This window comes from Heterodontus francisci, chromosome 30, assembly GCF_036365525.1.
Source record: "Heterodontus francisci isolate sHetFra1 chromosome 30, sHetFra1.hap1, whole genome shotgun sequence".
Classification (NCBI taxonomy): Eukaryota; Metazoa; Chordata; class Chondrichthyes; order Heterodontiformes; family Heterodontidae; genus Heterodontus; species Heterodontus francisci.
Window position 1 is genome coordinate 60,049,967 of NC_090400.1, and position 126,289 is coordinate 60,176,255.

General features: G+C 48.7%; 1 protein-coding gene across 3 annotated transcripts; it reads left to right on the forward strand.

Moving 5' to 3' along the window:
- Window positions 1-25,649: 25,649 nt before the first annotated feature.
- Window positions 25,650-111,224, forward strand: lrrc75a (leucine rich repeat containing 75A). Of its 3 annotated transcripts, XR_010968807.1 has the most exons (5): window positions 25,650-26,583; window positions 51,893-52,021; window positions 62,790-62,902; window positions 95,917-96,688; window positions 110,863-111,224. XR_010968807.1 is itself a non-coding variant. In XM_068010812.1 (4 exons), the coding sequence occupies exons 1-4, from the start codon at window positions 26,326-26,328 to the stop codon at window positions 96,518-96,520; spliced, it is 1,104 nt and encodes a 367-aa protein (XP_067866913.1). In that variant the 5' UTR covers window positions 25,650-26,325; the 3' UTR covers window positions 96,521-100,046. The 3 variants fall into 3 exon arrangements, 2 of the variants coding, with proteins under 2 accessions (XP_067866913.1, XP_067866914.1); XM_068010812.1 differs by lacking the exon at window positions 110,863-111,224 and having other exon boundaries at window positions 95,917-100,046; XM_068010813.1 differs by lacking the exons at window positions 51,893-52,021; window positions 110,863-111,224 and having other exon boundaries at window positions 95,917-100,047.
- The last annotated feature ends 15,065 nt before the right edge of the window (window positions 111,225-126,289 follow it).

Sequence of the window (126,289 nt, forward strand, 5' to 3'; positions counted from 1 at the left end):
AACTGTACAGAGTCACTGTTTAATCAGGGTGAGGATCACTCACTGTGTAACTGTACAGAGTCACTGTTTAATCAGGGTGAGGGTCACTCACTGTGTAACTGTACAGAGTCACTGTTTATTCAGGGTGAGGGTCACTCACTGTGTAACTGTACAGAGTCACTGTTTATTCAGGGTGAGGATCGCTCACTGTGTAACTGTACGGAGTCACTGTTTATTCAGGGTGAGGGTCATTCACTGTGTAACTGTACAGAGTCACTGTTTATTCAGGGTGAGGATCACTCGCTGTGTAACTGTACAGAGTCACTGTTTATTCAGGGTGAGGATCACTCGCTGTGTAACTGTACAGAGTCACTGTTTATTCAGGGTGAGGATCACTCGCTGTGTAACTGTACAGAGTCACTGTTTATTCAGGGTGAGGGTCCATCACTCTGTAACTGTACAGAGTCACTGTTTATTCAGGGTGAGGGTCACTCACTGTGTAACTGTACAGAGTCACTGTTTATTCAGGGTGAGGATCACTCACTGTGTCACTGTACAGAGTCACTGTTTATTCAGGGTGAGGATCACTCACTGTGTAACTGTACAGAGTCACTGTTTATTCAGGGTGAGGGTCAATCACTGTGTAACTGTACAGAGTCACTGTTTATTCAGGGTGAGGATCACTCACTGTAACTGTACAGAGTCACTGTTTATTCAGGGCGAGGATCACTCGCTGTGTAACTGTACAGAGTCACTGTTTATTCAGGGCGAGGATCACTCACTGTAACTGTACAGAGTCACTGTTTATTCAGGGTGAGGATCACTCGCTGTGTAACTGTACAGAGTCACTGTTTATTCAGGGTGAGGGTCGCTCGCTGTGTAACTGTACAGAGTCACTGTTTATTCTGGGTGAGGATCACTCACTGTGTAACTGTACAGAGTCACTGTTTATTCAGGGTGAGGGTCCATCACTCTGTAACTGTACAGAGTCACTGTTTATTCAGGGTGAGGGTCACTCACTGTGTAACTGTACAGAGTCACTGTTTATTCAGGGTGGTGATCACTCACTGTGTAACTGTACAGAGTCACTGTTTATTCAGGGTGAGGATCACTCACTGGGTAACTGTACAGAGTCACTGTTTATTCAGGGTGAGGGTCCATCACTCTGTAACTGTACAGAGTCACTGTTTATTCAGGGTGAGGGTCACTCACTGTGTAACTGGACAGAGTCACTGTTTATTCAGGGTGAGGATCACTCACTGTGTAACTGTACAGAGTCACTGTTTATTCAGGGTGAGGATCGCTCACTGTGTAACTGTACAGAGTCACTGTTTATTCAGGGTGAGGATCACTCGCTGTGTAACTGTACAGAGTCACTGTTTATTCAGGGTGAGGGTCCATCACTCTGTAACTGTACAGAGTCACTGTTTATTCAGGGTGAGGGTCACTCACTGTGTAACTGGACAGAGTCACTGTTTATTCAGGGTGAGGGTCACTCACTGTGTAACTGTACAGAGTCACTGTTTATTCAGGGTGGTGATCACTCACTGTGTAACTGTACAGAGTCACTGTTTATTCAGGGTGAGGATCACTCACCGTGTAACTGTGCAGAGTCACTGTTTATTCAGGGTGAGGGTCGCTCACTGTGTAACTGTGCAGAGTCACTGTTTATTCAGGGTGAGGGTCACTCACTGTGTAACTGTACAGAGTCACTGTTTATTCAGGGTGAGGGTCACTCACTGTGTAACTGTCCAGAGTCACTGTTTATTCAGGGCGAGGATCACTCACTGTGTCACTGTACAGAGTCACTGTTTATTCAGGGTGAGGATCACTCGCTGTGTAACTGTACAGAGTCACTGTTTATTCAAGGTGAGGGTCACTCACTCTGTAACTGTACAGAGTCACTGTTTATTCAGGGTGAGGGTCACTCACTGTGTAACTGTACAGAGTCACTGTTAATTCAGGGTGAGGATCACTCACTGTGTAACTGTACAGAGTCACTGTTTATTCAAGGTGAGGATCACTCACTGTGTAACTGTACAGAGTCACTGTATATTCAGGGCGAAGGTCACTCACTGTGTAACTGTACAGAGTCACTGTTTATTCAGGGCGAGGGTCACTCACTGTGTAACTGTACAGAGTCACTGTTAATTCAGGGTGAGGATCACTCACTGTGTAACTGTACAGAGTCACTGTTTATTCAAGGTGAGGATCACTCACTGTGTAACTGTACAGAGTCACTGTTTATTCAGGGCGAAGGTCACTCACTGTGTAAATGTACAGAGTCACTGTTTATTCAGGGTGAGGGTCACTCACTGTGTAACTGTGCAGAGTCACTGTTTATTCAGGGTGAGGGTCACTCACTGTGTAACTGTACAGAGTCACTGTTTATTCAGGGTGTCGGTCACTCACTATGTAACTGTACAGAATCACTGTTTATTCAGGGTGTCGGTCACTCACTGTGTAACTGTACAGAATCACTGTTTATTCAGGGTGTCGGTCACTCACTGTGTAACTGTACAGAGTCACTGTTTATTCAGGGTGAGGGTCACTCACTGTGTAACTGTACAGAGTCACTGTTTATTCAAGGCGAGGGTCACTCACTGTGTAACTGTACAGAATCATTGTTTATTCAGGGTGAGGGTCACTCACTGTGTAACTGTACAGAGTCACTGTTTATTCAGGGTGAGGGTCACTCATTGTGTAACTGTACAGAGTCACTGTTTATTCAGGGTGAGGGTCACTCACTGTGTAACTGTACAGAGTCACTGTTTATTCAGGGCGAGGGTCACTCACTGTGTAACTGTACAGAATCATTGTTTATTCAGGGTGAGGGTCACTCACTGTGTAACTGTACAGAGTCACTGTTTATTCAGGGTGAGGGTCACTCACTGTGTAACTGTACAGAATCACTGTTTATTCAGGGTGAGGATCACTCACTGTGTAACTGTACAGAATCATTGTTTATTCAGGGTGAGGGTCACTCACTGTGTAACTGTACAGAGTTACTGTTTATTCAGGGTGAGGGTCACTCACTGTGTAACTGTACAGAGTCACTGTTTATTCAGGGTGAGGGTCACTCACTGTGTAACTGTACAGAGTCACTGTTTATTCAGGGCGAGGGTCACTCACTGTGTATCTGTACAGAGTCTGTTTATTCAGGGTGAGGGTCACTCACTGTGTAACTGTACAGAATCACTGTTTATTCAGGGTGTCGGTCACTCACTGTGTAACTGTACAGAATCACTGTTTATTCAGGGTGTCGGTCACTCACTGTGTAACTGTACAGAGTCACTGTTTATTCAGGGTGAGGATCACTCACTGTGTAACTGTACAGAGTCACTGTTTATTCAAGGCGAGGGTCACTCACTGTGTAACTGTACAGAATCATTGTTTATTCAGGGTGAGGGTCACTCACTGTGTAACAGTACAGAGTCACTGTTTATTCAGGGTGAGGGTCACTCACTGTGTAACTGTACAGAGTCACTGTTTATTCAGGGTGAGGGTCACTCACTGTGTAACTGTACAGAGTCACTGTTTATTCAGGGCGAGGGTCACTCACTGTGTAACTGTACAGAATCATTGTTTATTCAGGGTGAGGGTCACTCACTGTGTAACTGTACAGAGTCACTGTTTATTCAGGGTGAGGGTCACTCACTGTGTAACTGTACAGAATCACTGTTTATTCAGGGTGAGGATCACTCACTGTGTAACTGTACAGAGTCACTGTTTATTCAGGGTGAAGGTCACTCACTGTGTAACTGTACAGAGTCACTGTTTATTCAGGGCGAGGGTCACTCACTGTGTAACTGTACAGAATCATTGTTTATTCTGGGTGAGGGTCACTCACTGTGTAACTGTACAGAGTTACTGTTTATTCAGGGTGAGGGTCACTAACTGTGTAACTGTACAGAGTCACTGTTTATTCAGGGTGAGGGTCACTCACTGTGTAACTGTACAGAGTCACTGTTTATTCAGGGTGAGGGTCACTCACTGTGTAACTGTACAGAGTCACTGTTTATTCAGGGTGAGGGTCACTCACTGTGTAACTGTACAGAGTCACTGTTTATTCAGGGTGTCGGTCACTCACTGTGTAACTGTACAGAATCATTGTTTATTCAGGGTGAGGGTCACTCACTGTGTAACTGTACAGAGTCACTGTTTATTCAGGGTGAGGATCACTCACTGTGTAACTGTACAGAGTCACTGTTTATTCAGGGTGAGGGACACTCACTGTGTAACTGTACAGAGTCACTGTTTATTCAGGGTGAGGGTCACTCACTGTGTAACTGTGCAGAGTCACTGTTTATTCAGGGTGTCGGTCACTCACTGTGTAACTGTACAGAATCATTGTTTATTCAGGGTGAGGGTCACTCACTGTGTAACTGTGCAGAGTCACTGTTTATTCAGGGTGAGGATCACTCACTGTGTAACTGTACAGAGTCACTGTTTATTCAGGGTGAGGGTCACTCACTGTGTAACTGTACTGAGTCACTGTTTATTCAGGGTGAGGGTCACTCACTGTGTAACTGTACAGAGTCACTGTTTATTCAGGGTGAGGGTCACTCACTGTGTAACTGTACTGAGTCACTGTTTATTCAGGGTGAGGGTCACTCACTGTGTAACTGTACAGAGTCACTGTTTATTCAGGGTGAGGGACACTCACTGTGTAACTGTACAGAGTCACTGTTTATTCAGGGTGTCGGTCACTCACTGTGTAACTGTACAGAGTCACTGTTTATTCAGGGTGTCGGTCACTCACTGTGTAACTGTACAGAGTCACTGTTTATTCAGGGTGAGGATCACTCACTGTGTAACTGTACAGAGTCACTGTTTATTCAGGGCGAGGGTCACTCACTGTGTAACTGTACAGAGTCACTGTTTATTCAGGGTGTCGGTCACTCACTGTGTAACTGTACAGAGTCACTGTTTATTCAGGGTGAGGATCGCTCACTGTGTAACTGTACAGAGTCACTGTTTATTCAGGGTGTCGGTCTCTCACTGTGTAACTGTACAGAGTCACTGTTTATTCAGGGTGAGGATCGCTCACTGTGTAACTGTACAGAGTCACTGTTTATTCAGGGTGAGGGTCACTCACTGTGTAACTGTACAGAGTCACTGTTTATTCAGGGTGTCGGTCTCTCACTGTGTAACTGTACAGAGTCACTGTTTATTCAGGGTGAGGGTCACTCACTGTGTAACTGTACAGAGTAACTGTTTATTCAGGGTGAGGATCACTCACTGTAACTGTACAGAGTCACTGTTTATTCAGGGTGAGGATCACTCACTGTGTAACTGTACAGAGTCACTGTTTATTCAGGGTGAGGATCACTCACTGTGTAACTGTACAGCGTCACTGTTTATTCAGGGTGAGGATCACTCACTGTGTAACTGTACAGAATCACTGTTTATTCAGGGTGAGGATCACTCACTGTGTAACTGTACAGCGTCACTGTTTATTCAGGGTGTCGGTCACTCACTGTGTAACTGTACAGAATCACTGTTTATTCAGGGTGTCGGTCACTCACTGTGTAACTGTACAGAATCACTGTTTATTCAGGGTGTCGGTCTCTCACTGTGTAACTGTACAGAATCACTGTTTATTCAGGGTGAGGGTCACTCACTGTGTAACTGTACAGAGTCACTGTTTATTCAGGGTGAGGGTCACTCACTGTGTAACTGTACAGAGTCACTGTTTATTCAGGGTGAGGGTCACTCACTGTGTAACTGTACAGAGTCACTGTTTATTCAGGGTGTCGGTCACTCACTGTGTAACTGTACAGAATCACTGTTTATTCAGGGTGTCGGTCTCTCACTGTGTAACTGTACAGAATCATTGTTTATTCAGGGTGAGGGTCACTCACTGTGTAACTGTACAGAATCATTGTTTATTCAGGGTGAGGGTCACTCACTGTGTAACTGTACAGAATCATTGTTTATTCAGGGTGAGGGTCACTCACTGTGTAACTGTACAGAATCATTGTTTATTCAGGGTGAGGGTCACTCACTGTGTAACTGTACAGAGTCACTGTTTATTCAGGGTGAGGGTCACTCACTGTGTAACTGTACAGAGTCACTGTTTATTCAGGGTGAGGGTCACTCACTGTGTAACTGTACAGAGTCACTGTTTATTCAGGGTGAGGGTCACTCACTGTGTAACTGTACAGAGTCACTGTTTATTCAGGGTGTCGGTCACTCACTGTGTAACTGTACAGAGTCACTGTTTATTCAGGGTGTCGGTCACTCACTGTGTAACTGTACAGAATCACTGTTTATTCAGGGTGTCGGTCACTCACTGTGTAACTGTACAGAATCACTGTTTATTCAGGGTGAGGGTCACTCACTGTGTAACTGTACAGAGTCACTGTTTATTCAGGGTGTCGGTCACTCACTGTGTAACTGTACAGAGTCACTGTTTATTCAGGGTGAGGATCACTCGCTGTGTAACTGTACAGAATCATTGTTTATTCAGGGTGAGGGTCACTCACTGTGTAACTGTACAGAGTCACTGTTTATTCAGGGTGAGGATCACTCGCTGTGTAACTGTACAGAATCATTGTTTATTCAGGGTGAGGGTCACTCACTGTGTAACTGTACAGAGTCACTGTTTATTCAGGGTGAGGATCACTCGCTGTGTAACTGTACAGAATCATTGTTTATTCAGGGTGAGGGTCACTCACTGTGTAACTGTACAGAGTCACTGTTTATTCAGGGTGAGGATCACTCGCTGTGTAACTGTACAGAATCATTGTTTATTCAGGGTGAGGGTCACTCACTGTGTAACTGTACAGAATCATTGTTTATTCAGGGTGAGGGTCACTTGTGGAGATATAGAAAATCTATGGGTCAGAAAGAAGCCATTCACACTGGCTGAAAAAGAGCCATCTGGCCTCATTTCACCTTCCAGCTCTTGGTCTCTAGACCTGCAGCTTATTGCACTGCATGTACATATACAAGTGTTTTTTAGAAATGCGATAAGGGTTTCTGCCTCTACCACCCTTTTAAATTAAATTAAATCTCCCCTAAGCCCCTTCTGTTCCAAAGAAAACAAACTGAGCCTATCCAATTTTTTTCTCATATCTAAAATTCTCCTTCTTGGCAACATCCTTGTAAATCTTCTCTGTACCCTCTCTCATGCAATCACATCCTTCCTGTAATGCGGTGACCAGAACTTCACACCATATTGTAGCTGTGGTCGAACGATTCTTTTATACAGGTCTTGCATAACTCTTTGCTCTTATACTCTAGATCTTGGCTCATAAAGGAAAGTGTCATGTTTGCCTTCTTGACCACCTTATTCACCTGTCCTGTTACCTGCAGGGATCTGTAGACTACACTCTGAAGCCCCTCTGTTCCTCTACACTTCAACAAGAGAGAATCTAACCTTCTCCCCATGACATCGGGCGGCGCAGTGGTTAGCACCGCAGCCTCACAGATCTCGCGACCCGGGTTCAATTCTGGGTACTGCCTGTGTGGAGTTTGCAAGTTCTCCCTGTGTCTGCGTGGGTTTCCTCCGGGTGCTCAGGTTTCCTCCCACATGCCAAAGACTTGCAGGTTGGTAGGTAAATTGGCCATTAGCAATTGCCCCTCGTATAGGTAGGTGGTAGGGAAATATAGGGACAGGTGGGGATGTGGTAGGAATATGGAATTAGTGACGGATTAGTATAAATGGGTGGTTGATGGTCGGCACAGACTCGGTGGGCCGAAGGGCCTGTTTCAGTGCTGTATCTCTAAAACTAAAAACTAAAACATTCAATGTCATTATGATGCTGAATCCACCACTATCAACATCCTGGGGGTTACCACTGACCAGAAACTGAACTGAAGTAGCCATATAAATACTGTGGCTACAAGAGCAGGTCAGAAGCTTGGAATCGTCCTGCAAGTGACTCACTTCCTGACTCACCCCAAAGCCTGTCCACCATCTACAAGGCACAAGTCAGGAGTGTGATGGAATACTCTCCATTTGCCTGGATGGGTGCAGCTCCAACAACACTCAAGAAGCTCGACACCATCCAGGACAAAACAGCCCGCTAGATTGGCACCCCATCTACAAACATTCACTCCCTCCACCACCGACGCACAGTGGCAGCAGTGTGTACCATCTACAAGATGCACTGCCGCAACTCACCAAGGCGCCTTAGACAGCACCTTCCAAACCTGTGACCTCTACCAACTAGAAGGACAAGGGCAGCAGATGCATGGGAACACCATCACCTGCAAGTTCCCCTCCAAGTCACACACCATCCTGACTCGGAACTATATCACCGTTCCTTCACTGTTGCTGGGTCAAAATCCTGGAACTCCCTTCCTATCAGCACTGTGGGTGTAACTACCCCACAGGGACTGCAGCGGTTCAAGAAGGCAGCTCACCATCACCTTCTCAAGGGCAATTAGGGATGGGCAATAAATGCTGGCCTGGCCAGCGACACCCACATCCCACTAATGAATAAAAAAAATCTTCCTGTCGTCTACAGCTTTCTTCCTCATTAGCAACCATGCAGCCAATTTTTGAAATTTCTTTCCCCAGAGAGTGGTGAGAATGTGGAACTCGCTCCCACAGGGAGTGGTTGAGGTGAATAGTATCGATACATTTAAGGGTAAGCTCAGGAAACACACCAGAGAGAAAGGAATAGAAGGGTATTTTGATAGGGTGAGATGAAGTAGGGTGGGAGGAGGCTCATGTTGAGTATAAACACCAGCACGGAACAGATGGGCCAAATGGCCTGTTTACAAAATACTTTTATAATTCTCTGTAATAATTAAGAGGGAAACAACGCGTTTGTGAAAGTCAGTGTGCATTTTAGAAAGTGGACATGAAGCTTTGTGCTGGGGACCTGATGCAATTGAATCTTGGCAGAATCAGATTCCCCTTTAATTTAAATAACACGACTTCCAACATCTGGAATTGTTTTCAGAAACATCAGTTAACCGTTTCAGAATGACCAATCAACTACAATCTGTAACAAACACATGGCATGGGGAATTGTATCCCACTCTGTTCCAACGGGACTGGGATATGCACAGTGAACATCACCTCTGCAAACTTATTCCGCGTTTCTTCTCTCATTCAGACCCTGATGGAATTTTAACCACTTACACCCCTCCTCTCCCTACCCTCGTCCACACCCCATCCTCACCTACCATCCCTCCCCTCCCCTAACCTGTCCCCACTCCTTCCCTCCCCACACTTCCCCCTTTATTCACCTCCTCCCCTCCCTGCCCTCTCCCCCTCTCCATTCACACCTACCGTCCCCCCCATTCCCCAAACTGTCACCTCCCCTCCCCCTCCACTCACCACCCCTCCCAACCCCTCCCTACCCTCTCTCCCTTCCCTGCATAACTTAGTGCCCCTACTCCTCTCCATTCACTATCCCTCTCCTGGCCCTCTCCCCTCCCCATCCTCACCTACCACCCCTCGCCCCACCTGTCCCCTTCCCACCCACCTGCACATGTCTTTCCCTTTGCACTCACTGACCCCCCCAACCCCTCGCTACCCTCTCCCCCTCCTCAACCTACAATCATAGAAATTTACAGCACTGCAGGAAGACATTCAGCCCATCGTGACAAGTAGCGATCCAGCCTAATCCCACTTTCCAGCTCTTGGTCCATATCCTTGTGGGCTCAGGCAGTTGAAGTGCATATCCAAGTACTTTTTAAATGTTATGAGGGTTTCTGCCTCCACCACCCTTTCAGCCGGTGAGTTCCAGGCCCTCACCACCCTCTCAGTGAGAAAATTTCCCCTTGAATCCGCTCTAAACTTCCTACCTCTTACCCTAAATCTATGCCCCCTGGTTATCAACCCCTCAACCAAGGGAAATAGGGTCTACCTATTCTCATAAATCTCCTCTGTACCCTCTCTAGTCCATTCACATCTTTCCTATTGTGCGGAGACCAGAACTGTACGCCGTACTCCAGCTGTGCGTAACGAGTGTTTTATACAGTTCCAGCACAGTTTGGTTGGCATCCTTCCATCTACGAAAGGTAATGGACCCACCCCACCAGCCTCCATATCCAAAGGATCATCCTCCGCCATTTCCTCCACCTCCAGCGTGATGCCACTACCAAAAGCATCTTCCCCTCCCCTCCCCTGTCAGTATTCCAAAGGGATCGTTCCCTCCGTGACACCCTGGTCCACTCCTCCATTACCCCCAACATCTCATCCCCTTCCCACAGCACCTTCCCCTGCAATCGCCGGAGGTGTAATACCTGCCCATTTACCTCCTCTATCCTTAATATCCCAGGCCCCAAACACTCCTTTCAGGTGAAGCAGTGATTTACTTGTACTTCTTTCAATGTAGTATACTGTATTCGCTGCTCACAGTGTGGTCTCCTCTACATTGGGGAGACCAAACGCACACCTCCGCTCAGTCCAAAAGCAGGACCCTGAGCTTCCGGTTGCTGGCCATTTCAACACTACCCCCCTGCTCTCATGCTCACATCTCTGTCCTGGGATTGCTGCAGTGTTCCAGTGAACATTGAGTTCAATCATTTCAGAGCATGATGGGCCCCCCTTTTTATTTTATTTTTAGTTATTTTTTCTTTTTTCTTTTTTATTTGTTTATTTTATTTTAGTTTGTTTCTACTGTGCCTACCCACTTTTTTTATGTTTGTGCTTGGGGCCAGGGCTGTTAATTTTCCTGTCAATTAACACCTTCTCTGCACTAACGCTTTGGCTTTCAACACACTATTAACACACTGTTTGCTTTTGATCCATGACCTTCTGGTCAGTTATTCTCTGTGACCTTCCCTTTTGTTATCTCTTGCCCCACCCCTGCTTTACTTGCTTAAAACCTTTTACATTTCTTATATTTGCCAGTTCTGATGAAGGGTCACTGACCTGAAACATTAACTCTGCTTCTCTCTCCACAGATGCTGCCAGACCTGCATATTTTCAGCATTTCTTGTTTTTATTTAAGGAGATATTAGGACAGGTGACCAAAAACTTATTCAAAGGTAGATTTTAAGGAGCATCTTAAAGGAGGGGAGAGACACGAGGAAAGGTTTAGAGAGGGAATTCCAGAGCTTACGTTCCAGGCAGCAGAAGGCACAGCTCCCAATGGTGGAGTGATTAAACGTTGACGTCCTGCCTATCACACAAATGAGTAATGTGATCTATGAATTTCAATGCCAGTGTGATGCTAGGTATATAGGCTGTACATCTCAAATACTGGCAAATCATATCAAATAACATGTCCCTTCCGCTGTTTGCAACGGGCAAGGTACAGGCCGTACCAAACCAACCCATGCTTGCAAAACTCAAAACACAGTGTCCAACATTGGATGTGATTCTGCAATTGGACAACATTTGCTAAATAATCCTCAGTGTGCTAAGAATTACGCTGACAACCAATTTAAGATCGTCAGTCGGGCTCTCAGTGTGAGTGTGGCACATTTGCGTGTACTGGAAGCTACATATATTAATACACAGAGTTTTGTTCTTTGCAGACACAAAGAACATGTACACACATTGCGCCTGTTTCAGCTAAACAAAATAAGTGAAAGCCATTCGCTGGTTCATTCCTCAGGGCAATGCCTTGACCAATCAGAGTCAAGCTGCCTGTTTTAAATTTCAAACAAAGCTTCGCAGTCAACTATGTTACAACCCGGTGAGAAAGAGGTCTAGGGTTCCCTTTCCACCTTCACCTGGTCTTACTGTAACAAGGTTTAATTTTAAATATACCGTGTTTTTAGCTCCCCCTTGTTGAATCCTTGTTCACCACTTTCCAATTATAAGGCAAAGAAACCAGCACAACAGGCTTTCTGAGATTTAAAGGAAAAAAGTTGAAATTTATTAAACTTAAACTCTAATTCGGTTAACGCCTACGGATACACGACGTGCCCCATGCTAGCATGCATACGCGATACATGCAAATAGAGACAGAAAAGAGCAGCAAAAAAATAAAGTGGAAAAGTTTGAGGCAATATCTGAAGAGTTGTTGTTATGGTTCTTCGAGCTCACTGTAGAGTCCTTTATTGTCGGTAGATCTTGCTTTTTGTTGGGGCTCAATATGCTTCTTAAACCTTGTTCGCTGTGGGAGACTTTTCTCTCTTGGGGTTCATGTGTCTTCAGTGGATTCAGAGGCTTGTGAGAAAGAGATGGGAGCAGACAGGAGAGATCTTCTCAGTCCAGGAGCAAACAGATACTCTGAGTTCAAACTCTCTGTGGCCAGTTCAAAAGAAAATCCTGGAACGGCCAGATGGTCATGTGACCAGCTGGTCTAACCAGTCCTGGCCCTTGTGGATTGTATCCTCCTTAGTAGGCCCTGGAATGTACTTCCTCACCTTTGATGTCTGTTAGTATGTAAAAGTTTTTTTCCAGCCATGGCTGATCTGTTTAACAAGTCATTTCCTCACTCCAACAACAGTTAAAAATCACTGTTCATGACAAAATTGATGTGCCTCAGTCTTGACAGGTAGGGGCCTAGCATGACAACTGTCAGTCACCATAAACTGGTGCATTCGCCATGGCGAAGCCTCTACTAATCAGAGTCCACTTGCCAATCAATCAGCACTGTCTTCTCATATAGTATAAATGTGTTGTTTCCCTTACATTGGTATTCTTGCGAATTGTCCTGATGAGTGCAAGAACCAAAAGCTTCGACAAATGTCTCTGTTTTAAGCAATACTCAAGTTCTGTACTACCAAACGACTATTTAGAGTGATTAATGTTGGGGATATGCAAGAGGCCAGAATTGGAGGAGCGCAGAGACCTCAGAGGGTTGTAGGGCCAGAGGAGGTTGCAGAGAGAGGGCGAGGCCGTGGAGAAATTTGAAAACAATGATGAGAATTTTAAAATTGAGGTGTTGCTAGACCAGGAGCCAAAGTAGGTTAGGTAGCACAGGGGTGAAGGGTGAACAGGACTTAGTGCAAGTTAGGACACAGGGCAGCAGAGTTTTAGATGAGCTCCGGTTTTTGAAAACCTGTAATAGACCAGAGAGATTCAGAAGACACTGGTTCAGGAACCAATAATTCTCAATCTTTCCGACAGTTCAGAAAGAGAGACCAGTCGTTGATGAGTGGCAGCTGGAGCAGCACTCTGTACCAATCTAAGTTTTCCATTGTGTTCAAATATTTTACTTACATCTGTGATGTTGGCAAACAAAGAGTGCTTTTAAATTAAATCAAAATTGAAAAACAAAACCATTTATCATCTCCTCCCACACAGTGCACCCTGCTACATTAATGAGCTGCCATGTCAGCTCAGATCTGTTGGAGAATACTCTGTTTTATATTGTTCCTGCGTGCTTCCGGGTTTTATCCCCACTTTTTAATTAACTGAAAGAAAAATTGTATTTCAACGCGTGGGAGGGAGAGGGAGGAAAGGGTTTGAGCGGAGGGGAGGGGAGCAGTGGTAGGTGAGGACGTAGGGGAGAGGGTGGGGAACGGAAGGCGTGGGAGGGGTTGGGAGGACCAGTGAGTGGATCCAGTGGGGAAGGGTGGTGAGTGGAGGGGGAGGGAGAGGTGGGACATAGCACAGAATTGAGCTCAGTGGAATACTGCTTCGACAGAGCACTTAACTCGGGAAATTTCGGGAGTGAGGGAATTTTAAGGTTTGTTCTCTTTTTAAAATCTAGTCATGTTTTGAATTCAGCATTTAACCTAACTTTAACCTTTACTTGTAGTTTCTTTCACAATGTTAGTCAGTGGTAACCCAGCTGCCTACTAGTGGTAGATGGTGCTGCAGTGGTCATGTTACTGGACTAGTAATCCAGACGCCCCAAACAGCAACTGGTGGAATTTAAATTCAATTAATTTAAAAATCTGGAATTAAAAGCTAATCTTAGTCATAATGACCATGAAACTACCGGATTGTCATAAAAACCCATCTGGTTCACTCATGCCCTTTAGAGAAGGAAATCTGCTGTCCTCACCTGGCCTGGCCTACTTGTGACTCCAGACCCACAGCAATGTGATTGACCTCTAAGTGACCTCTGAAATGGCTTAGCAAGCCATTCAGTTGTACCAAACCGCTACAGAAAAGTCGAATAAGAACAAAACCGGACGAGCCACCCAGCATTGACATAGGAACCAGAAATGACAATGTCACACCCTGCCCTGTCAACCCTGCAAAGTCCTCCTCGCAAACATCTGGGGATTTGTGCCAAAATTTGGAGAGCAACAGCCTGACATAGTCAGACACATTGAATCATACCTTAAAGCCAATGTCCCTGACACCTCCATCACCATCCCTGCCTATGTCCTGTCTCACCAACAGGACTGACCCACCAGAAATTGCAGCACAGTGGTGGACAGTGGGGAGAGAGTTGCCCTGGGAGTCCTCAACATTGACTCTGGACCCCATGAAGTCTCATGACATCAGGTCAAATATGGGCAAGGAAACCTCCTGCTGTTTACCATCTACTGCACCCCCCCCCCCTCCCCCCGGTGATGAATCAGTGCTTCTCCATGTTGAACACCATTTGGAAGAAGCACTGAGGTTAACAAGGGCACAGAAAGTACTCTGGGTGGACTTCAATGCCCATCACCAAGAGTGGTTCGGTAGCACCACTACTGACCGAGCTGGCCGAGTCCAAAAGGAGGATGTGGCTGGGGAGTTAATAGTGGGGAACACAGAAATGGTGGAGACACTAAATCAGTTTTTTGTCTCAGTTTTCACAGTGGAGGACACTAGTACCATCCCAATAGTAACAGGTAATGCAGAGGTTATAGAAAGACAGGAACTTAGAAAAATCATCATCACTAGGGAAAAAATACTGAGCAAACTATTGGGATTGAAGGCAGACATGGCCTACATCCTAGGGTCTTAAAGGAAGTGGCAATGGAGATAGTGGATCCATTGGTTATGATATTCCAAAATTCCCTGGATACGGGAAATGTTCCAGTGGATTGGAAAAATGCTAATATAACGCCCTTATTCAAAAAGGTAGGGAGGCAGAAAGTAGGAAACTATAGACCAGTTAGTTTAACATCTCTCATTGGGAAATTGTTAGAATCCATTATTAAGGAAGTAATAACAGGACATTTAGAAAGTCAGAGTCAGCATGGTTTTATGAAGGGTAAATCATGTTTGACTAATTTGCTAGAGTTCTTCGAAGCTGTAACAAGTAAAGTGGATAATGGGGATCCTGTAGATGTAGTATATCTGGACTTCCAGAAGGCACAAAAGGTTAACACACAAGGTAAGATCACATGGGGTTAGGGGCAATTTATTAGCTTGGATAGAGGATTAGCTAACCAACAGAAAACAGAGAGTCGGGATAAATGGGTCCTTTTCTGGTTGGCAAGATGTGACTAGTGGGGTGCCACAGGGTTCGGTCCCCGGGCCCCGAACTATTTACAATATATATTAATGACTTGGATGCAGGGATAGAAGGTACTATAGCCAAATTTGCAGATGACACTAAAATAGGTGGGACAGTAAGTTGCAATAAGGAAATAAGAAATTTACAAATGGATATGGATAGGTTAGGTGAATGGGCCAAAATTTGGCAGATGGAATTTGCACTGGAGTGCTGACTTGGGTAGCATTAGAGTGCTAAAGTGGGAGTTTTGTGACTGAGGGTAATTAAGGGTTAGTTTTATCTAAAGTCTAGTCTTTCTTTTATTTAGCAAATTAACTTAACAGTTGCTGTTTGGGTTGGAGAAGGTGAGTTTTAGACCAGCTTTAAACAGAGTTCACTCAGGCTCTGCTTGCAGCTGCACCTTGTTAATTAGATAATTGGCTTGAACCAGTTTTCAGGGGCTAGAGTCAGACAGTATAAAAGTGGGCCATCTTACAATGCTGACTTTGTTTGCACTGGAGTGCTAAAGTGGGAGTTTTGTGACTGAGGAAGTTCAGTGAGGAGGGAGCGAGGAGCTCCTTTCATATCCTACCTGTCCTCAAAGAGCGTGAGGGGAGCCGAGAGTTTCCATGGAGCACAGCTGACTGGTGAGTAAGTCCTGGTGGGTATTTTTCAAGCTGGTTTGAATTGTAAGTCATTGTTTTAGCAAGACTTAGTTGATTTATTTTTTACTATAATAGTCTTCTAAAGTTTTAAATTTAAAGGGTTTAGTCATGGCAGGAGAGCTTAAAGCCATGGTTTGCTCCTCTTGCTGCATGTGGGAATCCGGGAACATTTCCAGTCCCCGGGACCAGCATGTGTGCAGGAAGTGTGTCCAGCTGCAGCTCCTGGAAGCTCGGGTTTCAGAGCTGGAACGGCGGCTGGAAGCACTGTGGAGCATCCACGAGTCTGAGAGCATCATGGATAGCACATATAGAGAGGTGGTCACACTGCAGCTGAAGGGACTTGAGGAAGGAAGGGAATGGGTGACCACCAGGCAGTCCAAGAGAATCAGGCAGGTAGTTCAGTAGTTCCCTGGGGTCCCGCTTGCAAATCGGTATTCCATTTTGGAGGTTGATGAGGCTGGTTCCTCCAGGGAATGCGGACAGAACCAAGCTTCTGGCACCGCAAGCAGCCTGTCTGCACAGGAAGGGGGAAAGAGAGGAAGAACAATAGTAATAGGGGATTCTATAGTCAGGGGAACAGATAGGCGCTACTGTGGCCATCAACGTGACTCCAGGATGGTGTGTTGCCTCCCTGGTGCCAGGGTCCAGGATGTCACTGAACGGCTGCAGGGCATCCTGAAGGGGGAGGGTGATAAGGCAGAGGTCATGGTACTTGTTGGTACCAATGACATAGGTAGAAAGAGGGATGAGGTCTTGCATCAAGAATTCAGGGAGTTAGGCAGTAGACTAAAAAGCAGGACCTCTCAGGTTGTAATTTCTGGATTACTCCCAGTGCCATGTGCTAGCGAGTATAGAAATAGGAGAACAGCACAGATGAATGCTTGGCTTAAGAGTTGGTGCAGGAGGGAGGGTTTTAGATTCCTAGACCACTGGGAGCGTTTCTGGGGAAGGTGGGACCTATACAAGCGGGACGGTCTACATCTGAACCAGAGGGGGACTAACATCCTTGCTGGTGGGTTTGCTAGTGCTGTTGGGAGGAGTTTAAACTAATTTGGCAGGGGAGGGGATGCAGACTCCTAGCAGAATAGGGACACAGCTAAACACAGGAAAGCAAACAAGTCAGAGGGACTACAGCGGAAGTAAGTTTCAAGGGAGTAAGACCAGGATGGATGGCCTCTACTTTAATGCCAGGAATATTACAGGTAAAACGGATGAGTTAAGGGCAAGGATTGACATGTGGAATTGTGATATAGTAGCCATCACGGAGACATGGTTGAGGGAGGGGCAGGATTGGCAGCTCAATATCCCGGGATATAGAATCTTCAGGCGAGACAGAGGAGGGGGTAAAAGAGGAGGGGGCATTGCAATATTAGTTAAGGAGTCAGTTACTGCATTAAGGAGAGATGATATCTTGGAGGGGGCATCAAATGAAGCTTTATGGGTAGAGTTTCGGAATAAAAAAGGGACGGCCACATTGCTAGGTGTTTATTATAGACCCCCAGATAGTCAGCAGGAAATTGAGGAGCAAATATGTGTGCAATTCACAGAGGTGTGTAAAAATAATAGGGTAATTATATTAGGTGATTTCAACTTTCCCAACATTAATTGGGATAGTCATCGTGTTAAGGGCTTAGATAGAGTGGAGTTCTTAAAATGGAAACAGGAGAACTTTTTAGCTCAATATGTAGAGGATCCAACAAGGGAGGGTGCAGTGCTGGACCTAATTCTGGGGAATGAAGCCGGACAGGTGGTTGACGTATTGGTGGGGGTGCATTTTGGTGATAGCGACCACAACATGGTACAATTTAAGCTTGTTATGGAGAAAGAAATAGACAAGTTGCAAAAAAAGGTTTTGGATTGGGGGAAAGCGAATTTTAGTAAAATAAGGCAGGATCTGGCCAAGGTAGACTGGAAAGAGTTACTTGTTGGGAAATTTACAGAACAGCAGTGGGGGGCATTCAAAAAGGAAATGGGGAGGGTACAGGCCCAACATGTTCCCTCTAGGGTAACAGTTAGGAGCAACAAGCCCAGAGAACCATGGATGACCAGAAACATTCAGGGTACGATGAGAAGGAAAAGAGAGGCTTTTAGCAAATACAAGGAGAGCAAATCAACGGAAGCATTAGTGGAGTACAGAAAGTGTAGGATGGAGCTTAAGAAAGCAATTAGGAGAGCAAAGAGGGGATATGACAAAGCCCTGGCTGGTAAAAGTAGGGAAAATCCCAAGATATTCTATAAGTATAACAATGGGAAGAGGATAACCAGGGAAAGAGTAGGACCCATTAGGGACCAAGGGGGAAATTTGTGGGTGGAGCCAGAGGACATTGGTAGGGTGTTGAATGAATACTTCACATCTGTCTTCACCCAAGAGAATGAGGATGTAGATATGGAACTCAGAGAGAGAGACTGTGAGGTTCTTGAGCAAATTGTCATAGGGAGTGACAAGGTATTGGAGGTTTTGGCAGGCTTAAAAGTAGACAAATCTCCAGATCTGGACGATTTGTGTCCCAGGATGTTGTGGGAGGCGAGGGTGGAGACTGCAGGGGCTCTGACCCTAATTTTTAATTCCTCTCTCGCCACGGGGGAGGTGCCAGAGGACTGGAGAACAGTTAATGTGGTCCCACTATTTAAGAAAGGTTGTAAAGATAACCAGGGAACTATAGACCAGTGAGTCTCACGTCAGTGGTAGGGAAATTATTGGAGAAAGTTCTGAAGGAGAGAATCTATCTCCACTTGGAGAGGCAAAATTTGATTAGGAATAGTCAGCATGGCTTTGTCAGAGGGAGGTCATGCCAGACAAATTTTATTGAATTTTTTGAGCATGTGACCAGGTGTGTAGATGAGGGTAGAGCAGTTGATGTAGTTTACATGGATTTCAGCAAAGCCTTTGACAAGGTCCCACATGGGAGACTTATCAAGAAAGCAAATGCAGACGGGATACAGGGTAACTTGATAAGGTGGATTCAAAATTGGCTTAGCTGTAGGAGACAGAGAGTGATGACAGACAGCTGTTTTAGTGACTGGAAGCCAGTGTCCAGTGGCGTACCACAGGGATCTGTGCTGGGTCCCCTATTGTTTGTCATTTATATAAACGACATAGATGACTATGTGGGTGTAGGATCAGTAAGCTCGCGGGTGACACAAAGATTGGCCGAGTGGTTAACAGTGAGGTTGAGTGTCTTGGGTTACAGGAAGATATAGACGGGATGGTCAAATGGGCAGAAAAGTGGCAGATGGAATTTAACCCTGAAAAGTGTGAGGTGATACACTTTGGAAGGAGTAATGTGACATGGAAGTATTCAATGAATGGCCTGACACTGGGAAGTTCCGAGGAACAAAGGGACCTTGGCGTGTTTGTCCATAGATCTCTGAAGGCAGAAGGGCAGGTTAATAGGGTGGTGAAAAAGGCATATGGGACACTTGCCTTTATCAATCGAGGCATAGATTACAAAAGCAGGGAGGTCATGTTGGAGTTGTATAGAACTTTGGTAAGGCCACAGCTGGAGTACTGTGTGCAATTCTGGTCGCCACATTATAGGAAGGATGTGATTGCATTGGAGGGGGTGCAGAGACGATTCACCAGGATGTTGCCTGGGATGGAACATTTAAGCTATGAAGAGAGGTTGGATAGGCTTGGGTTGTTTTCGCTGGAGCAGAGAAGACTGAGGGGTGACTTGATCGAGGTGTACAAGATTATGAGGGGCATGGACAGTGTGGATAGGGAGCAGCTGTTCCCCTTAGTTGAAGGGGCAGTTACGAGGGGACACAACTTTAAGGTGAGGGGCAGGAGGTTTAAGGGGGATTTGAGGAGGAACTTTTTTACCCAGAGGGTGGTGACGGTCTGGAATGCCCTGCCTGGGAGGGTGGTGGAGGCGGGTTGCCTCACATCCTTTAAAAAGTACCTGGATGAGCACTTGGCACGTCATAACATTCAAGGCTATGGGCCAAGTGCTGGCAAATGGGATTAGGTAGACAGGTCAGGTGTCTTTAATGCATCGGTGCAGACTCGATGGGCTGAAGGGCCTCTTCTGCACTGTATTATTCTGTGATTCTGTAATTCTGAGTTTAACGTGGATAAGTGTGAGGTTATCCATTTGTTCGGAAGAATAGAAAGGCAAATTATTATCTAAATGGAGAGAAACTTCAGAGTGCTTCGATGCAGAGGGATCTGGGTGTCCTCGTGCATGAATCGCAGAAAACTAGTATGCAGGTGCAGCAGGTAATAAGGAAGGTAAATGGAATTTTGGCATTTATTGCTAAAGGAATAGAATATAAAAGTAGAGATGTGTTGCTGCAACTGTACAAGGCATTAGTGAGACCACACCTGCAGTATTGTGTACAGTTTTGGTCCCCTTACTTGAGGAGGGATGTAAATGCATTGGAGGCAGTTCGGAGGAGGTTCACTAGATTTATTCCAGAGATGAGGGGTTTGTCTTATGAAGAGAGATTGAGCAGTTTAGGTCTTTATTCTCTAGCATTTAGAAGAATGAGAGAAGATCTAATTGAGGTATATAAGATGATTAAGGGGATTGACAAAATAGATGTAGAGAGGATGTTTCCTCTGGTGGGGCAATCTAGAATGAGAGGTCATAGTTTTAGGATAAGGGGTAGCAGATTTAGAACAGAGATGAGGAGAAATTACTTCTCTCAAAGGGTAGTTAGTCTGTGGAATTCACTACCCTAGAGGGCGGTGGATGCCGGGACATTGAGTAAATTTAAGGAGATAGACAGATTTTTAATTAGTAATGGGTTGAAGGGTTATGGAGAACGGGCAGGAAAGTGGAGTTGAGGCCGAGATGAGATCAGCCATGATCGTATTGGATGCGGAGCAGGCTCGAGGGGCTGAATTGCCTACTCCTGCTTCTAGTTCTTATGTTCTTATAGCTGCTAGACTGGGTATGCGGTAGGTGGTGAGGGAACCAACAAGAGGGAAAAACCTACTTGACCTCATCCTCAATAATCTGCCTGTTGTAGGCGTATCTGCCAATGACAGTATTGGTTGGAGTGACTACCACAGTCTTTGTGAAGATGAAGACCCAACTTCACACTGAGGATACCCACCATCATGTTGTGTGGCATTACCACTGTGCTAAATGGGATAGATTCAAAACAGATCTAGCAACTCAAAACGGGGCATCCATGAGGTGCTGTGGGCCATCAGCAGCAGCAGAATTGTATTCAACCACAATCTGTAGCCTCATGGCCCGGCATATTCTTCACTCTACCATTACCATCAAGCCGGGGGGACCAAGCCTGGTTCAATGAGGAGTGCAGGAGGGCATGCCAGGAGCAGCACCAGGCAAATGAGGTGCCAACCTGGTGAAGCTATAGCACAGGACTACATGCATGTTAAACAGCAGAAGCAGCATGTGATAGACAGAGAAAAGCAATCCCACAATCAACTGATCAGATTAAAGCTCTGCAGTCCTGCAACATCCAGTCATAGAATCATAGAAGGTTTAAGGCAAAGAAAGAGGCCACTTGGCCCATCATGTCTGTGCCGGCTGAAAAACAATCTATCTATTCTAATCCCACCTTCCAGCATTTGGTCCGTAACCACACAGTTTACGACACTTGAGGTGCATATCCAGACTCCTTTTGAATGAGTTGAGGGTCTCTGCCTCAACTACCCTTTCAGGCAGTGAGTTCCAGACCATCACCACCTTCTGGGTGAAATAGTTTTTCCTCATCTCCCCTCTAATGTTTCTACCAATCACTTTAAATCTATGCCCCGTCACTGACCTCTCTAAGGTGAATAGACTCTTCAACTCCACTCTATCCAGGCCCCTCAACATTTTGTACATTTCAATCAGATCTCCTCTCAGCCTTCTCTGTTCCAAGGAGAACAACCCCAGACTATCCAATCTTTCCTCATAGCTGCATTTTTCCAGTCCTGGCAATATCCTTGTAAATCTCCTCTGTACCTTCTCCAGTGCAATTACATCCTTTCTGTAATGAGGTGACCAGAACTGCACACAGTACTCAAGTTGTGGCCTAACCAATGAGTTATACAGTTCCAGCATAACCTCCCTGCTCTTATATTCTATACGTCGGCTAATAAAGAAAAGGATTCCATTTGCCTAACCTTCCCAAATGCATCACCTCACACTTCTCCAGGTTGAATTCCATTTGCCACTTTTCTGCCCATCTGACCAGACCATCAATATCTTCCTGCAGCCTACAGCTATCCTCCTCGCTATCTACCACACGGTCAATCTTTGTGTCATCTGCAAACTTCTTGATCATGCCCCCTACATTTACGTCCAAATTGTTAATATACACCACAAAAAGCAGGGGACCCAGTACTGAGCCCTGCAGAACACCACTGGAAACAGCCCTCCAGTCGCTAAAACAGCCGTCAACAATTACCCTTTGTTTCCTGCCACTGAGACAATTTTGTATCCCCTTGCTGCATCTCCCTGGATCCCATGAGATTTTATTTTTTTAACCAGTCTGTCATGTGGGACCTTGTGAAAAGCCTTGCTAAAATCCATGTAGACCACATCAACTGCACTACCCTCATCTATCTTCTTTGTTACTTCTTCAAAAAATTCGATCAAGTTGGTCAAACAAGATCTTCCCTTAACAAATCCATGCTGACTATCCTTGATTAACCTGTGCCTTTCTAAGTGAAAGTTTATCCTGTCTCTCAGAATAGGTTCCAATAATTTACCCACCACTGTGGTTTACTGACTGGCCTTTAAATACTCGGTCGATCCTTCGCTCCCTTTTTAAACAGAGCTACAACGTTAGCAGTCCTCCAATCCTCCGGCACCACACCTGTATCCAGTGAGGCCAGACTCTCTGCTATTTCCTCTCTTGCTTTTTTCAACAACCAAGAATACATTTCATCTGGCCCTGGTGATTTATCAACTTTCAAGGATGCTAATCCCATAACACTTCCTCTCCCTATATTTAGCACATCCAATACTTCACACTCTTCCTCCATAACTACAATATCTGCATCGTCCCTCTCTTTTGTGAAGTCAGGCGCAAAGAATTCATTAAGAACCATCACAATATCTTTCGCTTCTACACATAGGTTACCTTTTTGGTCTTTTATGGGCCCTACTCTCTCCTTAGTTATCCTCTTACTCTTAAATGTATTGATAAAACATCTTTGGGTTCACTTTGATTTTGCTTGCCAATATTGCCAATCATAAATGGTGGTGGATAATTAACTAACTGGAGGAGGAAACTCCACAAACATCCCCATCCTCAATGATGGGGGAGCCCAGCACATCAGTGCGAAAGATAAGGCTGAAGCATTTGCAACAATCTTCAGCCAGAAGTGCCGAGTGGATGATCCATCTCGGTCTCCTCCTGAAGTCCCCAGCATCACAGATGCCAGTCTTCAGCCAATTCAATTCACTCCATGTGATATAAAGAAACAACTGAAGGCACTGGATACTGCAAAGGCTATGGGCCCTGACAACATTCCGACAATAGTACTGAAGACTTGTGCTGCAGAACTTGTCGCACCCCTAGCCAAGCTGTTCCAGTACAGCTACAACACTGGAATGTACCCGGCAATGTGGAAAATTGCCCAAGATGTTCTGTGCACAAAAGGCAGGACAAATCCAATCTGGCCAATTACTAGCCCATCAGTCTACTCTCGATCATCAGTAAAGTGATGGAAGGTGTCATCAACAGTGCTATCAAGCAGCACTTACACAGTGATAATTTGCTCACTGTTGCTCAGTTTGGGGTCTGCCAGGGTCACTCGGCAAAAGAGCTGAATTCCAGAGGTGAGGTGAGAGTGACTGCCCTTGACATTAAGGCAGCATTTGACCGAATATGGCATCAAGGAGCCCTAGCAAAACTGGAGAACTAGGGGGAAAACTCTCCACTGGTTGGAGTCATATCTGGAGTCAGCCCGCTTGATTGGCATCCCTTCCACCACCTTAAACATTCACTCCATCCACCACCAGCACACAGTGGCAGCAGTGTGTACCATCTACAAGATGCACTGCAGCAACGCACCAAGGCTCCTTAGACAGCACCTTCCAAACCCACGACCTCTACCAACTAGAAGGACAAGGGCAGCAAATGCATGGGAACACCACCACCTGCAAGTTCCCCTCCAAGTCACACACCATCCTGATTTGGAACTATATCACCGTTCCTTCACTGTCGCTGGGTCAAAATCCTGGAACCCCCTTCCTAACAGCACTGTGGGTGTACCTACCCCACATGGACTGCAGCAGTTCAAGAAGGCAGCTCACCACCACCTTCTCAAGGGCAATTAGGGATGGGCAATAAATGCTGAGCTTGCCAGCAACACCCAGATCCCAAGAAAGCATAACAAGTACTGGTCAGTTTGCTGAAGACCATCCAGTGAATATCCCTCTCGATTGCTTGGACTCTTTTTGACTGCAAGTTGACATTCCTGGCAATGGAAAATTGGAACCGAATCCAACAATGCCCACATCCTGAGAATGAATATGAAATTAAAGATATTGGATTATTTTCTATCTTTAATAATTTATTGCTGAATGACTATGACATTGCTTATTGGTCCCTGCTGATCATGTGGTTATTATTCATCAATTGGCCAGCATGGACCAATCAGATTTTAAAACCAAAAACACAAGCCTGTCATGACTGATCTCCATTATCTTCACTTCCAGTTTCCACAGGAAGCTCCAGCCAGCTGATTTCTGGGATAAATCTCTGTTACCATATCTGTGTAAATCCCTCCTGTGCCTCTGGACCATTCTACCTGAGTGCCACGACCCTCCCTCCTCTCTTCAGAACCCCGCCTTGCCTTTTATTTGCTCATTCAGTCCCTGAGGATCCACCCTTCCCCCATTGACCCACTTTTCCTGCTGGCTCCTGCTCTCTCCATAGCTCAGCCCCCAATTTGCACCATTTTGAATCCATACAGGTACATCATCCACCGACATCAAAACTGCCAACTCCTGCACTCTGATACTTGGATACTGAGCAACTCCACGGGACATCCACAAACAGAACTTTCATGAACAGAAGATAAATGCAGTGGGTTATTGTGGGTGATTAGCAACCCTGCCACCATTCACAACCCAGAATATCCAGATCCATAAGTCACTGTACAGTTTTGGTCTCCATAGCTACTGAAGGATACACTTGCCTTCAGGGAGTGCAATGAAGTTTTACCAGGCAGATTCCTGGGATGAGGGGATTGTACTATGAGGAGAGATTGAGTAGACTAGGCCTATATTCCCTGGAATTTAGAAGAACAAGCGGTGATCTGACTGAAACATACAGCCAGATCACTCTGAACGTGAATATTTCCTAGGTTCTCGACATGAAAAACATATTGTGCTTTGCTATTTTTTCCTGCTGAAGGGGGTGGGTTTCATGGTCAAGATGAGTTTGGAGAGGGCATGAGGGGAGATGGAGAAACTAGAGGAGGAGTCACCCCCATGTCCCGGCCAATATTTATCCCCAGCATCATTCAGGTCTTTGTCACCTCACTGTTTGTGGGATCTTGCTGTGCGCAAATTGGCTGCCACGTTTCCTACAGCAGTGGCTGCACTTCAAAAGTACTTCATTGGCGGTGATTGTGACAGCCTGGGGTCAGGAAAGGCGCTATAGAAATGCAACTCTTTCTGTGTAACCCATGGCTCTCCTGTAGTGCGGATGTCGGCGTGTTCTTTACTGTCTGGGAATTTCCTCCATGTAAGGAGTTAAACAGAGACACAAACCCCGCCCCAACACAAGGGATTTTTTTTTTGTTGTGGCCGAATTTAAATAGCTGGTGAAATCGGCCACTCGCCTTTAAGGAGCAGGAGGGTTTCAGGTCCGGGAAAGTGACCCGCGGTTCCCCGGCTCAGTCACATCCCGCAGCAGCAACCGATTAGAATCGGCAAGGGATTCGATACATCGCCGGCTCGGCTGGGCTGGGCTTTTGCTTTGTCTCTTGTATCGCTGCAGTTTCCCAGGACTCTGCTGTTTTTTTTGGATTGATTTCCCCCCCCCCTCCCCTCTGTTTGTGCATCCGATTCTAATCGATGTGATTTATCAGGCTGGGGGATTCGTTGCATTTGAGAAGCTGCAAACCGATCTCCCACTGCAGCTTCTGTCCGCTCACTCACTCACTCATTCACTTCTGCTCCAGCCGCCCTGGTATCGATCCTAATCGATATTGGGGCGAAATGCTTCTTTAAAAACAACCGCAACCGCAAAGTGATTAAAATACAAACTTGGAATTTTATGAACAATTTGCTGCCTTTACTTGGTGCGATATCCGATTCTAATCGATATGGATCGATATTGGATGAGTTCCGAAGTAATTGGGCGGTAAGTCTCTCCAACTCGGAGGGATCTTGAGTCCGGGCTGATGTTTGTGTCTAAAATTCCCAATAATGGGGAGTTGCCAAGATCTGGAATGCTGATTTGAAGTTTGCAGCAACTGCGGACTCTACGGTTTACACCACGTTGGCAATTCGGCCATGGGAGGCAAGCAGACCAAGGGGAGGCAGCGTTCAGAGTCGGCAGAGAGTCCCCCGCAAAGCTGCAAGAAGAAGTCCCCGGCACGGGAGAGGGGGGACTTCCTCCCCAGCTTTGTGCTGAGGTCTGGGGACAGATGCTCCCGGAGTCCAGTCCCTCCACCGTACCAGCGAAGGATTGGCATGATTCAGGACATGGTAACCCTGGCCAAGCAGGGGAGGCAGCAGGAGGCAACAAACTTGCTGAGGAGTCTGCGACAGGTGAGTGCCCTCCTTTCTCCCTCGCTCTGTTTGATGCCAAACTCTGCATCACAGCCAAAGGTTGGAGTGTGAACACAGAGTCTCGACCACAACAACCCTCAGGTCCCTCCACCCTCGCCCCCTGTCCTCCACCTCCCTCGCCCCCTGTCCTCCACCTCCCTCGCCCCCCTGTCCTCCACCTCCCTCGCCCCCCTGTCCTCCACCTCCCTCGCCCCCCTGTCCTCCACCTCCCTCGCCCCCCTGTCCTCCACCTCCCTCGCCCCCTGTCCTCCACCTCCCTCGCCCCCCTGTCCTCCACCTCCCTCGCCCCCTGTCCTCCACCTCCCTCGCCCCCTGTCCTCCACCTCCCTCGCCCCCTGTCCTCCTCCTCCCTCGCCTCCCTGTCTCTCCTCCCTCGCTTCCCTCTCCCCTTCTCCCTGACCCCTTTTCCCCCTCCCTGACACCCTGTCCCTCCGTCGCCCACCTCTCTTCTCCTCGGTTCTACCTCATGATGTAAATATGGTCCATCCCAGGCTGGGTTTCAGACTCTGCTATCCCAGGTGACCTCGAGGTGACTGAATGTCATGAGAGGGAGGGAGGATTGCAAAGGGCTGGTGTAAACTGTTTCTCTAAATGCACAGCAAATGTCAACAATTTACCCTGTCCTTACTTTGCATGTCACTGGGTCAGTGAATAAGCGCCAGGTACAGATTCACTGCCTCTGAGCTGACTCACTTTCTCTCTCATAAACCTTTTTTTCTTGTTGATATACAGGCCACTTTGTCAACCCCCCCTTCAAGAACACAAGAAATAGGAGCAAGAGAAGACCATTCGGCCCATCCAGCCTGCTCTGCCATTCAATACGATCAGGGCTGATCTTGGGCTTCAATTTCACTTTCCTGCCCGCTCCCCATATCCCATGATTCCCTGAGAGACCAAAAATCTGTCTAAAAGAGTACAATTCATTCCCCTCCACACAAGTTAACACATCAAATCCTCCCCTATTTCACCCTAGCTACTGCTTTTACTGCTTTTCATGTGCAAGGCTGAACAGTTATTCAACGTCGGAAGACCTCATGGCCAAGGCCAATCCTGTCCTCAACTGGAGTGCACACTCACTCTCTCTGTCTCTTTTGCACACACGCGCATACATACACACACATTTAACTCGCTGGATAGTAAACATGAGCGGCACAGTGGTTAGCACCGCAGCCTCACAGCTCCAGTGACCCGGGTTCAATTCTGGGTACTGCCTGTGCGGAGTTTGCAAGTTCTCCCTGTGTCTGCGTGCGTTTCCTCCGGGCGCTCCGGTTTCTTCCCACATGCCGAAAGACTTGCAGGTTGATAGGTAAATTGGCCATTATAAATTGCCCCTAGTATAGGTAGGTGGTAGGGAAATATAGGGATAGGTGGAGATGTGGTAGGAATTAGTGTAGGATTAGTATAAAATGGGTGGTTGATGGTCGGCACAGACTCGGTGGGCCCAAGGGCCTGTTTCAGTGCTGTATCTCTAAAAAAAAATGAGCAGGAGCCCTTGACTCATTCTTTCCCTAACCTGAGAACTGAGGCTAATGTTAATGCCCCATATAACTGCTTGGCTTAGATCAGTGGCTGAGAATGAATATCCATCAGGTCCCTGCAGACTCCACATGACTCACTCGAACATCAGACAGACCCTTTCAGCCCGAACCACAGCAAAGTGGGACTAATTAGATAGCTCTTTTGAAGAGCCAGGTCAGATGTGATGGGCTGAATGGCCTCCTTCAACACAGTGTGATTTTATGATTCAATGAAACATCTCACCCTTTCCAAAAACAAAGTGTGAAAACACTTGTGATGTTCTTTAACTTTTCTATATTTGTGTTACTTGTTTAGTTTGTGGAAAGTGACTGCTAGGAGTTAGTGAATTAGGAGTGGGGAGGGGGGGTGGGGCTCAATTCTCACTGGAGGTGCAGCAGTTAACTGGGCTGGGGCACCTCAGACATCCTATAATTTCAATTGCTTGGTGCTCAGCGCCATCTCACTCACACTGTCACGTTTGGCACTCACTATTGAACAACGATTCTTATTCAAATCTTTTTTTAAAAAAACTTTACCGAACAGAGAGAAAAGGAAAACATGCAGAATTTCATGATGGTGCCACTAAAAGTTTGTTGATTTAAAAGTTAATTTTCTCACTTATGACCAATTGTTCACTATGGTGTCCTTTCGAGTTGAGGACCTGCAGAGGCTGGACAGGGGCAGATCCCGGATCCAGTAATCAAGCTGACATCCTGTGTGGAGCAGGGGAGAGGGGCTGACAGGCTTTCCCCCAATTCTTCAGGCTGCATCGTTTCACCGCTCTGTAGGCACTGGGGTTACGGGTTTCAATGAGGGGGAGGAGGCACACTCCCAACTTCCTCTCCAAGTAGTCAATCTTCATGTATGAATCGTGACAATGAACTTCAACTGGTTACTTAACTGTGGAGGCGATTGAGTTTAAACCCAATCCAGCCCTTGTCCAATGACCACTCATACAATTTGCAGCTGGGGATAGAAGCCCTGGTGGATTTGCCCTCCCAGCCCCAGCCCCAGCCCCAGCCCAGCAGCCATTCATAGCATTTCAATGGCATAGGTCAGGGATCGAACCTGAGACTTTCCTTTCTGTGTGTGGGTTAGTGTCACACCAGCAGGTGCACTTACTGACAAAGCCACTGGGGGAGCCATTGCTAATCCTTTGAATCTTGTTTCAATGATCAGTTGCTTAATCTGAACACAGTCTATCCCTGTGTTATTTGTTTTATGCCCTAAATGGTTCATTCTAACTGTCTCAGGCCTTGGCTCAGTTTACCACTCCAGAGACTTAAACACATAATCCAAGCCATCAATTCCAATGCAGTACTGAGGGAGCACTGCACTGTTGGAGGTGCTATCTGCCCTCTCAGGTGGATGTAACAGATCCCAAAGCACCATTTGAAGAAGAAGAGGGGAGTTCCACCCCCTGTCTTTACCTATCTCTCAACTAAATTATACCGAAAACAGATTATCTGATTGCTGTCTTAGTGCTGTCTGTGGGATCATGCTGTGCACAAATTGGCTGCCACTTTTCCTATATTACAACAGTGACTACACTTCAAAAGTACTTCATTGGCTTTTAGGAAATCAAACTGACAGGGCTATGGGAGTAGAGTGGGGTGTGGGACTGACTGGAGTGCTCTACAGAGAACCAGCATGGAGTCGATGGGCTGAATGGACTCGATGGGCTGAATGGACTCCTCCTGTGGCACTATGACTCTATGACAAGCTGTCACCTAACCTCTACCTCCTCTTCTGTGGACTATATAGTGGACTGAGTGACCCTTGAGATTGTGTTGTTAAATGTTGGGAGCAGGAGTCTCGCCAGTTTTGACGCCTGGATCTGTGCTGAGTTATCTGATCTTGTTGTGAACTTGCAGTGTTTGCTCCGGGTTCGAGCCTGAGCATTGTCCATTTACTTTGGGAAAGAATCTCCCGTGTGCAGAATAGCAGGACATTCCTCAGGATAGGAATGGCTAGCAACAGGAGCAGTTAACAGCTTCCCTCCTGCTCCCGAGAACATAGTGTCCTGGGGTATAGTTCAGTGGGTTTTGGATGTTTACTGTTGTCCCTGTATGAGCCTCAATGTTAAATTTCAGGTGGTTATTCTATGTCATGAAGCAGCAGCAGAGATTTCACAACCAAACTCAATCCTATCTGCAGTTGAAGTCCAGGTTCCAGCAGACGTAACTGGATGGGGAACAGCAGTGGGGAGTGAAAACAGAGCATATAAAGTGAGTGAGGTACACCTCTTTCCAACCAGTCCAGCTTTCAGGGATGAAAACTTATTTTCTTCTGTTGCATGCTAAGGTTGGTGAAGAGGGAACTTTACTCTAGTCCATCCTGTACCTGCTCTGGGCGTGTGTAATGGGACAGTGTAGAGGGAGCTTTACTCTGTATCTAACCCCGTACTGTAACTGTCCTGGGAGTGTTTGATGGGGACAGTGTAGAGGGAGCTTTACTCTGTATCTAACCCCCGTACTGTACCTGTCCTGGGAGTGTTTGATGGGGATGGTGTAGAGGGAGCTTTACTCTGTATCTAACCCCGTTTTTTTTTTTTTCTTTTTCCTGGGAGTGTTTGATGGGGACAGTGTAGAGGGAGCTTTACTCCGTATCTAACCCCGTGCTGTACCTGTCCTGGGAGTGTTTGATGGGGATGGTGTAGAGGGAGCTTTACTCTGTATCTAACCCCGTGCTGTACCTGTCCTGGGAGTGTTTGATGGGGACAGTGTAGAGGGAGCTTTACTCTGTATCTAACCCCGTGCTGTAACTGTCCTGGGAGTGTTTGATGGGGGACAGTGTAGAGGGAGCTTTACTCTGTATCTAACCCCGTACTGTACCTGTCCTGGGAGTGTTTGATGGGGGACAGTGTAGAGGGAGCTTTACTCTGTATCTAACCCCGTACTGTACCTGTCTTGGGAGTGTTTGATGGGGACAGTGTAGAGGAAGCTTTACTCTGTATCTAACCCCCGTACTGTACCTGTCCTGGGAGTGTTTGATGGAGACAGTTTAGAGGGAGCTTTACTCTGTATCTAACCCCTGTACTGTACCTGTCCTGGGAGTGTTTGATGGGGACAGTGTAGAGGGAGCTTTACTCTGTATCTAACCCCCGTACTGTACCTGTCCTGGGAGTGTTTGATGGAGACTGTGTAGAGGGAGCTTTACTCTGTATCTAACCCCCGTACTGTACCTGTCCTGGGAGTGTTTGATGGAGACTGTGTAGAGGAAGCTTTACTCTGTATCTAACCCCTGTACTGTACTTGTCCTGGGAGTGTTTGATGGGGACAGTGTAGAGGGAGCTTTACTCTGTATCTAATCCCATGCTGTACCTGTCCTGGGGAGTTTTTGATGGGGACAGTGTAGAGGGAGCTTTACTCTGTATCTAACCCCCGTTTTTTCTTTTTTTTTATTCTTTTTTTTTTACAAAGGGAGCTTTACTCTCGATCTAACTCTGTTTTATTTTCTTCTTTTATCTAACCCCGTTTTTTTTTTTTTGTTTTTTTTTTTAGGGAGCTTTACTCTGTATCTAACCCCCCGTACTGTACCTGTCCTGGGGAGTGTTTGATGGGGGACAGTGTAGAGGGAGCTTTACTCTGTATCTAACCCCCCCGTTTTTTCTTTTTTTTTATTCTTTTTTTTTTACAAAGGGAGCTTTACTCTCGATCTAACTCTGTTTTATTTTCTTCTTTTATCTAACCCCGTTTTTTTTTTTTTTTTTTTTTAGGGAGCTTTACTCTGTATCTAACCCCCGTGCTGTACCTGTCCTGGGGAGTTTTTGATGGGGACAGTGTAGAGGGAGCTTTACTGTTTTTCAGATGAGATGTTAAACCAAGGCCCCGTCTGCCCTCTCTGGTGGACAACAAATGATCCCATGGCCGATATTTTCAAGAAGAGTCAGGGAGTTCTCCCCGGTGTCCTGGCCAATATTTATACCTCAATCAACATCGCAAATACAGGTTATCTGGTCATTATCATATTGCTGTTGTGGGATCTTGCTGTGTGAAAATTGGCTGCCGCATTTCCTCCATTACAACAGTGACTATACTTCAAAAGTACTTCATTGGCAGTAAAACACTTTGAGAAGTCTGGTGGTCATGTAAGGCACTATATAAATGCAAGTCTTTTTTTCTTTTTTACTGTATATCTAACCTGTGCTGTCGATGCTCTGGAAGTGCTGGTCTCCTGGATCCCATACAGACCAGGAGATGCTCCCAATGTAAACCTGGACTCGCTAAGTCGGTAGTGGGAAGAGCTGTTTATAAGCAAATGGGGCCTTCCTTGCAGGTTTAGGTTTTAGTTGCTGCTGTTTTGTGCAGGCCTATTGGCTGGAGTGCCAGTGGTACAAACATGTCTCATGACCTCCCCACAGCCTGCATGAAACAACAGACCCGATGACACTACCACATGTCACTGGTGTTCAAACACTGAGAAAGAGAACTAAACCACATCCTGCTGAAGGTTACACATTACACTGCCTCATTTATGTTAGTGTGCTGCCTCGAAGGACAGAGGCCTCTAAACAGGTCTGTGGCTCAATAGTGTTGTTTGTTGTTTAAACAACAAAAAGGAAAGATTCTGGCTTTGAAAACATCTGGATGTGTTTACAGCCTGCGAGTTTGCTCCAGGGCTCCAGGTAGAGCAGCAGATGGAATAGTCTAGAATCTCTCTCCTTGCCTGAATCCATGCCCACTGTGAGACCTTGGCAGCACCTGATCAGCTCTGGACAACTATTTAACCAGTTGGTTAACTGCCTGGCTGGCGTTGTCAGAGAAACAGGCCATTCGGCCCAACTGGTCCATGCTGGTGTTTCTACTCACATGAGCCCCCCTTCCACCCCACTTCATCTCACTTATACGACAGCAGTGGCTCAGTGGGCAGCACGCTCACCTCTGAGTTAGAAGCTGGTGGGTTCAAATCCCACACCAGACCTTTGAGCAAAAAAATCTATAGTGATGCTCCAGTACTGAGGGAGCATTGCACTGTCAGAGGGTCAGTGCTGAGGGAGCATTGCACTGTCAGAGGGTCAGTGCTGAGGGAGTGCTGCAATTTAAGAGGTTCAGTACTGAGGGAGTGCTGCACTGTCAGAGCGGCTGTTTTTCAGTGTGGACCTTAAACTAAGGTCCTAAAAGCAAAGGATCTCATGGCACTCAGCAGCAGGTTGTATTTTTGCCACACCATAACATGGTTAAAACTTCCCAGGACTGTTACCAAACCACATTTGACCCTTGAGCCACGTTCGGAGAGGTGGCTTAATGCTTGCTCAAATGAGTCAGGTTTTAAGGAGTGGTTAAGGGCGGCACAGTGGCGCAGTGGTTAGCACCGCAGCCTCACAGCTCCAGCGACCCGGGTTCAATTCTGGGTACTGCCTGTGCGGAGTTTGCAAGTTCTCCCTGTGACCGCGTGGGTTTCCGCTGGGTGCTCCAGTTTCCTCCCACAGCCAAAGACTTGCAGGTTGATAGGTAAATTGGCCATTGTAAATTGTAGGTAGGTGGTAGGAGAATGGTGGGGATGTGGTAGGGAATATGGGATTAATGTAGGATTAGTATAAATGGGTGGTTGTTGGTCAGCACAGGCCGAAGGGCCTGTTTCAGTGCTGTATCTCTCTATGACTCTATGAGTTCTTTAAAAGAAAGTGGAGAGGTTTATGGAGGGAATTCCAGAGCGTGGGGCCCAAACAACGGAAGACACGGCTAGTAATAGTGGGTCAATTAAAATCGGGGATGCTGAAGAGGTTAGAATTGAAGGAGCACAGATATCTTGTAAGGTTGGGAGGGACGAGGCCTCGGAGGGTTTTGAAAACTTGGATGAGAATTTTAAAATCGAGGCATTGCTTAACTGGAAGCCCAAGTAAATCAGTGATCACAGGGGTGATGTGTGAACAGGACTTGGTGTGAGTTAGACCAGGGGCAGCAGAGGTTACGGATGGTAGAAGCTGGCCAGGAGTGCGTTGGAGTAGTCAAGTTTAGAGCTAACAAAAACATGAATGAGGGTTTCAGCAGCAGATGAACGGAGGCAGGGGTTAATTGCACAATGTTACGGAAGTGGGAATAAGCGGTCACAGTGATGGTGCAAACACGTGGTCTGTGGTTCATCTTGGGGTCAAATATGACATTGAGGTTGCAAACAGTCTGGTTCAGCCTCAAACAGTTGCCAGGGAGAGGGATGGAATTGATAGCTAGGGAGTGGAGTTTGGTGCGGGGTCCGAAGACAATGGCTTCAACCTTCCCAATATTTAATTGGAGGAATTTCTGTGCATCCAGGACTGAATGTCGGATAAACAGTCTGATAATTTAGAGACACTGAGGAGTTGAGAGAGGTGGTGGTGAGGCAGAGCAGGGGGTCTAAAAAACTAACGCTGTGCTTTCAGATGATGTCACCGAGGGGGAGCATGTAAATGAGAACTAGGAGGGAGCTGAGGATCGATCCTTGGGGGACACCAGAGGTAACGGTGTGGGAGCAGGAAGAGAAACCATTGCAGGTGATTCTCTGGCTCCAGTTAGATAGATAAGAATGGAACCGGGTGAGAGCAGTCCCACCCAGCTGGACGACAGTGGAGAGGCCTTGGAGGAGAATGATGTGGTCACTGTGTCAAAGGCTGCAGACAGATCGAGAAAGACGAGGAGGGAAAGTTTACCTTAGTCACAGTCACAGAGGATGTCATTAGTGACTCTGACCAGGAACATTTTAGTTCTGTGGCAGGGGCTGAAACCTGATTGGAGGGATTCAGACATGGAGTTGCAGGAAAGATGGGCACAGATTTGGGATTTGGGGTGATGATGGCAGATTTGAAGAAGAGGAGGACAAGAGTTGCGGAGTGAGAACAGTTAACAATATCAGTTAACATGAGAGCCAGGAAGGGAAGTTGAGTGCTCGGCAGTTTAGGAGAATGCAAGAACATTAGAAGTAGGAGCAGGAGCAGGAGTGGCCATTTTGCCACTCGAACCTGCTCTGCCATTTAGTAAGATTGTGGCAGATTTTCTACCTGCACTCCACTTCCCCGCACTATCCCCATATCCCTGATTCCCTATAGTACCCAAAAACCTATTGATCTCAGTCTTGATTCTCAATGACTGAGCTTCCTCAGTTCTCTGGGGTAGAGAATTCCAAAGATTCACAACCCTCTGAGTAAAGAAAATTTTCCTCATCTCAATTTGAAATGGCCGACCCCTTATCCTGAGACTGTGACCCCTAGTTCTAGACTCTCCAGCCAGGGGGAAACAGTCTCTCAGTATCAACACTGTCTAGCCCCGCAAAGCATTTTATATGTTTCAATGAGATCGCCTCTCATTCTTCTCAACTTCAGGGAATATAGGCCCAGTCTACTCATGGGACAATCCCCTCACCCCAGGATTCAGTTTACTGAACCTTCATTGCATTCTCTCTAAGGCAAGTAGATCCTTCCTCAGGTAAGGAGCCTAAAACTGTACAAGTGCTCCAGGTATGGTCACATCAATGCCTGTATAATTGTAGTAAGATTTCTTTACTCCAATCCCTTTGTAATAAAAGTTAACATACCACTTGCTTTCCTAATTGCTTGCTGTACCCACATGTTCACTTTCTTTGTGTACAAGGACACCCAGATCCCTCTGAATATCCACATTTCCCAGTCTTTCAACATTTAAAAAATATTCTGCTTTTTTATTTTTCCTGCAAAAGGAGGTGGATCTTGGGGATAAGATGAGTTTGGAGAGGGCATGAGGGGAGATAGAAAACTGGAGAAAGATGCAAGTTCAGGGCTAGGGCAGGAGGATCCTTAGAGGGAGGTGGGGGAGGGGGGGGGGGGGGAGTTCTCCCCTGTGTCCTGGGGCCAATATTTATCCCTCAACCAACATCACTCAAAAAAAAATTATCTGGTCATTACCGCTTGTGGGATCTTGCTGTGTGCAAATTGGCTGCCATGTTTCCTACATTACAACAGTGACTACACTTCAAATATATTTCATTGCTTCATTATCCTGAGGTTGTGAAAGGCACTATAGAAATGCAAGTTCAGTCTTTCTCCTATCACCATATCCTTCTATTCCTTTCTCCCTCATGTGTTTATCCTGCTTCCCCTTAAATGTATCGATACTATTCACCTCAACCACTCCCTGTGGTAGTGAGTTCCACATTCTCACCACTCTTTGGGGAAAGAAGTTTCTCCTGAATTCCCGTTTGGATTTATTAGGGATTATCTTATATTTATGGCTCCTAGTTTTGGATTCTCCCACAAGTGGAAACACTTGTGGCAAAAAGTGAGGATGATACAAATCGACTGCAACAGGAGTAACTAACAGAACGGGCAGACAAGTGGCAGATGGAATTTGATACAGATAGGTGTGAGGTGATGCATTGTGGCAGAAGGAATAGGGAGAGGCAATATAGACTTAATGGTGCAGTTGTAAAGAGTGTGCAGGAGCAGAGGAACCTGGGGGTTCATGTGCATCGATCTTTGAAAGTGGCAGGACACATTGAGAGAGTGGTTAGTAAAGCATATGGGATCTTGGGATTCATAAATAGAAGTATTGAGTACAAAAGCAGAGAGGTTATGGTGAACCTTTATAAAGCTCTGGTTAGGCCCCAACTGGAGTATTGTGTCCAGTTCTGGTCACCACACTTCAGGAAGGATGTGAGGGTCCCTGAGAGGGTGCAGAGGAGATTTACCAGAATGGTTCCAGGGATGGGGGATTTTAGCTCCAACAAGGTTAGGTTGGAGAAGCTGGGATTGTTCTCCTTGGAGCAAAGGAGATGAAGGGGAGATTTAATAGAGGTGTACAAGATTATGACAGGTTTAGATAAGTTAGAGAAGGAAACACTGTTCCCATTAGTTGATTGTTAAAGGACTAGGGGACACAGATTGAAAGTTTTGGCTGAGATACAGGGGGGATATGAGGAAGAACTATTTTCTGCAGTGAGTGGTAATGACCTGGAGCTCACTGCCAATGAGGGAGGTGGAAGCGGAGATGATGAATGAATGAAAAGGAAATTGGACGGGCAATTGAAGGAAATGAACTTACAGGGCTACAGGGATAGAGTGGGGGAATGGGACTGACTGGACTGCTCTACAGAGAGCTAGCATGGACTCGATGGGCTGAATGGCCTCCATCTGTGCTGTAATGACATTTAGACTCAATTTCTCCACATCTACCCTTTCAAACCCTTTCATAATTTTAAAGACCTCTATCAGGTCACCCCAGAGTCTCCTCTTTTCTTTTAGTTATAACCCTTCATTTCTGTTATCATCCTTGTTAATCTTTTTCTGCACCTTCTGCAGTGCCTCTGTATCGTTTTATATGACCCGGAGACCAGAACTGTGAACAAGGCTCCTTCTATCGGTCTATAAATGAACCCCAGGGCTTTGCTTTCGGACAAGATGAAGCCTTGCTCTTGGGCACACTGTTTTGCTCTGGATTGTTGCAGTAATATGCCTAGTCATGTTCTTCAGGCACATTGCTAATCACCCCAGCGGATGTTTGTTACTGAGTAATAGAATCCATTTGTCCGAAAGGTTGTCTTCAAACCCCAGCTCCTGTTAAGATGATTTCACTCCTTCCTGAGAAATAGTGAAGTGTCTGAAATTTAAGCTGCCTCTGCTCCCGGTGGTTTGCTGTCCTTCACCTTTCTTCCCCCTCTAGTTTTCTTCTCTTTTCAGATGTGGTGACTGACCAGAGAAGACCCATTACCACCTTAAAAAGAGGCAGCGGGTGGTGTGGGGGTGATGGGCAACACCTTGCCAGCAACTGCCCACAGCCTGAGAACCAGTATCACTGAGATATGGTCCAACTGCTCTCTGGTATCTCACCCAAGTGCACAATTTTCATGTGTGCACTTAGTCATTGATTATTGTACAGCTGTTCTGGTACTGGGGCATCACAGCCTGTCCATTCTTGCCCTGTGCATGTGTATTAGTAGCTGAGGCCTGTGGCTAGCGTCAGAAACCAGGACCCTGTCTGATATATTTATTTTCCTGTGTAAACAGAGGCCCATGGTGGTACCAAATTTTGCCTGAGCCTAGCCAACCCATCGGCACCTTGAAAGGCCCCTGCATGTGTCATTGATGGAATGATGGTGTAAAGAGAGAGGCTTGCCGAGTTGGGGTAAACAGTGTAAGATCCTCAAGCTTAATTACGCCAGAACCTGTAACTATACCACAAATAAACTTCATCTATATAGTGCCTAGCCAGACCACAAACCCTGTCACATACAATCAACTACTATGAAGTTCAGTGAATGTTGTATATGGCAACCACACAGCAAGATCGCAAAAACAGCATTGAAATGAATGACCAGTTAATCTGTTTTCTGTTGGTTTTGGTTGAGGAATGTTGGTCAGGAGAACTCTCTGCTCTTCTTCCGAAAGTGATCTTTTGCATCCCCCTGAGCCGACAGATTTCACACATATTTTGAAGGGCTGCTTCTCTGACAGTGCAGCACTCCCTCAGTACTGACCCTCCGACAGTGCAACACTCCCTCAGTACTGACCCTCCGACAGTGCAACACTCCCTCAGTACTGACCCTCCGACAGTGCAACACTCCCTCAGTACTGACCCTCCGACAGTGCAACACTCCCTCAGTACTGACCCTCCGACAGTGCAGCACTCCCTCAGTACTGACCATCCGACAGTGCAGCACTCCCTCAGTACTGACCCTCTGACAGTGCAGCACTCCCTCAGTACTGACCCTCCGACAGTGCAGCACTCCCTCAGTACTGACCCTCTGACAGTGCAGCACTCCCTCAGTACTGACCCTCTGACAGTGCAGCACTCCCTCAGTACTGACCCTCTGACAGTGCGATAGTCCTGTTGTACTACTCCAACCGACAGTCTCTGGACATCCTGATTCAGAAGTGGGAATGCTCCCACTTGCCTGGCAGTAATAATGGCACTGTTTGAATATGTGGCAATTTTAAAATATGTCAGTATATTTTGGCTTTAATTTTGAAATTAATAGTAATATATGAAGTAGTTCAATGATGGATTGATTCACTGAATTACTGGTGCATTCACTGCAGAGCTGCTGAGTGACTGGGGACTGTCAAACTGACACACCAAGCCCTGAGCTCCCTTAATCACAGCTGTTGTTTTATTGCTGAACCATTAATGCTGCATTAAATCAGCCTGATGGAAGCTGAGAGTACATCAGCGCATTATTCAGAGTTTATCTGAAAGCAAAGGGGCCCCTCGACTGATTTCAAGCACTCAACAGGATTGAATAGAACGAGCACACCTCTGCATTATCATAGAAATACTCACGGGGCCTCAATCCTGTTGCTAATAAATGTTTCACATCACTCACCCCTTTAGTTATCATGTATTTATCTATTTTTCTCACATGCTTTATGATATACATTGATTCTGTGTACCACATCATATGCACACTGTCTGTTTTCAATATACAGGCTTCAATTCCATACAGTATACACAGGGGCTGCGATGCTCAATCATCCAAACAGGGTCTGCTATTCTCTATAATATACACAGGAACTGTTATTCTCTGTAATATACACAGGGGCTGTTATTCTCTATAATATACACAGGGGCTGCGATGCTCTATCATCCAAACAGGGTCTGCTATTCTCTATAATATACACAGGAACTGTTATTCTCTGTAATATACACAGGGGCTGTTATTCTCTGTAATATACACAGGGGCTGTTATTCTCTATAATATACACAGGGGCTGCTATTCTCTATCATACAAACAGGGTCTGTTATTCTCTATAATATACACAGGGGCTGCTATTCTCTATCATACAAACAGGGTCTGTTATTCTCTGTAATATACACAGGGGCTGTTATTCTCCATAATACAAACAGGGGCTGTTATTCTCTATAATATACACAGGGGCTGTTATTCTCTGTAATATACACAGGGGCTGTTATTCTCCATAATACAAACAGGGTCTGTTATTCTCTATAATATACACAGGGGCTGTTATTCTCCATAATACAAACAGGGGCTGTTATTCTCTATAATATACACAGGGGCTGTTATTCTCTATAATATACACAGGAACTGTTATTCTCTATAATACAAACAGGGTCTGTTATTCTCTATAATATACACAGGGGCTGTTATTCTCTGTAATATACACAGGGGCTGTTATTCTCTAATATACACAGGAACTGTTATTCTCCATAATACAAACAGGGGCTGTTATTCTCTATAATATACACAGGGGCTGTTATTCTCTGTAATATACACAGGGGCTGTTATTCTCTAATATACACAGGAACTGTTATTCTCCATAATACAAACAGGGGCTGTTATTCTCTATAATATACACAGGGGCTGTTATTCTCTATAATATACACAGGGGCTGTTATTCTCTAATATACACAGGAACTGTTATTCTCCATAATACAAACAGGGGCTGTTATTCTCTATAATATACACAGGGGCTGTTATTCTCTAATATACACAGGAACTGTTATTCTCCATAATACAAACAGGAACTGTTATTCTCCATAATACAAACAGGGGCTGTTATTCTCTATAATATACACAGGGGCTGTTATTCTCTATAATATACACAGTGGCTGTTATTCTCTGTAATATACACAGGGGCTGTTATTCTCTAATATACACAGGAACTGTTATTCTCCATAATACAAACAGGGGCTGTTATTCTCTATAATATACACAGGGGCTGTTATTCTCTATAATATACACAGGGGCTGTTATTCTCTAATATACACAGGAACTGTTATTCTCCATAATACAAACAGGGGCTGTTATTCACTATAATATACACAGGGGCTGTTATTCTCGATAATATACACAGGGGCTGTTATTCTCCATAATATACACAGGGGCTGTTATTCTCTAATATACACAGGAACTGTTATTCTCCATAATACAAACAGGGGCTGTTATTCCCTATAATATACACAGGGGCTGTTATTCTCTGTAATATACACAGGGGCTGTTATTCTCTAATATACACAGGAACTGTTATTCTCCATAATACAAACAGGGGCTGTTATTCTCTATAATATACACAGGGGCTGTTATTCTCTAATATACACAGGAACTGTTATTCTCCATAATACAAACAGGGGCTGTTATTCTCTATAATATACACAGGGGCTGTTATTCTCTAATATACACAGGAACTGTTATTCTCCATAATACAAACAGGGGCTGTTATTCTCTATAATATACACAGGGGCTGTTATTCTCTGTAATATACACAGGGGCTGTTATTCTCTGTAATATACACAGGGGCTGTTATTCTCTAATATACACAGGAACTGTTATTCTCCATAATACAAACAGGGGCTGTTATTCTCTATAATATACACAGGGGCTGTTATTCTCTAATATACACAGGAACTGTTATTCTCCATAATACAAACAGGGGCTGTTATTCTCTATAATATACACAGGGTCTGTTATTCTCTATAATATAAACAGGGTCTGTTATTCTCTATAATATACACAGGGGCTGTTATTCTCTATAATATAAACAGGGTCTGTTATTCTCTATAATATAAACAGGGTCTGTTATTCTCTATAATATACACAGGGGCTGTTATTCTCTATAATATAAACAGGGTCTGTTATTCTCTATAATATAAACAGGGTCTGTTATTCTCTATAATAAACACAGGGGCTGTTATTCTCTGTAATATACACAGGGGCTGTTATTCTCTATAATATACACAGGGGCTGTTATTCTCTGTAATATACACAGGAACTGTTATTCTCTATAATACAAACAGGGGCTGTTATTCTCTGTAATATACACAGGGGCTGTTATTCTCTGTAATATACACAGGAACTGTTATTCTCTATAATACAAACAGGGGCTGTTATTCTCTATAATATACACAGGAACTGTTATTCTCTATAATACAAACAGGGGCTGTTATTCTCTATAATATACACAGGGGCTGTTATTCTCTGTAATATACACAGGGGCTGTTATTCTCTATAATATACACAGGGGCTGTTATTCTCTATAATATAAACAGGGGCTGTTATTCTCTATAATATACACAGGGGCTGCGATTCTCTATAATACAAACAGGGGCTGTTATTCTCTATAATATACACAGGAACTGTTATTCTGTATAATACAAACAGGGGCTGTTATTCTCTGTAATATACACAGGGGCTGTTATTCTCTGTAATATACACAGGGGCTGTTATTCTCTATAATATACACAAGGGCTGCGATTCTCTATAATACAAACAGGGGCTGTTATTCTCTATAATATACACAGGGGCTGTTATTCTCTATAATATAAACAGGGGCTGTTATTCTCTATAATATACACAGGGGCTGCGATTCTCTATAATACAAACAGGGGCTGTTATTCTCTGTAATATAAACAGGGTCTGCTATTCTCTATAATATACACAGGTGCTGCGATTCTCTATAATACAAACAGGGGCTGTTATTCTCTATAATATACACAGAGGCTGTTATTCTCTATAATATAAACAGGGGCTGTTATTCTCTGTAATATATACAGGGGCTGTTATTCTCTATAATATACACAGGGGCTGTTATTCTCTATAATATACACAGGGGCTGTTATTCTCTATAATATAAACAGGGTCTGTTATTCTCTATAATATACACAGGGGCTGTTATTCTCTGTAATATACACAGGGGCTGTTATTCTCTGTAATCTACACAGGAACTGTTATTCTCTATAATACAAACAGGGGCTGTTATTCTCTATAATATACACAGGGGCTGTTATTCTCTATAATATAAACAGGGGCTGTTATTCTCTATAATATACACAGGGGCTGCGATTCTTTATAATACAAACAGGGGCTGTTATTCTCTGTAATATAAACAGGGTCTGCTATTCTCTATAATATACACAGGGGCTGCGATTCTCTATAATACAAACAGGGGCTGTTATTCTCTATAATATACACAGGTGCTGTTATTCTCTATAATATAAACAGGGGCTGTTATTCTCTGTAATATATACAGGGGCTGTTATTCTCTATAATATACACAGGGGCTGTTATTCTCTATAATATAAACAGGGTCTGTTATTCTCTATAATATACACAGGGGCTGTTATTCTCTGTAATCTACACAGGAACTGTTATTCTCTATAATACAAACAGGGGCTGTTATTCTCTATAATATACACAGGGTCTGTTATTCTCTGTAATATACACAGGAACTGTTATTCTCTGTAATATACACAGGAACTGTTATTCTCTATAATACAAACAGGGTCTGTTATTCTCTATAATATACACAGGGTCTGTTATTCTCTGTAATATACACAGGAACTGTTATTCTCTGTAATATACACAGGAACTGTTATTCTCTATAATATACACAGGGGCTGTGATTCTCTATAATATACACAGGGGCTTTGATTCTCTGATGTCCACAGGAACTGTTATTCTCTGTAATATACACAGGAACTGTTATTCTCTGTAATATACACAGGAACTGTTATTCTCTATAATACAAACAGGGGCTGTTATTCTCTATAATACAAACAGGAACTGTTATTCTCTGTAATATACACAGGAACTGTTATTCTCTATAATACAAACAGGGGCTGTTATTCTCTATAATACCCACAGGAACTGTTATTCTCTGTAATAAACACAGGAACTGTTATTCTCTAGAATACAAACAGGGGCTGTTATTCTCTGTAATATACACAGGAACTGTTATTCTCTGTAATATACACAGGAACTGTTATTCTCTATAATATACACAGGGGCTGTGATTCTCTATAATATACACAGGGGCTTTGATTCTCTGATGTCCACAGGAACTGTTATTCTCTGTAATATACACAGGAACTGTTATTCTCTGTAATATACACAGGAACTGTTATTCTCTATAATACAAACAGGGGCTGTTATTCTCTATAATACAAACAGGAACTGTTATTCTCTGTAATATACACAGGAACTGTTATTCTCTATAATACAAACAGGGGCTGTTATTCTCTATAATACCCACAGGAACTGTTATTCTCTGTAATAAACACAGGAACTGTTATTCTCTAGAATACAAACAGGGGCTGTTATTCTCTATAATACAAACAGGAACTGTTATTCTCTGTAATATACACAGGAACTGTTATTCTCTATAATACAAACAGGGGCTGTTATTCTCTATAATACCTACAGGAACTGTTATTCTCTGTAATATACACAGGAACTGTTATTCTCTATAATATACACAGGAACTGTTATTCCCTTTAATATACACAGGGGCTGTTATTCTCTATAATACAAACAGGGGCTGTTATTCTCTATAATACCTACAGGAACTGTTATTCTCTATAATATACACAGGAACTGTTATTCCCTTTAATATACACAGGGGCTGTTATTCTCTTTAATATACACAGGAACTGTTATTCTCTATAATATACACAGGAACTGTTATTCCCTTTAATATACACAGGGGCTGTTATTCTCTTTAATATACACAGGAACTGTTATTCTCTATAATACATACAGGGGCTGTTATTCTCTATAATATACACAGGGTCTGTTATTCTCTGTAATATACACAGGAACTGTTATTCTCTATAATACAAACAGGAACTGTTATTCTCTATAATATACACAGGGGCTGTTATTCTCTATAATATACACAGGGGCTGTTATTCTCTATAATACCTACAGGAACTGTTATTCTCTGTAATATACACAGGAACTGTTATTCTCTATAATATACACAGGGGCTGTTATTCTCTATAATATACACAGGGGCTGTTATTCTCTATAATACCTACAGGAACTGTTATTCTCTATAATATACACAGGGTCTGTTATTCTCTGTAATATACACAGGAACTGTTATTCTCTATAATACAAACAGGAACTGTTATTCTCTATAATATACACAGGGGCTGTTATTCTCTATAATATACACAGGGGCTGTTATTCTCTATAATACCTACAGGAACTGTTATTCTCTGTAATATACACAGGAACTGTTATTCTCTATAATATACACAGGGGCTGTTATTCTCTATAATACCTACAGGAACTGTTATTCTCTATAATATACACAGGGTCTGTTATTCTCTGTAATATACACAGGAACTGTTATTCTCTATAATACAAACAGGAACTGTTATTCTCTATAATATACACAGGGGCTGTTATTCTCTATAATACCTACAGGAACTGTTATTCTCTGTAATATACACAGGAACTGTTATTCTCTATAATATACACAGGGGCTGTTATTCTCTATAATATACACAGGGGCTGTTATTCTCTATAATACCTACAGGAACTGTTATTCTCTATAATATACACAGGGGCTGTTATTCTCTATAATACCTACAGGAACTGTTATTCTCTATAATATACACAGGAACTGTTATTCCCTTTAATATACACAGGGGCTGTTATTCTCTATAATATACACAGGGGCTGTTATTCTCTATAATACCTACAGGAACTGTTATTCTCTGTAATATACACAGGAACTGTTATTCTCTATAATATACACAGGAACTGTTATTCCCTTTAATATACACAGGAACTGTTATTCCCTTTAATATACACAGGGGCTGTTATTCTCTATAATACCTACAGGAACTGTTATTCTCTGTAATATACACAGGAACTGTTATTCTCTATAATATACACAGGAACTGTTATTCCCTTTAATATACACAGGAACTGTTATTCCCTTTAATATACACAGGAACTGTTATTCTCTGTAATATACACAGGAACTGTTATTCCCTATAATATACACAGGGGCTGTTATTCTCTATAATACCTACAGGAACTGTTATTCTCTGTAATATACACAGGAACTGTTATTCTCTATAATATACACAGGGGCTGTTATTCTCTATAATATACACAGGGGCTGTTATTCTCTATAATACCTACAGGAACTGTTATTCTCTATAATATACACAGGGGCTGTTATTCTCTATAATACCTACAGGAACTGTTATTCTCTATAATATACACAGGAACTGTTATTCCCTTTAATATACACAGGGGCTGTTATTCTCTTTAATATACACAGGAACTGTTATTCTCTATAATATACACAGGAACTGTTATTCCCTTTAATATACACAGGGGCTGTTATTCTCTTTAATATACACAGGAACTGTTATTCTCTATAATACATACAGGGGCTGTTATTCTCTATAATATACACAGGGTCTGTTATTCTCTGTAATATACACAGGAACTGTTATTCTCTATAATACAAACAGGAACTGTTATTCTCTATAATATACACAGGGGCTGTTATTCTCTATAATATACACAGGGGCTGTTATTCTCTATAATACCTACAGGAACTGTTATTCTCTGTAATATACACAGGAACTGTTATTCTCTATAATATACACAGGGGCTGTTATTCTCTATAATATACACAGGGGCTGTTATTCTCTATAATACCTACAGGAACTGTTATTCTCTATAATATACACAGGGTCTGTTATTCTCTGTAATATACACAGGAACTGTTATTCTCTATAATACAAACAGGAACTGTTATTCTCTATAATATACACAGGGGCTGTTATTCTCTATAATATACACAGGGGCTGTTATTCTCTATAATACCTACAGGAACTGTTATTCTCTGTAATATACACAGGAACTGTTATTCTCTATAATATACACAGGGGCTGTTATTCTCTATAATACCTACAGGAACTGTTATTCTCTATAATATACACAGGGTCTGTTATTCTCTGTAATATACACAGGAACTGTTATTCTCTATAATACAAACAGGAACTGTTATTCTCTATAATATACACAGGGGCTGTTATTCTCTATAATACCTACAGGAACTGTTATTCTCTGTAATATACACAGGGACTGTTATTCTCTATAATATACACAGGGGCTGTTATTCTCTATAATATACACAGGGGCTGTTATTCTCTATAATACCTACAGGAACTGTTATTCTCTGTAATATACACAGGAACTGTTATTCTCTATAATATACACAGGGGCTGTTATTCTCTATAATATACACAGGGGCTGTTATTCTCTATAATACCTACAGGAACTGTTATTCTCTATAATATACACAGGGTCTGTTATTCTCTGTAATATACACAGGAACTGTTATTCTCTATAATACAAACAGGAACTGTTATTCTCTATAATATACACAGGGGCTGTTATTCTCTATAATATACACAGGGGCTGTTATTCTCTATAATACCTACAGGAACTGTTATTCTCTGTAATATACACAGGAACTGTTATTCTCTATAATATACACAGGGGCTGTTATTCTCTATAATATACACAGGGGCTGTTATTCTCTATAATACCTACAGGAACTGTTATTCTCTGTAATATACACAGGAACTGTTATTCTCTATAATATACACAGGGGCTGTTATTCTCTATAATATACACAGGGGCTGTTATTCTCTATAATATACACAGGGGCTGTTATTCTCTATAATACCTACAGGAACTGTTATTCTCTGTAATATACACAGGAACTGTTATTCTCTATAATATACACAGGGGCTGTTATTCTCTATAATATACACAGGGGCTGTTATTCTCTATAATACCTACAGGAACTGTTATTCTCTGTAATATACACAGGAACTGTTATTCTCTATAATATACACAGGGGCTGTTATTCTCTATAATATACACAGGGGCTGTTATTCTCTATAATACCTACAGGAACTGTTATTCTCTGTAATATACACAGGAACTGTTATTCTCTATAATATACACAGGAACTGTTATTCTCTGTAATATACACAGGAACTGTTATTCTCTATAATACATACAGGGGCTGTGATTCCCTGTAATGTATATTGGGTTGTGTTTGCTATAATTCACATTGGCCACCAATGTTTCATTAAATGTCACAGGTTCAGTGGTTTTTTTTTGTATCTTGCCCCCATACATTGATGAACCTGCCATGGGCACAATGAACTCCCGTGGCTGCTGGATCAGGGTCGGGACACATCTGGGTGTTTGTGCTGTACTGTGAAACCATTGCAGCCTTCATCCTGCTTTCTCCTGACGTGGTGTGTGGTCCCTGAGGTGCTCCAGCCCGCAGATCCAGCTGCAATACGCTCCAGGATCTTTGTCTATTAGTGGAACCCTGCATGCAGCTTCTGCACTGTCACTGTCACTGGGCACCTTGCCCTCGGTTCTTTCCATCACTGTCTTTGTGTTACTGAGCAGATCTCCAGGTCACATTGACTCCCAGCAGTGAGCAGGATTACAGGAGACAGCCATTCCCCCAAGAATGTTCAGGGATAGAATGTGATGTTGCAGTTAATGTCGCAATAATACAATTGGAACTGAGGCAAGTGAGGACAATGTATTTATAATCTCAATCAAATATTGTACATGAGAAACAGTAGCTGCCCATACATCGCCACATAAATCTTCCGATCTTTATTTAAAATTCTGTAGCTTTCCTGTTTGTCACATCCATTTTCCTGAAATGATTTAGTCCTGAGGTATCGGCTGTAGCTCAGTGATACTACTCTCCCCGGAAGGTTATGGGTTTAAATCCCGCTCCAGAGATTTGAGCCCATAATCCAGGCTGCCACTCGTCCAGTGCAAGTACTGAGGGGAGTGCTGCATGTCGGAGGTGCTGTCTTTCGGCTGAGACATTAAACTGAGGCCCTGTCTGCTTTTTCAGGTGGGTGCAAATGATCCCACGGCCACTATTTCAAAGAAGAGTGGGGGAGTTCTCCCTGGTGTCCTGGCCAATATTTATCCCTTGACCAATGCCACTGAAACAAAACAGATGATCTGGTCATTATCACATTGCTGTCTGTGGGATCTTGCTCCATGCTAATTGGCTGCTGTGTTTTCCTACATTATAACAGTGACTACATTTCAAAGAAGACTTCATTGGCTGTAAAGCACTTTGGGAAGCCCTGAGGTTGTGAAAGATGCTATAAAAATCAAAGTCTCTCTTTATCTTTTTTACTACTTTGGTGATAAGAATAAGTGTGGCATTTCCTGTCACACCCGATATCACGCTTCATCTTAGTCAAATTTATTGGAATGTAAACTAATCTGCTGGCCAAATTCATTCTAGCAGAACTATTGCATCATTGTCCCATGCACTTGACTCCCAGTCCTGGGCCCGTCGATGGTTCTCAAACGTAAGGTTCACTCTCTCAAAGATTCAGCAAAAGCCACGGAAAGGAACAAAACGAATGGACAAGAGTTGAGCAGCCCAATTATTTCTACAATGGTTTCTCTGTCTCTGTCTCATTCACTCTCTTCTGTCTCTGTTTGTATGTGTGTGTGTGACTCTCCTTCGCCTCTCTTTCCCTCTCTCACTCTCTCTTTCCCATATGCCCATAAATAATCCTCTCCTGTTTTTACAGCTGCATTCTATTAAATAAAACCATCCAATCTGTTAGTCTCGGGGGGGATATCCATCTTTGCTCTGCACAGAGCTGTCAGACAGGCCTGAAGTTATGGCCCCTACCTCAGACTCAAAACTTTGACTGTAATATTTACCACGGGTGCTAACTGTTGGACACTGGCTGCAAGCTGACTCTCCGACAGCCGTGCAGAATTATTAATAAATGCTTTAGGAACAGAAGGAGGGCACTTAGCCCCTTGAGCCTGTTCTGTCATTCGATTAGATCATGGCTGGTCCGTATCTCAACGCCATCTACCCACCTTTGGTTGACATTCCTTCATACCCTTACTCAACAAAAATCATTTAGTCTCAGCCTTGAACATTTTTAATTGACCCTGAACATCAGCAGCTTTCTGGGGTGAGAGAGTTCCAGATTTCCACTCCCCTTTGTGTGAAGAAGTGTTTCCTGACATCACCCCTGAATGGCCTGGCTCCAATTTTAAGGTTCTGCCCCCTTGTTCTGGACTCCACCCCCGCCCCCCCCCCCTCCCACCCCCCTCCAGAGGAAATAGTTTCTCTCTATCGACCCGATCAAATTCCTTTATTATCTTAAACTCCTCTATAAGATCACCCCTTAATCTTTTATACTCAAGGGAAAACAAGCCTGGTCTGTGCAACCTGTCCTGGTACTTTAACCCTTTCAGCCCCAGGATCATTCTGATGAATTTGCACTGTGCCCCCTCCAAGGTCATTATATCCTTCATCTGAGGAGCAGGGTCTGGAACTGAATGTTGTCCTCCCTGCAACAGAACCCACAGGAAATGAAGAGATGGAATCTGCACTCCTGGGAACCAGTGTTCCATATAATGAGGGCCCGTAAGGACTGTTGAATCCTGTCACTTCCACGAGTTAGCAGCTGGGGTATTTGTGCTTCTCCTGTGGTTTCCTGTTTATGCAGTAATTCTGAACTGGGGAATAAAATTACAAACCGCACTGTTGGATTATTTGCAGATAAATTTCAACAGGAATTCAGTGGGATTTTTAATTCCTCTCCAGTTTTCTGTGCTGTCATCTTCACCCCCTCCTTTCCTTACAGGTGCTGACTCTTCCTGGAGCAGCATTCCTCAGTGAACCTTCTGGAACTTCACCTAAATGCTCATTCTTCAAGTCAGGAGAGTGCCTGCCACAAGCTATTCGACTATGGATGGTATCACACCTTCCTCATCTGTCGTACAAATGACATTCCAGCAGGGGTGATTTGATAGTGATCAGGAGCAGGAATCCTGCCTGGTTTCCCCCTCCCTTCATAGCCGAGGGCTGACCATCCTGACAGATCAGCCAGGATAAATTGCCTTCCCATTAGCAGGTTTACAGCAGAGGGGGAAATAACACAAACCAATGTGACTCTGTTGCTCACCTTTCCCTCTCGGGGTCCTCATTAACTGCATGAGGAGAGCGTGGAGCAGCAGTACAACCTCTGATAAGGTGACTGCTGGTGGGGTGTTTGTGCAGCCAGTTAAAGGGCTGCAACATTTTTCTGGAAGAGTGACTGAAGCAGCCTGGAAGGTGGGTGATGGTGTAACGTCCCGAAGTGCTTTACAGCCAATAAAGTACTTTTGAGGTGCAGTCCCTGTTGTAAAGTAGGAAATGCAGCAGCCAATTTGCACACAGCAAGATCCCACAAACAGCAATGAGAAAATGACCAGATCATCTAATTTCGTGACCTTAGTCGATAGATAAATATTGGCCCCAGGACACTGGCAAAGCCCCCCTGTTCTTCTTCCAAAAGTGGCCGTGGGATCTTTTACATCCACCTGAGAGGGCAGAGGGGGCCTCAGTTTAACGCCTCATCTGAAAGGCACCACCTCTGACAGTGCAGCACTCCCTCAGTACTGACCCTCCGACAGTGCAGCACTCCCTCAGTACTGACCCTCCGACAGTGCAGCACTCCCTCAGTACTGACCCTCCGACAGTGCAGCGCTCCCTCAGTACTGACCCTCCGACAGTGCAGCGCTCCCTCAGTACTGACCCTCCGACAGTGCAGCACTCCCTCAGTGCCGCACTTCGACTGCCAGCCTGGATTATGTGTTCAAGTCTCTGGAGTGGGACTTGAACTCACAACGTCCTGACTCAGAGATGTCAGAGCTCCCTTCTGAGCAATGGCCGACACCACCCAATATCCAATGGGGTTACCAGAATGAATCGCAGCTGTGTCCAACCTCCTCACAGCTGCCTCACTACACTCAACCTCCCGCCCATCCTCCTTCCACCAACATCGCTAACAACAGATTATCTGCCCCTGCTGTTTGTGGGAGCTTGCTGTGCTAAAACGGACTGTCCCATTTCCTATTTCACAACAGTGACTTCACTTCAGAAAGTACTTCATTGGCTGGAAAGCACTTTGGGATGTCCGGAAATGGTGAAAGATGCTATAGAAATGCAAGTTCTTTTTTCCTGTTTATTTTTCTGTTCCTGCTGCAGGATCTCGGGATGGAATCGACCTCTCTTGATGATGTCCTGTGCAGATACGCCAGCTTCCGCAATCTAGTGGATCCCATCACTCACGATCTGATCATCAGCCTGGCTCGGTACATTCACTGTCCCAAACCGGTAAGGGATTCCCCTCTTTGTGCTCCCCAGTGACGGGGCCCCAGAGGCTCCAGGTGACAGTGCCCAGGGGAGCTGAGTTGGACTGTCCAGCTGCACTGACTGACCCTCTGCTTGGGTGACTGTCGCGGCAGGAGGCAGTCATCCTATTGACAATTCCCAAATTGTGACTCCCATTCCTGGTGCCACATCCTCCTCCATGGTCGAGGAGCCTCAGTACAGGCAGGTGTTTGAAAATCAGACACACCTAGAAAGAGTCCAAGGTGGGGGAGAGGTGTCCAAGGTCTAGAACTACCGACAGCTGTAATGGGGCCAGGAGGTAGCCTGTTGCTCTCTTTATAAAAACTCGTGCATCAACCCATTAACTGACTGAGCTGAGAAAGTCTTGTACTGTGTCGTCTGCCACTTTCTCTGTGTCTTTGTGTTTCCCTGTCTCTCGCTTTGACCATCTCTATCCCTTATCTGTCTCTCTCTCTCGTCTGAAACTCTCATATTCTCCCTGATGGTTCTGTCTCTCCCTGTATTTATTTCTCTCTCTTTGACAGTTTCTCTTTCACCAATGTTTATTGCCCATCCCTAATTGCCCTTGAGAAGGTGGTGGTGAGCTTCCTTCTTGAACCGCTGCAGTCCATGTGGGGTAGGTACACCCACAGTGCTGTTAGGAAGGGAGTTCCAGGATTTTGACCCAGTGACAGTGAAGGAACGGTGATTATAGTTCCAAATCAGGATGCTGTGTGACTTGGAGGGGAACTTGCAGGTGGTGGTGTTCCCATTGCGTCTGCTGCCCTTGTCCTTCTAGTTGGTAGAGGTTGCAGGTTTGGAAGGTGCTGTCTAAGGGGCCTTGGTGCATTGCTGCAGTGCCTCCTAGATCTTTCACTGCCTGAACTTTGGTTAATTCAGAACTCTGCAAATACAATTCATTTCTGTGGGACATTTCTCTAACCTGTGAACTTGCCTAAAGCCTCTTAAAGTCCAAAGAAATGATCTTTTTAAAGCGAAGGTTCAGATGCGAAGCTTTCATTGAAATATTTTGTAATATTGCGGTTGAAGCTGAATCCAGATTTAATGAGCTGGCCTGTGTAATTCAGATTTAGCAGCTAGTACATGTAACTTGTCAGGATTTTAATTACAGCTTTCTCGGCTGCAGATCTCTGAATCTCATTGTATTGAGCAGCACAACGGCTGGAACAATTGCCTCCCTCTTGTTTACTTTTGGATTTGCCCCTCACTGTTCTCAGACCCAGTGTCTCCATTCCCTGGTCAGGGAGTTACGAGGCAGCTAACCCCTGGAGGCTGTGGCACTGGTGGATTAATTTACCGAAAGTACTTTCTGGGCGTGGTTCCCCCAGTGAGTCCCCTCCCTGCTGTGGGGGTCAGTGGGTAACACACTCTCACTCGGCTGAGTCAGGAGGTCATGGGTTCACATCCCACTCCGGAGACATAAGCTCATAATCCGGGCTGACACTCCCACTGCAGTACTGAGGGAGTGCTGCACTGTCACAGGGTCAGTACTGGGGGGGTGCCACACTGTCGGAGGGTCAGTACTGGGGGGGGTCAGTACTGAAGGAGTGCTGCACTGTCGGATGGTCAGTACTGAGGGAGTGCTGCACTGTCGGAGGGTCAGTACTGAGGGAGTGCTGCACTGTCGGAGGGTCAGTACTGGGGGGGGGTGCCGCACTGTTGGAGGGTCAGTACTGAAGGAGCGCTGCACTGTCGGAGGGTCAGTACTGGGGGTGGTGCCGCACTGTCGGAGGGTCAGTACTGAGGGAGTGCTGCACTGTCGGAGGGTCAGTACTGAGGGAGTGCTGCACTGTCGGAGGGTCAGTACTGAGGGAGTGCTGCACTGTCGGAGTGTCAGTACTGAGGGAGTGCTGCACTGTCGGAGGTTCAGTACTGAGGGAGAGCTGCACTGTCGGAGGGTCAGTACTGAGGGAGCGCTGCACTGTCGGAGAGTCAGTACTGAGGGAGTGCTGCACTGTCGGAGAGTCAGTACTGAGGGAGTGCTGCACTGTCGGTGGGTCAGTACTGAGGGAGTGCTGCACTGTCGAAGGGTCAGTACTGAGGGAGTGCTGCACTGTCGGAGGGTCAGTACTGAGGGAGCGCTGCACTGTCGGAGGGTCAGTACTGATGGAGCGCTGCACTGTCGGAGGGTCAGTGCTGAGGGAGTGCTGCACTGTCAGAGGTGTCAGTGCTGAGGGAGTGCTGAATTGTCCGAGGGTCAGTACTGATGGAGCGCTGCACTGTCAGAGGGTCAGTACTGAGGGAGTGCTGCACTGTCGGAGGTGTCAGTGCTGAGGGAGTGCTGAATTGTCCGAGGGTCAGTACTGAGTGAGTGCTGCACTGTCGGAGGGTCAGTACTGAGGGAGTGCTGCACTGTCAGAGGGTCAGTACTGAGGGAGTGCTGCACTGTTGGAGGTGCTGTCTTTCAGCTGGGGCATTGAACTCTGGCTTCTTAGATGGATGGAAAGTTTTAAAGAGTTAAATGATGAGGATAATTTGAATAGACTGGGCTGTATTCTGTTTCATTTCGAAGGTTGAGGGATGATCTGATCAAGGTGTTAAAAATGATTGAAAATGTCTGGGATGGAGCATAAAGTTAACATTCGAGCCAGGCCGTTCAGGGTGATGTCAGGAAGCATTTCTTCACACAAAGGATGGTGGAAATCTGGAACTCTCTCAAAAGGCTGTGGTGCTGAAGATCAATTAAAATGTTCAAGTTTGAGATGGATGGATTTTATTGGATAAGGATGTGAAGGGATCTGGAGGAAAGGTGGTTAAATGGAGTTAAGATACAGATAAACCATGATGTAATTGAATTGTGGAAGAGGCTCGAGGGGCTGAATGGCCTCCTCCTGTTCCTGTGTAACAGACTCGAGGGGCTAAATGGCCTCCTCCTGTTCCTGTGTAACAGACTCGAGGGGCTGAATGGCCTCCTCCTGTTCCTGTGTAACAGACTCGAGGGGCTGAATGACCTCCTCCTGTTCCTGTGTAACAGACTCGAGGGGCTGAATGGCCTCCTCCTGTTCCTGTGTAACAGACTCGAGGGGCTGAATGACCTCCTCCTGTTCCTGTGTAACAGACTCGAGGGGCTGAATGGCCTCCTCCTGTTCCTGTGTAACAGACTCGAGGGGCTGAATGACCTCCTCCTGTTCCTGTGTAACAGACTCGAGGGGCTGAATGGTCTCCTCCTGTTCCTGTGTAACAGGATCGAGGGGCTGAATGGCCTCCTCCTGTTCCTGTGTAACAGACTCGAGGGGTCGAATGGCCTCCTCCTGTTCCCGTGTAACAGGCTCGAGAGGCTGAATGGGCCTTCTCCTGTTCCTGTGTAACAGGGTGAAGGGGCTGAATGGCCTCCTCCTGTTCCTGTGTAACAGGGTGAAGGGGCTGAATGGCCTCCTCCTGTTCCTGTGTAACAGGCTTGAGGGGCTAAATGGCCTCCTCCTGTTCCTGTGTAACAGGCTCGAGGGGCTGAATGGGCCTCCTCCTGTTCCTGTGTAACAGGGTGAAGGGGCTGAATGGCCTCCTCCTGTTCCTGTGTAACAGGGTGAAGGGGCTGAATGGCCTCCTCTTGTTCCTGTGTAACAGGGTGAAGGGGCTGAATGGCCTCCTCCTGTTCCTGTGTAATGATCTGTTTACTGTGTGAAAAAGAGCAGGCTTGTGGCCTATAATGCTGTCACCGTGAAACAGCAGGAACAACTCCCTGCTTCAGCTCAGTGCTGTGGGATCTTGCTGTGTGTGAAAGATGGCTGCTGCATTTGCCTTCCTAACAACAAATTCTGCACTTCAAAGTAATTCATTATATGGGAAGGGCCTTTGGGGCAGTTGTTAGGAGATGTGATCGAGCAGCAGCAGAATGCTGCTCCCTGCTTCTTCACAAATATTAAAATCACCTTAATGAATGAAATCTCCTGCAGTCTGGCTGCTTTCCGGATCCTACATGTGATGAAGTTGGTGCTTGGTGTGGTTGGAACGGTTTGTGGCTGCAAACTCCACATTACTCAGAGCCTGTGAGGCCACCGATGGGGTAAAGGGCTGCACTTCAACTACTTAATGCTTGGCCATAAGCCAGTGGTGTAATCAAATGATATATATGTGCTATACTTGAGGGAGAGACGAGGAGAGTGGGAGAGACGGAGAGAGTGCAGGGCTATGGGGAAAGAGCAGTGGGTCTAATTGCACAGCTCTTTCACAGAGCAGGGACAGCCATAATGGGCCAAGTGGCCTCTTTCTCTGCTGTGTTATTCTGACAAGAGACAGATAGATAGAGAGAGAAAGAGAGAGAGAGACAAGTGGATGGAGAGAGAGAAAGAGAGACCGACAGATAGAGAGAGTAGGCATTTATGGTGCAATCTCATTAATATCTGCTTCTTCCCCGCCCTTTTCACTCTCCTCCCATGAGTGTGCTGACTCACCAGGCCCTGGTGCCAAGTGAGGTGTGGCAGGCTGCTCACCTGTGATGGGAAGCACGATTGAGACTGATTCCGGGCCTCCACTGATTTCCCCTCTATTTCCCCGCCCCCCTCCCACATACACACAGACAGACAGACAGACCAAAGCCTCATTTTATATCCCATAAATAAAGTGCATAATTGTACACTGGTGAGCAGATTGGTAATGAGCATGACCTTCCTTTGGCCCTGATTAGTAATTCCCCCCCGAGTGTGTGAGTAATCTCCTGGAACGTGTGGACTCTCTGCCTCCTTTCTCACGCTCCTGGGAGAGACCAAGAAACAAACCCATCCTGGAGTTAAACATTAACACAGATTCCTGAGCAGCTGCATCAGAGGCTGCGGAATGCAAGAAAACTCCAGCAGGCTACAAACACAGACTGAAGCATCTGATCGCCCCCTTTTCTAATGCTCCCCTAACTTCAGGGTGCTGAGTGTGTGGAGCAGGGCACCCTCTGGTTATCTGACACAGTGACCACATCATTCTCCTCCAAAGCCTCTCCACTGTCGTCCGGCTGGGTGGGACTGCTCTCACCCGGTTCCATTCTTATCTATCTAATCAGAGCCACATTATCACCTGCAATGGCTTCTCTTCCCACACCCCAACACCGTTACCTCTGTACAGAGTCACTGTTTATTCAGGGTGAGGGTCACTCAATGTGTAACTGTACAGAGTCACTGTTTATTCAGGGTGAGGGTCACTCAATGTGTAACTGTACAGAGTCACTGTTTATTCAGGGCGAGGGTCACTCACTGTGTAACTGTGCAGAGACACTGTTTATTCAGGGTAAGGGTCACTCACTGTGTAACTGTACAGAGTCACTGTTTATTCAGGGTGTGGGTCACTCACTGTGTATCTGTACAGAGTCACTGTTTATTCAGGGTGAGGGTCACTCACTGTAACTGTACAGAGTCGCTGTTTACTCAGGGTGAGGGTCATTCACTGTGTAACTGTACAGAGTCACTGTTTATTCAGGGTGAGGGTCACTCACTGTGTAACTGTACAGAGTCACTGTTTATTCAGGGTGAGGATCACTCACTGTGTAACTGTACAGAGTCACTGTTTATTCAGGGTGAGGGTCTCTCACTGTGTAACTGTACAGAGTCACTGTTTATTCAGGGTGAGGGTCGCTCACTGTGTAACTGTACAGAGTCACTGTTTATTCAGGGTGAGGGTCACTCACTGTGTAACTGTACAGAGTCACTGTTTATTCAGGGTGAGGGTCACTCACTGTGTAACTGTACAGAGTCACTGTTTATTCAGCATGGTAAGGGTTAATTATATTTGCTAATGTTGCATGAATGGTCAGCAATTGCAGGCAGATTATTGTCAGAGAGTGAATTAGATCACGGGGTAATAGTGAGATCTGAAGAATGTTATCGAGATATCTGTTTAGACTCAAGTTGAAGGGAGGCGATGCAACTCCCTGCAGTTAGTGCAAAGCCCGAGGGCATCTGACAGTTATCAGCAAGGTTTCATAAATAAAGCAGAAAGGGTTCGGGTGTGTGAGTGTGATCTCTCCGAATCCCCAAGGTGAAAATCCAGGAAACTGATAAATTCTGTTGGTTAAATTGCTGAGAGCAGGTTTAGCAAAGCCAACTGCAGATTTTGCAGATTGCTAATCTCAGAGTGACCTGGATAATTCACACTTGAGCTCAGCAACACAGGTCATTGTGAGGTCCAAAACTGTTAATGTTATTATGTCACTGTGATGAGATGGGCACTCTCTGATCTGGGATGTGGACCAGCACATCCGGAATCTGCTTTGTTTAATTCACACCCAGTTCCATGTGACTAAGCTGGCTTTGCAAGTTATTTTAGATTTTCTGGTTGCCCCGGAGTGAGGGACTAAAGTTATTTGGAAAGACTGGAGAAACTGTAGATCTCCTTCGAGCAGAGAGGTTTAAAAGGAAGTTTAATGGAGGTGTTCAAATTATATGAGGTTTTGATAAATAAGGAGAAACTGTTTCCAGTGGCAGGAGGGTCAGTAACCAGAGGACACAGATTTAAGATCATTGGCAAAAGGACCAGAGGGGGAGATGAGGATATGTTTTCATACAGCGAGTTATGATGATTTTGAACACGCTGCCTGAAATGGGCGGTTGAAGCAGATTCGACAGTGATCTTCAAAAGGGAGTTGGATGAATATTTGAAGGGGAAAAATGTACAGAGTTATGGGGGAAGAACAGGTGACTGTGCTGACTAATTGGGTAGCTCTATCAAAGAGCCAGCACAGTCCCCATGGGCCGAATGGCCTTTCCCGTGCTGTAAGATGATATAAACTGTACAGATCGTCCACAGGGCGGTTTTGCAATGCTGACTAAAACAGGCCAGGGTGTGACGGGACATCCTAAAGCTTTACCATTCTGTGTCCCCACTCCATCATTTCTTGGTCAGATTAAAACAGTGAGGAACAGTGAGGTCTCAGGCTCCCCTCTCACCCCTTCCTCTTACTTAACCACAACAAGGTTTATTCCTTTTAAACAGAGCTTGTGTTTACCACCTCAGTGAGTGTTTTACCTTTTTCCTTTACTGTGATTGCGAGAGAACCAATCGGACAGGTTTTCTTGAGTTTCAACAAGGAAGAGGGAAGTTTATTATACTTAGCACTCGAACCCGTTTTTAAAATATTAAAAATAAGCTTCACGTTCACGCACACATTCAGACGAGAATCGCACAGACACAAATAGATTACAGAGGGAAATAGATTTGGTGGTTAGATTAAAGTCCAGAATAAATGGAATTTAAATACAGTCTGTAAATCCAGTAGTCCTTGGCTGAAGCTGTATTCTAGAAGTCCTCGCTGGTCAAAGTGCACTTTGTGGTTGGCGTGCTTTGCTCAGTGCTGTGTGAACATATAAATTAGGAGCAGGATTAGGCCACTCAGCCCCTCAAGCCTGCTCCGCCATTCAATAAGATCGTGACTGATCCTTTTGCAATCTCAACCCTACATTTCCATCTACCCCTGATAACCTTTCACCCCCTTGCTTATCAAGAATCTATCTACCTTTGCCTTAAAAATATTCCAGGACTCTGCTTCCACCGCCTTTTGAGGAAGAGAATTCCAAAGACTCACGGCCCTCTGAGATGAATTTCTCCTCATCTCTGTATTAAATGGGCGACCTCTTATTTTTAAACAGTGATCGAGATTCTCCCACAAGAGGAAACATCCTTTCCACATCCACCCTGTCAAGACCCCTCTTGTCACCTCTTACTCTTCTAAACTCCAGCAGATACAAGCCCAGCCTGTCCAACCTTTCCTCATTAGACAATCTACCCATTCCGGGTATTAGACAGTTTTCACTTGATGTTTTCTGGGGAGAGAGAGAGAGAAGTGAGAGAGACAGGGGAGCAGAGCCTTCTCAGCTACTGTCCACGTGGTTATTGATTGTCTACTTGTCTGTGTAACAAAATTTGTTTCTGCAGAGATGAAATGGCAGTCACATGGTTCTTCTCAATCCCATTTGTTTTTAATGAGATTTTTCTAGACTCTTCTATTGAAATTCGAGGTTCTACATGCCCCAGGATATCCATTCACACTTGTAGAGGGTTTGGTTCTTTCAAAGTCAGTGAGTGGGGATGGCCTTGATTGCCGTGCTAATGAAGCCATTCTAAGTAATTCAATCACTTAGAGTAAACCATTGTCCTGGCTGGGCTTCTTGTTAAACTTTGTGGCTCCAGTCCAATCTCCTGGTATTTCAGATGTAAATGGCAGTGGACATCTTGACTGCTAGTTTTTCAAAAGTTACTTGCAGGGTTTTTTTTTTCATTATATGTCTACAGTAAGTTTCCAACCGATGAAATTAATATTTCCCATTTGGCATACAGGGTTTTTCGTGACAACAGAGAGCGGCACAGTTATAGCAACTTATTGACACATAGCTGCACACTGCAGCCAATTTGCACACAGCAAGATCTCAAAGAGCAATGTGACAAATGACCAGTTAGTCTAATTTTTGAAGTCTCTGTAGTGGGACTTGAACCCACAACCTTCTGACTCAGAACTGCCACTGAGCCACAGCTGATGATTGAAACTAAGTCGCAGAGTAATACTGTACTCAAACTTTACATGCAATGTTCAGCACAGAAACAGGCCATTTGGCCCATCTACTCTGTGCTGGTGTTTATCCCACCCTATTTCATCTCACCCTATCACCATATCCTTCTATTCCTTTCTCCCTTATCTGTTTATCCAGCTTCCTCTTAAATATATCGATACTATTCACCTCAACCACTCTCTGTGGTAGTGAGTTCCACATTCTCACCACTCTCTGGAGAAAGAGGTTTCTCCTGAATTCCCAGTTGGATTTATTAGTGACTGTCTTATATTGATGGCCCCTAGTTTTGGTCTCTCCCACAATTTTCTCAATGTCTAACCTATCAAATCCCTTCATCATTTTTAAGCCCTCTATCAGGCCACCCCTCACCATTTGCTTTTTCCAACAAAAAGCACCTCTGCCTGTTCAATCTTTCCTGATGGAAATAATCTCTCATTCTGATACCATCCTTTGCAAATCTGCTTTTTGTGCCTTCTTCAGAACTTTTCACAGCCAGTTAATTAAAATGATATATTAATATAACTGGCCACAGTGTATAACAGGAACAAGTCTGACACAAGATAACCCTTAACTTTGACAGCGGAAATGGTGAAAGGTGCCATGCTGTGAAACTGTTGAGGATTTTGCAATCTTTCAGCAATTTCCTGATGTTATTCCTGGATTGCTGCATGATAGTTCTCTCATCAGCTCCTCTCATGCCTGCTTTGTACTGTAGATAGAAGCACACGGCGCTCGTAGTTTCACAGTTCTTCAATGTGCATCAGCTCACATCAAACCAAAGGTCGTATCCATAGAAATTCCTTATCAGTAACTGTGTCATTGACAACAAAGAACTTAGAAGTGTTCACCTCCCTCCTTCACAGATAAAGAATGTAGAACTTGCACCTGCCTATTTTACTTAGTTATAAAAAGACACTCCCCATGCCATGATTGATGAGAATCTTCACTGACCCAATCTTTGGGATCCATCTCAACAGGTGCTGCTCATCTCTTCCTGATTCATGAAAGCCCCCTTAACTTTTCTGATCCCCCGGCCTCCGTTAAGTACTGTGCCATGGCCATAGACTTATGGGTGTCTCCCATGCCCACATGCTCACTCCCTCTGTATGAGGCAAAGACAACAAGCAACAGCAGGATATTCGACTGTGGAGGGAATCACCGCCATCCAGCAGGAACCCTGGCTGATTACCCCCTCTGAATAAAATTCATCGAGAATAACGATTAATTCACTAACATGTTCAGTCGGGAGGTACAAGGACGGAGAGGATGCTGTGTTTGAAGAGGTCCTGGTTTAGACTTGGAGGGAAAGCCTTTCAGATGAGACGTTAAACTGAGGGTCTGCCTGCTAATTGAGGTGATGTGTTCTTTGAGGAGGAGCAGGGGGGAGTCCACTTGGAATGCTGGACAACATTCCAACCTCAAACAACACCATCAAAACTGGATCATTTTGCTTATTTGTGTCTCTGATGTTTGTGGGATCTTACTGTCTAAACTGATCTCTGTGTTTGCCCATAAAACACTTCAAAAGTAATTAGTCAATTGTAAAAGACTTTGGGCTTCCCCAAGAACATGAGAGATCATAGAATCATAGAACAGTACAGCACAGAAGGAGGCCATTTGGCCCATCAAGTCTGTGCTGGCTCTTTCGAAGAGCAACCCAGTTAGTCCCACTCCCTTGCTCGTTCCACACGTCTCTGCAATTTTTGTCTGTGTATTTATCCAAGTTCGATGCAAGTTCTCTCTTTCTTGAACTTGTTAGGAACATCAGAACAGGAGGAGGCCATTCAGCCCCTCTAGCCTGTTCTACCATTCGGTTTGGTCATGGCTGATATGAACGTATGAACATACGAATTAGGAGTAGAAGTAGGCCATTCAGCCCCTTGAATCTACTCCACCATTCAATAAGATCATGGCTGATCTGATTGTGTTTCGAATTCCACACTCCCATCTACCCCGATAACCTTTGATTCTGTTGCCGAACAAGAATTTATCTACCTCCACCTTAAAAATACAAACATACGCTCTGCACCTCAAGACCATTTACCCATCTTTGCTTCACATCCCTCGGTGGCCTCATCCAACAGAAATCGATTGATCTCAGTCTTGGAAGCCCCAATTGAACTCCAGCCTTTAGTGGGGACAGTTCCAGAGAGACCTCTTTGTGATGCCCTTTGTTGAGCGACTAACAGCCATTCCCCAGACTGGACATTGGCAGTAGTTCAGCTGCTCCCTTGTTGACTATTCGACCGTGTGATTGTTTTCAGGAAGGAGACTCAGTCGGAGCCATGGAGAAGGTTTGCAGACAGCTGACCTATCATCTCAGCCCACACTCGCAGTGGAGACGTCAAGGCCTCATGAAACGCAAGCCCCAAGCATGGTAACTCTACCCCCATATCCCCAACTCCACCTACCCACCCTCTCCCCATATTCCTCAACTCCACCTACCCACCCTCTCCCCATATCCCCAACTCCACCTACCCACCCTCCCCCCATATCCCCAACTCCACCTACCCACCCTCCCCCCATATCCCTCAACTCCACCTACCCACCCTCTCCCCATATCCCCAACTCCACCTACCCACCCTCCCCCCATATCCCCAACTCCACCTACCCACCCTCCCCCCATATCCCCAACTCCACCTACCCACCCTCTCCCCATATCCCTCACCTCCACCTACCCACCCTCCCCCCATATCCCCAACTCCACCTACCCACCCTCTCCCCATATCCCTCAACTCTACCTACCCACCCTCTCCTTATATCCCCAGCCTCACCCACTGACACTTTCTGTTACACCCCACCCTCAGTATAAGACTCTGTTATAAACACTCACTCTGTTGCACACCCAGCTTCGGTATAAATCTGTGTGTGGGGTGTGATTAAAGTAATACCCATTTTCAGTATGGGAGGCAAAGCTGACTAATGTTATTACTGAGTCAATACTTCAAAATCCTAACAAATTGCTCATCCATTTTGTTACTATTTCTTGGATCGTGCTGTGTACAAGTTATTGTGACGCTGAATAGCACAGATAAATTTAAGGGAAGACAGAAAAACAGATGGGGGAAGAACTGGGATGGATTACCATGTTAAAGGTACTATATTAAATGGAAGTTGTTGTTGAATAGAAGGATACGCTGATGGGAGGAGGCTTGTGTGGAGCATGAACACTGGCATGGACTAGTTGGGCCGAATGGCCTGTTACTGTGCTGGAAATTCCATGGTAATTCGATGTGATGCAGCTTGAGTTGTTTCTGGGAGGTGATGAGGTGTTTTATAAACTTGGCTCCTTCTTGTGTTTGTTTAAAAGGGATATTTTCTTGTGCTGATTAGTGCCAAGGGATTAAGAGTTCCTGAAGGCAAATGTGCTTCAGCAGCACTTCTGCCCAGTCAATCAGAGCAAACACTGGGCCCAGAGCAGGCTGTCTCCTGGCTGGGATTTACTGTAACTGGGAGAGCCAGTGACGAATGGAAGAAACATTCTGGGCATCAAGCCTGAAGGTTCCTGCGGACCTGACAATTCTCTCAACTTCTGTGGTGAATTTAACATAAGCTGTCGGCTCCCTGGGGTGAGGTGCCGGGTCCCTGGGGTGGGGGGGGGGGTGGGGCGGGGTCAGGTCCCTGGGGTGAGGTGCCGGGTCCCTGGGGGGGGGGGGGGGGGGTCAGGTTCCTGGGGGGGGGGGGTGTTGGGTCCCTGGGGCAGTATTGGGTCTCTGGGCAGTGTGGTTTTCTTGATTGGTGCCCCTTCAACTGTACTCAATATCCACCACCCCTTCCACCGCAACCCCCCCATCTCAGGCAACAGTGTGCACCATTTACAAGATGCACTGCAGCAATGCACCAAGGCTCCTTAGACAGCACCTTCCAAACCCGCGACCTCTACCAACTAGAAGGACAAGGGCAGCAAATGCATGGAAACACCACCACCTGCAAGTTCCCCTCCAAGTCACACACCATCCTGACTTGGAACGGTATCGCTGTTCCTTCACTGTCGCTGGGTCAAAATCCTGGAATTCCCTTCCTAACAGCACTGTGTGTATACCTACCCCAAATGGACTGCAGCGGTTCAAGAAGGCAGCTGACCACCACCTTCTCCAGGGCAATTAGGGATGGGGAGTAAATGCTGGTCTTGCCAGAAATGCCTAAAGACAAATTGCAAAAGAAATTCTGAGCCGTCAGTTCCTCCAACGCATCTTGAATATGTATCAGAGAAAGAGGAGACAGTTTCTTGGAACTGGATCCTCAGGTCTGGAGATGATTGTGGGAGCTCATTCTGTACACTGATGAGGAAATGAGGACCTTTGAATCGTACATCTGAGCCAGACCTGGCCCCATTGCTCCTGCAAATGATTAAAAGCCTGCTTTAGCCGAACAGAGCTCATTACCAACATTGCTCACTGGTGTATGTATGGTGGCTGCATCTCTCAGTGTGATTGAAACAATGAATTAACTACACAGAGATGCAGTCAGTGCAGAGACTGAGGCTCCACCAATCCTCTGATTATCATCAAAACATTTGCAATGGATTTGAGCAAAGGCAGTAAGTAGGTCTTTTCTAAATCTCTGTTGCTCGAGGACTGAGTGGGGGGGTTGGGGGAGGAGGGAGAGGGGGAGAGGGTTGGGATTGGAAGGGCTCATCTTTGACATCTGGGGTCCTGGGTTCAGATGCAAGCGACACTGGTCGGATGAGAGTCTGATCTGCTCCGTGCGCGGCCTCTGGGGACCCACATGAAATGCATTTGGGAAACTGGAACGCAGTTGTTTCACCTTGTCTTGGATATCAAATAAATTACATTGTGAGAGAAATCTCTCTAAACCCCCTACCCCGGTGTAGAGAAATCTCGATAAACCCCCTTCCCCGGTGTAGAGAAATCTCGATAAACCCCCTTCCCCGGTGTAGAGAAATCTCTCTAAACCCCCTTCCCCGGTGTAGAGAAATCTCGATAAACCCCCTTCCCCGGTGTAGAGAAATCTCGATAAACCCCCTTCCCCGGTGCAGAGAAATCTCGATAAACCCCCTTCCCCGGTGCAGAGAAATCTCGATAAACCCCCTCCCCCAGTGTCGAGAAATCTCGATAAACCCCCTTCCCCGGTGTAGAGAAATCTCGATAAACCCCCTTCCCCGGTGTCGAGAAATCTCGATAAACCCCCTTCCCCGGTGTAGAGAAATCTCGATAAACCCCCTCCCCCGGTGTCAAGAAATCTCGATAAACCCCCTTCCCCGGTGTAGAGAAATCTCGATAAACCCCCTCCCCCGGTGTAGAGAAATCTCGATTAAACCCCCTCCCCCGGTGTAGAGAAATCTCTCTAAACCCCCTCCCCCGGTGTAGAGAAATCTCGATTAAACCCCCTCCCGCAGTGTAGAGAAATCTCGATAAACCCCCTCCCGCAGTGTAGAGAAATCTCGATAAACCCCCTCCCGCGGTGTAGAGAAATCTCGATAAACCCCCTCCCCCGGTGTAGAGAAATCTCGATAAACCCCCTCCCCCGGTGTAGTGAAATCTCGATAAACCCCCTTCCCCTGTGTAGAGAAATCTCGATAAACCCCCTCCCCCGGTGTGGAGAAATCTCGATAAACCCCCTCCCCCGGTGTAGAGAAATCTCGATAAACCCCCTTCCCCGGTGTAGAGAAATCTCGATAAACCCCCTCCCCCGGTGTAGAGAAATCTCTCTAAACCCCCTTCCCCGGTGTAGAGAAATCTCGATAAACCCCCTCCCCCGGTGTAGCGAAATCTCGATAAACCCCCTCCCCAGGTGTAGAGAAATCTCGATAAACCCCCTTCCCACAGTGTAGAGAAATCTCGATAAACCCCCTTCCCCGGTGTCGAGAAATCTCTCTAAACCCCCTTCCCCGGTGTAGAGAAATCTCGATAAACCCCCTTCCCCTGTGTAGAGAAATCTCGATAAACCCCCTCCCCCGGTGTGGAGAAATCTCAATAAACCCCCTTCCCCGGTGTAGAGAAATCTCGATAAACCCCCTCCCGCAGTGTAGAGAAATCTCGATAAACCCCCTTCCCCGATGTTGAGAAATCTCTCAAAAACCCCTCCCCCGGTGTAGAGAAATCTCGATAAACCCCCTTCCCCGGTGTAGAGAAATCTCGATAAACCCCCTTCCCCGGTGCAGAGAAATCGCGATAAACCCCCTCCCCCGGTGTAGAGAAATCTCGATAAACCCCCTTCCCCGGTGTAGAGAAATCGCGATAAACCCCCTCCCCCGGTGTAGAGAAATCTCGATAAACCCCCTCCCCCGGTGTAGAGAAATCTCGATAAACCCCCTTCCCCGGTGTAGAGAAATCGCGATAAACCCCCTCCCCCGGTGCAGAGAAATCTCGATAAACCCCCTACCCCGGTGTAGAGAAATCTCGATAAACCCCCTTCCCCGGTGTAGAGAAATCTCGATAAACCCCCTCCCGCAGTGTAGAGAAATCTCGATAAACCCCCTCCCCCGGTGTAGAGAAATCTCGATAAAGCCCCTCCCCCGGTGTAGAGAAATCTCGATAAACCCCCTCCCCCGGTGTAGAGAAATCTCGATAAACCCCCTCCCGCAGTGTAGAGAAATCTCGATAAACCCCCTCCCCCGGTGTAGAGAAATCTCGATAAACCCCCTCCCCCGGTGTAGAGAAATCTCGATAAACCCCCTCCCCCGTTGTCGAGAAATCTCGATAAACCCCCTTCCCCGGTGTAGAGAAATCGCGATAAACCCCCTCCCCCGGTGTAGAGAAATCTCGATAAACCCCCTTCCCCGATGTTGAGAAATCTCTCAAAACCCCCTCCCGCAGTGTAGAGAAATCTCGATAAACCCCCTCCCGCAGTGTAGAGAAATCTCGATAAACCCCCTCCCGCAGTGTAGAGAAATCTCGATAAACCCCCTCCCCCCGTGTTGAGGAATATCGATAAACCCCCTCCCCCTGTGTAGAGAAATCTCGATAAACCCCCTTCCCCGGTGTAGAGAAATCTCGATAAACCCCCTCCCCCGGTGTAGAGAAATCTCGATAAACCCCCTTCCCCGATGTTGAGAAATCTCTCAAAACCCCCTCCCGCAGTGTAGAGACATCTCGATAAACCCCCTCCCGCAGTGTAGAGAAATCTCGATAAACCCCCTCCCCCGGTGAAGAGAAATCTCGATAAACCCCCTCCCCCGGTGTAGAGAAATCTCGATAAACCCCCTCCTGCAGTGCAGAGAAATCTCGATAAACCCCCTCCCCCGGTGCAGAGAAATCTCGATAAACCCCCTCCCCCGGTGTACAGAAATCTCGATAAACCCCCTCCCCCCGTGTAGAGGAATCTCGATAAACCCCCTTCCCCGGTGTAGAGAAATCTCGATAAACACCCTTCCCCGGTGCAGAGAAATCTCGATAAACCCCCTCCATCGGTGTAGAGAAATCTCGATAAACCCCCTTCCCCGGTGCAGAGAAATCTCGATAAACCCCCTCCCGCAGTGTAGAGAAATCTTGATAAACCCCCTCCCGCAGTGTAGAGAATTCTCGATAAACCCCCTCCCCCGGTGTAGAGAAATCTCGATAAACCCCCTCCCGCAGTGAAGAGAATTCTCGATAAACCCCCTTCCCCGGTGTAGAGAAATCTCGATAAACCCCCTCCCGCAGTGTAGAGAAATCTCGATAAACCCCCTCCGGCAGTGTAGAGAAATCTCGATAAACCCCCTCCGGCAGTGTAGAGAAATCTCGATAAACCCCCTCCCGCAGTGTAGAGAAATCTCGATAAACCCCCTCCCGCAGTGTAGAGAAATCTCGATACACCCCCTCCCCCAGTGTACAGAAATCTCGAGAAACCCCCTGCCCCGGTGTAGAGAAATCTCGATAAACCCCCTCCCCCCGTGTAGAGAAATCGCGATAAACCCCCTTCCCCGGTGTAGAGAAATCTCGATTAAACCCCCTCCCCCAGTGTAGAGAAATCTCGATAAACCCCCTTCCCCGGTGTAGAGAAATCTCGATAAACCCCCTTCCCCGGTGTAGAGAAATCTCGATAAACCCCCTCCCGCAGTGTAGAGAAATCTCGATAAACCCCCTTTCCCGGTGTAGAGAAATCTCGATAAACCCCCTTCCCCTGTGTCGAGAAATCTCGATACACCCCCTTCCCCGGTGTAGAGAAATCTCGATAAACCCCCTTCCCCGGTGCAGAGAAATCTCGATAAACCCCCTCCTCCGGTGTAGAGAAATCTCGATAAACCCCCTCCTGCGGTGTGGAGAAATCTCGATAAACCCTCTCCCCCGGTGTAGAGAAATCTCGATAAACCCCCTCCCCCGGTGTACAAAAATCTCGATAAACCCCCTCCCCCCGTGTAGAGGAATCTCGATAAACCCCCTCCCCCAGTGTAGAGAAATCTTGATAAACCCCCTTCCCCGGTGTAGAGAAATCTCGATAAACCCCCTTCCCCGGTGTAGAGATATCTCGATTAAACCCCCTCCCCCAGTGTAGAGAAATCTCGATAAACCCCCTTCCCCGGTGTAGAGAAATCTCGATGAACCCCCTTTCCCGGTGTAGAGAAATCTCGATAAACCCCCTTCCCCGGTGCAGAGAAATCTCGATAAACCCCCTTCCCCGGTGCAGAGAAATCTCGATAAACCCCCTTCCCCTGTGTCGAGAAATCTCGATACACCCCCTTCCCCGGTGTCGAGAAATTTCGATAAACCCCCTCCCCCGGTGTAGAGAAATCTCGATAAACCCCCTCCCGCAGTGTAGAGAAATCTTGATAAACCCCCTCCGCCGGTGTAGAGAAATCTCGATAAACCCCCTCCCCCGGTGTAGAGAAATCTCGATAAACCCCCTCCCGCAGTGTAGAGAAATCTCGATAAACCCCCTCCCCCGTTGTCGAGAAATCTCGATAACCCCCCTTCCCCGGTGTAGAGAAATCTCGATAAACCCCCTTCCCCGGTGTAGAGAAATCTCGATAAACCCCCTTCCCCGTTGTCGAGAAATCTCGATAAACCCCCTTCCCCGGTGTAGATAAATCTCGATAAACCCCCTTCCCCGGTGCAGAGAAATCTCGATAAACCCCCTTCCCCGGTGTAGAGAAATCTCGATAAACCCCCTTCCCCGGTGTAGAGAAATCTCGATAAACCCCCTTTCCCGGTGTCGAGAAATCTCGATAAACCCCCTCCCCCGGTGTAGAGCAATCTCGATAAGCCCCCTTCCCCGGTGCAGAGAAATCTCGATAAACCCCCTTCCCCTGTGTAGAGAAATCTCGATACACCCCCTTCCCCGGTGTAGAGAAATTTCGATAAACCCCCTCCCCCGGTGTAGAGAAATCTCGATAAACCCCCTCCCCCGGTGTAGAGAAATCGCGATAAACCCCCTCCCGCAGTGTCGAGAAATCTCGATAAACCCCCTCCCCCGGTGTCGAGAAATCTCGATAAACCCCCTCCCCCGTTGTCGAGAAATCTCGATAAACCCCCTCCCCCGGTGTAGAGCAATCTCGATAAGCCCCCTTCCCCGGTGCAGAGAAATCTCGATAAACCCCCTCCCCCAGTGTAGCGAAATCTCGATAAACCCCCTTCCCCGGTGTAGAGAAATCTCGATAAACCCCCTTTCCCGGTGTAGAGAAATCTCGATAAACCCCCTTCCCCGGTGCAGAGAAATCTCGATAAACCCCCTTCCCCTGTGTCGAGAAATCTCGATACACCCCCTTCACCGGTGTCGAGAAATTTCGAAAAACCCCCTCCCCCGGTGTAGAGAAATCTCGATAAACCCCCTCCCGCAGTGTAGAGAAATCTTGATAAACCCCCTCCGCCGGTGTAGCGAAATCTCGATAAACCCCCTCCCCCGGTGTAGAGAAATCTCGATAAACCCCCTCCCGCAGTGTAGAGAAATCTCGATAAACCCCCTCCCCCGTTGTCGAGAAATCTCGATAACCCCCCTTCCCCGGTGTAGAGAAATCTCGATAAACCCCCTTCCCCGGTGTAGAGAAATCTCGATAAACCCCCTTCCCCGTTGTCGAGAAATCTCGATAAACCCCCTTCCCCGGTGTAGATAAATCTCGATAAACCCCCTTCCCCGGTGCAGAGAAATCTCGATAAACCCCCTTCCCCGGTGTAGAGAAATCTCGATAAACCCCCTTCCCCGGTGTAGAGAAATCTCGATAAACCCCCTTTCCCGGTGTCGAGAAATCTCGATAAACCCCCTCCCCCGGTGTAGAGCAATCTCGATAAGCCCCCTTCCCCGGTGCAGAGAAATCTCGATACACCCCCTTCCCCGGTGTAGAGAAATTTCGATAAACCCCCTCCCCCGGTGTAGAGAAATCGCGATAAACCCCCTCCCGCAGTGTCGAGAAATCTCGATAAACCCCCTCCCCCGGTGCAGAGAAATCTCTCTAAACCCCCTCCCCCGTTGTCGAGAAATCTCGATAAACCCCCTTCCCCGGTGTAGAGAAATCTCGATAAACCCCCTTCCCCGGTGTAGAGAAATCGCGATAAACCCCCTCCCGCAGTGTCGAGAAATCTCGATAAACCCCCTCCCCCGGTGCAGAGAAATCTCGATAAACCCCCTCCCGCAGTGTAGAGAAATCTCGAATAACCCCCTCCCCCGCTGCAGAGAAATCTCGATAAACCCCCTCCCGCATTGTCGAGAAATCTCGATAAACCCCCTCCCGCGTTGTCGAGAAATCTCGATAAACCCCCTTCCCCGGTGTAGAGAAATCTCGATAAACCCCCTCCCCCGGTGTAGAGAAATCTCGATAAACCCCCTCCCGCAGTGTAGAGAAATCTCGATAAACCCCCTTCCCCGGTGTAGAGAAATCTCGATAAACCCCCTTCCCCGGTGTCGAGAAATCTCGATAAACCCCCTCCCGCAGTGTAGAGAAATCTCGATAAACCCCCTTCCCCGGTGTCGAGAAATCTCGATAAACCCCCTTCCCCGGTGTCGAGAAATCTCGATAAACCCCCTTCCCCGGTGTAGAGAAATCTCGATAAACCCCCTTCCCCGGTGTCGAGAAATCTCGATAAACCCCCTCCCGCAGTATAGAGAAATCTCGATAAACCCCCTCCCCCGGTGTCGAGAAATCTCGATAAACCCCCTTCCCCGGTGTAGAGAAATCTCGATAAACCCCCTCCCCCGGTGTAGAGAAATCTCGATAAACCCCCTCCCGCAGTGTAGAGAAATCTCGATAAACCCCCTTCCCCGGTGTCGAGAAATCTCGATAAACCCCCTTCCCCGGTGTCGATAAATCTCGATAAACTCCCTTCCCCGGTGTGGAGAAATCTCGATAAACCCCCTCCCGCAGTGTAGAGAAATCTCGATAAAACCCCTTCCCCGGTGTAGAGAAATCTCGATAAACCCCCTTCCCCGGTGTAGAGAAATCTCGATAAACCCCCTTCCCCGGTGTAGAGAAATCTCGATAAACCCCCTTCCCCTGTGTAGAGAAATCTCGATAAACCCCCTCCTCCGGTGTAGAGAAATCTCGATAAACCCCCTCCTGCAGTGTGGAGAAATCTCGATAAACCCTCTCCCCCGGTGTAGAGAAATCTCGATAAACCCCCTTCCCCTGTGTAGAGAAATCTCGATAAACCCCCTCCCCCGTTGTCGAGAAATCTCGATAAACCCCCTTCCCCGGTGTGGAGAAATCTAAAAAAAAAACCCTCCCCCTGAGTACACAATGCAGCCATCTCACCCTCCTCCATCATTAGCTCCTCCCTATATCTGAAGCCGTTCAAAACTGACATCATTTGAATATGCAACGTCTCCCCAAGTCTTCAGCAGCTCCCAGACCCACAACCTCAAACACCGAGGAGTAGCAAGGAGAGGGTTGTAGCTGGCCTATAAACACCTGCAGCTGCAGGTTACACTCGACAGGCGGCAACAAGATGCAGTTGATTGTCACTCTCTGCTATTCAAAAAGGGCAGGTCTATTAGTCACAGTGAGTATCGCCCCCGTGTGACCCAGTCACAGTGAGTATTGGCCCCGTGTGACCCAGTCACAGTGAGTATTGGCCCCGTGTGACCCAGTCACAGTGAGTATTGTCCCCGTGTGACCCAATCACAGTGAGTATTGCCCCCGTGTGACCCAGTCACAGTGAGTATTGTCTCCGTGTGACCCAGTCACAGTGAGTATTGTCCCCGTGTGACCCAGTCACAGTGACTATTGCCCCCGTGTGACCCAGTCACAGTGAGTATTGTCCCCGTGTGACCCAATCACAGTGAGTATTGTCTCCGTGTGACCCAGTCACAGTGAGTATTGTCCCCGTGTGACCCAGTCACAGCGAGTATTGTTCCCGTGTGACCCAGTCACAGTGAGTATTGTCCCCGTGTGACCCTGTCACAGCGAGTATTGTTCCCGTGTGACCCAGTCACAGTGAGTATTGTCTCCGTGTGACCCAGTCACAGTGAGTATTGTCCCTGTGTGACCCAGTCACATTGAGTATTGTCCCTGTGTGACCCAGTCACAGTGAGTATTGTCCCTGTGTGACCCAGTCACATTGAGTATTGTCTCCGTGTGACCCAGTCACAGTGAGTATTGCCCCCGTGTGACCCAGTCACAGTGAGTATTGTCCCCGTGTGACCCAGTCACAGTGAGTATCGCCCCCGTGTGACCCAGTCACAGCGACTATTGCCCCCGTGTGACCCAGTCACATTGAGTATTGTCCCGGTGTGACCCAGTCACATTGAGTATTGTCCCCGTGTGACCCAGTCACAGTGAGTATTGTCTCCGTGTGACCCAGTCACAGTGAGTATTGCCCCCGTGTGACCCAGTCACAGTGAGTATTGTCTCCGTGTGACCCAGTCACAGTGAGTATTGTCCCCGTGTGACCCAGTCACAGTGAGTATTGTCTCCGTGTGACCCAGTCACAGTGAGTATTGTCCCCGTGTGACCCAGTCACAGCGGGTATCGCCCCCGTGTGACCCAGTCACAGTGAGTATTGTCCCCGTGTGACCCAATCACAGTGAGTATTGCCCCCGTGTGACCCAGTCACAGTGAGTATTGTCTCCGTGTGACCCAGTCACAGTGAGTATTGTCTCCGTGTGACCCAGTCACAGTGAGTATTGTCCCCGTGTGACCCAGTCACAGCGGGTATCGCCCCCGTGTGACCCAGTCACAGTGAGTATTGTCTCCGTGTGACCCAGTCACAGTGAGTATTGTCCCCGTGTGACCCAGTCACAGTGAGTATTGTCCCCGTGTGACCCAGTCACAGTGAGTATTGTCCCCGTGTGACCCAGTCACAGTGAGTATTGTCTCCGTGTGACCCAGTCACAGTGAGTATTGTCTCCGTGTGACCCAGTCACAGTGAGTATTGCCCCCGTGTGACCCAGTCACAGTGAGTATTGTCTCCGTGTGACCCAGTCAGAGTGAGTATTGTCTCCGTGTGACCCAGTCACAGTGAGTATTGTCCCCGTGTGAGCCAGTCACAGTGAGTATTGTCCCCGTGTGACCCAGTCACAGTGAGTATCGCCCCCGTGTGACCCAGTCACAGCGAGTATTGCCCCCGTGTGACCCAGTCACAGTGAGTATTGTCCCCGTGTGACCCAGTCACAGTGAGTATTGTCTCCGTGTGACCCAGTCACAGTGAGTATTGTCCCCGTGTGACGCAGTCACAGCGGGTATTGCCCCCGTGTGACCCAGTCACAGCGAGTATTGTCCCCGTGTGACCCAATCACAGTGAGTATTGCCCCCGTGTGACCCAGTCACAGTGAGTATTGTCTCCGTGTGACCCAGTCACAGTGAGTATTGTCTCCGTGTGACCCAGTCACAGTGAGTATTGTCCCCGTGTGACCCAGTCACAGCGGGTATCGCCCCCGTGTGACCCAGTCACAGTGAGTATTGTCTCCGTGTGACCCAGTCACAGTGAGTATTGTCCCCGTGTGACCCAGTCACAGTGAGTATTGTCCCCGTGTGACCCAGTCACAGTGAGTATTGTCCCCGTGTGACCCAGTCACAGTGAGTATTGTCTCCGTGTGACCCAGTCACAGTGAGTATTGTCTCCGTGTGACCCAGTCACAGTGAGTATTGCCCCGTGTGACCCAGTCACAGTGAGTATTGTCTCCGTGTGACCCAGTCACAGTGAGTATTGTCTCCGTGTGACCCAGTCACAGTGAGTATTGTCTCCGTGTGACCCAGTCACAGTGAGTATTGTCCCCGTGTGACCCAGTCACAGCGGGTATCGCCCCCGTGTGACCCAGTCACAGTGAGTATCGTCTCCGTGTGACCCAGTCACAGTGAGTATTGTCCCCGTGTGACCCAGTCACAGTGAGTATTGTCCCCGTGTGACCCAGTCACAGTGAGTATTGTCTCCGTGTGACCCAGTCACAGTGAGTATTGTCTCCGTGTGACCCAGTCACAGTGAGTATTGTCCCCGTGTGACCCAGTCACAGTGAGTATTGTCCCCGTGGGACCCAGTCACAGCGGGTATTGCCCCCGTGTGACCCAGTCACAGTGAGTATTGTCCCCGTGTGACCCAGTCACAGTGAGTATTGTCCCCGTGTGACCCAGTCACAGTGAGTATTGTCTCCGTGTGACCCAGTCACAGTGAGTATTGTCCCCGTGTGACCCAGTCACATTGAGTATTGTCTCCGTGTGACCCAGTCACAGTGAGTATTGTCCCCGTGTGACCCAGTCACAGCGGGTATTGCCCCCGTGTGACCCAGTCACAGTGAGTATTGTCTCCGTGTGACCCAGTCACAGTGAGTATTGTCTCCGTGTGACCCAGTCACATTGAGTATTGTCTCCGTGTGACCCAGTCACAGTGAGTATTGTCCCCGTGTGACCCAGTCACAGCGGGTATCGCCCCCGTGTGACCCAGTCACAGTGAGTATTGTCTCCGTGTGACCCAGTCACAGTGAGTATTGCCCCCGTGTGACCCAGTCATAGTGAGTATTGTCTCCGTGTGACCCAGTCACAGTGAGTATTGTCTCCGTGTGACCCAGTCACATTGAGTATTGTCCCCGTGTGACCCAGTCACAGTGAGTATTGTCCCCGTGTGACCCAGTCACAGTGAGTATTGCCCCCGTGTGACCCAGTCACAGTGAGTATTGCCCCCGTGTGACCCAGTCACAGTGAGTATTGTCCCCGTGTGACCCAGTCACAGTGAGTATTGTCTCCGTGTGACCCAGTCACAGTGAGTATTGTCCCCGTGTGACCCAGTCACAGCGGGTATTGCCCCCGTGTGACCCAGTCACAGTGAGTATTGTCCCCGTGTGACCCAGTCACAGCGGGTATCGCCCCCGTGTGACCCAGTCACATTGAGTATTGTCTCCGTGTGACCCAGTCACAGTGAGTATTGTCCCCGTGTGACCCAGTCACAGTGAGTATTGTCTCCGTGTGACCCAGTCACAGTGAGTATTGTCTCCTCGTGACCCAGTCACAGTGAGTATTGTCCCCGTGTGATCCAATCACAGTGAGTATTGCCCCCGTGTGACCCAGTCACAGTGAGTATTGTCTCCGTGTGACCCAGTCACAGTGAGTATTGCCCCCGTGTGACCCAGTCACAGTGAGTATTGTCTCCGTGTGACCCAGTCACAGTGAGTATTGTCTCCGTGTGACCCAGTCACATTGAGTATTGTCCCCGTGTGACCCAGTCACAGTGAGTATTGTCCCCGTGTGACCCAGTCACAGTGAGTATTGCCCCCGTGTGACCCAGTCACAGTGAGTATTGCCCCCGTGTGACCCAGTCACAGTGAGTATTGTCCCCGTGTGACCCAGTCACAGTGAGTATTGTCTCCGTGTGACCCAGTCACAGTGAGTATTGTCCCCGTGTGACCCAGTCACAGCGGGTATTGCCCCCGTGTGACCCAGTCACAGTGAGTATTGTCCCCGTGTGACCCAGTCACAGCGGGTATCGCCCCCGTGTGACCCAGTCACATTGAGTATTGTCTCCGTGTGACCCAGTCACAGTGAGTATTGTCTCCGTGTGACCCAGTCACAGTGAGTATTGTCTCCGTGTGACCCAGTCACAGTGAGTATTGTCCCCGTGTGACCCAATCACAGTGAGTATTGCCCCCGTGTGACCCAGTCACAGTGAGTATTGTCTCCGTGTGACCCAGTCACAGTGAGTATTGTCTCCGTGTGACCCAGTCACATTGCGTATTGTCCCCGTGTGACCCAGTCACAGTGAGTATTGTCCCCGTGTGACCCAGTCACAGTGAGTATTGCCCCCGTGTGACCCAGTCACAGTGAGTATTGTCCCCGTGTGACCCAATCACAGTGAGTATTGTCTCCGTGTGACCCAGTCACAGTGAGTATTGCCCCCGTGTGACCCAGTCACAGTGAGTATTGTCCCCGTGTGACCCAGTCACAGTGAGTATTGTCCCCGTGTGACCCAATCACAGTGAGTATTGCCCCCGTGTGACCCAGTCACAGTGAGTATTGTCTCCGTGTGACCCAGTCACAGTGAGTATTGTCTCCGTGTGACCCAGTCACAGTGAGTATTGTCTCCGTGTGACCCAGTCACAGTGAGTATTGTCCCCGTGTGACCCAGTCACAGTGAGTATTGTCCCCGTGTGACCCAGTCACAGTGAGTATTGTCTCCGTGTGACCCAGTCACAGTGAGTATTGCCCCCGTGTGACCCAGTCATAGTGAGTATTGTCTCCGTGTGACCCAGTCACAGTGAGTATTGTCTCCGTGTGACCCAGTCACATTGAGTATTGTCCCCGTGTGACCCAGTCACAGTGAGTATTGTCCCCGTGTGACCCAGTCACAGTGAGTATTGCCCCCGTGTGACCCAGTCACAGTGAGTATTGCCCCCGTGTGACCCAGTCACAGTGAGTATTGTCCCCGTGTGACCCAGTCACAGTGAGTATTGTCTCCGTGTGACCCAGTCACAGTGAGTATTGTCCCCGTGTGACCCAGTCACAGCGGGTATTGCCCCCGTGTGACCCAGTCACAGTGAGTATTGTCCCCGTGTGACCCAGTCACAGCGGGTATCGCCCCCGTGTGACCCAGTCACATTGAGTATTGTCTCCGTGTGACCCAGTCACAGTGAGTATTGTCCCCGTGTGACCCAGTCACAGTGAGTATTGTCTCCGTGTGACCCAGTCACAGTGAGTATTGTCTCCTCGTGACCCAGTCACAGTGAGTATTGTCCCCGTGTGATCCAATCACAGTGAGTATTGCCCCCGTGTGACCCAGTCACAGTGAGTATTGTCTCCGTGTGACCCAGTCACAGTGAGTATTGCCCCCGTGTGACCCAGTCACAGTGAGTATTGTCTCCGTGTGACCCAGTCACAGTGAGTATTGTCTCCGTGTGACCCAGTCACATTGAGTATTGTCCCCGTGTGACCCAGTCACAGTGAGTATTGTCCCCGTGTGACCCAGTCACAGTGAGTATTGCCCCCGTGTGACCCAGTCACAGTGAGTATTGCCCCCGTGTGACCCAGTCACAGTGAGTATTGTCCCCGTGTGACCCAGTCACAGTGAGTATTGTCTCCGTGTGACCCAGTCACAGTGAGTATTGTCCCCGTGTGACCCAGTCACAGCGGGTATTGCCCCCGTGTGACCCAGTCACAGTGAGTATTGTCCCCGTGTGACCCAGTCACAGCGGGTATCGCCCCCGTGTGACCCAGTCACATTGAGTATTGTCTCCGTGTGACCCAGTCACAGTGAGTATTGTCTCCGTGTGACCCAGTCACAGTGAGTATTGTCTCCGTGTGACCCAGTCACAGTGAGTATTGTCCCCGTGTGACCCAATCACAGTGAGTATTGCCCCCGTGTGACCCAGTCACAGTGAGTATTGTCTCCGTGTGACCCAGTCACAGTGAGTATTGTCTCCGTGTGACCCAGTCACATTGCGTATTGTCCCCGTGTGACCCAGTCACAGTGAGTATTGTCCCCGTGTGACCCAGTCACAGTGAGTATTGCCCCCGTGTGACCCAGTCACAGTGAGTATTGTCCCCGTGTGACCCAATCACAGTGAGTATTGTCTCCGTGTGACCCAGTCACAGTGAGTATTGCCCCCGTGTGACCCAGTCACAGTGAGTATTGTCCCCGTGTGACCCAGTCACAGTGAGTATTGTCCCCGTGTGACCCAATCACAGTGAGTATTGCCCCCGTGTGACCCAGTCACAGTGAGTATTGTCTCCGTGTGACCCAGTCACAGTGAGTATTGTCTCCGTGTGACCCAGTCACAGTGAGTATTGTCTCCGTGTGACCCAGTCACAGTGAGTATTGTCCCCGTGTGACCCAGTCACAGTGAGTATTGTCCCCGTGTGACCCAGTCACAGTGAGTATTGTCTCCGTGTGACCTAATCACAGTGAGTATTGCCCCCGTGTGACCCAGTCACAGTGAGTATTGTCTCCGTGTGACCCAGTCACAGTGAGTATTGTCCCCGTGTGACCCAGTCACATTGAGTATTGTCTCCGTGTGACCCAGTCACAGTGAGTATTGTCCCCGTGTGACCCAGTCACAGCGGGTATTGCCCCCGTGTGACCCAGTCACAGTGAGTATTGTCTCCGTGTGACCCAGTCACAGTATTGTCTCCGTGTGACCCAGTCACATTGAGTATTGTCTCCGTGTGACCCAGTCACAGTGAGTATTGTCTCCGTGTGACCCAGTCACATTGAGTATTGTCTCCGTGTGACCCAGTCACAGTGAGTATTGTCTCCGTGTGACCCAGTCACATTGAGTATTGTCTCCGTGTGACCCAGTCACAGCGGGTATTGTCCCCGTGTGACCCAGTCACAGCGGGTATTGCCCCCGTGTGACCCAGTCACAGTGAGTATTGTCCCCGTGTGACCCAGTCACAGTGAGTATTGTCCCCGTGTGACCCAGTCACAGTGAGTATTGTCCCCGTGTGACCCAGTCACAGTGAGTATTGTCTCCGTGTGACCCAATCACAGTGAGTATTGCCCCCGTGTGACCCAGTCACAGTGAGTATTGTCTCCGTGTGACCCAGTCACACTGAGTATTGTCCCCGTGTGACCCAGTCACATTGAGTATTGTCTCCGTGTGACCCAGTCACAGCGGGTATTGCCCCCGTGTGACCCAGTCACAGTGAGTATTGTCTCCGTGTGACCGAGTCACAGTGAGTATTGTCTCCGTGTGACCCAGTCACATTGAGTATTGTCTCCGTGTGACCCAGTCACAGTGAGTATTGTCCCCGTGTGACCCAGTCACAGCGGGTATCGCCCCCGTGTGACCCAGTCACAGTGAGTATTGTCTCCGTGTGACCCAGTCACAGTGAGTATTGTCCCCGTGTGACACAGTCACAGTGAGTATTGTCCCCGTGTGACCCAGTCACAGTGAGTATTGTCCCCGTGTGATCCAGTCACAGTGAGTACTGTCTCCGTGTGACCCAGTCACAGTGAGTATTGTCTCCGTGTGACCCAGTCACAGTGAGTATTGTCCCCGTGTGACCCAGTCACAGCGGGTATTGCCCCCGTGTGACCCAGTCACAGTGAGTATTGTCCCCGTGTGACCCAGTCACAGTGAGTATTGTCCCCGTGTGACCCAGTCACAGTGAGTATTGTCTCCGTGTGACCCAATCACAGTGAGTATTGCCCCGTGTGACCCAGTCACAGTGAGTATTGTCTCCGTGTGACCCAGTCACAGTGAGTATTGTCCCCGTGTGACCCAGTCACATTGAGTATTGTCTCCGTGTGACCCAGTCACAGTGAGTATTGTCCCCGTGTGACCCAGTCACAGCAGGTATTGCCCCCGTGTGACCCAGTCACAGTGAGTATTGTCTCCGTGTGACCCAGTCACAGTGAGTATTGTCTCCGTGTGACCCAGTCACATTGAGTATTGTCTCCGTGTGACCCAGTCACAGTGAGTATTGTCCCCGTGTGACCCAGTCACAGCGGGTATCGCCCCCGTGTGACCCAGTCACAGTGAGTATTGTCTCCGTGTGACCCAGTCACAGTGAGTATTGTCCCCGTGTGACCCAGTCACAGTGAGTACTGTCTCCGTGTGACCCAGTCACAGTGAGTATTGTCTCCGTGTGACCCAGTCACAGTGAGTATTGTCCCCGTGTGACCCAGTCACATTGAGTATTGTCTCCGTGTGACCCAGTCACAGTGAGTATTGTCCCCGTGTGACCCAGTCACAGCGGGTATTCCCCCCGTGTGATCCAGTCACAGTGAGTATTGTCTCCGTGTGACCCAGTCACAGTGAGTATTGTCCCCGTGTGACCCAGTCACATTGAGTATTGTCTGCGTGTGACCCAGTCACAGCGGGTATTGCCCCCGTGTGACCCAGTCACAGTGAGTATTGTCCCCGTGTGACCCAGTCACAGTGAGTATTGTCCCCGTGTGACCCAGTCACAGTGAGTATTGTCTCCGTGTGACCCAATCACAGTGAGTATTGCCCCCGTGTGACCCAGTCACAGTGAGTATTGTCTCCGTGTGACCCAGTCACAGTGAGTATTGTCCCCGTGTGACCCAGTCACATTGAGTATTGTCTCCGTGTGACCCAGTCACAGTGAGTATTGTCCCCGTGTGACCCAGTCACAGCGGGTATTGCCCCCGTGTGACCCAGTCACAGTGAGTATTGTCTCCGTGTGACCCAGTCACAGTGAGTATTGTCTCCGTGTGACCCAGTCACATTGAGTATTGTCTCCGTGTGACCCAGTCACAGTGAGTATTGTCCCCGTGTGACCCAGTCACAGCGGGTATCGCCCCCGTGTGACCCAGTCACAGTGAGTATTGTCTCCGTGTGACCCAGTCACAGTGAGTATTGCCCCCGTGTGACCCAGTCACAGTGAGTATTGTCTCCGTGTGACCCAGTCACAGTGAGTATTGTCTCCGTGTGACCCAGTCACATTGAGTATTGTCCCCGTGTGACCCAGTCACAGTGAGTATTGTCCCCGTGTGACCCAGTCACAGTGAGTATTGCCCCCGTGTGACCCAGTCACAGTGAGTATTGTCTCCGTGTGACCCAGTCACAGTGAGTATTGTCCCCGTGTGACCCAGTCACAGCGGGTATTGCCCCCGTGTGACCCAGTCACAGTGAGTATTGTCCCCGTGTGACCCAGTCACAGCGGGTATCGCCCCCGTGTGACCCAGTCACATTGAGTATTGTCTCCGTGTGACCCAGTCACATTGAGTATTGTCTCCGTGTGACCCAGTCACAGTGAGTATTGTCCCCGTGTGACCCAGTCACAGTGAGTATTGTCTCCGTGTGACCCAGTCACAGTGAGTATTGTCTCCGTGTGACCCAGTCACAGTGAGTATTGTCCCCGTGTGACCCAATCACAGTGAGTATTGCCCCCGTGTGACCCAGTCACAGTGAGTATTGTCTCCGTGTGACCCAGTCACAGTGAGTATTGTCTCCGTGTGACCCAGACACATTGCGTATTGTCCCCGTGTGACCCAGTCACAGTGAGTATTGTCCCCGTGTGACCCAGTCACAGTGAGTATTGCCCCCGTGTGACCCAGTCACAGTGAGTATTGTCCCCGTGTGACCCAATCACAGTGAGTATTGTCTCCGTGTGACCCAGTCACAGTGAGTATTGCCCCCGTGTGACCCAGTCACAGTGAGTATTGTCCCCGTGTGACCCAGTCACAGTGAGTATTGTCCCCGTGTGACCCAATCACAGTGAGTATTGCCCCCGTGTGACCCAGTCACAGTGAGTATTGTCTCCGTGTGACCCAGTCACAGTGAGTATTGTCTCCGTGTGACCCAGTCACATTGAGTATTGTCTCCGTGTGACCCAGTCACAGTGAGTATTGTCCCCGTGTGACCCAGTCACAGTGAGTATTGTCCCCGTGTGACCCAGTCACAGTGAGTATTGTCTCCGTGTGACCCAATCACAGTGAGTATTGCCCCCGTGTGACCCAGTCACAGTGAGTATTGTCTCCGTGTGACCCAGTCACAGTGAGTATTGTCTCCGTGTGACCCAGTCACAGTGTGTATTGTCCCCGTGTGACCCAGTCACATTGAGTATTGTCTCCGTGTGACCCAGTCACAGTGAGTATTGTCCCCGTGTGACCCAGTCACAGCGGGTATTGCCCCCATGTGACCCAGTCACAGTGAGTATTGTCTCCGTGTGACCCAGTCACAGTATTGTCTCCGTGTGACCCAGTCACATTGAGTATTGTCTCCGTGTGACCCAGTCACAGTGAGTACTGTCTCCGTGTGACCCAGTCACAGTGAGTATTGTCTCCGTGTGACCCAGTCACAGTGAGTATTGTCCCCGTGTGACCCAGTCACATTGAGTATTGTCTCCGTGTGACCCAGTCACAGCGAGTATTGTCCCCGTGTGACCCAGTCACAGCGGGTATTGCCCCCGTGTGACCCAGTCACAGTGAGTATTGTCCCCGTGTGACCCAGTCACAGTGAGTATTGTCCCCGTGTGACCCAGTCACAGTGAGTATTGTCCCCGTGTGACCCAGTCACAGTGAGTATTGTCTCCGTGTGACCCAATCACAGTGAGTATTGTCCCCGTGTGACCCAGTCACAGTGACTAATGCCCCCGTGTGACCCAGTCACAGCGGGTATCGCCCCCGTGTGACCCAGTCACAGTGAGTATCGCCCCCGTGTGACCCAGTCACAGTGAGTATTGCCCCCGTGTGACCAAGTCACAGTTTATATTGTCCCTGTGTGACCCAGTCACAGTGAGTATTGTCCCCGTGTGACCCAGTCACAGCGAGTATTGTCCCCGTGTGACCCAGTCACAGTGACTAATGCCCCCGTGTGACCCAGTCACAGCGGGTATCGCCCCCGTGTGACCCAGTCACAGTGAGTATCGCCCCCGTGTGACCCAGTCACAGTGAGTATCGCCCCCGTGTGACCCAGTCACAGCGAGTATTGCCCCCGTGTGACCCAGTCACAGTGAGTATTGTCCCTGTGTGACCCAGTCACATTGAGTATTGTCCCCGTGTGACCCAGTCACAGTGAGTATTGCCCCCGTGTGACCCAGTCACAGCGGGTATCGCCCCCGTGTGACCCAGTCACAGTGAGTATTGTCCCCGTGTGACCCAGTCACAGTGAGTATTGTCTCCGTGTGACCCAGTCACAGTGAGTATTGCCCCCGTGTGACCCAGTCACAGTGAGTATTGTCCCCGTCTGACCCAGTCACAGTGAGTATTGCCCCCGTGTGACCCAGTCACAGTGAGTATTGTCCCCGTCTGACCCAGTCACAGTGAGTATTGCCCCCGTGTGACCTAGTCACAGTGAGTATTGTCCCCGTGTGACCCAGTCACAGTGAGTATTGTCCCCGTGTGACCCAGTCACAGTGAGTATTGTCCCCGTGTGACCCAGTCACAGAGTATGGCCCCCGTGTGACCCAGTCACAGTGAGTATTGTCCCCGTGTGACCCAGTCACAGTGAGTATTGTCTCCGTGTGACCCAGTCACAGTGAGTATTGTCTCCGTGTGACCCAGTCACAGTGAGTATTGTCCCCGTGTGACCCAGTCACAGTGAGTATTGTCCCCGTGTTACCCAGTCACAGTGAGTATTGCCCCCGTGTGACCCAGTCACAGTGAGTATTGTCTCCGTGTGACCCAGTCACAGTGAGTATTGTCCCCGTGTGACCCAGTCACAGCGGGTATCGCCCCCGTGTGACCCAGTCACATTGAGTATTGTCTCCGTGTGACCCAGTCACAGTGAGTATTGTCTCCGTGTGACCCAGTCACAGTGAGTATTGTCTCCGTGTGACCCAGTCACATTGAGTATTGTCTCCGTGTGACCCACTCACAGTGAGTATTGTCCCCGTGTGACCCAGTCACAGTGAGTATTGTCCCCGTGTGACCCAGTCACAGTGAGTATTGCCCCCGTGTGACCCAGTCACAGTGAGTATTGTCCCCGTGTGACCCAGTCACAGTGAGTATTGTCTCCGTGTGACCCAGTCACAGTGAGTATTGCCCCCGTGTGACTCAGTCACAGCGGGTATCGCCCCCGTGTGACCCAGTCACAGTGAGTATTGTCCCCGTGTGACCCAGTCACATTGAGTATTGTCTCCGTGTGACCCAGTCACAGTGCGTATTGTCCCCGTGTGACCCAGTCACAGTGCGTATCGCCCCCGTGTGACCCAGTCACAGTGAGTATTGTCTCCGTGTGACCCAGTCACAGTGAGTATTGTCTCCGTGTGACCCAGTCACAGTGAGTATTGTCCCCGTGTGACCCAGTCACATTGAGTATTGTCTCCGTGTGACCCAGTCACAGTGAGTATTGCCCCCGTGTGACCCAGTCACAGCGGGTATCGCCCCCGTGTGACCCAGTCACAGTGAGTATTGCCCCCGTGTGACCCAGTCACAGTGAGTATTGTCCCCGTGTGACCCAATCACAGTGAGTATTGTCTCCGTGTGACCCAGTCACAGTGAGTATTGCCCCCGTGTGACTCAGTCACAGCGGGTATCGCCCCCGTGTGACCCAGTCACTGTGAGTATTGTCCCCGTCTGACCCAGTCACAGTGAGTATTGCCCCCGTGTGACCCAGTCACAGTGCGTATTGTCCCCGTGTGACCCAGTCACAGTGCGTATTGTCCCCGTGTGACCCAGTCACAGTGAGTATTGCCCCCGTGTGACCCAGTCACAGTGAGTATTGTCTCCGTGTGACCCAGTCACAGTGAGTATTGTCCCCGTGTGACCCAGTCACATTGAGTATTGTCTCCGTGTGACCCAGTCACAGTGAGTATTGCCCCCGTGTGACCCAGTCACAGCGGGTATCGCCCCCGTGTGACCCAGTCACAGTGAGTATTGCCCCCGTGTGACCCAGTCACAGTGAGTATTGTCCCCGTGTGACCCAGTCACAGTGAGTATTGTCTCCATGTCACCCAGTCACAGTGAGTATTGTCCCCGTGTGACCCAGTCACAGTGAGTATTGCCCCCGTGTGACCCAGTCACTGTGAGTATTGTCCCCGTCTGACCCAGTCACAGTGAGTATTGCCCCCGTGTGACCCAGTCACAGTGAGTATTGTCCCCGTCTGACCCAGTCACAGTGAGTATTGTCCCCGTGTGACCCAGTCACAGTGAGTATTGTCCCCGTGTGACCCAGTCACAGTGAGTATTGCCCCCGTGTGACCCAGTCACAGTGAGTATTGCCCCCGTGTGACCCTGTCACAGTGAGTATTGTCCCCGTGTGACCCAGTCACAGTGAGTATTGTCCCCGTGTGACCCAGTCACAGTGAGTATTGCCCCCGTGTGACCCAGTCACAGTGAGTATTGTCCCCGTGTGACCCAGTCACAGTGAGTATTGTCTCCGTGTGACCCAGTCACAGTGAGTATTGCCCCCGTGTGACCCAGTCACAGTGAGTATTGTCCCCGTGTGACCCAGTCACAGCGGGTATTGTCCCCGTGTGACCCAGTCACAGTGAGTATTGTCCCCGTGTGACCCAGTCACATTGAGTATTGTCTCCGTGTGACCCAGTCACAGTGAGTATTGTCCCCGTGTGACCCAGTCACAGTGAGTATTGTCCCCGTGTGACCCAATCACAGTGAGTATTGTCCCCGTGTGACCCAGTCACAGTGAGTATTGTCCCCGTGTGACCCAGTCACAGTGAGTATTGTCTCCGTGTGACCCAGTCACAGTGAGTATTGTCTCCGTGTGACCCAGTCACAGTGAGTATTGTCCCCGTGTGACCCAGTCACAGCGGGTATTGCCCCCGTGTGACCCAGTCACAGTGAGTATTGTCCCCGTGTGACCCAGTCACAGTGAGTATTGTCCCCGTGTGACCCAGTCACAGTGAGTATCGCCCCCGTGTGACCCAGTCAAAGAGTATTGCCCCCTTGTGACCCAGTCACAGTGACTATCGCCCCCGTGTGACCCAGTCACAGTGAGTATTGTCCCCGTGTGACCCAGTCACAGTGAGTATTGCCCCCGTGTGACCCAGTCACAGTGAGTATTGTCCCCGTGTGACCCAGTTACAGTGAGTATTGCCCCCGTGTGACCCAGTCACAGTGAGTATTGCCCCCGTGTGACCCAGTCACAGTGAGTATCGCCCCCGTGTGACCCAGTCACAGTGAGTATTGTCCCCGTGTGACCCAGTCTCAGTGAGTATCGCCCCCGTGTGACCCAGTCACAGTGACTATTGCCCCCGTGTGACCCAGTCACAGTGACTATTGCCCCCGTGTGACCCAGTCACAGCGGGTATCGCCCCCGTGTGACCCAGTCACAGTGAGTATTGTCCCCGTGTGACCCAGTCACAGTGAGTATTGCCCCCGTGTGACCCAGTCACAGCGGGTATCGCCCCCGTGTGACCCAGTCACAGTGAGTATTGTCCCCGTGTGACCCAGTCACAGTGACGATTGCCCCCGTGTGACCCAGTCACAGAGTATTGCCCCCTTGTGACCCAGTCACAGTGAGTATTGTCCCCGTCTGACCCAGTCACAGTGAGTATTGTCCCCGTGTGACCCAGTCACATTGAGTATTGTCTCCGTGTGACCCAGTCACAGTGAGTATTGCCCTCGTGTGACCCAGTCACAGCGGGTATCGCCCCCGTGTGACCCAGTCACAGTGAGTATTGCCCCCGTGTGACCCAGTCACAGTGAGTATTGTCCCCGTGTGACCCAGTCACAGTGAGTATTGTCTCCGTGTGACCCAGTCACTGTGAGTATTGTCCCCGTGTGACCCAGTCACAGTGAGTATTGTCTCCGTGTGACCCAGTCACAGTGAGTATTGTTCCCGTGTGACCCAGTCACAGTGAGTATTGTCTCCGTGTGACCCAGTCACAGTGAGTATTGCCCCCGTGTGACCCAGTCACAGTGAGTATCGCCCCCGTGTGACCCAGTCACAGTGAGTATTGTCTCCGTGTGACCCAGTCACAGTGAGTATTGTCCCCGTGTGACCCAGTCACAGTGACTATTGCCCCCGTGTGACCCAGTCACAGTGAGTATTGCCCCCGTGTGACCCAGTCACAGTGACTATTGCCCCCGTGTGACCCAGTCACAGTGACTATTGCCCCCGTGTGACCCAGTCACAGCGGGTATCGCCCCCGTGTGACCCATTCACAGCTAGTATTGCCCCCGTCTGACCCAGTCACAGTGAGTATTGTCCCCGTGTGACCCAGTCACAGTGAGTATTTCCCCCGTGTGACCCAGTCACAGTGAGTATTGCACCCGTGTGACCCAGTCACAGTGAGTATTGCCCCCGTGTGACCCAGTCACAGTGAGTATTGTCCCCGTGTGACCCAGTCACAGTGAGTATTGTCCCCGTGTGACCCAGTCACAGTGAGTATTGCCCCCGTGTGAGACAGTCACAGTGAGTATTGTCCCCGTGTGACCCAGTCACAGCGAGTATTGCCCCCGTGTGAGACAGTCACAGTGAGTATTGTCTCCGTGTGACCCAGTCACAGTGAGTATTGTCCCCGTGTGACCCAGTCACAGTGAGTATTGCCCCCGTGTGAGACAGTCACAGTGAGTATTGTCTCCGTGTGTCCCAGTCACAGCGGGTATTGCCCCCGTGTGACCCAGTCACAGTGAGTATTGTCCCCGTCTGACCCAGTCACAGTGAGTATTGTTCCCGTGTGACCCAGTCACAGTGAGTATTGTTCCCGTGTGACCCAGTCACAGTGAGTATTGTTCCCGTGTGACCCAGTCACAGTGAGTATTGTCTCCGTGTGACCCAGTCACAGTGAGTATTGTCCCCGTGTGACCCAGTCACATTGAGTATTGTCTCCGTGTGACCCAGTCACAGTGAGTATTGCCCCCGTGTGACCCAGTCACAGCGGGTATCGCCCCCGTGTGACCCAGTCACAGTGAGTATTGCCCCCGTGTGACCCAGTCACAGTGAGTATTGTCCCCGTGTGACCCAGTCACAGTGAGTATTGTCTCCGTGTGACCCAGTCACAGTGAGTATTGTCCCCGTGTGACCCAGTCACAGTGAGTATTGTCTCCGTGTGACCCAGTCACAGTGAGTATTGTTCCCGTGTGACCCAGTCACAGTGAGTATTGTCTCCGTGTGACCCAGTCACAGTGAGTATTGCCCCCGTGTGACCCAGTCACAGTGAGTATCGCCCCCGTGTGACCCAGTCACAGTGAGTATTGTCTCCGTGTGACCCAGTCACAGTGAGTATTGTCCCCGTGTGACCCAGTCACAGTGACTATTGCCCCCGTGTGACCCAGTCACAGTGAGTATTGCCCCCGTGTGACCCAGTCACAGTGACTATTGCCCCCGTGTGACCCAGTCACAGTGACTATTGCCCCCGTGTGACCCAGTCACAGCGGGTATCGCCCCCGTGTGACCCATTCACAGCTAGTATTGCCCCCGTCTGACCCAGTCACAGTGAGTATTGTCCCCGTGTGACCCAGTCACAGTGAGTATTTCCCCCGTGTGACCCAGTCACAGTGAGTATTGCACCCGTGTGACCCAGTCACAGTGAGTATTGCCCCCGTGTGACCCAGTCACAGTGAGTATTGTCCCCGTGTGACCCAGTCACAGTGAGTATTGTCCCCGTGTGACCCAGTCACAGTGAGTATTGCCCCCGTGTGAGACAGTCACAGTGAGTATTGTCCCCGTGTGACCCAGTCACAGCGAGTATTGCCCCCGTGTGAGACAGTCACAGTGAGTATTGTCCCCGTGTGTCCCAGTCACAGCGGGTATTGCCCCCGTGTGACCCAGTCACAGGGAGTATTGTTCCCGTGTGACCCAGTCACAGTGAGTATTGCCCCCGTGTGAGACAGTCACAGTGAGTATTGTCCCCGTGTGTCCCAGTCACAGCGGGTATTGCCCCCGTGTGACCCAGTCACAGTGAGTATTGCCCCCGTGTGAGACAGTCACAGTGAGTATTGTCCCCGTGTGTCCCAGTCACAGCGGGTATTGCCCCCGTGTGACCCAGTCACAGCGGGTATCGCCCCCGTGTGACCCAGTCACAGCGAGTATTGTCCCCGTGTGACCCAGTCACAGTGAGTATTGCCCCCGTGTGACCCAGTCACAGTGAGTATTGTCCCCGTGTGACCCAGTCACAGCGAGTATTGTCCCCGTGTGACCCAGTCACAGTGAGTATTGCCCCCGTGTGAGACAGTCACAGTGAGTATTGTCCCCGTGTGTCCCAGTCACAGCGGGTATTGCCCCCGTGTGACCCAGTCACAGTGAGTATTGCCCCCGTGTGAGACAGTCACAGTGAGTATTGTCCCCGTGTGTCCCAGTCACAGCGGGTATTGCCCCCGTGTGACCCAGTCACAGCGGGTATCGCCCCCGTGTGACCCAGTCACAGCGAGTATTGTCCCCGTGTGACCCAGTCACAGTGAGTATTGCCCCCGTGTGACCCAGTCACAGTGAGTATTGCCCCCGTGTGACCCAGTCACAGTGAGTATTGTCCCCGTGTGACCCAGTCACAGTGAGTATTGCCCCCGTGTGACCCAGTCACAGCGAGTATTGCCCCCGTGTGACCCTGTCACAGTGAGTATTGTCCCCGTGTGACCCAGTCACAGCGAGTATTGTCCCCGTGTGACCCAGTCACAGCGAGTATTGTCCCCGTGTGACCCAGTCACAGCGAGTATTGTCCCCGTGTGACCCAGTCACAGCGAGTATTGCCCCCGTGTGACCCAGTCACAGTGAGTATTGTCCCCGTGTGACCCAGTCACAGTGAGTACTGTCTCCGTGTGACCCAGTCACAGTGAGTATTGCCCCCGTGTGACCCAGTCACAGCGAGTATTGTCTCCGTGTGACCCAGTCACAGTGAGTATTGTCTCCGTGTGACCCAGTCACAGTGAGTATTGTCCCCGTGTGACCCAGTCACAGTGAGTATTGTCCCCGTGTGACCGAGTCACAGTGAGTATTGTCCCCGTGTGACCCAGTCACAGCGGGTATTGCCCCCGTGTGACCCAGTCACAGCGGGTATTGCCCCCGTGTGACCCAGTCACAGCGAGTATTGCCCCCGTGTGACCCAGTCACAGCGGGTATTGCTGCTATGACCCTCAGTCAGGAACCCATGGGGGCATTACCCGCAGTCTCTCCACACTCGCTCCAGATGTGTGAAGCTCTGAATATGGGTCTCATGTTTGGAAAATTCACCACAAAACCTGCCTGCCCCAGCTGAATTTCCGTCACTGGTGTTCTGCACAAGAAGACACAATAAAATATCGTGTATCTATGAGGTGAAGGAAGTATGGCAGCCAATTTCGCACGGCAAGATCCCACAAACAGCATTGTGATAATGGCCAGATAATCTGTTGTGGTGGTGAGAGTTCGGGGATGAAGGATTTTTGTGTCTAAGGCTGATGCATTGGGCACCCCCTCAACTCACAGAGATTAGGCATCAGGAAGGGTGGAGTTTGAGGGTATGGTTTGGGGTTTGGGGGCGTGGGGGTGGGAACTGGGGTGTGGGGAGTGAAGTCTGGGTTGTGAGGGCGGAGTTTGATGTCTGAGGGCTGGATCTGGAAGTCTGGGGTCAGAGGTCTGGGGAGGGGTCTTGTGTGGGGTCTGAGGTGAGGGGGAGGGGGTCTGGGGTGAGAGTGTGGGGTCTCGGGTGAGGGTAAGGGTTCGGGATGGGGGCGGGGTCTGGGGCGTGGGGGCGGGGTCTGGGGTGCGGGGTCTCGAGTGAGGGTGAGGGGTTGGTGAGGGGTCTGGGGTGTGGGGACAGAGTCTGGGGTGTGAGGGAGGGCTCTTCCCCCCCCCCCCCATCTTCTCCACCCCCCCCCGTCTTCTCCACCCCCCCCAGTCTTTTCCAACCCCCAGTCCTCTCCACCCCCCCCCCGTCCTCTCCACCCCCCCCCCGTCCTCTCCACCCCCCCCCCGTCCTCTTCCCCCCCCCACACCCCTGTCTTCCCCCCGCCCTCTTCCCCCCCCACACCCCTGTCTTCTCCCCCCCACACACCTGCCTTCCCCCCCCGCCCCCACACCCCTGTCTTCCCCCCGCCCCACACACCTGTCTTCTCCCCCCACACACCTGTCTTCCCCCCCCGCCCCCACACCCCTGTCTTCCCCCCCCGCCCCCACACCCCTGTCTTCCCCCCGCCCCACACCCCTGTTCCCCCCACTCTGCCTGCCCTTGACCCCACCCAATCTCCGCTTCCCCTGCCTCCCTCCCAGTGTCCCCGTGCCCCCAAGTCTTCCTTCCCCTCCTCTCCCCTCCCTTCCCTTCCCCCTGCCTGTATGGGAAAAGGTGGGATTGGAGGGGGCAAGAGTGGGTTCAGGGGGGCAGGTAGGGTCAGAGGGAGGTTCAGAGGGGTGAGATGGTCAGAGGGATGAGGGTGGTCAACAGTAACTCATGGGTGATGTGTTATGATGAGGGGATCTTGGTCCCCCTTCGTCTGCACAAAACACTAAACGTTCTGAAAAATTATGGTCTTTGTGTGTGTCCTGCTGGGGTCCCTTTAAGGATGCATATCGAAGGCTGGGACTGGGGCAAATGTGTTTCAGATCCTGGGACTGAAATAAATCGAATTTCAGGGAGCCATCCAGAACAAACAAAACAATCCCTGAGCAATGGAGCAAAAGCCTGGGCTCCTGGACTGGGCTCCTGGACTCAAACCTCCTGGACTGGGCTCCTGGACTCAAACCTCTGCCCTGCTACATTGGTTATTGTTTTGTCCATTTTAGGCTCACAGAACAGACTCAACAAGGTTCAATTCTTACCCCAATGCTCCAGAGAGCCCGAAATAGAAGCAACCCTTAAATTATCATATCACATCAACTCGTATCTTTCTCAAAGTTAGCATCAGGTGCTGGTGTAGCTGATCCCTGGAAGGGGGAGAATATTATCAGCGCACAAACCTGCCAGTCTCAAACACTGCATCTCAATCCCAAATATCAAAGGATGATGATAATAATGAGGAAGTTCCAGAGGTCTTTTATTATCCCATTGGTCCACAATCCAATAGGGAACGCTTGGGTGTTTGGATTCGGTGAAACTCTCTGCCTTATCCTCAGGAACAGGCATCGTCTGTTAATGGACGCTGAGAGCTCAGTGTGACAGGCTCTCTATCCAGTGGGAATCTCATCATATTACTGATCCGGATTTGTGCCTGAAAGGCTGGTGAACCATCAGAAAGACAATGAATTCAGAATGTGCTGAATTCCAACTGAACTTACTTCATTTCATTGCGTCTGCTCACTCAGCTTAGAATGTTGGTGATGATCCAATCAGCTTCTCTGCTCAGTTACTTGCTCCATCTGGGGTACAGGGACTGGCCCCACCCCCTAACCCCCTCACCCTAACCCCAAACCCCCCAACTCTCATCCCCACCCCCACCCCCTCACCCCCAAACCCCTCACCCCCAAACCCCTCACCCCCAAACCCCTCACCCCAACTCACCCCTCACCCCTCACACCCACCCCCTCACCACACTTCACCCCCAACCCCCTCACCCTAACCCCAAACCCCCCAACTCTCATCCCCACCCCCACCCCCTCACCCCCAAACCCCTCACACCCACCCCCTCACCACACTTCACCCCCAACCCCCTCACCCCCCACCACCTCACTCCCTCACCCCAACCCCCTCACAACCCAGCCCCTCGCCCCTCCTCATCCCACCTCCTCACCTTACCCCCCCCCCCCCCGCCACTGATCTTCAGGTGTAGGTCTGGAGAGAATGTCATCAGGAGTTTAACACTGGTATTGGAGAAGTGAGGAGAAAAGAATATTCTGGAACTTTCTTGACACAGGACGTTGCCTCATGAGATTTAATGGATGTAGAGAGAGAAAGACTTGCATTTCTATAGCACCTTTCATAACTTCAGGATGTCCCAAGGTGGGTTTACAGCCAATGAGGTACTTCAGAAGTGTAGTCACTGTGGTAATGTAGGAAATGCAGCAACCAATTTGTGCATAGCAAGATCCCACAAACAGCAATGAAATAATGACCAGAGAATCTGTTTGAGTGGTTGGCTGGGGGATACATTTTGGCCTAGGATACCAGGGAGAACTTCCCTGCTCTTTGCCTAAAGGCCTTGGGATCTTTTACATTCACCTGAGAGAGCAAACAGGGCCTTAGTTTAACATCTGAACCGAAAGGCAGCCCCTCTGACAGTGCAGCACTCCCTCAGTACTGACCCTCTGACAGTGAAGCACTCCCTCGGTACTGACCCTCTGACAGTGCAGCACTCCCTCAGTACTGACCCTCTGACAGTGAAGCACTCCCTCAGTACTGACCCTCCGACAGTGCAGCACTCCCTCAGTACTGACCCTCCGACAGTGCAGCACTCCCTCAGTACTGACCCTCCGACAGTGCAGCACTCCCTCAGTACTGACCCTCCGACAGTGCAGCACTCCCTCAGTACTGACCCTCCGACAGTGCAGCACTCCCTCAGTACTGACCCTCTGACAGTGAAGCACTCCCTCAGTACTGACCCTCTGACAGTGCAGCACTCCCTCAGTACTGACCCTCTGACAGTGCAGCACTCCCTCAGTACTGACCCTCAGACTGTGCGGTGCTCCCTCAGTACTGACCCTCTGACAGTGCAGCACTCCCTCAGTACTGACCCTCCGATAATGCAGCACTCCCTCAGTACTGACCCTCCGACAGTGCAGCACTCCCTCAGTACTGACCCTCCGACAGTGCAGCACTCCCTCAGTACTGACCCTCCGACAGTGCAGCACTCCCTCAGTACTGACCCTCCGACCGTGCAGCACTCCCTCAGTACTGACCCTCTGACAGTGCAGCACTCCCTCAGTACTGACCCTCTGACAGTGAAGCACTCCCTCAGTACTGACCCTCTGACAGTGCAGCACTCCCTCAGTACTGACCCTCAGACTGTGCGGCGCTCCCTCAGTACTGACCCTCTGACAGTGCAGCACTCCCTCAGTACTGACCCTCAGACTGTGTGGCACTCCCTCAGTACTGACCCTCCGACTGTGCAGCACTCCCTCAGTACTGACTCTCCGACAGTGCAGCACTCCCTCAGTACTGACTCTCCGACAGTGCAGCACTCCCTCAGTACTGACTCTCCGACAGTGCAGCACTCCCTCAGTACTGACCCTCCGACACTGCGGCACTCCCTCAGTACTGACCCTCCGACTGTGCAGCACTCCCTCAGTACTGACTCTCCGACAGTGCAGCACTCCCTCAGTACTGACCCTCTGACAGTGCAGCGCTCCCTCAGTACTGACCCTCCGACAGTGCAGCACTCCCTCAGTACTGACTCTCCGACAGTGCAGCGCTCCCTCAGTACTGACCCTCTGACAGTGCAGCACTCCCTCAGTACTGACCCTCTGACAGTGCAGCACTCCCTCAGTACTGACCCTCTGACAGTGCAGCACTCCCTCAGTACTGACTCTCTGACAGTGCAGCACTCCCTCAGTACTGACCCTCCGACAGTGCAGCTCTCCCTCAGTACTGCATCTCTGACAGTGCAGCACTCCCTCAGTACTGACTCTCTGACAGTGCGGCACTCCCTCAGTACTGACTCTCTGACAGTGCAGCACTCCCTCAGTACTGACTCTCTGACAGTGCAGCTCTCCCTCAGTAATGACTCTTTGACAGTGCAGCACTCCCTCAGTACTGACTCTCTGACAGTGCAGCACTCCCTCAGTACTGGAGCTGTTAGTGTCGGCCTAGATTTGTGTTTAAATGTCTGGAGTGGGACTTGAACCCATCACAGTTTTTTGGCTCATTGTTAAGAGTGCTCCTCACTGAGCCATCGCTGTTACTGGCTGGATCATCTCCCGGACAGGGTGGGTGTAAAGGGGCTGTGGAACGAGCAGAGTCGATGCTCCCTAAGATGTGTTGTCATTGGGTGATTAGTGTCTAGTGTGAGATACTGAGGTAAAATGTTCTTTGTGGGTAGCTCTGGGAGGGAAGATAATAATTGACAGATGGGACACACTCGCGGTTGGCAGTGTAGTTGCATTGTGGCGAGTCTGTCTGACTCATTGTTGTTCTGTTACAGGACCGGCTCATCGGTGACCCCCCCACTTTGCTTCCTCACCAGCTGTTGGCTCTGATCAGCAACTGCATTTTCAAAATAGCTTCAATTCGGGAGGATATGTTGACTTCTGCCTTCACTGTCCCATCGCTATCCACACTGGGTTTATTGCCACTGAGAGTAGCTCCTTCAAACACTATGTCTCTGGTTTGAATGTGAGTCAGGCCATGTCTAAATGACAGAAATACACACTTTCAAATGAGATAAACAGGAAAGGACAAATCCACTGAGCTGCACTGGAACAGTCTGACAGTCTGAACCAATCATCATCCCCGGCAAGTTAGCCAATCGATTAAACCCCTCCCCCACTCTGTCTGATCAATCAGTATCGAGAAAAATAGCAGAATTAAAAAAAAGGGTGAAACAGATCGGGACACACAGAGAATAACTAGCCAGTCCTCGTTTACTGTCCCACCTAACAAACTCTTTTCTGTCCGATTGATTGTTTCCTGCCTGTTGTTGCAGAGAATAACCAACTTTCTGTCTCCTTTTAATTCCCATTTTAATCTGATTAAAGTTTCTGCCTGCTCCCTGGGTAGAGTCTGTCTTGGGGAGAGTCTACATGGGCAGCACACGGTGGATCTGTGCTCATTTTTTTGCAGTAGATATTCCAATATTTTTCACTTAATCCAGTTGCCTGGTCATTTGCTCCTTAAACACTAACTTGATCCCCTCACATTTTCTGATCAATCATTTATTTTCCTTCCAGTCTGAAAGCTGCCCTGTCTGGGACCCCGATAAATGAGACCATGGATTTATCGGGAATTACACTGACATCCAAGGATATCGAACGAACAGCCGTGTACTTGCAGCAGAATCAGGAGCTGATCTGCAGTGTGGAGCTGTGCTTTACTGAGCTGACAGATGAAGGTTTCCTGCAGCTATTGCCCACCCTCAGTGCCCTCCCTCATCTCAACACTCTGTCCTTGAATGGGAACAAGCTGACCAGGAGTATACTGAGGGAGCTAACAGAGACCCTGAAGGACCTGGAGAAGTTCCCCAGCATCACCTGGATTGACCTGGGTAACAATGTCGATATTTACTCACTGCCTCAACCCTTCCTTGTCAGCCTGCGGAGGCGCAGCCCGAAGCATGGAAACCTGCCCACCATCTTGGAGTTCGGGGAGGGCCAAGGCAGTGACCCGGAGAACCCTGAGGCCGACCCGTGTGACAGCCTGGGCGACGGGATGGGGTCACCACAGGGGGTGAGGTCTCATCTTCATCCCCAGGCCAGTGCAGCCACGAGGTGTGATGGTTTAGAGGTAGAAGAGGCTGTCGCACCCAAGGATGACTCACTGGCCAATCAGACCTGACACATGCAGCACAGACTTGGGGCCGTTTCATTGGCTGGATTGGCAGGACATATCATGTGGGAAATGTGCAAGATCTGAACAGAGACGAGAAGCATTGATAGGTTAATGAGCCCAAGGTGAAGGCAACATGCTACGAAAGTCCAGGAACCAGTGCAGAACCTGCTTTCGGTTAGTTCCTGCTCTTCAATTAAGGACCTGCATTTTGTTAGATTTTATTCAAAAAAAAACTTGCCTTCCTTTCCAGTCACTCTCTGTAATCAGCATAACCGAAAATGAACAGTTATTGGGACTGAATAAACCAAGGAGGCTCGGTTTGTGAGTGGTGGGGAAGGGCTCTTGCTCCAGTGCCTCTCAGCCAATGGGCACTCTTGATCCTGATCTCTGTTACTCCAGGACTCAGTCCTGCTCCAGGAGGCTGAGCTAATAGAGCTTTAAAACCTCTGTGACCGGGCTGCCCCCAGCACCCTGTCCTCAGCCTCTCTAGCCTGACCTTTTTCCTGCTGCATGGGCATTGAATCAGTGGCCATATAAACTGTCATCACATAACTGACACACATCTCTGAGTAAAAGCCAATCCTGTCCTCACCAGAGGGAGATCCTGCTGCGTTCACCAGGTTGGTGAATGAATCCTGGCTGATGTTCCCTTCCTGCTCCCAGGGACTGAAGCCAGTTGCAGCCTCCCAAACGCCCCCCTTGATGAGTTGCAATAGCAGAAAACGATTCCCGTTGGAGAAATCTCTCACCCAGGACCACGTTACTGATTCCTCCGTTAATCTTCTGCTGTTGAATGTCCTCATTTCCCTTCATTCATTGCTCTTTTACCCTACATTTCTATCCTCTGTTTAACTGGCACAACCATAATTCTATCCATTTTGAATCCTTCACCAGAGTTGGTACTTAGACCACTCAATGTTTGTCTGCTCCATCAGTTAGGGCCTCTCAGTGGAAAGAAATATTCTTTCATTTTAATGTTAGCTGATAATTGTAAAAGGTTTCCTCTCCTCAGGTACTGTCCCCTTCACTTTCAAATCATTCTAACCTCAAAAAAAAACCTTTGACCCCTTCCATCCTTGTAAATGACTGCCACATCTCCAAACTCCCTTTCCTCCCCAAACTCCTTGAACGTGTTGTCACCTCCCAAATCCGTGTCCACCTTTCCCAGAACTCCATGTCCGTATCCTTCCAATCAGGTTTCTGCCCCTATCACACTACAGAAATAGCTCTTACTAAAGTCACTAATGACATCCTCTGTGACTGTGACTAAGGTAAACTTTCCCTCCTCATCTTTCTCGATCTGTCTGCAGCCTTTGACACAGTGACCACATTATTCTCCTCCAAGGCCTCTCCATTGTCGTCCAGCTGGGTGGGACTGCTCTCACCTGGTTCCATTCTTATCTATCTAATTGGAGCCAGAGACTCACCTGCAATGGTTTCTCTTCCTGCTCCCACACCGTTACCTCTGGTGTCCCCCAAGGATCGATCCTCAGCTCCCTCCTAGTTCTCATTTACATGCTCCCCCTCGGTGACATCACCCGAAAAAGCATCAGTTTCACATGTACACTGATGCTACCCAGCTGTACCTCACCATTACTTCTTCCAAACCCGTCACTCTCTTTGATTTGTCAGACTGCTTGTCTGACATCCAGTCCTGGATGAGCAGAGATTTCCTCTAATTAAACACTGGAATTGTAAAGGTCAAACCCATTGTCTTTGCTTTCTGCCACAAACTCATCGAAAACTCTGCTGCTCGTACCAAATCCCATTCACCCATCACCACTGAGCTCACTGATCTACATTGGCTCCTGGTTCAGCAATGTCTCAGGTTTAAAATTCTCAACCTGTTTTCAAATCCCTCCATGGCCTTGTCCCTCCCTATTTCCAGAACCTCCTCCAGCCCCACAACCCTCCGGGATCTCTGCACTCCTTCAATTCTGGCCTCTTCTGCATCCCTGATTTTAATCGCTCCACTATTGATGGCTGTACCTTCAGCTGCCTGGGCCCCAAACTCTGGAATTCCCTCCCTAAACCTCTCCACCCCTCTCTCCTTTAAGACACTCCTTGAAACCTACCTCTTTGACCAATCTTTTGTCGCCTGTCCGAATATCATCTTCGGCCTTTCACTCCTTCCTTACTGCAGATTGAGGTGAATCACTGCACTGGGAAAGCCTCCACCAGGTGCCTGTGTGACTCCAGCAGGCAGTGAGTTGGTTTGTTAGTGAACACAGCACAAATCTAGTCTGGATTGGGCACAAAATTCTCATTCAGTGATATGGGAAATGAGAATGTCACACGAATGCTTCACTGTGTAACTAACGCCCGTTTTTTTTTAAGTTGACCTTTATCCCTCAGGCCCCCTTTATGTACATATTTACATTTTTAAAATAACTTTATTAACACCAGATAAATAATCCAAAAACTCAAATTAAAATGCCATTCTCGGCGTCGACGATGCACTCCAGTCCCTGCGGTGCCCACCGGTCGCGGAAGGCCTCAAGCGTACCGGCGGACACCGCATACTCCTTCTCCAGGGACACCCGGGCGCGAACGGAACCGCGGAAGAGGGGCAGGCAATCGGGGAGGACGGAACCCCCGAAGGCCCGCAGCCTGGACCTGTGAATTGCCAACTTGGCCAGGCCCAGGAGCAGACCGACGAGGAGATCCTCCTCCCGGCCCAAGCCCCTCCGCACTGGGTGCCCAAAGATCAGGAGCGTGCAGCCAGAATTTGAGGAGCAGCCCCTTCAGATACTCAAATAGGGGCTGCAACCTCGCACACTCCGTATAAATGTGGAACACGGACTCGTCCAGGCCGCAGAAAGTACAGGCGGCCTGGGAGTCCGTGAACCTACTTAAAAGTCTATTGCACGGGACTGCTGTGTGCAGCACCCTCCACCCCAAGTCCCCGATGTAAAGGGGGAAGACTCCCGCGTAGAGAGACCTCCATCGGGGTTTCCCCTCGCCGCCAGATGGCAACGCGGACCGCCAGGGCGTGTCCGGCCGGCTGACGAGGGGAGGAAGTGGAGAGTGTGCAGGAGCAGCCCGTACAGGAAACCCCTCCGCGCCGATTGGAATGGCACGGAGGGCATTTCCGAGAGGCGGCACGGGTTGTGCGGGACCAGCTCCCGAGGAGGGTTTCGGGGCCTGGGTCCGATGAGCAGTTCCAGCCGAGCGGGGGTCAGCTCGGCCGGGATCGCCCCGCACTCCCGAGCCCCCTCGCCACCCGCAGTGAGGGGCGTCCCAGGGGTTTCGGCTACTCCTCCGCACGCCGGACCGTCCCCGGAGTCGGCCGCCCGGACAGCCGACGGGCTGTCCTCCGCCGGCGGGGGAGCGCCCTGACTGGAGGCAACCATGTTCCAGACTCGGAATAGATGCCGGTAAAAGACAGGCAACTCCCTCAGAGAGGCGCGGCTAACGGACTCAACCAGGAGCTGCGTGTCGTCTTGAAGGCAGTGACACTGGCGGAAAAAATACGTCGCCAGCGCACACCATCTGGGAGGATGCTCGACGTACAGGTATCTCTGCAGGGTCCGAAGGCGGAGAGTCGCAGCCTGGGTGCAGACGCACACCAGCGACTGACCGCCCTCCTCGATCGGGAGACTCAGGACCACGGCAGAGACCCAGTGTTTCCTCTTGCCCCAGAAGAAATTGACGAGTTTCTTCTGGATCTTGGTGGCAAATACAGGGGGCGGGGCCAAAGTGACCAACCACAACATGGAGGCCACCAGTTGGTTTATGACCAACGCTCGGCCCCTGTAGGAAAGCACTCGGAGCAGGCCTGTCCAGCGCCCCAGCCGAGCGGTGACTTTCGCCTCCAACTCCTGCCAGTTTGCCGGCCAGGCTTCCACAGCGGGGCGAAGGTGGACTCCCAGATAGAGGAGGTGCATGGTGCAAAAGGTGTCATCTCCTCCGGCAGGGAGTCCACCCGCCACTGACCAACCAGGAGTCCGGAACATTTCTCCCAATTGATCCTCGCGGAGGACGCGGCAGAAAAGGTCTGCTGGCAGTCGCGCATCCTCCGCAAGTCAACGGGATCTGTGATTGCGAGGAGCACGTCGTCGGCGTAAGCCGAGAGGATGACCCGCATGGCCGGCTCGCGCAGAGCCAATCCCGTCAACCTCCTGCGAAGCAGGCACAGGAAGGGCTCCACGCAGATGGTATACAATTGGCCGGACATGGGGCACCCCTGACGCACTCCTCTCCCAAATCGAAGGGGCGCCATCAAGGACCCGTTAACTTTGACTGGACACTCTGCGGCAGCGTATAAAAGTCCGGGCTAAGATCTTATAATCCGTGCTGAGGAGGGAGACCGGACGCCAGTTTTTAAGCAGGCGGAGATCGCCCCTCTTCGGCAGCAGGACGATGACCGCCCTGCGCCACGAGAGGGGCATCTCCCCGGTCGCCAGGCTTTCCCCCAGGACCCGCGCGTAATCGTCCCCCAGGACGTCCCAGAACGCCCTGAGGAACTCCACGGTCAACCCATCCAGCCCTGGGGATTTGCCCCTCGAGAGCTGGTGGAGGGCGCCAGTCAGCTCCGCCAACGTGAGCGGAGCCTCCAATCCTTCGGCGCCCTCCGGGCTGACCTGCGGCAGGTCCTCCCACAAAACTCTGCGCGCATCCTCGCTGGACGGATCCGGAGAGAACAACGCACTGTAATACGTCCGGACCAGGAGGCCCATTCCCTCCGGATCCGTGATGGAGGATCCGTCGTCGGCCAGCAGCTCGACGAGCTGCTTACGGACCCCCCGCCATTTTTCCAGCGAGTAGAAGAAGGGTGAGGCGCGGTCCAAATCTTCCAGGATCTGGATCCGCGACCTCACGTACGCGCCTCGGGACCCTATGAGCTGCAGGTTCCTCAGCGCGCCCTTCTTCTCTTTGTACGCCTGCCACAGGGCCGGGTCCGCGACGGCATGACCGAGGCGGGATTCCAAGTCGAGCACCTCCCTCTCAAGGCGCCCGATCTCGGCTTCCCGCCTTTTGGTCGACCCCTTCGCGTACTCCTGACAGAAGACGCGGATGTGAGTCTTGCCCACATCCCACCATAGCCTCAAGGAGGGGAAGCCCCCCTGCTTCCTTCTCCAGTCGGCCCAGAATCGACAGAACGAGTCCCGAAATCGCACGTCCTCCAGCAGCCGGTTGTTAAAGTGCCAGTACGCGGACCCCGCCCGCGTGCGGAGCGGAGTGAACTCCGCCCACACCAGCCGGTGGTCCGAGCACGGCACCAGCCGCATGGAGGCTGCCGAAACGCGGGAGACGTACGCCTGCGAAAAGTAGAGGCGGTCGATTCGCGACCCCCCTCCTCCAGACCTCCACGTGAAGGCGCTGGAGTCGGGATGGAGATTCCGCCAGACGTCCACCAAGTTAAGGGAGCTGATCAGTCCCCTCAACTTCTCCACCGACGCTTGGCCGCGCTGGGGACCGGAGCGATCCCCCACCTCGAGGGTGCAGTTAAAATCCCCTCCGAGGATGATGCACTCGCCGCTATCGATGGAGCTCAAGAGAGCGGACACTTCTTCAAAGAAGCGCGCTTGCAAAGCGCCGGGCCTGGGCGCGTACACGTTCACAAAGTGGAGCGGCACGCTACCCAGGCGAACGGCGAGGTGGAGCAAGCGGCCCGGCACTAGCTCCTTGACCCCCAAGATCTCCGGCTGAAAAGTCGGGGCCAACAAGATAGCCACCCCACTAGAAATAGGGGTGAGGTGACTCATGTAGACCCCACCCTGCCACTCCAGGAGCCAGGTGGCTTCGTCTCCCGGAACGGTGTGGGTTTCCTGCAGAAAGCTCACCGCGTATCTCCCTTCCCTAAGGACTGAGAGATTGTGAAATCTGCGGTGAGACCCCCTGCTGCCGTTGATGTTGAGGCTGGCTATGGTTATCTTCATGTCAAAGGTACTTAAAACCCGTCACCAACAGCTCACTGTGAGGAGGGAGTGGAAGTGCACCTGGCCCTCCACTCCCCCAGCAACCCATTGAGGAACACATTAAAACGGCGCCTCTCAACCAGTTTCACGTCCGCGCGCTTGCCCGCTATCTTAAGGGCGGCACGGACGGACTGGATGATCAGCGCCAGATTCGACCAACGGTCGAGGGCCAGCTGAACTTTATTGCGGCAACCTCTGCAAGCCGCGAGGAAATCCCGGAGTTCCGCCGTGGGGATGAGAGGAGATTCGGTGGGAGGCACGAGGGACTCCACCACCTCACTGGCGATGGAATCAAGATCATCCTCCGTGCCCCGCACCGAATCCCCATCCTCCTCCGGGTCGTCACCGCCAGCAGCCGACACATCCACCACACACTGTGGGGCGGACGTCCCGGCCGCGCCAGCTGGTCCCGCCTCCGTCACGATCCCACCCCCAGGATCGATGGCGGAGGAGTCCTCTCTGGGTTCTATTGTGAAACTGGAGCCTGTAGGCACCAGCGGTTCAGGACCCCCCTCCACCTCCATCCCCAGGCCAATGACTGGTCCAGGGGAGACAGAAGTTCCGGACTCCGGGAAACCAGCCGGAGCCGAGACTGGAGGCGGCGAGAGGAGGCCATCTCCCGCTCCGCCAGCACCCACAGGCCCAGCAGATGGGGCAGCATTCTCAGTTATAACTGGGTCGGGTGTCTCCTGGTTGGTGGTGGACTCCGGCTGGGAGGCCCGACCCTCTGGGGCCTCGCCCTCCCCTTCATTCAGGACACCCAACCCAGTAGCAGTGGCGGAATGGGCGGTTTCCCCAGGCTCCCCCACCACAAGCAGGGCCCCACTTACTCCTTCAGGAGGGGCCTCACGTACCGGGGCCATCCCCTCCCCTCCATCCTGAGGAATAGGGAGCACCTGCCCGGACTTTGCAGCCTTGGTGGTGGCGGTAGGGGGCACCTGAGGACCAGAAACAGGAGGCAGCTCCCCTCCAACAGATGGGCTCTGCACCTCAGGGCCCTGTGTTATTTCTGTGGAGGGGTGCCTTCTCCTCTTTTTCGCACTTGGGCGCGGAGACTCAGAGACCTCCATGTCATCAGAGGCCTCCGCCTCCGCACCCTTTTTTCCTTTTTTCGTCACCCTGGGCCTGAGCCCAGCCCTGGGACAGGTGGATTCCATGGGAATGGGCTTTGGGCTGAGCTCAGGCTCGGGTTGAGTCAAAGTGTCCAGGGGACGCGCCTCACGATGTTTCTTTTTTCCCCGCGTCTTCCTTCCGCTCGGACGGACGCTCCCCTCCCCGCCAGAGGCTGTGAAAACCACAGCCTCCGGAACCGACTGAGCGGTGTCTGTTGGATGTGCGGGGGGAGTGGGAGGAGGTGCTGTGGAACCACTCTGGGCCGCCGAGGTGGAGCTGGCGGCCGGGAGGTTGGGGCAGTTCTTCCGAACATGCCCCACCCCCTTGCAGACGTGGCACCGCGCCCCGTCCGAGGTCCAAAAGACGCGGTAGGCCGTCCCCTGGAACTCCACATTAAATTGGCCCTCCGTGTCCTCCTCCCGCGCCAGCTGCATAAATAACTGGCGGCGGAAGGAGTAGACATGTTGGAGGCTGTGCTCCCGAAGACCAAGCCGGACTGGGGTGATCCCCGACCTCACCTCCCCCAGATGGTGCAGGTGGGGGAGGAGGAGCTCACTGGGAATGAAGGGTGGGACGTTGGACAACATTATCCGATGCGCAGTGGCCCCCAGAGGGTCCACTGGCAGGAAGGTCCCCCCCACAGTGAGCCCTTTACTCAGGGCCAGGGACACCGCCCGCTCGGTCCTCAAAAAGAACACAGCCTTCCCATACATCTTTGAGGCCGCAACAATGGCCGAGGGGCCGACAACCATGGCCATTGCCTTAACGCAGGCCTCAATAGACATGTTGGGGTGGGGATAGCTCTTCACCCCATGGCTGCATGTCAATAATTTAAAGGGTGACGGGGCCACGTGGGCAGCCACAGAAGCTGCAGCTGCGTAGGTAGTAGAGGGCCCCGCCACCGGTGATGAAGGGCTTGCCATGGGTCTAAGAGCTAAACCCACCCCAAATTGTGGACTTGCACACTAAATAACAGATTCACAGAAAAATTTGAAAAGACAAACAAACAAACAACAGGTTAGTGGAGAGGCTGAGGTAATAGAGGAGAGGCAAAGGCAGGCTGGAAGGGATGACTTGCTTTCTGGAGGTGGTGCTCACAGTACACTTAAAACAGTCTTTGAAGTTGGTCTTCCGGTCTTCTGGTTGGGGGAGTCGTCTTCACCTGGGTCAGCTGAAGCTGCCCAGGCACTATCTATCCCCTTCCGTCTGTTTAGCTGGGCAGCTTCAGCTGACCCAGGCTTGGCAATTGGGGTGGGGAGGGAGCTTTCCTGTGTGCTTTTGCAGCAGCACAGATTCCTGTTGAATTGGCAGCCCCACCCCTTGTTGTTCCAGCCACTTGTTCCTCCCCCAACAGTCCAAAGTAAATTACTGATGTTCAGCACCCACCTCCAGACAAAGCCTTGTTTCCAACAAAAAAAGAATGTCACTTTCTTTTCTTTTAAAGGTGATTGTTGTTGGAGTTTTCCTCTGCTTGTTTGTAGAAGCTCTCCCTTGCTTAGTGTAGCTCCTCTCTCCACCTCTGCAACCTCCAACTGCCACCAGCACTGTCAGCTGCACCTCGTTGATGCACTCAGGCTCCCAAATCAGTGGGCAGCTAACCCCAGTGCTGTACCTGTCCTGGGAGTGTTTGATGGGGACAGTGTAGAGGGAGCTTTACTCGGTATCTAACCCCTGTGCTGTACCTGTCCTGGGAGTGTTTGATGGGGACAGTGTAGAGGGAGCTTTACTCGGTATCTAACCCCGTTTTTTTTAAAAATAACTTTATTAAAACCAGATAAATAAAAAAAAACTCAAATTAAAATGCCATTCTCGGCGTTGACAATGCACTCCAGTCCCTGCGGTGCCCACCGGTCGCGGAAGGCCTCAAGCGTACCGGCGGACACCGCATGCTCCTTTTCCAGGGACACCCGGGCGCGAACGTAACCGCGGAAGAGGGGCAGGCAATCAGGGAGGACGGACCCCCCGACGGCCCGCAACCTGGACCTGTGAATTGCCACCTTGGCCAGGCCCAGGAGCAGACCGACGAGGAGATTCTCCTCCCGGCCCAAGCCCCTCCGCACTGGGTGCCCAAAGATCAGGAGCGTGGGACTGAAGTGCAGCCAGAATTTGAGGAGCAGCCCCTTCAGATACTCAAAGAGGGGCTGCAACCTCGCACACTCCGTATAAATGTGGAACACGGACTCGTCCAGGCCGCAGAAAGTACAGGTGGCCTGGGAGTCCGTGAACCTACTTAAAAGCCTATTGCACGGGACTGCTCTGTGCAGCACCCTCCACCCCAGGTCCCCGATGTAAAGGGGGAAAACTCCCGCGTAGAGAGACCTCCATCGGGGTTTCCCCTCGCCGCCAGATGGCAACGCGGACCGCCAGGGCGTGTCCGGCCGGCTGACGAGGGCGAGTGTGGCGAGGGGGCTCGGGAGTGCGGAGCGATCCCGGCCGAGCTGACCCCCGCTCGGCCGGAACTGCTCATTGGACCCAGGCCCTGAAACCCTCCTCGGGAGCCGGTCCCGCACAACCCGAGCCGCCTCTCGGAAATGCCCTCCGTGCCAAACCCCGTGCTGTACCTGTCCTGGGAGTGTTTGATGGGGACAGTGTAGAGGGAGTTCTAACCCCCGTGCTGCTACTCTTTCTCTGCACTGAGTTCTTTAAATTCTACAAACAGCAAATTCACAATAAAACCCTGTTGGAGGCAAACCTGCTGTTGTGACATCAGCAAAGAAGTAATATTTAAATCAGGCAGACTCTACTCCAGCAACAAAACATGATCTCAGCCCCTGGCATCAAAAGAAAGTTTTCAAAGAGTTTTACCAGTAAAAGAAAGAACATTTCTATAGCACCTTTCACAGCCTCCGGACACCCCAAAGAGCTTCACAGACAATGAAGTACTTTTGCAGTGTGGTCACTGTTGTAATGTAGGAAATGTGGCAGCCAATTTGTGCACAGCAAGATTCCACAAACAGCAATGTGATAAATGACTTGATAATCTGTTTTTAGTGATGTTGGTTGAGGGATAAATATTGGCCCCAGGACACCGGGGAGAACCCCTCCCCCCCACAACTCTTCTTCCAAATAGCAGCATTGGGATCTTTTGCAACCACCTGAGGGGGCGATAGGACTTTGGGTTAACATTGATCAGGACTCAAAGAGGAGCCACAGAGAGAGACAGAGACAGAGAGCTGATCTGATGTCTGGTGTTTTATACTGTCCTGTTGATCGATTTCCCTGAAAACAGTTTATCTCTTTTACCAAACAGAATATTTTTATCCCTGTTAATGTCACTGTAGCTGAAATAAAACCGATGAAATGGTGGTGTGTCTAGTTCTCTCTGAAATACAATTTGTGGTTTTAAATATGCCAGTGTTTTCATATTGAAAGGATACTTTGCAGATAATTAAAAGGACCTGCACCCTGACAGAAAATGCTGTATCTGAATTATCTGCTGTTGGAGAGCACGTGTATATGGTGTCAGGTGAGGACTTGGGCAGTCTACAAAACATTGCTTCCTTTTGGTGTGGTTTGATGTGAACTTTCTAAATTCCTAAGTTCACATATAATGGTAACTGCTATGTAAACATGTCACACTGTAAGTACACCCTCCAGCCACTGGCGGTGCAGTAATGACTCAGGTCTGTGTCTCCCAGCTCCTCCGACTATATTGCAGAGAAGGTTCAAACGTCGGGTTGTCCAACATACAGCCCGTGGTCTAGAATCTGGCCTGCCAAAGTTTTCCATCCGGCCCACAGATGTAAACTGTACTCGGCCCTTCCTCCTCCTTGCTGCACAGTTTTTGCCCTCAGCCCTTGGCTTTCAGCTTCAGGGATGAGAAGTTCTTCCAGCCCGCCAAAGAGTTCTACCACTGACAATCACCCGCTCCTGCTGTTTTCCCTGAGTGAGTGCCTGCTGGGAAATGTAGTCCCTTCGGATGGAACCGTAATCCGGATTGACAGAGAGCACCATGTGCCTACATGGCGAATGGCTGCGGCCCAGTGCCGTGACCCCGGAGGTTAATGAGTGGAGACAGACAGACAGAGAGATAGAGAGAGACTGACACAGAGAGACTGACACAGAGATAGAGAGAGAGAGATAGAGAGAGACACAGAGAGATGAAAACAGAGACACAGAGAGATAGAAACAGAGACAGAGAGAGACAGACAGAGAGAGAGAGAGACACACAGAGAGATCGAGAGAGACAGACACAGAGGGAGACTGACACAGAGAGACAGAGAAGTAGAGAGAGAGACACACAGAGATAGACAGAGAGAGGTAGAGAGAGACAGACACAGAGAGACAGAGAGAGACAGACACAGAGAGACAGAGAAGTAGAGAGACACACAGAGATAGAGAGAGGTCGAGAGAGAGAGAGGTAGAGAGACAGAGACAGAGAGAGGTAGAGGGACAGAGAGACACACACAGAGACACACACAGAGACACAGAGAGGTAGAGAGAGACACACACAGAGAGGTAGAGAGAGAGAGACACAGACAGACAGAGAGACAGACAGACAGAGAGAGACACAGAGAGGGAGAGACAGAGAGGTGGAGAGAGACAGACACAGAGAGGTGGAGAGGGACAGACACAGAGAGGTAGAGAGAGACACACACAGAGAGGTAGAGAGAGAGAGACATAGAGAGAGAGACACAGAGAGATAGAGAGAGACAGACACAGAGATAGAGAGGGACAGACACAGAGAGACAGAGAGGTAGAGAGAGAGACACACAGAGATAGAGAGAGACAGACACAGAGACAGAGGTAGAGAGAGAGACAGATAGACAGAGAGGTAGAGAGGTAGAGAGACAGAGACAGAGAGATAGAGAGAGACACACACAGAGAGATAGAGAGAGAGACACAGATAGAGAGAGAGACACAGAGAGATAGAGAGAGACACACAGAGAGATAGAGAGAGAGACACAGAGAGCTAGAGCGAGACAGGCACAGAGAGGTAGAGAGAGACAGATAGAGAGAGACAGACACAGAGAGATAGAGAGAGACAGACACAGAGAGACAGAGAGGTAGAGAGAGATACACACAGAGATAGACAGAGAGAGGTAGAGAGACAGAGATAGAGAGGTAGAGAGAGAGACACACAAAGATACAGAGAGACACACAGATAGAGAGACAGGCACAGAGAGATAGATAGAGACAGGCACAGAGAGGTAGCGAGAGACACATACAGAGAGGTAGAGAGAGACAGACAGAGAGAGACACACACAGAGAGATAGAGAGAGACACACAGAGAGGTAGAGAAAGAGAGAGACAGAGAGAGACACAGAGAGGTAGAGAGAGACACACAGAGAGGTAGAGAGAGACACACACACAGACAGAGAGACAGAGAGAGAGAGACAGAGAGAGACAGAGAGGTAGAGAGAGAGAGACAGAGAGACACAGAGACAGAGAGAGAGACAGACAGAGAGAGACACAGAGGTAGAGAGAGACACACAGAGAGAGGTAGAGACACAGAGAGATAGATAGAGACAGGCACAGAGAGGTAGAGAGAGAGACACACAGAGAGGTGGAGAGAGACAGACAGAGAGAGACACACACAGAGATAGAGAGAGACACACAGAGAGGTAGAGAAAGAGAGAGACAGAGATAGACAGACAGACAGAGAGAGACACAGAGAGGTAGAGAGAGAGACACACAGAGAAAGAGAGACAGAGAGAGACACAGAAAGACACAGAGGTAGAGAGAGAGACACACAGAGAGGTAGAGACACAGAGAGGTAGAGAGAGACACACACAGAGAGGTAGAGAGACACAGAGACAGAGAGAGAGACACACACACAGACAGACACAGAGACAGACAGACACAGAGAGACAGAGAGAGAGAGACAGATAGAGACAGACAGAGAGAGTGAGAGAGACAGACAGAGACAGACAGAGTGAGAGAGACAGACAGAGAGAGAGATAGATAGAGAGAGACACAGACACAGAGAGATAGAGAGAGACAGAGAGAGAGAGACAGACTCAGAGGTAGAGAGAGACAGGGACAGACACAGAGAGGTAGAGAGACAGAGGTAGAGAGAGACAGACTCAGAGGTAGAGAGGCAGAGAGAGACAGACAGAGGCAGAGAGAGGCAAAGAGAGGCAGAGAGACAGACAGACACAGAGAGGCAGAGAGAGGCAGACACAGAGAGACAGACAGACACAGAGAGACAGAGAGAGACAGACAGACACAGAGAGGCAGAGAGAGACAGACAGACACAGAGAGACAGAGAGAGAGAGAGAGAGTGATCACGATCACTCCTGACAGATGGACATCGATCTGGAATACTCCACATCGCTACAGCGTGTGCGGGCAGACTTTGACTACTTGTGCAAGCAAATACAATGCCAGGTATCTCACTAAATCAGTGTTCAACATAGTAAATTAAATTATTCTTATTTAAAGCTTGTTCACAAAAATGCACATTGTTTGTTGTTTTTGATTAATAGTAAAGGCATCAAGATCGGTGCAGGCTTGGAGGGCCGAATGGCCTGTTCCTGTGCTGTACTGTTCTTTGTTCGAAGATAGATTTCTATTGCCTTTATTCTTCCCATATTTGCTCACTGGCCCCCGATGTTGGATATAATTTGTAATCTGCCCTTCACATGAAAAGGTTGGACACTCCCTGTTCAAACAGTTCTGTAGCTCTCCTTCCCGAGGAATCTTGAGTTTTTATATTTAACTAAATAATGACAGAAAATAGAAACTTTGCATATTTTAAATTTAAGTTTGTTAATTCTAAGTTTAGAGACCAAATACAGTCTCCAGATAAAGTGGGATGATATGATATGAGCTGGCACAGGCCTCGTTGGGAAAGCCAATACTTATCAAGGAGTCGAGGATTATTGGGGGGGCACGAAAGTGGAATTCAGGCCACAATCAGATCAGCCATGATCCTATTGAATGGCATAGCAGGCTCAGGGGCTGAATGGCCTCCTCCTGCTCCTATCTCTTATGTTCTATCTCCTTCCCAAGGGGCAACTAGGGATGGGTAATAAATGCCAGTCTTGCAAATGACACCTATACCCCCCCCAAAAAAAAAATTGCCCATTGTAAGTAGCCCTAAGACCAATTTGATATAATTGAGGGGCTTGCTGGACCTCTTTCAGAGGGCAGTGAAGAGTTAGCCAGGTTGGTGTGGGACAGGAGTCACATATAGGCCCAGACCAGGTAAGGACAGCAGGTTTCCTTCCCTAAAGGACATTAATGAACTGGTTGTTTTATTTTAAAGTCATACATTCAGCTCCTATTTTGATCGATTTTATGTATTTGGGGATAAATATAATCAAATTACTGTGAAATGTTTAATTTGCCCATACCCTTTCTTCTGCACAGGAGAAATCTCAGTGACTGAGAAAACACAGCAATGAATGAAAACTCCAGCCAAGGTAGATGGCAGAACGAGTCACTGAGGTTAGAGAGACAGGATTCTGACTGATTGCCAACACTCCAGGTGAACACAGCCTCACAAAGTCCCCTCACAGTACAATTAGCTGCGGTTAACTGATGTCACCTGTTGAACCAACAGTCCTTGAGTTGCTCAGAAACTCCTCTCTTCCTTATTATACCCTGGTGGTCTGGAGCAGAACCTCGGGTGAGGAATCACCATTCCACTGGAAGCTTCCGGTGGAGAACTTTCCCCAATTTGTGGAGAAAATCATGTGGAGTGTATGCTGGAATGTCACACTTGAACTGATAGGTCCTGAAATAAATTGTTCCTCGAATCGTAATCAACACAGCTTGAAACTGAGGTAGCACTGCATTGTCAGAGGGTCAGTACTGAGGGAGTGCTGCACGGTCGGAGGGTCAGTACTGAGGGAGTGCTGCATTGTCAGAGGGTCAGTACTGAGGGAGTGCTGCACTGTCGGAGGGTCAGTACTGAGGGAGTGCTGCATTGTCAGAGGGTCAGTACTGAGGGAGTGCTGCATTGTCAGAGGGTCAGTACTGAGGGAGTGCTGCACTGTCGGAGGGTCAGTACTGAGGGAGTGCTGCATTGTCAGAGGCTCAGTGCTGAGGGAGTGCTGCATTGTCAGAGGGTCAGTACTGAGGGAGTGCTGCATTGTCAGAGGGTCAGTACTGAGGGAGTGCTGCATTGTCAGAGGGTCAGTGCTGAGGGAGTGCTGCATTGTCAGACGGTCAGTACTGAGGGAGTGCTGCATTGTCGGAGGGTCAGTGCTGAGGGAGTGCTGCATTGTCAGAGGGTCAGTACTGAGGGAGTGCTGCATTGTCAGAGGATCAGTACTGAGGGAATGCTGCACTGTCGGAGGGTCAGTACTGAGGGAGTGCTGCATTGTCAGAGGATCAGTACTGAGGGAGTGCTGCACTGTTGGAGGATCAGTACTGAGGGAGTGCTGCATTATCGGAGGGTCAGTACTGAGGGAGGGCTGCACTGTCGGAGGGACAGTACTGAGGGAGTGCTGCACTGTTGGAGGGTCAGTACTAAAGGAGTGCTGCACCGTTGGAGGGTCAGTATTGAGGGAGTCCTGCACTGTCGGAGGGTCAGTACTGAGGGAGTGCTGCACTGTCGGGGGGTCAGTACTGAGGGAGTGCTGCACTGTTGGAGAGTCAGTACTGAGGGAGTGCTGCATTATCGGAGGGTCAGTACTGAGGGACTGCTGCACTGTCGGAGGGTCAGTACTGAGGGAGTGCTGCATTATCGGAGGGTCAGTACTGAGGGAGTGCTGCACTGTCGGAGGGACAGTACTGAGGGAGTGCTGCACTGTTGGAGGGTCAGTACTGAGGGAGCGCTGCAGTGTCGGAGGGTCAGTACTGAGGGAGTGCTGCAGTGTCGGAGGGTCAGTACTTCGGGAGTGCTGCACTTCGGGAGTCAGTACTTAGGGAATGCACTAAAAGCAGATGATCTCTTTATTTTCACATTACTGTTTGTGGGATCTTGCTGTGCACTCATAGGCTGCAACATTTTCTGCAGTTCAGTTCTAAAGGAAAAGATAAAGAAATTTGCATTTCTGTTGTGGCTTTGCATCTCACACCACAGCCGCCCCCATCACATCACCCTGGGGATTCTTTTGAAAATGCTCTCTGTGGCTTTAATCACCTTTCTGAATGGGATTCTGAAACAAAGTATTTTGTCAGAAGTTTTGAAAAGGCAGCTGGATGAAAGGTGCGAAATAGATATTGCTTCCCTCCCCAAAACAAAAAGATAAACAATTTGTTATTATGTCGAGGTAATGTCCTTTATCCCTGAAGTATAGAAAGGGAGGGAGGTTTTATTGAAACAGGTCAGCTGCAAGAATTGGTCAGGTTTGCTAAAGGAAAAGATAAAGAAATTTGCATTTCTGTAGTGGCTTTCGTAACCCCAGTCGGTCCGAAAGTGTTTTCTAGCCAATGAAGTATTTTTGAAGTGTGATCACACCTTTTGAATTGTGGAGTGTGGATTCTGTTGAGGTGGTATCACAACTGTGCATTGCAGGTACACCCCACCCCCACTCCTCACATACAGAACCCACTCAGCTCCAGCTGCCTCAGCAAATGGGGCAGGGGCCAGTGGTAGGTGAACGTGGGATCCTCCTGTTCTTCCATGGCTCAGTTATTCTCTCTCAGGCTAATGTCCTGGGTTTGATAAATCACATTCCCAATCAGCTCCTTCAGGAGAGAAACAGGAAAAAGGTCATTTCAATTCTCGGAAGGTTTTGTAATTAAATTCTCGCCACTATCCAGGGCAGCACAAACAGTCCAAACTGCTTTAGATAGGATAAATATAAGCACACCCATCCCCTTGGAAACATGCGATGTCAATTAGATTTCAACTGCTGTGTGCTTGACTGACGCATACTGTAATTTAGTCATTTTTATGTGTGTCAGTGACTGTAATTATTAAAGGCTCCAGACGCAACGGTTTCTATTTCAGCCCAGGGAAGTTGTAATTCATCAGGGCTGGAGCCGTTTAGCATATTTCATCCATCCATCTCCTGAGGGACTGATCCAGTCTGTACCAGGGAGACAGTCTGAATAAACAGTGACTCTGTACATTTACACAGTGAGTGACCCTCACCCTGAATAAACAGTGACTCTGTACATTTACACAGTGAGTGATCCTCACCCTGAATAAACAGTGACTCTGTACATTTACACAGTGAGTGATCCTCACCCTGAATAAACAGTGACTCTGTACAGTTACACAGTGAGTGTAACACAAAACACAAAAGTCCGAGTGTATCAGGCCTGTGTCCTCAGTACCTTGCTCTACGGCAGCGAGGCCTGGACAACGTATGCCAGCCAAGAGCGACGTCTCAATTCATTCCATCTTCGCTGCCTTCGGAGAATACTTGGCATCAGGTGGCAGGACTATATCTCCAACACAGAAGTCCTTGAAGTGGCCAACACCCCCAGCTTATACACACTACTGAGTCAGCGGCGCTTGAGATGGCTTGGCCATGTGAGCCGCATGGAAGATGGCAGGATCCCCAAAGACACATTGTACAGCGAGCTCGCCACTGGTATCAGACCCACCGGCCGTCCATGTCTCCGTTATAAAGACGTCTGCAAACGCGACATGAAATCGTGTGACATTGATCACAAGTCGTGGGAGTCAGTTGCCAGCATTCGCCAGAGCTGGCGGGCAGCCATAAAGACAGGGCTAAATTATGGCGAGTCGAGGAGACTTAGTAGTTGGCAGGAAAAAAGACAGAGGCGCAAGGGGAGAGCCAACTGTGCAACAGCCCCAACAAACAAATTTCTCTGCAGCACCTGTGGAAGAGCCTGTCACTCCAGAATTGGCCTTTATAGCCACTCCAGGCGCTGCTTCACAAACCACTGACCACCTCCAGGCGCGTATCCATTGTCTCTCGAGATAAGGAGGCCCAAAAGAAAGAAAAAAGAAAGAAAGATCCCCACCCTGAATAAACAGTGACTCTGTACAGTTACAGTGAGTGATCCTCACCCTGAATAAACAGTTACTCTGTACAGTTACACAGTGATGGACCCTCACCCTGAATAAACAGTGACTCTGTACAGTTACACAGTGAGTGACCCTCACCCTGAATAAACAGTGACTCTGTACAGTTACACAGTGAGTGATCCTCACCCTGAATAAACAGTGACTCTGTACAGTTACACAGTGAGTGATCCTCACCCTGAATAAACAGTGACTCTGTACAGTTACACAGTGAGTGACCCTCACCCTGAATAAACAGTGACTCTGTACAGTTACACAGTGAGCGATCCTCACCCTGAATAAACAGTGACTCTGTACAGTTACACAGCGAGTGATCCTCACCCTGAATAAACAGTGACTCTGTACAGTTACACAGTGAATGACCCTCACCCTGAATAAACAGTGACTCTGTACAGTTACACAGTGAGCGATCCTCACCCTGAATAAACAGTGACTCTGTACAGTTACACAGTGAGTGACCCTCACCCTGAATAAACAGTGACTCTGTACAGTTACACAGTGAGTGACCCTCACCCTGAATAGACAGTGACTCTGTGCAGTTACACAGTTAGTGACCCTCACCCTGAATAAACAGTGACTCTGTACAGTTACACAGTGAGTGATTCTCACCCTGAATAAACAGTGACTCTGTACAGTTACACAGTGAGTGATCCTCACCCTGAATAAACAGTGACTCTGTACAGTTACACAGTGAGTGACCCTCACCCTGAATAAACAGTGACTCTGTACAGTTACACAGTGAGTGATCCTCACCCTGAGTAAACAGTGACTCTGTACAGTTACACAGTGAGTGATCCTCACCCTGAATAAACAGTGACTCTGTACAGTTACACAGTGAGTGACCCTCACCCTGAACAAACAGTGACTCTGTACAGTTACACAGTGAGTGACCCTCACCCTGAATAAACAGTGACTCTGTACAGTTACACAGTGAGTGATCCTCACCCTGAGTAAACAGTGACTCTGTACAGTTACACAGTGAGTGATCCTCACCCTGAATAAACAGTGACTCTGTACAGTTACACAGTGAGTGACCCTCACCCTGAACAAACAGTGACTCTGTACAGTTACACAGTGAGTGACCCTCACCCTGAATAAACAGTGACTCTGTACAGTTACACAGTGAGCGACCCTCACCCTGAATAAACTGTGACTCTGTACAGTTACACAGTGAGTGACCCTCACCCTGAATAAACAGTGACTCTGTACAGTTACACAGTGATGGACCCTCACCCTGAATAAACAGTGACTCTGTACAGTTACACAGTGAGTGACCCTCACCCTGAATAAACAGTGACTCTGTACGTTTACACAGTGAGTGACCCTCACCCTGAATAAACACTGACTCTGTACAGTTACACAGTGAGTGACCCTCACCCTGAATAAACAGTGACTCTGTACAGTTACACAGTGAGTGATCCTCACCCTGAGTAAACAGTGACTCTGTACAGTTACACAGTGAGTGATCCTCACCCTGAATAAACAGTGACTCTGTACAGTTACACAGTGAGCGATCCTCACCCTGAATAAACAGTGACTCTGTCCAGTTACACAGTGAGTGACCATCACCCTGAATAAACAGTGACTCTGTCCAGTTACACAGTGAGTGACCCTCACCCTGAATAAACAGTGACTCTGTACAGTTACACAGTGAGTGACCATCACCCTGAATAAACAGTGACTCTGTCCAGTTACACAGTGAGTGACCCTCACCCTGAATAAACAGTGACTCTGTACAGTTACACAGTGAGTGATCCTCACCCTGAATAAACAGTGACTCTGTACAGTTACACAGTGAGTGACCCTCCCCCTGAATAAACAGTGACTCTGTACAGTTACACAGTGAGTGACCCTCACCCTGAACAAACAGTGACTCTGTACAGTTACACAGTGAGTGACCCTCACCCTGAACAAACAGTGACTCTGTACAGTTACACAGTGAGTGACCCTCACCCTGAATAAACAGTGACTCTGTACAGTTACACAGTGAGCGATCCTCACCCTGAATAAACAGTGACTCTGTACAGTTACACAGTGAGTGACCCTCACCCTGAATAAACAGTGACTCTGTACAGTTACACAGTGAGTGACCCTCACCCTGAATAGACAGTGACTCTGTGCAGTTACACAGTTAGTGACCCTCACCCTGAATAAACAGTGACTCTGTACAGTTACACAGTGAGTGATTCTCACCCTGAATAAACAGTGACTCTGTACAGTTACACAGTGAGTGATCCTCACCCTGAATAAACAGTGACTCTGTACAGTTACAGTGAGTGACCCTCACCCTGAATAAACAGTGACTCTGTACAGTTACACAGTGAGTGATCCTCACCCTGAATAAACAGTGACTCTGTACAGTTACACAGTGAGTGACCCTCACCCTGAATAAACAGTGACTCTGTACAGTTACACAGTGAGTGATCCTCACCCTGAGTAAACAGTGACTCTGTACAGTTACACAGTGAGTGATCCTCACCCTGAATAAACAGTGACTCTGTACAGTTACACAGTGAGTGATCCTCACCCTGAATAAACAGTGACTCTGTACAGTTACACAGTGAGTGACCCTCACCCTGAACAAACAGTGACTCTGTACAGTTACACAGTGAGTGACCCTCACCCTGAATAAACAGTGACTCTGTACAGTTACACAGTGAGCGACCCTCACCCTGAATAAACTGTGACTCTGTACAGTTACACAGTGAGTGACCCTCACCCTGAATAAACAGTGACTCTGTACAGTTACACAGTGATGGACCCTCACCCTGAATAAACAGTGACTCTGTACAGTTACACAGTGAGTGACCCTCACCCTGAATAAACAGTGACTCTGTACGTTTACACAGTGAGTGACCCTCACCCTGAATAAACACTGACTCTGTACAGTTACACAGTGAGTGACCCTCACCCTGAATAAACAGTGACTCTGTACAGTTACACAGTGAGTGATCCTCACCCTGAGTAAACAGTGACTCTGTACAGTTACACAGTGAGTGATCCTCACCCTGAATAAACAGTGACTCTGTACAGTTACACAGTGAGCGATCCTCACCCTGAATAAACAGTGACTCTGTCCAGTTACACAGTGAGTGACCATCACCCTGAATAAACAGTGACTCTGTCCAGTTACACAGTGAGTGACCCTCACCCTGAATAAACAGTGACTCTGTACAGTTACACAGTGAGTGACCATCACCCTGAATAAACAGTGACTCTGTCCAGTTACACAGTGAGTGACCCTCACCCTGAATAAACAGTGACTCTGTACAGTTACACAGTGAGTGATCCTCACCCTGAATAAACAGTGACTCTGTACAGTTACACAGTGAGTGACCCTCCCCCTGAATAAACAGTGACTCTGTACAGTTACACAGTGAGTGACCCTCACCCTGAACAAACAGTGACTCTGTACAGTTACACAGTGAGTGACCCTCACCCTGAACAAACAGTGACTCTGTACAGTTACACAGTGAGTGACCCTCACCCTGAATAAACAGTGACTCTGTACAGTTACACAGTGAGCGACCCTCACCCTGAATAAACAGTGACTCTGTACAGTTACACAGTGAGTGACCCTCACCCTGAACAAACAGTGACTCTGTACAGTTACACAGTGAGTGACCCTCACCCTGAATAAACAGTGACTCTGTACAGTTACACAGTGAGCGACCCTCACCCTGAATAAACTGTGACTCTGTACAGTTACACAGTGAGTGACCCTCACCCTGAATAAACAGTGACTCTGTACAGTTACACAGTGAGTGATCCTCACCCTGAGTAAACAGTGACTCTGTACAGTTACACAGTGAGTGACCCTCACCCTGAATAAACAGTGACTCTGCAGTTACACAGTGAGTGACCCTCACCCTGAATAAACAGTGACTCTGTACAGTTACACAGTGAGTGACCCTCACCCTGAATAAACAGTGACTCTGTACAGTTACACAGTGAGTGATCCTCACCCTGAATAAACAGTGACTCTGTACAGTTACACAGTGAGTGATCCTCACCCTGAATAAACAGTGACTCTGTACAGTTACACAGTGAGTGACCCACACCCTGAATAAACAGTGACTCTGTACAGTTACACGGTTATTGACCCTCACCCTGAATAAACAGTGACTCTGTACAGTTACACAGTGAGTGACCCTCACCCTGAATAAACAGTGACTCTGTACAGTTACACAGTGAGCGACCCTCACCCTGAATAAACAGTGACTCTGTACAGTTACACAGTGAGTGATCCTCACCCTGAATAAACAGTGACTCTGTACAGTTACACAGTGAGCGACCCTCACCCTGAATAAACAGTGACTCTGTACAGTTACACAGTGAGTGATCCTCACCCTGAATAAACAGTGACTCTGTACAGTTACACAGTGAGTGACCCTCACCCTGAATAAACAGTGACTCTGTACAGTTACACAGTGAGCGATCCTCACCCTGAATAAACAGTGACTCTGTACAGTTACACAGTGAGTGATCCTCACCCTGAATAAACAGTGACTCTGTACAGTTACACAGTGAGTGACCCTCCCCCTGAATAAACAGTGACTCTGTACAGTTACACAGTGAGTGACCCTCACCCTGAACAAACAGTGACTCTGTACAGTTACACAGTGAGTGACCCTCACCCTGAACAAACAGTGACTCTGTACAGTTACACAGTGAGTGACCCTCACCCTGAATAAACAGTGACTCTGTACAGTTACACAGTGAGCGACCCTCACCCTGAATAAACAGTGACTCTGTACAGTTACACAGTGAGTGACCCTCACCCTGAACAAACAGTGACTCTGTACAGTTACACAGTGAGTGACCCTCACCCTGAATAAACAGTGACTCTGTACAGTTACACAGTGAGCGACCCTCACCCTGAATAAACTGTGACTCTGTACAGTTACACAGTGAGTGACCCTCACCCTGAATAAACAGTGACTCTGTACAGTTACACAGTGAGTGATCCTCACCCTGAGTAAACAGTGACTCTGTACAGTTACACAGTGAGTGACCCTCACCCTGAATAAACAGTGACTCTGCAGTTACACAGTGAGTGACCCTCACCCTGAATAAACAGTGACTCTGTACAGTTACACAGTGAGTGACCCTCACCCTGAATAAACAGTGACTCTGTACAGTTACACAGTGAGTGATCCTCACCCTGAATAAACAGTGACTCTGTACAGTTACACAGTGAGTGATCCTCACCCTGAATAAACAGTGACTCTGTACAGTTACACAGTGAGTGACCCACACCCTGAATAAACAGTGACTCTGTACAGTTACACGGTTATTGACCCTCACCCTGAATAAACAGTGACTCTGTACAGTTACACAGTGAGTGACCCTCACCCTGAATAAACAGTGACTCTGTACAGTTACACAGTGAGCGACCCTCACCCTGAATAAACAGTGACTCTGTACAGTTACACAGTGAGTGATCCTCACCCTGAATAAACAGTGACTCTGTACAGTTACACAGTGAGCGACCCTCACCCTGAATAAACAGTGACTCTGTACAGTTACACAGTGAGTGATCCTCACCCTGAATAAACAGTGACTCTGTACAGTTACACAGTGAGTGACCCTCACCCTGAATAAACAGTGACTCTGTACAGTTACACAGTGAGCGATCCTCACCCTGAATAAACAGTGACTCTGTACAGTTACACAGTGAGCGACCCTCACCCTGAATAAACAGTGACTCTGTACAGTTACACAGTGAGTGACCCACACCCTGAATAAACAGTGACTCTGTACAGTTACACGGTTATTGACCCTCACCCTGAATAAACAGTGACTCTGTACAGTTACACAGTGAGTGACCCACACCCTGAATAAACAGTGACTCTGTACAGTTACACGGTTATTGACCCTCACCCTGAATAAACAGTGACTCTGTACAGTTACACAGTGAGTGACCCTCACCCTGAATAAACAGTGACTCTGTACAGTTACACAGTGAGCGACCCTCACCCTGAATAAACAGTGACTCTGTACAGTTACACAGTGAGTGATCCTCACCCTGAATAAACAGTGACTCTGTACAGTTACACAGTGAGCGACCCTCACCCTGAATAAACAGTGACTCTGTACAGTTACACAGTGAGTGATCCTCACCCTGAATAAACAGTGACTCTGTACAGTTACACAGTGAGTGACCCTCACCCTGAATAAACAGTGACTCTGTACAGTTACACAGTGAGCGATCCTCACCCTGAATAAACAGTGACTCTGTACAGTTACACAGTGAGCGACCCTCACCCTGAATAAACAGTGACTCTGTACAGTTACACAGTGAGTGATCCTCACCCTGAATAAACAGTGACTCTGTACAGTTACACAGTGAGCGACCCTCACCCTGAATAAACAGTGACTCTGTACAGTTACACAGTGAGTGATCCTCACCCTGAATAAACAGTGACTCTGTACAGTTACACAGTGAGTGACCCTCACCCTGAATAAACAGTGACTCTGTACAGTTACACAGTGAGTGATCCTCACCCTGAATAAACAGTGACTCTGTACAGTTACACAGTGAGTGACCCTCACCCTGAATAAACAGTGACTCTGTACAGTTACACAGTGAGTGATCCTCACCCTGAATAAACAGTGACTCTGTACAGTTACACAGTGAGTGATCCTCACCCTGAATAAACAGTGACTCTGTACAGTTACACATTAATTGACCTTTTAACTGCATTTGCTTAGAACCTTTCTTTTTTCTTTCTTTCTCTTTTTCTTTCCATCTCACTCCTTTTCGATAAAGTGCCACACAAACTGTTAGTTGGTCAGATGAGGGCTCATGGTGTTGGGGGTAATATATTAGTGTGAATAGATGATTGGTTAACAGACAGGAAGCAGAGAGTGGGCATAAATGGGAGATTTTCAAGTTGGCAAGCAGTGAATAGTGGGGTGCCACAAGCATCAGTGCTGGGGCCTCAGCTATTTACACTCTATATTAATGACTTGGATGAAGAGACAGAGAGTAATGTATCTAAGTTTGCTGATGATACAAAGCTCGGTGGAAAGGTAAGCTGCGGGGAGGATGTAGAGAGGCTGCAAAGAGATATAGACAGGTTAAGTGAGTGGGCAACAAGATGGTGAATGGAATATAATGTAGGAAAGTGTGAAGTTGTTCACTTTGGTTGTAAAACTGCAAAAAGCTGAATTTTTTGAAAAGGTGTGAAACCTATAATTGTCGATGTTCAGAGACTTGGGTGTGCTTGTACAAGAAATGCAGAAAGTTAACATGCAGGTACAACAAGCAATTAGGAAGGACAATGGCATGTTGGCCTTTATTGCAAGGGAATTGGAGTACAGGAATAAGGAAGTATTGCTGCAATTGTACAGGGTTTTGGTGAGACCACACCTGGAATACTGTGTGCAGTTTTGGTCTCCTCATTTAAGAAAGGATATACTTGCACTGGAGACGGTGCAGTGAAGGTTCACTAGATTGGTCCCTGGGACGAGGGGGTTGTCCTATGATGAGAGGCTGAGTAAATTGGGCTTTTATTCTCTGGAGTTTAGAAGAATGAGAGGTGATCTCATTGAAGCATATAAGATTCTGAAGGGGTTGGATAGGGTAGAAGTTGAGAGATTGTTCCCACTGGTCAGGGAATCTAGAACACAGGGACACAGTCTCAGGATAAGGAGCCAATCATTCAGGACTGAGATGAGGAGAAATTACTTCACTCGGAGGGTTGTGAATCTTTGGAATTCTCTACCCCAGAGGGTTGTGGATGCTCCTTCATTGAATACATTTAATAGAGTCATAGAGTCATACGGCATAGAAACAGGCCCTTCGGCCCACCGCATCCATGCTGACCATAATGCCTATCTATACTAATCCCACCTGCCTGCATTAATTCCATATCCCTCTATGCCTTGCTCATTCAAGTACCTGTCCAGATGTCTCTTAAATGTCGGTACTGTTCCTGTCTCCACCACCTCCTCAGGCAGCTCATTCCAGATACCCACTTTACCCCTTTGATCCCCTTTAAACCTCCTCCCTCTCACCTTAAATCTATGCCCTCTAGTTTTAGTCACCCCTACCATGGGAAACAGACTCTGGCTATCTACCCTATGTCTCTCATAATTTTATATACCTCTATCATATCCCCTCTCAGCCTCCTTCGCTCCAGGGAAAACAGACTCAGCCTATCCAATCTCTCTTTATAACTCAAGCCCTCCAAACCAGGCAACATCCTTGTGAATCTTTTCTGCACCCTCTCTAGCTTAATCACATCTTTCCTGTAGTGTGGCGACCAGAACTGCACACAGTATTCCAAATGAAGTCTAACCAACGTTATGTACAACTCTAACATGACGTCCCAACTCTTATACTCAATGCCTCAGCCGATGAAGGCAAGCATGCCATACGCCTTCTTCACCACCCTGTCTACCTGTGCTGCCACTTTCAGGGAACTATGTACTTGCACCCCAAGGTCTCTCTGCTCAACAACACTCCCCAGAGCCCTGCCATTCACTGTATATGTCCTGCCCTGGTTTAACTTCCCAAAATGCATCACTTCACACTTGTCTGCGTTAAATTCCATTTGCCAATCCCTTGCCCACTTTCCCAGTTGATCTATATCCTGTTGTAACCTTAGACAACCTTCTTCACTGTCCACTATACCACCAATTTTGGTGTCATCTGCAAACTTACTAATCATGCCCCTTACATTCACATCCAAGTCATTAATATATATGACAAACAACAGAGGGCCCAGCACCGATCCCTGCGGCACACCACTGGTCATCGGCCTCCAATCTGAAAAGCAACCCTCCACTACCACCCTCTGCCTCCTATCACCAAGCCAATTTTGTATCCAATTTGCTAGCTCACCCTGGATCCCATGTGTTTGAACCTTCTGGACCAGCCTACCATGTGGGACCTTGTCAAAGGCCTTGCTAAAGTCCATGTAGACAACGTCCACCACCCTGCCCTCGTCAATCCTCTCGGTCACCTCTTCGAAAAACTCAATCAAATTCGTGAGACATGATTTCCCACGCACAAAGCCACGCTGACTATCCCTAATCAGAACTTGCCTTTCCAAATGTGTATTAATCCTGTCTCTCAGAATCCCTTCCAATAACTTTCCCACCACTGATGTAAGGCCTGTAGTTCCCTGGCTTATCCCTGCTACCCTTCTTAAATAAAGGCACAACATTAGCTATCCTCCAGTCTTCCGGTGCCCTCACCCATGGCTAACGATGATACAAAAATCTCTGCCAGGGCCCCAGCAATCTCCTCCCTTGCTTCCCATAGCATCCTAGGATACACCTGGTCAGGCCCTGGGGATTTATCCACCTTAATGTACTTCAAAACCTCCAACATCTCCTCCTTTGTCATGTTGATATGCTTCAGGATATCGGTGTTCCCTCCCTTGAACTCACTAGCTTCCATGACCTTCTCCACGGTAAATACGGATGAGAAATATTCATTTAAGACCTCGCCCATTTCCCATGGCTCCACACATAGATTGCCACATGATCCTTAAGGGGACCTACTCTTTCCCTAGCTACCCTTTTACTCTTAATATACTTATAGAATCTTTTAGGATTCTCCTTTATCTTATCTGCCAGGGAAATCTCATGGCCCCTTTTCGCCCTCCTAATTTCCTTCTTAAGTGTAGTCCTACATCCCCTATACTCCTCGAGGGACTCGCTTGATCCCAGCTGCCTATACCTGACATATACCTCCTTCTTTGTCCTGACCAGACCCTCAATATGCCTCATCAACCAAGGTTCCCTGAACTTGCCAGCCTTGCCCTTCCATCTAACAGGAACATGCCAGCCCTGAACTCTTCCTATCTCACTTTTAAAAGCCTCCCACTTGCCAGACATCCCTTTACCTGTAAACAGCCTCTCCCATTCAACTTTTGAGAGTTCCTGTCTGATGCCATCGAAATTAGCCTTTCCCCAATTTAGGACTTCAACCTGAGGACCAGTCCTATCCTTTTCCATAACTATCTTGAAGCTAATAGAGTTATGGTCACTGGTCCCAAAGTGCTCCCCCACTGACACATCAACCACCTGCCCATCCTCATTTCCGAAGAGGAGGTAGAGTGTAGCCCCTTCTCTAGTAGAGCCATCCACATACTGCTTCAGAAAACTATCCTGGACACACTTAACAAATTCTTCCCCATCTGATCCCTTAACACTAAGGCAGTCCCAGTCAATATTAGGGAAGTTAAAATCACCTACTATTACAACCCTATAATTCCTACACCTATCTGTGATTTCCCTACATATATGCTCCTCCACCTCCCTCTGACTATTGGGGGGCCTATAGTATAATCCCATCAAAGTGATCACCCCTTTCTTATTTCTAAGTTCTACCCATATGGCCTCGCTGGACATTCCCCCCGGGATATCCTCTCTAAATACTGCCGCGATGTCCTCCCTAATCAATAGTGTAACTCCCCCTCCGCTCTTACCTCCACTTCTGTCACGCCGGAAGGATCGGTACCTCGGAACATTAAGCTGCCAGTCCTGCCCATCCCTCAACCATGTTTCCGTAATAGCTATAATATCACAATCCCATGTACCGATCCATGCTCTGAGTTCATCTGCCTTACCTGTAAGGCTTCTTGCATTAAAGTAAATGCAGTTTAGCCTACCAGACCTTCCACGCTCCCTGTCCTGCCCCTGCCCGGCCTGCCTACTGGGCTTGCTTGCTTTAACCTCTATATTTGCCTCAATTATCTCATCGGAGAGACTACTACTTTGGGTCCCACCCCCCTGCAAGACTAGTTTAAACCCTCCTGAGTAGTGCTAGCAAACCTTCCCACAAGGATATTGGTCCCCTTCCAGTTTAGATGCAACCCGTTCTTCTTGTACAGGTCACCTCTGCACCAGAAGAGATCCCAATGATCTAAGTAGCTGAAGCCCTCCCGCCTACACCAGCTCTTCAGCCACGCATTCATTTGCCTTATCCTCCTATTCCTACCCTCACTAGCACGTGCACAGGGTGTAATCCTGAGATTACAACCCTAGAGGTCCTGCTTTTTAACCTTCTGCCTAACTCCCTATATTCACTTTGCAGGACCTCATCTCTCTTCCTGCCTATGTCGTTAGTATCAATATAGACCACAACCTCTGGCTGCTCACCCTCCCCTTTCAGAATGTCCTGCAGCTGCTCCGAGACATCCTTGACACTAGCACCACGGAGGCAACATACCATCCTGGAGTCTCGTTTGCGACCACAGAAATGCCTATCAGCACCCCTTACGACAGAATCCCCTATCACAATAGCTCTTCCACCCCTTTTCCTCCCCTGCTGTGCAGCAGAGCCCTCCGTGGTGTCACGAACTTGGCTGTTGCTGCTTTCCCCTGGGAGGCCATCCCCCTCAACAGTATCCAAAGTGGTATATCTGTTTGAGAGGGGGATGGCCACAGGGGACTCCTGCACTACCTACCTGAGCCTACTACTCCACCTGGTGGTCACCCATCCCTTTTCTGCCTGTGCAGCCATTACCTGCGGTGTGACCACCTCACTAAACATGCTATCCATGACATCCTCAGCATCGCGGATGTTCCACAGTGAATCCACCCACAGCTCCAGCTCTGTAATGCGGGTAGTCAGTAGCTGCAGATGGATACACTTCCTGCACACATGGTCATCAGGGACACTGGAAGCGTCCCTGATTTCCCACATAGCGCAGGAGGAGCATATCACGGGGCTGAGCTCTCCTGTCATGACTTACCCTTAGATTAATTAGTTACTCTATTAATTAAAAAATACTAATTATACTAGGGGCCTTGTTCTACCCACTCCAATCTAAAGTCCTTAAAAAAAAATCACTTTAGTAGTACTCACCTTATCACCAGAGGTTTTAT

Bases quoted from the DNA above. Each gene is read 5' to 3' on its own strand.
- lrrc75a (XM_068010812.1), top strand. From the start codon at position 26,326: ATGGGAGGCAAGCAGACCAAGGGGAGGCAGCGTTCAGAGTCGGCAGAG. The intron at 52,022-62,789 runs GTAAGGGATTCC...GATTGTTTTCAG, and splicing joins ACATTCACTGTCCCAAACCG to GAAGGAGACTCAGTCGGAGC. The intron at 62,903-95,916 runs GTAACTCTACCC...TTTTCCTTCCAG, and splicing joins AAACGCAAGCCCCAAGCATG to TCTGAAAGCTGCCCTGTCTG.